This window comes from Peromyscus eremicus, chromosome 23 (genome assembly GCF_949786415.1).
Source record: "Peromyscus eremicus chromosome 23, PerEre_H2_v1, whole genome shotgun sequence".
Lineage (NCBI taxonomy): Eukaryota > Metazoa > Chordata > Mammalia > Rodentia > Cricetidae > Peromyscus > Peromyscus eremicus.
Window position 1 is genome coordinate 28,616,432 of NC_081438.1, and position 141,656 is coordinate 28,758,087.

General features: G+C 50.2%; 4 protein-coding genes across 6 annotated transcripts in view; 2 read left to right on the top strand and 2 right to left on the bottom strand.

Annotated features, from left to right (window-relative positions):
- Positions 1-6,071: 6,071 nt before the first annotated feature.
- Positions 6,072-74,839, top strand: Radil (Rap associating with DIL domain). Of its 2 annotated transcripts, none has more exons than XM_059249409.1 (15): positions 6,072-6,204; positions 12,739-13,337; positions 49,278-49,525; positions 50,565-51,194; positions 53,714-53,751; positions 60,595-60,755; positions 63,156-63,268; positions 63,606-63,843; positions 64,306-64,478; positions 70,799-70,949; positions 71,824-72,014; positions 72,573-72,924; positions 73,703-73,842; positions 74,129-74,268; positions 74,420-74,839. In XM_059249409.1, the coding sequence occupies exons 2-15, from the start codon at positions 12,803-12,805 to the stop codon at positions 74,523-74,525; spliced, it is 3,216 nt and encodes a 1,071-aa protein (XP_059105392.1). In that variant the 5' UTR covers positions 6,072-6,204; positions 12,739-12,802; the 3' UTR covers positions 74,526-74,839. The 2 variants fall into 2 exon arrangements, with proteins under 2 accessions (XP_059105392.1, XP_059105391.1); XM_059249408.1 differs by lacking the exon at positions 6,072-6,204 and adding an exon at positions 6,425-7,456.
- Positions 26,026-30,313, top strand: Papolb (poly(A) polymerase beta). Its single transcript, XM_059249410.1, is given in 2 exon segments — positions 26,026-28,109; positions 28,111-30,313. Coding segments are annotated over 2 exon segments (1,920 nt in total). The 5' UTR covers positions 26,026-26,237; the 3' UTR covers positions 28,159-30,313.
- Positions 74,840-81,906: 7,067 nt separating the features above from the next.
- On the bottom strand, positions 81,907-95,615 carry Ap5z1 (adaptor related protein complex 5 subunit zeta 1). Of its 2 annotated transcripts, none has more exons than XM_059249461.1 (17): positions 95,450-95,615; positions 92,237-92,371; positions 91,928-92,114; positions 91,377-91,521; positions 91,038-91,147; positions 90,136-90,304; positions 89,245-89,385; positions 88,633-88,670; positions 88,400-88,562; positions 87,303-87,484; positions 85,649-85,791; positions 85,171-85,311; positions 84,614-84,725; positions 83,720-83,817; positions 82,610-82,742; positions 82,319-82,533; positions 81,907-82,216 (listed from the first exon to the last, which is right to left on the bottom strand). In XM_059249461.1, the coding sequence occupies exons 1-17, from the start codon at positions 95,488-95,490 to the stop codon at positions 81,946-81,948; spliced, it is 2,424 nt and encodes an 807-aa protein (XP_059105444.1). In that variant the 5' UTR covers positions 95,491-95,615; the 3' UTR covers positions 81,907-81,945. The 2 variants fall into 2 exon arrangements, with proteins under 2 accessions (XP_059105444.1, XP_059105445.1); XM_059249462.1 differs by lacking the exon at positions 95,450-95,615 and adding an exon at positions 94,901-95,420.
- An 8,414-nt stretch (positions 95,616-104,029) lies between these two features.
- The window catches only part of Foxk1 (forkhead box K1), a 60,968-nt gene continuing 23,341 nt past the window's right edge, over positions 104,030-141,656 (bottom strand). Inside the window, exons 2-9 of the mRNA XM_059249075.1 lie at positions 125,101-125,286; positions 112,025-112,181; positions 110,610-110,756; positions 109,051-109,244; positions 107,229-107,395; positions 106,856-107,140; positions 105,293-105,517; positions 104,030-104,526 (exon numbers count right to left, since the gene is read on the bottom strand). Of these exons, the coding sequence (XP_059105058.1) occupies positions 104,246-104,526; positions 105,293-105,517; positions 106,856-107,140; positions 107,229-107,395; positions 109,051-109,244; positions 110,610-110,756; positions 112,025-112,181; positions 125,101-125,286 (1,642 nt within the window). The 3' untranslated portion in view covers positions 104,030-104,245. The remainder of the gene's footprint in view (positions 104,527-105,292; positions 105,518-106,855; positions 107,141-107,228; positions 107,396-109,050; positions 109,245-110,609; positions 110,757-112,024; positions 112,182-125,100; positions 125,287-141,656) is intronic.

Below are 141,656 nucleotides of genomic sequence, written 5' to 3' on the forward strand. Positions count from 1 at the left end.
ATGTGTATGTAAGTGTGTGTGTGTGTGTGTGTGTATGTGTCTGGGTGTGTGTGCCTGTGTGCCCATGTGTGTATGTGTATGTATAGATGTGTGTGTGTGTGTGTGTGTGTGTGTGTGTGTCTGTGTGGGTGAAATGTACATGTTTGAAGGTGAATGCACACATGAGTGTGCAGGTACACATGCACTTGTATGTGAGTGGAGGTCAGAGGTCAACACTAGGTGTCTTCCCCAATCGCTATGTTGTTTTTTAAATTCTATTTTAAAAATTAAATTATTTTCATTTATCTATTTATTTTTGTTTATTTTTTTCCAGAGCATAAATCCACTTTTATTGATTTACATTTTGTTAGTTTAAGTCCTGGAAGGTTGCTTTGGAATTTGGCGTGACCCGTGCCTGATTCCATAGGCCCGAGTCGCCGTACCCCAGATTGCTCTCATTCTGTTTGCTGGGCTTCAGGAGTCACTGCGTTATTGTTTTGCTTTATACACATGATTGATACACATGAGCACATCTCTTGCCTAAGTGGAATTCAGTTTCATCTCGGGCATAAACATCTTCAAGAAGAGCAGAGTCCTCTCTTTGATTTCCAGAGACTTTGCACCACAGCCTTCCAGATATATTTGCCTTTTAGAAGTCCTGTTCCCAGCAGGCTTCCAAAGGCCTCCACAGTCACGAAGACGCAGAAAGAGGAAGGAGGCCCTAAACTTCTACTTTTTTTTTTTTTTGGAGACAGGGTTTCTCTGTGTAGCTTTGGAGCCTGTCCTGGAACTCACTCTGTAGCCCAGGCTGGCCTCGAACTCACAGAGATCCTCCTGCCTCTGCCTCCCGAGTGCTGGAATCAAAGGTGTGCACCACCCACCTAGCTAACTTTTATTTATTTTTTGAGACAGGGTCTCAGTCACCCAGGCTGACTCCCTTCTTCAGGGTCTGACTATGTAGCCTAGAACTTTCTATAAAGACAAGGCTGGCCTCTGCCTCCCAAGTGCTGGTGTTAAAGGCGTGTGCCCCCACACCTGGCCTGCTTTACTTTTTTATTAAGCAAATTCCCTTACTCAAACTGTGTCCCATGTCCCCAGTGACCTACTTCCTCCAACTAGACCTCCCACATTATGCTACCTCCTAATGATGCCATCATATTATGACTCTGTCAGAGGACGAATCCATTGGGTGGGGAAATGGTTCAGTGGGTAAAAACACCGCACAAGCATGAGGCCCCGAGCGGAATCCCCAGGACCCATGTAAAAGCCAGATGCACAGGATAAGTGTCTGTAATCCTAGCATTCCTATGGGATGATGGGAAGTGAGGATGGAAGGGTTCCCAGGAAAAACAACAAAGTGATCCTGTCTCAAATAAGATGAAAGAAAGGTGAGGACCCAAACCTGGAGTTGTCCTGTGACCTCCACAGACACATTATGGTGCATGTGTGCCCGTATCACAAGTATGAATGTGCTCACATGCAAAACAAATAAACACAAACAAATAAATGGTTAATTATTGATTAAGTCAGCACCCTTAGGATCTAGTCAATTATCCAAAGCTCCAGATCTGACTATGGCTTGCATTGAGGACCAAGCCCTCCATATATAATCCCTTTTGGTGGGATGCATCCGTAATGGAATTGGTTGTTAAACTTCAGCTAGAATGCCAGGCGGTGGTGGCACATCTCCTTAACACCAGCATTTGGTAGGCAGAGGCAGGAGGATCTCTGAGTTCAAGGCCAGCCTGATCTATAGATACAGCACCAGGACTGCCAGTCAGAATGTCAGCCAGGGCTACAGCATTGGGATTGGGACTCTGGGTAGGGGAAAATCCAAGCCAGCACAGCTCACGGACATATATGCATTGGTGTTGGCTGTTGGTAGGTGCCTCTTTTCACACAGAGCTGCTTGCATGTCTTTCCAACATGTTGGTCAGGTTACCTCAGAGTAAATGATCTAAGAGATGGTGTGGGCAGATGCTACATCTTTCATTGTGTAGCTCCAGAGTCATAGTATCATCGAGAGACGACATTGTGTGGGTTATGCTAGTCATCCTGGTTCAACAAGTGAGTCTATGAAGTGATGTGAAAACCAGGAAGTGTGGCTCACTGGCAGCCATCTTGGAGGTTAGCTACCACATAAGCAACACTTGATTATAGTCTTTAAGGATAAATTAAAATTATCTAGATGATGAAAGCTGGTTTCATGGGATGAAAGTTCAGATGCTGAAGTCCCAGTTCCCAGTACCCCAGAATGTTACTGGATGTGGGGCCTTTAAGGAGGCAGGTTTTCGGCTTTGTGGTGCGTCTCAGTTACTTTTGCATTGCTGTGACGAATAGCTGACAGCAGCAACTTAAAAGAGGAACACTGTCTTGGCTTACAGTCCCAGAGATGTCCATTCTTGGCCACATAGCTCCACAAGTTTGTGCAGAACTTTGTGGTGGCAAGCGAATGTGTCAGAGAGCTAGTCACCTCATGGGGAACAGAAAGCAGAGAGCAGGCAGAAAATGGCCCGGGAGGACAGTCCCTCAAAAACCTATCCCCATGACCTACATCTTCCATCTGGTCTCCACTCTGTAAAGTCTTCACAACCTTCCAAAATAACACTGCCAACTGGTGCCCGAGCATTTGAAACATAATCCTGGGGTAGGCGTTTTAAAACAATTCGGAGCTGTGTCCCAATAAAACTTTATTTACAAAAACAGTCCAGATCTGGTTCCCATTGTTGCGGGGTGTGAGTCTCTGCCAGTGATGGGTGTAGAGAGTCTGGAGATGGGCTTGGTTACAGCGCAGGATGGGGCAGAGAGAACATCCAGGCCTGAACCCAGGCTCCCGTCCTTGCACTGGTAACTGCCTCTTTGCTATTGTTTGTAGGAAATTGTATGGAAATATTCCAGCATATTGTTTGGTTATAGCCTCCCAGACTAGGGTGCATGTAGCTAGAGTTTTCCTGCCTGGCCCAGAGTCAGGACAAATCTCTCTCATCCGCCAGTCCCACAGCTGCTCAGACCCAACCAAGTAAACATAGACACTTATATTGCTTACAAACTGTATGGCCGTGGCAGGCTTCTTGTTAACTGTTCTTACAGCTTAAATTAATCCATTTCCATTAATCTATACCTTGCCACATGGCTCGTGGCTTACCGGGATCTTCACATGCGGCTTGTCATGGTGGCGGCTGGCAGTGTCTCTCTCTCTCAGCCTTCTACTTCCCAGAATTCTTCTCCTTGTCCCACCTATACTTCCTGCCTAGCCAATGGCCAATCAGTGATTTATTTACTGACCAATCAGCAACACGCTTGACATACAGACCATCCCACAGCACTTCCCCTTTTCTTTTCTTAAAAAGGAAGGTTTTAACCTTTATATATAATCTCCAAAGTCAGCTTGGTATATTTGGGAATTTGGGCGTAGTTTTTCTTATTATTTCCTGTTGGAGGGGGGCGCTGTATCTTATGGGGACATAAAGAATATTTTAGGATTATGGAGTAGTCCATGAGGGTGTATCATCTGAGCCAGTTGCCTTGAAATGGTTCTAGATGTTGGATCATCTGGGCCATGGTGTCATCGGAGACCTTTTAGGTGGTCTTGGCTGGTCAAGCTTGATGTATCTTAATCTGGAACAAATCCATAGCCTCTGGCTTTCTGTGGAAACAAAAGCAGAGCCTCCTTTTCAAAGCAACATATCCTTACATCCAAATTTTGAAGTTAAGGTACCTTTAAAATATACATTTTGGCATAACTCAACAGCTTTTGTAATCAAATGTTTTTCTTTAGTTACGAATATCAAAGAGAACATAATCCAGATTCTCTGTGTGGTAGCCATCTTTACGTGGCTTATTTTATATTAGCTTGAGCCTATTGCTTTAAACTGCAGCCTTCTAAGCCTGAAACAGCGCTGGCGCTATGGCTGCTGGCTCTGCCCGCTTTAGCTTCCCAACATGGCGGTAGTACGTTTTCCACCAGCTCTGGGAGCCATCAACTCTCAAAAATAGTGGGTCTATGCTTCTATCAAAGCAGCGTGTAGCCCAGAAACCTCTTTTTTTTGTTTTTGTTTTTGTTTTTGTTTTGTATTAGCAAAGGCTAAATCCACCACACAGCTTAATGTGCCACTTGCAGAGGGCTCATTCCCGCCATACTGCAGGTTGAGCGTGCGCGCCAGGAACCCGCCAGTAGCTCAAACCGGCAGCTGCCGCTCATTTGAGAGAGACAATTAGGAAGCTGTTTTTAGCTCCGTTTTAGAATCTTTTTTTTCAGTTTTTAGGTGGAAACTCTTGCCCCACGTTGGGTGCCATTTGTAGCTAGAGTTTTCCTGCCTGGCTCAGAGTCAGGACAAATCTCTCTCATCCGCCAGTCCCACAGCTGCTCAGACCCAACCAAGTAAACATAGACACTTATATTGCTTACAAACTGTATGGCCGTGGCAGGCTTCTTGTTAACTGTTCTTACAGCTTAAATTAATCCATTTCTATAAATCTATACCTTGCCACATGGCTCGTGGCTTACCAGGATCTTCACATGCGGCTTGTCATGGTGGCGGCTGGCAGTGTCTCCCTCTCAGCCTTCCACTTCCCAGAATTCTTCTCCTTGTCCCACCTATACTTCCTGGGTGTGCATGATGGGTGTGTGTGTCCGTGTCCTGTGAAGGTCTGTGGGGGTACTAGCTTATCACACAGTCAAGCCAAGTCCTGACTGACATTTGGCTACCTGGCTTCTCTGAACCTCTACATCTCTAGGTGAATAGTTGAAGAGCAGAAACCTTGTAAGAGCTGGTGTACTGATCCAGGGAGCTGGGCAGGGTAAAGCCCCTAAGCATATAGGGACTGGTAGAAGGGGTGATCCATAAGTGTCTATATCCTTCTCTCAAACATGAGGTCATTACTCTGCAGCAATGGTTTTCAACCTCAGGTCGAGACCCCACAGGGGGTGCCGATCAGATATCCTGCACAGCAGATATTTACATTGTAATTCATAACAGTAGCAAAATTACAGTTATAAACTAGTAATGAAATAATTTTATGGTTGGGTGTCACCACAACATGAGGGTCACAGCGTTAGGAAGGTTGAGAACTTTTGCTCTACAGCATTGAACGCTATAAACTATCAACAAAAAGATGTACTCCCAGGGAAAGGGTCTACAGTTTGAGATCATGAATATACCAGGGGTAAATCAAAATAAACAAGTTGGTAGGAAGGCATTTGTGTCAAAGCCCCATAGCTGATTTGGCCCCATTTTGCATGGTTTTAAGCCAGTCTGCCATAATTTGACTTGTCTTTTAGAATTCTGGTTGCTAAGAGCTGGTGATGTGGTTCAGTTGGTAGAGCATTTGTATTGCACACATGAAGCCCTGGATTTGATCTCTAGCACTACACAAACTAGGCATGGTAGTGCAAGCCTGAATCCCAACACAAAGAAGGTAGGCAATAGCCTCAGGAAGGCCAGCCTTGCTTACATAGTTTGAGGCCAGTCTGAGATATACGAGATCTTATCTAAAATATAAAATAAAATTCTACAAAGAATACATTAAAATTGAAGAAATTTAATTTTAATTGATTAAAATTAAAATCAATAAATATTGATAACATACACTATGTATATTGTATGCAATTGTCAATAAATAAGTAAAAATATATTAAATAAAATAAAACGTAATTCTGGCCTCCCTGTCCCCGGTCAGTTTCATGCATGTTCATAAATATCAAGTAACACAGTTATGTACTTGCCCACCCTTGTCCACTAACTGGGGTGGGGGCCAATCACTACCTAATTGACCATAGAGCACACATGGCCACGCCTTTCTTGCCTGAGGCCCCGCCCCTTGAGACACCACGAGCCCGCGGTAGGAAACCAGCCCCTCCCCTTCACCGAGGCCTCGCCCACCCAAAGGGCACACCTCTTAGAGAATCGCCCCTACCGTTGGCTGCCAGAAGGGGACGCCAGCGCACAACCTGTATTTCCCAGCCGCCCAGGCCCGCCCTAATACGTGTGACTCCGCCCACTAGAGGCGTCGTCTCTGCCCATTGGGCACTGAGGTTGTCAGGTTTCCGTTCGCCTCGCTCGGCTCCCCGCCCACACAGGCTCCGCCCCAGAGGCCCCGCCCCTTCAGAGGCCTCGCCCTGGCCGTTGCACGGCCGGCAGGAGGCGCCTCGAGCCGGGCGCCTGCTCGGCTAACGGCGGCCGTGGGAGCCGCGCGCGGGGGACGCGGCTGACGGGCTGAGCTGAGGTGAGTGCGGGGCGCGAGAAGGAAGGTCGGCGGAGCCGAGGATGGCCCGGGAGGTGCCTCTGGGCTACTGCGGGGACCCCGCGGAGGGCGCGGAGACCGCGGGCTGAGACACGGGTGGCGGGGCACGCGCTGGGGCGGGGCCGCACTGGTCACGGTCCCCGCGGCGAGTCTGGGCGCGAAAGAGGCAGGCTTGCTCGGTTGCCATGGAAACCGGCGAGCGCACGGGGCCTGGAGTGGCCCAGGGGAGCTGCACCCGAAGGCCGAGTGTGCGCGGGTGGCGTGGCCCCGTGGGTTTCCAGGGGACAATCCAGCCCCTGTCATTCGTGGCGGAGGGGCCCCTCCAGGCCTCAGTTTACCTGGCGGTGCCTTGGCGGTGGAATCTAACCTGGGGCATCCCGAAAGACTCAAAGAAGGGAGTCCCACACTCTCCCACTAGGATGGTGGTGATACCCCCGCCTACACCCGTCCCGCAAGAGTGTCGCCTCCCCACCCGTGTGCCCGCGAGAGGCATTGTTTCCCCGGCTATTTCTGTACCATTTGCAGCCAGCCCCCCGACAAGTACCGCGCCTGAGACAGATGCTGAGCAGGAGCTCCAAGGCCCTCAGAGGGATCTGGCTTCTGTCCCTGGGGAGCCCTAGGATGGGGGCCTGACAGGCAGCAGACTTGCCGGGCCAGCCTCTGTCGCCTGTCGAGTGTTTGGTTAATCTGAATTACCAAGAAGAATTTGATTACCGGTGTCTCGGTGCTGCGGGCCACCTCTTGTGCATTCCAGAGAGGAGCCTGTCCCTAATTACACTGGGAGAAGTCAGTCCCTTTTTGCTAAGTGACTAATGGGCCGAATGAAACCTGATTGAATTATGCTCGCATTTAAAGCCTCTCTCCAGCTGGAGCCATAAAGATAGGATTTGTGGAAGAGGGGAGGAGGATAATGCACCGCCTGCAAAGTTGACTGCTCATTTTTTTCTCCTGTTGGAATGATAATGTGTTCCACATTGTCCTTTTGGAACAGAGACGTCCCTCCACCCATGTCAGCCGTCACTGACCTCACTGCCTGCCTAGTCGCTGTGTGACTTAACCTTTTTTTTTCTTTTTAAAAAGCAGAAATGGGACTCTTCTTGGAGAACAAGAAAAGAGACAATTTATGAGGCAGCCACAGCAAGAGCCTTGAGTGTACTCTGACTCTCTGGGACCTGAGCTGTCCCCAAATGTTTGTGTGTCAGAGGCGAGAATTGGGCAGAAAAGGAAAAGACAGGTCATACTTCCAGAAAAACAGATCTGGTTACCCAGGGCGTGCTCTTCTCTGTAGGACTTTCCCTGAATTCCAAGTGGCCTTTTGAGAAACATTTTTGTCCTGTTTGGACAAACAGGCTGCACTCTTGATTCCATGATTAGGAAGGGAAGTGGCCTATGAGCAGGTGGCTACCCTCAGGGCCCACTCTCTTTAGTGGCCATAAAAGAAAGCTTTCTGAAAAACCTCAAAAAATCTGGAGCTTAGCGTTCATTGTTCACTGGGACGTTGAGGGGTTAAGAGGGGGATGTTGGAGAGGAATGAGTCACATTCACCCAGTTTCGGCCTTCTCTCGTGCTTCACCATTTTCCTAACTCTGTCTTAGAATCGCTCTGGACAGGAGGGCGGGGCACCCATGGCTTCCAATCTGCACCCCTTGCTCCTGAGACTAGGAGGGGACCTAATAGTTATGTGCTTGTAATTTTTCCATTTCTTTTCTTTTTCTTTTATTTATTTATGTATTTTGAGACAGGGCAAAGAGTCTGGCCTCAAACTCTTTGCATAGCTAAGGATGACCTTGAACTTCAAATTTGTTTTTACATTGATTTATTTGTTCTTTCTCTATGTGTACATGTTTTAATTTTTAAAGATATTTTCAAGATTTAAATTTAATATTCTCTCTGTGTATGCATGCACATGCTCAACTGGTGCTCAGAGGACAACTTTTGGGGGGTCAGAAGACAACTTTTGGGGGTCCATTTTCTCCTGGCAAGTGAGATATGGGTATTGAACATCAAGCTTGGTAGCTAGCACCTTTGCCATCTTGAAGGCCCAATGACCTTGAACTTCTGCTTTTTCTGTCTCTACTTCCTGACTACTAGGACTACAGGCATATGTCACAATGCCTAGCTTATACAGTGCTGCGAATGGAACCCAAGGCTTTATGCATGCTAGGAACAACTCTGGTCCCTTACCCCCTTTTAGATAGGATCTCTCAGCCCCAGTTGGTCTAGAACTCATATATCCCAGGCAGGCTTTGCCATGCAATCCTTCTGCCATAGCCTCCTGAGTGCTGGGCTTATATACGTGAGCCATACCAGCGTCCATTTCTCCTCCTCACCCCCTTTCTCTTTCGACAGTGTCTCACGTAGCCCAGGCTGGCCTAGGTAGCTGAGGATGACCTTAAGCTCTTGATCCTCATGCCTCCACCTCCAGAGGACTGGGATTTCGGGCATGCATCGCCATGCCCAATTAACATTTCTGTTTTGTTAAATCAAGACTCCAGTTAGACTGTACCGGCCTGCCCAAGACGGACAGCCTGGATACAAGAGGCCAGTTCACTTCTGCGTTGGATCTGGGTCTTTTAAACCCTGGAGTTTACTTTGTGACTGTTCTCCTGCCTCAGGACAGTTTGACATTGTTGTTTACATTTATTCCTGGACATGGTTTCCAGAAGCCATGGCTTCTAGGGCCACAGACTTCAATGCCTGAGGTGTATTGTTGCCCACCTGGGTTAGACTTTTGATACTGAGGCTCGTCCAGCAGAGATGTCCCCTGTGCTTCATGGAATGGCAGGAGAGACAAAGACAAAGTGTTGTGGAGGCCGGCTCTATCATCTGAGAATGTGTACTGGCCCAGAGGCTTACAAGGAATGGGTGTGGATGCATGTAGAGGCCAGAGATGAGTCTTGGGAGTGATTCCTGAGGAGGTGTTCACCTTGTGTTTCTGAGACAGGATCTCTCGCTGGCTTTGGACTACATAAACTGGCCAGCCAGGGAATCCCATGGCTCTCTTGCCTTCATTCCCTGAGATTTGGTGCATGCCACGATGCTGGGCTTTCTACGTGGGTTCTGGGGATGGAACTTTAATCACCGTGTTTGTGGTGAAGGCACTATTTGTGATGCAGGCTTTCAGAAAAATGGGGTGGGGGGCATGCATGTGAGTGTGTGGGAATGTGTGTACCAGTACCTACACAAGCAGAGGCTAGAGCAGCCGAAGCTGGGAGCTGTCAGTATCTACCTGCCTCAGATGACGTGGCCTCCACAACACTTCATTCTCCCCAGCTGTGTCCGTGAAGCACAGGGGACGTCTCTGCTGGAGAAGCCTCAGTGTCTGAAACTGCATGTCATCTAATGCTGAGGTTCTAGGCATGTGCAGTAATAACTAGCTTTTTACATGGGTGCTAGGGATTTGAATTCATGCCTCGGGCTTGCAGAGTCAGCACTCTTAAGCACCAAGCCATCTCTCCAGCTCCTTGAAAATGCTCTTGTTGTGGTTTAAGTGACAGTCCCATGCAGGGGAGCATAATCAGTTCTACGCTTCTGGGGTTGACAAGGACGCTTTTCACAGGATCCCCAGGGGAAGAGACACAATGCTTGATCTCTTCATAACTTTCTTCACTGAAACACAAAAGAACCGTCTGTATTTCCATTTTCTGTCCACTTTCTCCTGACACCAGCTATTTATAGGCAAGTTCAAGTCCCCAGAAAGCTGGTACATTACTAAAGGCTTTGTGGTGGGCAATGGGTTTCAGGAGGAACTAGAGACCATCCTACAGGGCAGTTGATAGTTTTGGGAGCTCTAGCTTGAGTGTATAAAGCTCTCCAGAGTGTCTGGAAGAGCTCAGACTCCTCCCACAATACTCAGGCACCTAGGTTAGCAGGCTGTGGAGGACTGGCATGGTGGCCTGCTTTTTCTGGCTTCGTTTGTCATGCTGCTGCTGGTGGGAGAAGCCTGGGGGATGGAGGAGAGCAGAAAGAAATCTGATTCTCAGTGTCAGCTTGAAGGTCTAGACAGCTGCATTGTTTAGCTCCCTGTGGGGTCCTGTTTTGCAACAGGATCTTGCTGTGTTTGTAGTTCAGGTTGACCTCCAACTCAAGATTATCCTGCCTCAGTCTCCTCTGAGTTGCTGGGATTACAAGATTACCTGTTTGTTTTGTCTTGTTTTATTTTGTTTGAGACTGGGTCTTTTGTATCCCACGCTGACTGGCAACTTTCTATGTAGCTGAGGTTGACCTTATACTCCTGGTCTTTGTGGCTTCATCTCCCAACTGATATAATTGTAGATGTGGACCACACACTCTGCTTTACCTAAGTCTTGTAAAAACAAACAAACTTGTTTTGTTTTTTTGTTTTAGGTTTATTTTATGTGTATGAGTGTGTGCCTGAATGTATCACGTGTGTGCCTGGTATCCTCAGAAGTCAGAAGAAGGCATCAGATCTCTTGGAATTAAAGTTACATATGGTTGTGAGATGCCATGTTGGTGCTGGGAACCGAACCTTGGGCCTCTGCAAGAGCAGCACATGCATTTAACCATTGAACCATCTCTCCAGCCCCAAGAATCTTTTTTTAAAAATTATTTATTTTATATTTATTGCATGTGTGCACATACCACGACACATATGTAGAGATCAGAAGACAGTTTTGGGGAGTTGGTTCTCCCCTTCTTGCTTGTGGTTCCTGTGTTAGCCTGAGGTCATTGGGCTTGGCGGCCATCCTGTTAGCCTCCTGAGAGTCTTTTCAAGAGTTCCTTCGGTGGTTCTGCCTTAAGCTGCCACTAAAATTCTTCTCCAGCCCATAAGAATGTGGGTGAGTGGAGGCTAGGGACTTCAGTGGAGCTGACTAGCTGAAGTCACAGTGGCAAGTCTCTGGTGCTTTCTCTGGGTTCTGAGTCAACTAGCGGGTGTGTCCAACCCTTTGACATTGTGATATGATGTCATCTACAAAGCTGACACTCAAGCACTGTGCAAAACAAAACCAAACCACCCCAAAGCCTCATGTTTTAAATACATTTACAGTTTCCAGTTTTGTGTTGGGCGTCATCCATAGCTATCCTCGATTGCATACAGCCCCAGGGTTGCAGGTTGGGTACACTTGTCTTGGAGCCTTCTAGAAAATACTCCACTCTTGACTCACCAATCTGCCTGCCTTTGTCTGTGGTGCAGAAGTGGGGTATGGTCATCAAGAGATGAATGCATGCAGCATCTCTTCCTCATCCTATCTGGTGGCAGAACCTCAAGTCCCCATTTCCTTCTCTGAGCTCTCCAGCCCTCAAGACTGTTTTGAGGGAGATGGGTAATTACCCTTCTAAACCCCATAGGACATCAGGGGCTTTAGGATTCTGCAACACACAGGCTCTTCCTGCTCCCTGGGCGCTCCGAGGGAACCAGCCTCTTTCTGGGAGGGGGCCGGGTGGCTGGGTGGCTGAAGGTGGTGGGTGGAATGCATGCATTCCAAGGATGCTTCTGCTGGTTCTGGAGGCGATCTTTGTGTTGTTCCTTGTGGCCTAGTGGCCTAGTGGATATGCCGAGCTTCAGTCCTAGGGAAGTATTGCTTTAGTTGGAACCAACCTTCTCTACCAGGAATCCCTTCCAGTCAGGACCTGTTTCCTCTGTCAGGTCATGGGGAGCAGCATTTTCTTGGGGTTTGTGTTTCTAGTGTCTGGTGGCTTTTTACGTGTGTGTGTGTGTGTGTGTGTGTGTGTGTGTGTGTGTGTATCTGTGCCCACGTGGAAGCCAGAGAAGAGCATCAGGTGTCTTGCTCTGTCATTCTCAGTCTTCTTTGGAGACAGAGTTTCTCTGAGCCTTGAGCTAGGTTGGCAGCCAGCAAGAACCAGAATCCTCCTATCTGTGTCCCTCAAATTGCTAGGGTTGTAGTGCATGCATAGCCATGCCCAGCTTTTTACATGGGTGCTGGAGATCTGAATTCCGGTCTTTGTGCTTGCACAGCAAGTTCATCCATTCAGCCATGTCCCCAGTCCCAAGGCTTGTGACTTTTGTGTGTGTGACTGTAGTGGTGGCCATTTCCCCAGCTCTGCTTGTGTTTGGGACTACCTTCATCTTTTGTATAGACTGGCATAGAAAAAATTGAACTCACAGCCAAGTTGAATATGGCCTGTTTTTGTTGTTTTTCTGGCTGTGACATTGCTCGGTGGGAAGCTTGTCCTCTAGGACAGAGAACCGGCCCTGCTGAGACTGTGTGCTGTTCCTTGTCCACTTGCAGTAGCTGTTCCCTGTGCCCAGCACTTCTCAGAAGTCACAGAGCCCTTAGGCGGTTATGGCTTACTCTGACTTCCTTCATTTTCTTCATGGTGTCTTTCCCTGAAGTCACTGTAGTCTATGAGGCCTGCTCTGCCCTGTGCACCTCACAGGATCTGACTGTCAGCCCCACTGCTGGGCTTCTGGCTCCAAGTGATGTGGTTACCAGGATGGCCCAGGACTGTTCCTACTGCTGGGGTGGACTCATGTCTGTTCTGCTCTTGATGGCCCTGATACTTGGCTCTAACCTTATCACTTTGTTTTACCAGGCTCCGGCCTTCCCCCACCCATTGGCTGAAAGCCTCTGTGGTTATCCATGAAGACGCACCCACCATGTTTTATGGAACTCAGTTCATCATGTCTCCTCCCACCAAGAATAAGCTGAAGCGACAGAGCCAGCTACTGTCCACTATGCTGTCCCGGACACTGAGCTACAAGTATCGTGATCTGGACTCCACCTTCTGCAGCCTAGGTGCCAGTGATGACCCTGCGGAGCTCTCCACTCAGCTCTCAGCCCCTGGGGTCTTGAAGGTGTTTGGGGACAGTGTTTGTACAGGCACCCACTACAAGAGCGTCCTGGCCACTGGCACCTCTAGTGCCCAGGAGCTGGTGAAAGAGGCCCTGGAACGATATGCCCTGGACCCTGAGTGTGCCGGCCAGTATGTGCTATGTGACGTCGTGGGCCAGGCTGGGGATTCTGGGCAGAGGTGGCAGGCCCAGTGCTTCCGAGTGTTTGGGGACAACGAGAAGCCCCTCTTGATCCAGGAATTATGGAAACCCCGAGAAGGCTTGTCCCGGAGATTTGAGCTGAGGAAGAGGTCAGACGTGGAAGAGCTGGCAGCCAGGGATGTGGATACCACCACAGCAGGTGAGGAAGGAAGGTGTTGGGAGGATGGTTTGGAGGGTGACAGGCACAGGAAACAGAAGAACATGGGGAAGGAGAATTTGGCTTGGCGGGGGCCAGTGGGGCGGTGGTGAGTCATTAATGTCTTCAAAAGTTTGAATAACCCAATTAGATGTGTGCATTGACTGTGAGACACTTGGTGGCCGCTTTTAGTGGCTTCTGCTGCCTTCTATAGTGTGTTAGGGCAAATCCAGCCCATTAGTTCCAGAGACCCATGGGTTCTGGGTTGTTGGCCTGCCACAGAGCCCCTCTTAGATGTGACAGGAATCAGAGTGGGTGGATAGGAAGACAATGAAGGCTCCTTCACAGACCCTCATGACATTGTCAAGTCCAAGGGACTCAGGTGCCAAGTGGCTGCATGAGGATATGCAGCAGGTCAGTGCCATGGGTGGCCTGGTAAGTTGGTTGTCACTCTTCTTGTGGACTTTAGGAGTAGGGCAGCTTGACTTGCACTTGACCTCAAGGACGTGGTTGGTGGCTTGGTGCCCATTGCTTTATATTCGGTTGGTGGAAAGAAATTAGTTACTTTGCCAGAATTTATTTTTTCTAATACCCAAGGTTAATTTTTAGTTGACCTAAGCAAATTAGATTTATTTTATGTGTATGAATGTGTACCCTGTGAGTGCCTGGGAGTTACGGGTGGTTGTGAGCCACTGTGTAGGAGATGGGACTCCAACCCAGGGCCTCTACAAGAGCAACAAGTATTCTTAACTATTGAGCCATCTCTCTGGGCACAAACTTCCTTTAAAGTTAGGATATAAAGTAACAGGTCTCATGGTGACAGCTGCTTCTTTTTTTAAAAATTTTGATTTGTTTCTGTTTTAAAAATGTGAGTGCCACTGGGGGATGGTGGTGGTGCACACCTTTAATTCCAGCACTCGGGAGGCAGAGGCAGGCGGATCTCTGTGAGTTCGAGGCCAGCCTGGGCTACAGAGTGAGTTCCAGGACAGGCACCAAAGCTACACAGAGAAACCCTGTCTCAAAACAAACAAACAAACAAACAAACAAACAAAACCCAAAACAACAACAACAAAACGTGAGTGCCTGTTTGTGTCAGGGAGAGTGAAAGTAGGCATTTGTGTGGAAGTCAGAGGTCAAACTGTGGGGGCTGGTTCTTCTACTGTGTGGGTCCTGGGAATCAAACTCTGGTGATCAGGCTTGGTGGCAAGTGCTTTTACCTAGTAAGCCATCTCGCTCTGTGTGTGTGTGTGTGTGTGTGTGTGTGTGTGTGTGTGTGTGAGATGTGGGTGCACAGATAATGGTAGACTCAGAGGTTGGAGGATAGCTGTGTGGAGTCTGTTCCCTCTTTCCACAGTGGGTTCTGGGAATCCAACTTTGGGTTGTCAAGTTTATGCAGCAAGTGCCTTTACCCAGTGGGCCATCTCCCTGTCCCCACACATCATTTTCAGAGACTTCCTATAACTAGGTGTGGTGGAAAGCTGCATGCGCATGCAATGTGGTGTGTACACATGCATGTACGCACGCATGCACAGGACCTTGCTATCAGTATGTGGAGCATCCTTTTGTTTTGTGTTTGCTTGTGTAATGTGTGTGTAGGTTCGTGTACCCATGTGTGAACACAGAGGCCATAGGACTTTGGATGTCCTGCACTATATCATTCTCCCCTTATTCCCTTAAGACAGAGTCTTGCACTGAGCCTGGAGCTAGACTGTTGGCCAGAAAGCCCCAGTGGTCTTCCTCTGTGTGACGTTCACAGTGATGGGGTATAGGCACACGGCCATACCTAGCATTTTATGTGATGCAGAGGATTTGAACTCACATCCTTATGTTTGCATAACAAGCATTCTTATTCACCGAGCCATTTCCTCAGCCCCCAGAGTAACATTGTGGACATTGTTTGCTCAGAGCAGGCCAGCTGAGACCATCAGAGGGCTGCTGCTGGTGCCCTGTGCCCGAGTCTGTGTGTCATCAAGTCATTGTGTTGTGTCACCTGGGTGAGGCGGAGCTTTGGCAAGCCTCTTCTCTTGTGTAGTGGATGCTGGCTGCTGTGGGTGCAGTAGGGGATTTTGTTTGCCCACCTCATTCAGCACTGTGCTCATATGAGGCCAGGCCAGAGGAAGTCCGAAGCTCACAGCCTCTCTCCCTTGGTGGCTATCAAAACCTTTCCAATAAAGAGTCCATTCTTCATTGGCCAGGCTGAGTGACCCACTTGTTGGGCTGTAGGGGGTCATGTTACTGCCCAAACAGGCCAACTCAAGGGATGACTTTCCTGGCTGCCATCCCTCTCTGGGTGAGACGAAGGTGCCCTGTGGCCAGGGCGAGGGCTGTGAGGATTATGCTGGGTTTGTCTTCACAGGCATGCCCATGTTCCTCCTCCTCTCCCGTTTCTTTTGGCAGTCCTGGAGATTGAGCCTAGGACCTCACCCCATGTTAACCAAGCACTCCTCCACTGAGCTGCAGCCTCAGTCTTTGCCTATGCTTCTTCCCTGGTATCACAGCACACTATAGAGTCTCTGCTTAGGGCCAAGTAGAGGGCTTAGGCCTTGGGAGATGCAAAGGGAAGAGCAGACCTAGCGCAGTTAGGAAGCCCAGGATGCCCTGCAGACACCCAGGTGACCCAGCAAGTAACCTGAGGACAGACAGACCTGGCCTGGAACTCACAGGGATCAGCCTGCCTCTGCCTCCTGAGTACTAGGGTGAAAAGCATTTGCCATGCAGCAGGCTTCAGCCCCATTCTTGTTCCCACAGTAGAAGCTGCTGTGGGTTTCAGGAGCTGCTTTGGGGCTTAAGCATTAGAAGCACCAGGCTGGCAGATGCCTGAAGCCAAGCGGCACTTGCTCCAGCGGACAGTTCACCTGCTTCTTGTGACTCATTGGGGTGCTTGCAGTGCACCCATGGGAATGCCCTTTGTTGTGTTTGGGTTCTGTTTTCCATAAACACTTCTTTTTTTGTGCTGTGATTTCCTGATTTTCCAGCTTATCAAAATATGGGCTGTCTGTTTGGGAGGGAGACGGAGGTGGAGGTGGAGCACGCCAGGCTGAAAGGAAGCTCTTGGTAGTTTCCCAGGGGTTGGAATTTAGGGCCTGTGCCATGAGGAGAGGGCTCTGTGTCCTGTCGGTGAGATAAAGATGACAATCGCATACAGGCACTGTGGGGAGGGTGACGGCAGGGCCATGTGGTTTTTGTCAGCCCCTTAGGAAGGGTGAGGGATAAGCCTTGCTTACAGTCATGGGAAGATCAAGTGTGAGGTCAGCAAAACATGGGCGCTCTCTCTCTCTCTCTCTCTCTCTCTCTCTCTCTCTCTCTCTCTCTCTGTCTCTGTGTGTGTGTGTGTGTGTGTGTGTGTGTGGTATTGGAGATGGAACTAGGGGCTTGCACATGCTAGGCTGATCTCTATGACTAAGCCCGTACCCCTGATCCTCGCTGGGGGAATTCTAGTCAGGTGCTCTACCACTGAGCCACACCCCATCCCACACTGGAGGATTCTAGGCAGGGGCTCTACCACTGAGCCACACCCCAGCCCCTCACTGGGGGATTCTAGGCAGGTGCTCTACCACTTAGCCACACCCCAGCCCCTCACTGGGGGATTCTAGGCAGGTGCTCTACCACTGAGCCACACCCCAGCCCCTCACTGGGGGATTCTAGGCAGGTGCTCTACCACTGAGCCACACCCCAGCCCCTCACTGGGGGATTCTAGGCAGGTGCTCTACCACTGAGCTACAAGCTGCTCCTTAATCCTTTTTTAAAAAAAGATTTTTAAATAATTTGTGTATGTGTGAATGCATGCAGATATAGAGGCCATAAGAGAGGGTAGGATTCCCTGGAGCTGGAGTTATAGGTGGTTGTAACTCCAGCTCCAGGGAATCCCGATATGGGTGCTAGAAACTGAACTTGGGTCCTCTGGAAGAGCAGCAAATTCTCTTAACCATGGAGGCTTCTCTCCAGCCCTCCATTTCATTTTTTATTTTATTTTGAGACAGTGTCTTACTACAGTGCCCAAGCTGGCCTTACTCTCACTATGTAGCCTGTGCTGGCCTCAAATTTGTGATTCCTCTCCCTCAACCTCCCGAGTAGCTGGGATAGCGGCTCTGTGTCACCGAGTCTGGCTTTGGGCTGTTCCCCCTTCTGCCCTTCACTCCTATGGAGAGTGGAGTTTAGCCCTGATTTTCCCACCCTCCTGGACATCTTTGAGTGGGAGAAGGCCTTGCTGTGGCAGGTGTCTTGGATATACTCGTGTGTGGAGCAGCTTCCCTGGCCCCCAGCTGTCTCCCTGCATTGTAACAGTAATTGCCATATGTCTGGATATTGCCATATGTCCGCTGGTGGGCAGGCCTGCCCTCTATGGGAAGCCCACTTTAGACATTAATGGCTGGACTCAGTTCAGATAAGCACCTTTTGTCCATACCCAGCATCTTACCCTGGAGGTCAAGCAGGTAGCTCGGAGCTTATCTGCAGCCATCAGGCTTGCTGTTTGTGACCCAGGCTGCTTTGAGGACTGGAGGCCTTGGGAACTCAATATCTTGGGGATGGGGATTGTGTGGAACTACTGTTTGTCCTGGACCTCTTCCTGCTCAGCCTTAGATGAGATTCTTCCCAGGGCAGGGTGCCCTGTTTTTGCTTTGAGTGTCTTCTCCCTAAAAAGGCAAGCATGGAGGGGTTGTAGGGCCATTGAGATTCGAGGCTAGAGGCACCATGATAGCAGACACTGGACTAGTGACCAAAGAGCAGCCCATTGAATGTCTGCTGTGGTGCCTGGCATTTATTAGCATCAATGAAATGTGTGGGAGGAGTTTGGGGAGATGGCTCAGCCAGTACAGCTGGATCCCCAGCAGCTATGTAAAAAACTGCATATAGTGGCATGTGCCATAATTCCAGTGCTGGAAGATGGAGACAGGAGGATCCCACACTGGCGAGCCAGTCTAGATGAGGCAGCTAGTTCTAGGTTCAGTAAGAAACTTTGTCTCAAAAAATAAACCGGAGAACAACTGAAGACAGCAGATGTGAAACTCTGGCCTCCACACACTCGCACAGATACTTGAACACAGATGCATATGCTGTGTGTGTGCTTGTGTGCGAGCCTGCACACGCACGCATTCACACGAGTCGGTTGGAGGAGAGAGGTCCTCTGTGGGTCTCAGCTTTCTGTACCCAAGATTCTAGGTTGGGCATTTTCTGGTGGAGAATGGGGAGTTAAGACATACTCTACTCAAGTGTGGCCAGGACACAACCTCTTGGAGGTGGCCAAGGTTGTCACAGAATGCTTGGCTCTGATTCTATTTTGTCATGAACTTTGTCACCTAAGGACAGGCAGCAGCTTGGGAACATCAGGAACATGCCACAATGAAGCTTCTTTCACATGCTAGTTGTGCCCTGTGTGTTCTGTCCTCAAGAGCCACCTCCTGTGGCCATTTGCTTCTGAAATATTTTTGTGGTTTTTTTTTTTTTTGTGTTTTAATTTTTCTTTTTTCTTTCTGGAGCTGAGGACCGCATCCAGGGCCTTGTGCTTGCTAGGCAAGCGCTCTACCGCTGAGCTAAATCCTCAGCCCCTAATTTTTCTTTTTTTATGGTGTTTTGCCTGCATATATGTCTGTGTGAGGGTGTCGGATCCTCTGGAACTGGAGTTACAGACAGTTGTGAGCTGCCATGTGGTTGCTGGAAATTGAACCCTGGTCCTCTGGAAGAGCAGCCAGTGCTCTTAACTGCTGAGTCATCTCTCCAGCCCCATTCTTCTGTTAATCAGACATTGTTTTCAGAGAGGGTCTCATGTAATCCAGCTGTCTTTAAATTCTCCGTGTAGCAGAGAGTGACCCTAAAGTCCTGATCTCTTGCCTCCACCTTCCTAGTGCTCAGATGAGAGAAGAACCAACACCACCCACAGCTTGAATCTGATTTTTGAATAATTCTTGACTTTGGGAGGAGGTGGGAGGGAGCTCAGTTGCTCTTTTCATCTGGGAGTTGCTGTCTCAACACCAAGCCGCCTTTTTTTGCACTGGTGCTTGGTGGTGGGCTCATTGCGGGAAATATTTATTTCATGTGGTTTGACGAAAACCAAATCAGAGCTTTTCTTCAGCAGTCTGAAATTACCAAAGGCATCGACTTACAAAGGCACAGGGGGCAGGGGAGAGTCATCCCATCACACTGTCATGAGCCACTGCTGGAGATGTAGTCTTTGCACTGGGAATGTCGAGGCGTTCACTAATGTAAGACGTTTGAAAGACATGAAATTTGAGAGCAATTATGAAGGCTGTTTCTGGGGTTGGAGAGAGCATTACAGATGCCAAACAAATAACGGACGTAAGAACAATTTTATTTGTTTTTAAATTTTTAAATTCCATTTATTTATTTGGGGGTGCACTCTGTGACACACATTTGGAGGTCAGAGGACAACTTGTAGGAGTTGGTCTTCCCTTTCCACCATGTGGTTCTGGGGGTCAGACTCTGGCTTGGCAACAAGAGTCTTTATTTACCTACTGAGCCATTTCCAAAGATAGAGTCGTTGAGAATGGAACAGGGGACTGTATGTGTCATACTGAGTCACATGTGCATTCAAGGTGGCAAAGAAGGGAGCTTGTGATGAGAAAACAGGTTTTTGAAAGTTGCAAGAGGTGATCTGAAATGATCACCCTGAGCTGCAGCAGGCCAGAGGCAGTCCAAGGGAAGACACAAACACATGGCCTTGAGAAGTTTTTCGGATGAGGTGGGAACAGCCTTTGTAGAAGGCTGTGGTTCTGGCAGTCCCCTGGGATGGTCTGGTTATCATGTATGTGCGTGTGAGCTAGCCTCCCTCCTAACACCCCAACTTTATTATTGTTAAGATTTCGCCCAAGTGACTCCATTTTGATTCTGACCACTTTTACCCAGGGAGGAATTTCAGCCAGGGAGGAAAATGTTGGTGGGCCGGGGAGGGGCTGCTCCCAGGGAGCTCCAGGTCCTTCCATGTGTTAGCACAGGGGAGCGGGAATGTCACCTACGTGTGTATGTTTGTGTGTGTGTGTGTGTGTGTGTACATAGGTAGAGAATACTGGAAATTCCTCACCCTCATATCCTCGCCAAGTTCAAAATTCTCCATTTCTTCATTTTTCTTATTACTTGGCACAGATTGGGATTCTCAGATGGGAATGTGTGTTTGGGACTGTCATTGGTCACTTAGGAACTAAGCAACTCTTTATTTTTAATTTTTTTTTTACTTATTTTTATGTGTGTTGGTGTTTGGTCTGACTGTGTGTCTGTGTAAGGGTGTCGGGTCCCCTGGCGCTGGAGTTACAAATAATTGTGAGCTGCCACATGGGTGCTGGGAATCAAACTTGGGTCTTCTGGAAGAGTACCCAGAGCTCTTAGCCACAGAACCATCTCTCTGGCCCCATTGACCTGTTTGTTGTTGTTTTACCTTTTCCTCCTGCACAGAAATTCAGCCTTTTTAGTGTTTATTCATTTATTTCTGCATGTGGTCATGTGGTGTGTGTGTGTGTGTATTTTTTTTCACATGTATGTGTGGGTGCATCCATGCTTATGGGTGTGCATGCGAGTGGATGCATGAAGCTGACTCTGGGTCTCTTCTTGATTGCTCTCTTGTAGTGAGTCAAGGCCTCTCCCTGCGTCCAGTGCTCACCAAGCTAGTCTTGCTAGCAAGCTTGTTCCTGAAATCCCTTGTCACACTCGGGCTCCTGAGTGCTGGGATCACAGGAGGTAGTGCTTGTCTGGCTTTTGTGCATGGGTTCTGAGATCCAGATTCCCTCTGTCTCCTGAGCCACCTCCCTAGCTGAAGGAGCCTTTTCCAACGCTGTCCAGAAGTTATTATAAGTATCACAAGAGCAATGCTGTGAATTTGGTAGTAGAAGTAGAGACCCCACATTGCCCATGAATTGTTTGAAGCATTGCCAATAATAATAACCTTTTAGTTATGTCATTCCTCCATGTAATGTCAGAACCATGTTAACATCCAGTTCCCATGGACTGTTGGTTCAATGATTGTTTTTCTGATGTGCTCAAGTTGTATTAGGTATGTATGGTACCAGGTCTGCCTCTAGCTGCAGAAGAAACTGGACCATCAAATACTTTAGCTTTCCAGCTGCTGTAGTAGAACACAAAGAGGTTGTGAAGTTGGGGATAGTTCACAGCCTGCCACATATACATAATCTGAAAAGGAGCCGTTCATTTTCCTGAAGAATGCAATCAAAGTCAAGGCTCACGCAGCATTGACAGCGTGGTTATTGTGGATACTGATTTGCAGGTGACTTGGATGAAAAGACTGCTTCATTCTTGTTCATATACTACCAGATACTGAATGGCTCCCAGGCACTCGAGGTAGCGATGCATGAAGAGCAGTTGACAAAGCAAACAGATCTGGTTCTTAGGTAGCTGAGAATCTAGCCACAATAATGCTGAAGATAAAAGCTCTAAAAGCTGGAGAGATGACTTGGGTTAAGAGAGCTTGCTGCACAGCCATGATCTGAGTTCAGATCCCAGAATAACATAACAAGCTGGGCTTCGTCTTGTGCATGTCTGTAAGCCCAGTGCTGTAGAGTGGAGACACTCTGGAGGGTTGCTGGGGAAGGCTGACCGCCAGCCTAGCTGAAAACTGAGTTTCAGGTTTGCAGAAAGACTATGACTCAAAAGAATCAGGCATGTGCGTGCGCACCCCCCACCCCCCCACAAAAAGAAACCTACAAAGAGTTTTCAGGTTAGGGGTGCAGCTCAGTGATAAGGTATATGCCTAGAATGTGTATGGACCCAGGCCCAAGCCCTAGTACAGAAAAAAATGTTATATAGCATTATGAAATATGATTTAGTTATAGGTTTAGGAAATTCTCTCTGAGGAGGTGAACCTTAAGCCAGCCTTTGCCAAAGATGGTAACACACTCACAGGTGAAGAGCAGTAGACAGTTGTTGAGGCAGGAAGAGCATTCTGGGCAAAGGAACAGTGCTGTGGAGAGACCCAGAGACAAGAGAAAACAAGCAGCAAGGGCGGACAGGCAGCGTCTGGAAACCGGCAATGCCCGAGAGTTACTGTGGGCTCTAGATAAAGTAGGAGGCCACCGAAGCAGGCACAAGACCATTCTGGCTCCGGGGCCAGAATACTTTGAGAAGGTCAGTCATGAGTTGACTGGAGAAGTTTCACAAGAGCCAGTGGTGGCTTAGACTCCAGTTACAAGGTTAAAAAGTGGATGAAGTGCAAGGATTTCCTGCAAGTAGAATCACCAGTGTTGGTAAGGGAATTGGTGTTAAAAGTGAGAAAGGAGGAGGTGCTCAGAATGAAGCCCTGGGTTCAGGGGAGACGGAGATGCCATTTTCTAAACAGACTACAGAGAGAAAAAGCTTATGGGGGGAAGACTACCATTCTTTGTTATTTATTATTTATTTATTTATTTATAGCACACATGTGGAGGTCAGTGGACAACTTTTAGGAATCCGTTCTTAATCCACTGTGAGTTTGGGAATCTCACTTAGGTTAAAAGCAGCAAGTGCTTTTGACCCCTGAACCATTTTGATGCCCCCAAGTATTCTCTTTAAAAGGCAAAGTTTGAGGGATTCAAAAGGTGGTGGCAAAGTTGGAGTTGTATGGTATGGACCTGATGCTTAGGAGAGTCTGACTATAAAAAGTTATTATGTAAGTGGATGATATTTGTTAATAAGTAGGATCTCATAGCCCAGGCTGGCCTGGAATTCACTATATAGTCCAGGCTGTCTCAATCCCATGGGTCTGTTTCAGCCTCTCTAATGCCGAGATTACGTGAATAAGCCACCATGACTGCCTGGTGATAGCAAAGCTGTGAAAATGGATAGAACATGCAGGTAGTGAGTGTTTATACACTCAGGAGGGATGAGGGCTTATGCAGATACTAGAGGATCTCCAACATCCAGAGGCCAGATAATGGAGGAGAAGCCAACAAGGCAAACGGAGAAAGGCATAAAGTGTTCAGAGATGTACAGACAATAGGAACCAGTATGGTTGTGTGTTGGCCTTGTTGGCCAAACATGAGGTTTCTGTGGGTGGGACACAATGAAGATCACTGGGTTCGTTGAATTGGGCAACAAGGAAGTAACCAAAGATTAGATTAACTCTGGAAAATATATAAAGAAGCTATAAATGGCTGGGCAGTGGTGGTGCACACCTTTAATCCCAGCACTCAGGAGGCAGGGGCAGGCAGATCTCTGAGTTCAAGGCCAGCCTGGTCTACAGAGTGAGTTCCAGGACAGCCAAGATGACACAGAGAATCCTTGTCTCGAACACCCCCCAAAGAAACTAGAAATGATGAATGAACACTATAAATTATAGGTTAGTACCCCACCCCAAATAAAAGACATGGCCGGGCGGTGGTGGCGCACGCCTTTAATCCCAGCACTCGGGAGGCAGAGGCAGGCGGATCTTTGTGAGTTCGAGGCCAGCCTGGTCTCCAAAGCGAGTTCCAGGAAAGGCGCAAAGCTACACAGAGAAACCCTGTCTCGAAAAACAAAAAAACAAAAAAAACAAAAAAAAAAAAAAACACAAAAAAAACCAAAAAAACCCCCAAAAAACCAAATAAAAGACATTTCTGAGGGTGAAGAAAAGAGTATCAATCATGGGATCTTTTGAATGTGTGTCCAGGTGTGTGTTGGTGAATATGTACATGTATGTGAGTGCTTGTGTGCATGCGTGTGGAAGCTAGGGCACAACCTCAGGTGTTGCTCTCAGGAACACTGTCCACCTCATTGGTCTGTAGCACACCAAGCAGACTCTGCTAGTCTCCCAGTACAGTGATCTGCCTGGATACCCTTCCCTATCTAGCACAAGTGTGTACCACTGTGCCCACTTTTTGTATGGGTTTCAGAGATTGAGCTCAGGTCCCCTTTCTTGCACAGAAACACTTTACTGACTGGCCTCTTTTCTTAGACAAAGCACAGGATCTTTTTTTGTTTTGTTTTTTTGAGACTGGGTTTCTCCATGTAGCTTTGGTGCCTGTCCTGGATCTTGCTCTGCCAGGTTGGCCTCGAACTCACAGAGACCCGCCTGGCTCTGCCTCCCGAGTGCTGGGATTAAAGACATGTGCCACCACTGCCCGGCAAAGCACAGGATCTTAAATGATTGTGAAACTGTAATTTCTCTGGGAGACATTTGTCAGTTTGGACAACTAAGAAACTTAAGCTTGGGGCTGGAGCAATGGCTCAGTGGTTAAAAGCACATGGTATTCTTCTAGAGGATCAAAGTTTGAGTCTGAGCACCCATGTCAGCTGCCTGTAGTAACAGCTGCTGAGGATTCTCAGGAGCATTACTAGCTATACGATTCTAAAGCTTGCTCACCATATTTGAAGAAGTAGTAGAAAGAAAACATGAAAACACAGTATCACCTCCAAAAACAGAGATAGATTTTTAAAAGAACAAGATAATTGTGCTGATTAGATTTAACTGTCAACTTGACATAACCTAGAATCAACTAGAAAGTAAGTCCCATTCTTTAAAAAAAAATGTGCTTTTATCAGTTTCCATTATGTGAATGCATGTGTGTGCAGGTGCCCAGAGGCCAGAGGTACTGAGTCATAGGTGGTTTTGAGCTGGGAACCAGTCTGATACCCTGGAAAAGCCACACAGCAGTGGCACCTCCTCTCCTTCTGAGCCATGTCTCCAGCCTTGGAAAGAGAGTCTTAATGAGGAATTATCTAGATCTGGTTGGCTTGTGGGTATGTTTGTAGGGGATTGTTCATTGATACAGGAAGATTCAGCCCATTGTGGGCATCACTGTCCCTAAGCAAGGGGTCCTGAACTGTATAAACAGGAGAAAGATGGATGACAGTAGGCAAGCATGGGTCCGTTTATTCTCACTGCTCTTGGCTGTGAGTGCGATGTGGCTAGTGTTTCAAGGTTTCTCGCCTTCCCTGTAACTGACTGTAACCTGGAATTGTAAACCAAATAAACTCCTTTACCTCTTAGTTCTTTTTTGTCAGTAATAGGAGTGAAACTGGAGCAATAATGCTTCGAGTAACAAAAAGGTAAGTATTTTAAAGAAGACTTCAGCTAGGGCTCTGCTTAGCGGTAGAGTGCAAGGCCGTAGGTTTCATCCCCAGCACCCCAAAAAGAAATAAACAGGGCTTTACTAAAGTAGTGCTTACACTGAAGACTGCATGCAACTGGAGTGAGACTCAGGCATCACCCAGGAACAAGCAAGCACAGATCCGGGGGACAGGGAGAATGAGGAGGTTTATCGTCTATCTAAATGAAGAGAATGTTGGGAAGAGCATATTCCAAGCACAGGCATGGGAATCTTCTAGAGGCCATGAAATGAAAAGGACTTCTACTCTGATGCAGAAATCCCAGCTCGCCCTTGTAAGAGCAGCAGGTTTATCTTGCATACACAGCAGTTTCCAAACCGCGGGACACTGAGGATAAGAGATTTGAGTGTGGCTGGTAGAAGAAGGGCCATAGTTTGTTGCTTGATAGGAACTTCTCAGCAGGAGCCTAGGAAACCAGAAACTGGCGCAACAGTGACACCAGGGCCTGGTGAGAGCGCCACTGCCACTCTGGGTCTAGCTGGAGCATCCTCTGGAACCTGCTTGAGGATACAGGATCATGCATTCTACCTAAAAAGGGCCTTCTCACTACCGGGCGGGACTGGGCCAGCACGGCTCTTCCGGAAGCCCTCCAGCGCGAGAATTCCCTCCAATCTCGTGAGAGCCGCAGCGGCAGCGGCCGGTGCGCAGGCGCGTGCGTGTGCCGTCGGTTCTGGAACGCGACCGCTGAGGATCCCGGCGCCATGTTGGCCCGGTAGGGTACCAGGGGAAGCGCTTGAGGCGGCGGGCTCGGAGCGGAGCGGGGGCCGACCGGGCCGGCCGGCAGGAGCCCGCCCCCTCGCGCCTTCGGATCATGAGCCGAGCAGAGGCCGCCGAGGTCGCGGTGGCGGGGCAGGTGCCCTGGCGGCGCGGGAGCTAGAGATGATGCCATTTGCGGTGACCACCCAAGGAGCACAACAGCCGGCTCCCGCCCCGAAGCAGTACGGCATATCGTCCCCCATCAGCCTGGCCGCCCCCAAGGACACAGACCTCGAACTCACCCAGAAGCTGATTGAGACCCTCCAGCCCTTCGGGGTGTTTGAAGAGGAAGAGGAACTGCAGCGCAGGATTTTAATTTTGCAGAAATTAAATAATCTGGTGAAGGAATGGATCCGAGAAATCAGTGAAAGCAGGAATCTTCCACAAGCTGTAATTGAGAATGTTGGGGGAAAAATTTTTACGTTTGGCTCTTATCGACTAGGAGTACACACGAAAGGTGCCGATATCGATGCGTTGTGCGTTGCACCAAGACACGTGGATCGAAATGACTTTTTCACCTCCTTTTATGACAAGTTGAAACTACAGGAGGAAGTAAAAGATTTGAGAGCTGTTGAAGAGGCCTTTGTGCCGGTTATCAAACTGTGTTTTGATGGGATAGAGATTGATATTTTGTTCGCAAGATTAGCATTGCAGACTATTCCGGAAGATCTGGACCTACGAGATGATAGTCTGCTTAAAAATTTAGATATTAGATGTATAAGAAGCCTTAATGGTTGCCGGGTAACTGATGAAATTTTACATCTGGTACCAAACATTGACAGCTTCAGGTTAACACTGAGAGCCATCAAATTATGGGCCAAATGCCACAATATCTATTCCAATATATTGGGTTTCCTTGGAGGTGTTTCCTGGGCTATGCTAGTAGCAAGAACTTGCCAGCTTTATCCAAATGCAATAGCATCCACTCTAGTACGTAAATTTTTCTTGGTATTTTCTGAGTGGGAATGGCCAAATCCAGTGTTGTTAAAAGAACCAGAAGAACGAAATCTTAACTTGCCTGTGTGGGACCCAAGAGTGAATCCCAGTGACAGGTACCATCTTATGCCTATAATTACACCGGCATACCCACAGCAGAACTCCACATATAATGTGTCTGTTTCCACTAGGATGGTCATGATTGAAGAGTTTAAGCAAGGGCTTGCTATCACACATGAAATTTTGCTGAATAAGGCAGAATGGTCCAAACTTTTTGAAGCTCCAAGCTTTTTTCAAAAATACAAGCATTATATTGTACTTCTGGCAAGTGCACCAACAGAGAAACAACATTTAGAGTGGGTGGGCTTGGTGGAATCAAAGATCCGAATCCTGGTAGGGAGCCTGGAAAAGAATGAATTCATTACTCTGGCACATGTGAATCCCCAGTCATTTCCGGCACCAAAAGAAAATGTTGACAAGGAAGAGTTTCGTACCATGTGGGTGATTGGGTTAGTGTTGAAGAAGCCAGAAAATTCTGAAATTCTCAGTATTGATCTCACCTATGATATTCAGTCTTTCACAGATACAGTTTACAGACAAGCAATAAATAGCAAGATGTTTGAGATGGATATGAAAATTGCTGCAATGCATTTAAGAAGAAAGGAACTTCATCAGCTACTTCCAAATCATGTTCTTCAGAAAAAGGAAACACATTTAACAGAAGGTGTAAGATTGACAGCTGTGAATGACAGCAGCCTTCTCTTGTCTGTGGACAGTAAAAACAGAATGTCTGCACCTTCACCTACTGGCACTATGAAGACAGGCCCACTGACTGTAAACCCTCAGGGCAGAAACAGTCCTGTTCTGGCTGTTATGACAGCATCAGTGACCAACATACAGTTTCCTGAAGTTTCCTTGCAGCATGTGAGTCCCATAGAAAGCTCAGGGATTGCCCTGAGTGAAAGCATTCCTCAAATTCCCTCACAACCTACCATTTCTCCACCACCTAAGCCTACAATGACCAGAGTGGTTTCTTCAACACATCTGGTAAGCCATCCATCTAGACCTTCAGGAAATACAGCAACGAACATACCCAATCCTATACTAGGAGTCTAGAAGACATTCTCACCTGATAAAGAAGAAAGGAACAAGAAATCCAACAGAAGGGAAGAAACCAGATAGACAAGTGCAGCTCAGCCACTACTCACACAGCAGCTTCTCTGTTGGCCTCTCAGGAAACACCTGGGAACAGATAAGCCCGCTCTCCCTGTTTTTCCTAGAGATCCTATTCCTTTTTATTGAGAGTTCAATAAAACAGATTGAATGGATAGAAACCACCTCAAAGGCCCTCACACAAATTCTTGCAAATTCATCCTGTTGCTTTCAGATGTTAAAGGAACTAGTCCAGATATGACTCAGAATAGATTCATACTCGATTGGTAACTTTCTTTACTGGCCTAATCTTGAAGTCCAGATTAGCATTCAAAACCAGAAGTACTTTTACTCATGCCTCTAATTATTAACATGTCACTACCAGTTATTATTTCAAAGGACTACTATTCGAAAAGAGAAAAATTCCTTCCAGCTGTATTCATTTCTACCCATGACAGATATTAGTATTGGATTTATGTTTGATCCATTGTTGGGAAACTAGCAATATAAACTATCAGAACCCCTCATTTTAGTGATGCACTTTATGGGATTTTTAATTTTTCCATTAGGATTAGAGCTAATTTTTGACTTTCCACTTGGGCGAATTTTCATGGTTTTTTTTTTTTCTCCCTGAAAAGGTTTCTTTACTAATCTTAAAGTTGCATGCTATTTTTGTATTACTATATCTCAGTTCTCAGGGGGTGGCTGCACCTTTTAAAATGGAATGTCAACTCCTAGGGCATTTATTTGACATCAAAACCATAATTACTAAGTATTTGGTTTCTGTGGGACAAGATCAAGAAATGGTATATGGGTTTTATCTGAAGAGTTGTTTGGGAGAATGTATAATCAGCGACTAGGTATTTTCTCAGACTCCACATTCTTTTGTCCTTAATTATCTGACCTCAAACAAAAAACCATTTGCCTTCATCCTCTTCTCTGCATCAAGCATGCACACATGCTGTTTCTTAAAAACCATAGTGTTAATGTCCAAACCATGATGTGAATCCAAAAGTTCTGTGGCCATGTGGCAAAAACACCAGATCTGACTCCATGGCTAATTTCTCAGGAAAACTTGGGTCAGTGTTGTGTCTGCGAAACATATTGCTGATCTTGGTTTCTTGATAAACACAGATGTGATATTTTCTGTGTCACAGAATATCTGCTTTGGAAGAAAACTAGTTTCCAACTTTAAATATGTAGTCAAAAAGGCATTTTTACTCCCAAAACTTTAAGCCATGTTTTATTTTTTTAATGCAGTACCAGAATTTATCAGATTTTGTGTGTACAGTCAAACAAAATAATTTCCACAAAGCACTTGACATCTAGTCAGCTTTCTACTCTTTTATTAAATATTAGGGATACGTTAAGTGAAAAAGCTGCTTTTCAATAAAGCAGCAGAATCCCCATCTGTAAGAACCATGAGGGCCAACGGCTGTTGTTGAATGATAGCTTAGTCTTCCTTAATCTAGACACAGCGAACAGTAGGTTCTCCAGGCAGCCCGGTCTGTCCCTTCCCATCCCTCTAAGACTCTGTTCTTCTCTGTTCTGCCCATTTTCTCCCATGTCAAACCAAAATTGTTTACCCTCCTTTGTCCCTCTAGATAAATTTTCAGTGTTGGAATACAGTCTTTTTCCTTTTAAGCTATGCAGTAACTAACTGAAATGTTCGGATACCTGGAATACCGGATCTCTGTCCCACCTTCACCCTGTGCAAGTTCACTTTGCCCTTGCACCAGCACGATAAGTCAGGTGAAAAGCACACGGCTTCTGCATTTCAAATAGCCACGGTGTCTGGTTGAAACTGCCAGGCACAAATTTAGTCTCATTTTGTTTACACATTGGAAAAGTTTGTTTATTAAATGTTTTGTGTAACTATATCTGTTTTTTTTAAACCAAGCTGGAAACTTGGGACTTCTGAAGTCTAGTTTTTATTACGTGAATACCAGACTATTTTTTCATGTGATGTGCGTAGTGTCTCCTGCCTAGAGTTTGCTGTTATGTGGTATCTGTACTCCTTGTATTTTCGAGCACTATTTTGAAAGCAGATAATGTATTTCTCTCCATTACAAACACAATAAAAATAAATGCCAAACAACCTGGAACTAAAACTGGCCAAATGTTTAAGTCTGATGTAAGAATTCAGATGTTCTTTTTTATATTTATTTTTTTATGGTCTGGGGATGGAACCCAAGGCCTTGTTGCACAAGGCAGATGCTCTACCATTGAGCTGCATCCCCGAGACCAGAACTTCTTCACTGTTCTGAAAGAGGTGGCGGGGCTAGTGGCTTTTCCAACTTTATGAATTAGAAAGCTCAGGATGTAGTCCCTGTGGAGGACACACAAAGGGTTCAAATGTCAACTCAGAAAAGAATTTAAAAAGGAAGATGGGAAGTGAGGCATGGTGGTGCCATAGCTGTAACCACAGCCTTGGGATGCTGAGGTGGAAGATGATTGGAGCTTGGGAGTTGGTGACCAGTCTCTGTTTAATGAGACCTGAAGGAATATGATGAGGGGTTGGGGTGGGGGCATAGACTGCATAAGTGGATATTTTTGTGGAGGAGGAGTCAGGGTACCATAAGTGGAGATTGACAGTATGGGATGGGCAGGCAGGAAGGGGAGGATGCAGAGGAAGGAACTGCAGCGAAGTGGAGATTGTCAGTATGGGGCGGGGGGGGGGGGGGCGCTGCTGAGATTGAAGACACATACTCCAAATGTGAGGACATGGAAATGCAAACATGAAATGCAAGGGAGACAAGAGGGCCCCAGATCAATGATGGGAGAGACCATGCTAGGAAAGTGGAGTGCTTTCTGACATACTTGTCCCAGATCACTTAGCTCCAACAGAAAATAGCAAAGCAAAAATGAACAGATTTCAAAATATACCCTGATCACACAACATTTAACATCAGTGTTTCATTAACACCAAGCTTGTGGGCCGCCTAGTGTCATGGTTGCTGAACTTTTCTAGGAAGGGCTGACTAGTGAATAGTTCCAGCTTTGGGAAGCCGTATGGTCTCTGTCACAACCACTTAACTGTGCCCTGTAGAGCCAGGAGACAGCTAATACAGCAGCAGATGGCTTGGGATGGATTTATCACATCCCTACCCCCAGCAGGTTGGCCACGATAATCCCACGGACATTTATCATAGACTCCTCTATTCAACAACTGGCAAATGCACACCGTTCTCAGGTAACTACTGGGATCAACCTATTTCTAAGTATTAACATAAAACTATAGTATTATAAGTTAGAAATCAGTAATTAGCCAGGGCTGGCAAGATGGCTCAGAAGGTGAAGGTACTTGCTGTAAAAGCCTGGTGACTCTAGTTCGATTCCTGGAACCCATTGTGAAAGCAGAGAACAGACTCCTGAAACTTGACCTGTATCTGTATTCTAACTGTGGCACATGTGTGCCCACATTCACACATACACCTCTCTCTCTTTCTCCATTCACCCCACAGATACACACAAATAAAAAAAAAATTAAAGCCAGATGTGGTGATGTATGCCTCTGATCCCAGCACTCAAAGTGGAGATAGGAGAATCCAGAGTTCAAGGCCAGCCTGGGCTACATAGTGAGACCACCTCAAGAAACAGCTACGATAAATAATAGCATGGGCATTTCACTGCAGGCCCACACACGGGGTTCCACTTTTATTTTTTTACTCTCAGATCTCTGCATCATGCTGTGGATACCGATAAGCTTCATCTTGGTGATCAGTGCATTTCATTGAGGACTCTACACCCCCTCAGTTACCAGCAGTGTGCTATGTAAAAACAGTACTTCCCTTTAAATGGCATGGTCTGGAAAGTCCAAGAGACTCTTGTCTGAGTAACCAGGAGACAAGTGCACTGTGGCTAGGTGATAACCCAAAGTTAGAAACAATGCACATTGCACATTGGGCGGGCTTTTTGGAGCCCAGTGCCTAGGATGTGACACCTTGTACAGCCTTGGTGCAGGGGGGAGGGGCTTGGACCTGCTTCAGCTGAGTTGTGCCAGGCTCTGCTGACTCGCCATGGGAGACCTTGATTTGGAAAATGTGAGGATGGGCGTGGGTTGTGGGGGGAGGCTGGGGTGTGGGAAGAGGGAAGAGGGGGATCTGTGGTTGGTATGTAAAGTGAATAGAAATTTTCTTAATAAAAAATGAAAAAAAAAAAGAAACAGTGCACATAACCATCAGCTGGGGGAGGACTAGGGAGTACCACCTTCTCCAAGTAAGAATCCTAAATCTGTGATATCAAACAAGCTTCATGCACCCCTGAAGATGAAGATGGATAGTCATGCTGAGGAAGAAAGGAAATCCTCTCCAAATACGTAAAGTGTGATGTGATTTATGGAAGGTTTAAATACAATGTAAAGCACTATAACTCAGTTATAACTGTAATGTGACTGGTGCCTTGGTTCTTCCCTGGAATCCCAGCACTCAAGAAGCTGAAGCAAAAGATTCCAAGCTCAAAGCTAGCTTGGTCTATGTAGCAAGCTGCAGGCAAGGCTGGACACCTTAGCCAGACCCTGTCTCAAAACAGACCAAAGTCAAAAGCCATTGTATTCATTTCTTTCCATTTGCTGGGATAAAATACCTTACCAAAACAATCCAAGGGAGAAAAGGTTTATTCTGGCTTCAAAAGGAAGGCATGGTGGTAGGAGCAGGAGGCAGGCAAACACACTACAAATGGAAACTGCTACTCGGCTCCCTTTCTACATGTGTACAGTCCAAGATCTCAGCTAGGGAATGGTGCCTACCCACAGAGGGCAAGTCTTCCCACTTCAGTTTACACAAAATAATCCTCCATCATGTCCAGGGGCCCATCTCCCAGGTGATTCTGGATTCTATTACGTTGACAACAGTGACCATCACAGGGATTAGTTAAATTAAAAATGGCAGTAAGACTTGAGCTGTTTACCTTTGGTGAGGAGAGGTGGGAGAGCAGCAGACTGCAGTGGCCATGTTTATGTTGGGTGGTAGGTGCAACAGTGTTCTTTTTTTAAATCTCAGGAAGTTGTGAACATCCCTTTGTGTGTGAAATGTTTTATGGTTAGAAATGTAATACTTTGGAGATCAGCTAAGAGTTGCTGTTGGCCTGGGATCACTGGGGTTGATACAGGTCTAGTTCTTTTCACAAACTGAATGCTACATTCAGGTCTGGTAGGGTGGCTCCCCTGATCCCCAGAGCCCTAGCTATTTCCACCTGCTGCCCCACTTCACTAGTTCACACCCTTCCTCTTCAGGGTTGTTGAGGGCAGGGTGATTTGAGGGGGGAAGGCCAAATATTTTCTCTATGTATTAGCTACTTTCGCGTTGACATGATCAGAAACCAAGAAGTAATTTAAGGGGCTGGAGAGGTGGCTCGTGGGTTAAGAATGCCTCCTTTCAGAGGACCTGGGTTCTATTCCTAGCACCCACACAGCTGATTCACAACCACTTGTAACTCCAGATCAAGGGAATCCAATGCTTTCTTCTAGCCTCCTAGGGTACCTACACAAGTGTTCACAGATAGACACATATATAAATCACAACAAAAAATCTTTTAAACGTTTTTAAAAACAAGTAACTTGAGGGAGGATTTCTTCTTGCTTAGGGTTCAGGGGATACAAGTCTGTCATAGCTAGTATTGCATGGTGGCAGAGTGACTCACAGCTTGTGTGGCAAGTGCCTCTACCCACTGAGCCATCTCACTGGCCCACTTGATCCACTCTTATACAGCCCAGAACCCCCAAGTGGGCACCTCAATGAATGCAGTCAAGAGCCACCCCCATACCACCACCACAGCCATGGTCAGAGAGGATTCTGGATTGTGTCAAGTTGACAAAACTAACAGACATAGCAACTTAAGAAAGAGTTTATTTGGGCTCAGAAATTGCAGGGACAGTCGTCATGGCAGGGAAGGCATGACAGTGAGAGAGGACCTAATTGTGGCAGTAAGAACATGAGGCAGCTGATCACCTTGTATTCAGTTAGGAAGCAGAGAGATGATGCTGGTGCTTGGCTTGCTCTATCTTCCTCTCTCTCTCTCTCTCTCTCTCTCTCTCTCTCTCTCTCTCTCTCTCTCTTTCTCTCTCTCCAGGCCTGGAGTAGTGTTGCCCTTATTCGAGGTAGGCCCTTCTCTCCTCAGTTAAACATCTCAGGAACCTCCCTCACAGACTCAGAAGTGTGTCTCCTAGGTGGCTCCAAATCCGGTTGGCCACAAAGCTTAACCATCACTGTCTCCACTCTGGTGTCCTCCTTCCATGGAGCATATCTCAGCAAGAGCATCTTCATCCTTCATCAACTGAAACTTACACGTGGCCAGCCTGTCTGCAGTAGACACAGAAAAATGGTGTCCCCAGTGGCACAGGGGTTATGTTGTTAGGGAGAGGAAGGAAAGAATGCTGACATCTTCTTTGTGTCACAGCACACAAAAGTTTGAAGTCCAAGAGCACTCTTAAATATACCTTTCCAAAGGGCCTAGCATCTTCAGGCCTGTAGGCCATATCAATTCCCCCTTATTCTCTGAGGATTCAGCTTTCTATTTTTGAAAGGCTCATGTAGGGGCTGGGGAGGGGGATCAGTGTATAAAGTGCTTGCTGTGCAGACCCCCAGCACCCATGTAAAAGCCATGTATTAGCAACATGTGTCTAGAACCCCAGCATTCAGGAGGATCCTTGGGCTCACTGGCTAGCAGTCTAGCTGGATTAGTGAGCTCTGGGTTTAGTGAGAAACCATGTTTCAAAAGATAAAGAGAGCAACTGTGGAAGATACTGATACTGACCTCTGGCCTTCACATACACACATGCACACATGAGTATACACACACAGGTTCATTGTGTTTGCTTGTGGTAATTATCACTTAGATAATCTCTGAGTGAACCTAGTGTGAACTGATGAGCATTTATTACTCTGTATGTGACATAGCATATGTGGAGGTTAGAGAACAACTCTAGCCAACTCTCTCCTTCCACTCTTTGGGCTCAGAGGATTAACCTCACATCGTCAGGCTTGGTAGCAGGTTCCCTTACCTGCAGACCCATCTCACCAGCCCATCCAGTGTATTTATAACCAAAGAAATCTCTTTTGCCATATGACTGACCAGAATCCTGGAATGACATTATCTTCACAGGTCTCATTCAAATTCAGGGGTGGGGTCATTGGGTGACCATAATCCAACCCTGGACCCCAGTGATCCAGACCTGTGTTTCACATGCACGTGCATTCACCTTACCTCAGAGGTCATCCAGAGTCATCAGTTTATGCCCCAAATCTAGTCATCTTAATAAATTAAATGAGGTATGGATGAGGACTGGGTAAAATCCATAAAGTACAATTCTTTGTTTTTTGAGACAGAGTCTCTATAGCCCTGGATGCCCTGGATCTTACTGTGTAGACTAGGCTGGCCTTGAACTCACACAGATCCTCCTGTCTCTGCCTCCTGAGTGCTGGGATTAAAAGTGTGCCTCCATGTTCGTCCCTTAAAGTGCAATTCTTAGGGAGCAATTATTTTAAAGATTTTTATGTGCGTGCATGTGTGTATGCATTTGTGTGTGTCTGTGTACATGAGTGCAGTTGCCTGAGGGGGCCAGAAGAGGGCATCAGATTCCCTGGAGTTACTAGTGATGACTGTGGAACCTGGGTCCTTTGGAAGAGCAGCAAATTCTCCAGTCCTTTTGGCACTGTTTTTACCCCTCTGTGGACCTTTGAAACCCAAACTGCCTGCCCAACACCCCCGGCCTGCAGTGGCAAATGACAGGCACAGGTGACAGTGTCAGCAAGGGGCAGCTGAGAGGTAGAACAGGGTCACTGGTCCCAAGTGATTTTCAAATCCAGCTAGACAAACTCCAAACTCCAGCCATGGTTCTTGGGTGAAGTTTCCAGGCCTGGGGATAACCTCTTGACCCTGCCTCCCACCTCCCCACCCACCGCACTCCTAATGCCACCTGTTGGGTCCTCTGGTCTGTTCTGGGACACCCATCCTTTTTGGTGACAGATAACGTGTTTGTCAGCCAGTGTCCCCTCAGGTTCTGTTCATTGCATACCTTCGGTCCTGGTCAGTCCTGGCCATCTCCACCCATAGAATCTTGTCAAGAGCCTGTGGGCTGCAAGGGATTTCCTGGGAATTCACTGCACTGCACTAAAGCCACGCCCACAGACATTTCTGAGTTCATTCCTTCTGTTTTTAGCCTCTGCAATCAAACAGTGCTCTTAAGTTTTCTTGAGGTCTTCTGGCCTGAGAAAATCCGTGGGAAATCCCTTCATCCCTTGCAAGAGTCTCCTGTGAGGTTGAGTACCCTGCAGTGTGAGGACTTTATTTATTTTTAAGATTTATTTATTCTTATTTTATATGAATAGATGTTTTGCCTGCATGTATGTGCACTACAGGAGTGCCTGGTGCCCACTGAGGTCAGAGGAAGGTGTCGGATCCCCTAGAGCTGGAGTTACAGACGCTTGGGAGCCACCTGCTGTGGGTGCTGAGAACTGAATCCAGGTTCTCTCCAAGGGCAGCTAGGGCTCTTAACTGTGGAGCTGTGTCTCCAGCCCAGGCTGGAGAGTGGTGAAACGGTTTCTTGTTTCTTCCTGTTGGATGGAGATGGAACCCAGGGCCTTGTGCCTGCTCCAGCACCAAGCTGCACCCCCAGCAATGCAGTTGGCCTTTTCTCTTTATCCAGTTTTAGTACAGGCATTTCCACACCCTCACTGGGCTTTTCCTCTAGGCTACATCTGGGGCAGTCATTTTCTTATTTTGTCTTCTGGGTGAGGTGTTCTAGCACTTTCCAAGTCACCCTGTCCTGGCTGTTTTCTTAATTCCCAGACTGTCAATTTCCTCTTTTTCTTTCTTTTCTTTTCTTTTGTTCATTCATTCGGTTTTTTCTTTTTTGAGACAGGATTTCTCTGTGTAACCATGGCTGTTCTAGAACTCATACTGTAGACCAGGCTGGCCTTGAACTCAGAGATTAGCCCACCTTTGCTTCCCGAGTGCTGGGATTAAAGGCATGCATCACCACCACCTGGCACCACTCTTTTCTCTCACTGTAAGCAGCAGGCAGAAACCAGATAACACCTGGCACACTCTGCCTAGAAAGTTCCTGGGCTGTACACTTGGATCACCACTAACAAATTCCACTTTCCACACATGGGCTCTCTTCCCTTTCCCCTTTCCTCCTTCTTCTTCTGTGCCTTCCTCCTCCCCTCCTCTCCGTTCCTCTTCTCTTTCCTCCCCTTCTCTTCTCGCCCCTTTCCTTTCTCTTGTCTTCCTCTTCTTCTTTCCTTTCCTCCCCTCCTCCCTCTTCCATTTCCTCCCCCTCCTTCCTCTTCCATTTTCTCCCTCCTTCTCCTCTTCCCTTCCTTTCCCCTTCTTTCATTCTCTCCACTTCTCATCCTTCCCTTTTCTTAGTTCCTTTCCTTCCTTCCCTTCTACCTCCTCTCCTCCCCTGCCCCTTCTCATTTCCTCCTCTGTATCCTTTTTCATCCTTTTTCTTCCTTTGGCTGCTGGGGATTAAACCTAGAGCCTCACACATTCTCTCTGCCACAAGCTGCACCCCAGCCCTCAGGACTCAGTTCAGTGAGCCCCAGCCTGGACGTGTGAGGGACCCCCTTCTTCCAGTTTCCAGTCCCACCCCCTCACCTCACACCCCCAGCCTTTGCTGGCAACCCCATTGGTCTCCATTTCCAAGGTCTGCTTGCTTCTCCCGTTCTCAGAGCTACCAGCAACATCTTCACTGTCCCATCTCCACTGACTGCCTGCCGGGCAGGCCAGGCCTTTCCTTTTCCATTCCTCAAGCTTCTCACGTCTGCCCGACTTTCAGCACCCCCACTACACGTGGGGTACTTGTTACAGCTGCACATGGTTTCTGCATACTAACTAACATGCCTGTAATTGTTCTTGATGGCAAAATTACAAGCTGGGGACTATATGCTCTTCTCTTGGTGGAGTCTGGGCACAGGGTCATCCCTGCTCCACCCAAGTCACGCAGGGCCAGGTCAAGTACAGGTGTTGATGAGGTCGGAGGCCTCTGTCCATCTCTAGTCATGGACTGAAAACTGTCTTTCTGCATCCTCTCTCTTTCCACCCCTCCCTCCCCTTCCGTATGGATCTCCCTGATTTCTCTCCTGTGACCAGCTGAAGATCCCTCAGATCAGAAGGAACACACGTGACGAGGACCAGACCCCTGGTCCACATTTTAAGATCTGTCGATAAGTGAGATAAATCAAGATTTATTAGCAAAGCCTCCTCTCCTGAGCTCCATGACTCACGAGTGACCTCAGCAGAGACATGGACTCTCTCAGGATGCACATGCCACATGTGGCTCTTTTTCGTTGTTATTGTTCAAAGCCAACTGGGTCTGCATAGTGAGTCCTAAACCAATCTGAGTTACAGAGTGAGGGAGTGAGAATAGAAAGAAATCTACTAAATCTAAACATGGGTTTACACATGGGTTTTACTCTGTGTTAGATAGTTCTGATCTTACACAAACCAGTGTGTAAAAGTCAAATAGATTTGGAGTCCAAGGGTGTGTGTGTGTGTGTGTGTGTGTGTGTGTGTGTGTGTGTGTGTGTGTTAATTACCTGGGATGAATCTCCCAGGACTTGCAGTTGCTCTGCCACTGAACACATGCTAGCCTTTAACTCACAGATGCTCAACTAGTGAGCCACGCCCACATCACCCTCACTGGGAGATTCTAGGCAGGGGCTCCACCACTGAGATCCTAGGCTTCTTCCCAATGCAGAGTCCTGGGTGCCATCCTCTGCATCCTAAGGCTGATGGAAGTGCCGAATTTCTTTGTTCCCCTGATCACTTGAGCTTTCTCCCAGTCTATAGGCACAGGTTCTGGGAAAGAGTGATCAGAATCTCTGCTTGTCTTCCCATATCCACACATGACTGCTGTGTTCAGATCTATCTCAGAAACACCAGGCGAGCTGTTGAATCACAACCACTGCTGAGCTCATGGTAAACATGGAATGCTTCCCAGTTTCAGAGGCGGGAGAGTGTACCTAGGAACCAAAGTAGATCCCGCCAGCGAGAACTCACGTTTTCTTTCAGTATGTTGAAAAGCGTATCCTGTCAGAACCCGTCATCTCCAGTCAGATGTGTAGAGTTAAAGGAATGCTTTCTCATTGCTTCTTAAGACCAAGTAAAAACAGAATCCCGGCTCCCTGCCAACCTCCCTTCTTCCCAGTCTGCTCTCCCCAGAGGCCATGACATTCAGCTGTGAGCTAGTTTGTGTGTGTGTGTGTGTGTGTGTGTGTGTGTGTGTGTGTGTGTGTGTGTTTGGGTAGTGCATGCTTGTGTGTACACGTGGAGGTCAGAGGACAACCTCCGGTGTTGTTCCTCAGGTGCCCTCTGCCTTTTTGTTGTTGTTGTTTTTTTTTTTTTTTTTTCTGGTGGGGGGCATTCGAGACAGGGTTTTTCTGTGTAGCTTTGTGCCTTTCTTGGAGCTCACTTGGTAACCCAGGCTGGCCTCGAACTCACAGAGATCCGCCTGGCTCTGCCTCCCGAGTGCTGGGATTAAAGGCGTGCGCCACCACCGCCCAGCTGTTGGTTTGTTTTGAGACAAGGTCTCACCCTGCCTGCACCTTAGCAGCTGTGCTGGCTGGCCAGTGAGCCTGGAGGATCGGCCTGTCTCAGCCTTCCCAGTGTAGGGATTTCATGCATGCGCTTTCTTGGCCAGCACTTTATATTTGAGTTCTGGAAATTGAACTCAGCTCCTGTTCTTGCAAGGCAAGCCCTTTGCAGCCTGAGCTGTGTCCTCAGCCCCAAGTATAGTCCTGCCACTTCTTGAGTTTGAACACTTCAGACGTTCTCTAATAACATGAGCCATTTGCACTACCTCATCCAGTTACTTTCTCCCTGTTCAGTGTGGTCACAGTTTGAATTCAGTTGAAAGTCAAGGTTTTAGGGGTGGGAGATGTAGCTCAGTCAGTAGAGTGGTTTACCCACCCTGGAGGAAGCCCCCAGTTAGATCCTCAGTACCACATCAACTGGATATGGTGGCAAATGCCCTATCCCAGCATTTGGGAGTGGCTGGAAGATCAGGGTTCAAGGCCTACCCATACACAGTAAGGTCAAAGCCATTATACTCGACATCTCAAAAAAGGGGTGGGGTGAGGCAGTAAGGTCTTGAGTTTCAGGTCAGCCTGGGCTGCATAGTGAGACCCTGTCTCAAAATAATAAGCACATTAGGGTGTTTGTTTATTTAATACTTTATTTACTGAAGCTTGGGATATTGCAAGTGTGGTGCTTTGAATGAAGAGGGTTCCCATAGGTTCATATATGTAAATGTTTGGTTCCCAATTGGTGTCTGTTGAGGAAGGATTAGGAGGTGTGGCCTTGTTGAGGAGGTGTGTCACTGGGATGGGCCATGCCAGGCCTCCTTGCTCTTTCTCTGCCTCCTGCCTGCACATCAGGATGTAAGCTCTCAGCTGCTGCTCCAGCACCATGCATCCTCTGACAGTGTAGGCAAACCCCCAGTTATGTGCTTCCTCGGTCATGGTTTCTCTCCACAGCAATAAAACAGTAATGAAGACGTCAACGTGGATTTTTCTCTTGTCCAAACTTTAGTTTTCTTTGTAATTGATGATGATTATTTTGGTCTCTCTGCATTTTCTCATCAATAAGAGCCTAATTAATTAATTAATTAATTAATTGAAACAGAGTCTTACTCTGTAGCCTGGCACAGGCTAGCCTCAAACTCATGACATTCCTCCTGTTTCAGCTTTCCAAGTGCTTGGATACAGGCATGAGTTACACCATGCCTGGCAAATTACTTGTCAGTAATTCAATATATCCTCCCTTCCCCGCCCCCTCTCCTTCCTCTCTTTCTCCAAGATGTTCAGATACATTGTTTTAGATTTATTTAATGTGAATGTGTGTATGCATATTGTACCATGTATTTGCAGGTTCCCAAAGAGGCCAGAGATGTCGGAAGGAGCTAGAATTTTACATGACTGTAAACCACCTGATGTGGAACTTAACCCAGGTCCTCTACAAGAACAAGTGCTTTTAACCACTGGGCCATCTCTGCAGCTCCTCATGCTGTGTGTGTGCGTGTGGTTTCTGGCTGTCCTGCCACTGTACATAGAGCAGACCGGTCTTGAACTCACAGAGATCCTCTGTCGCTCCTACACTGAGTATTTCATCAGTTGCAGCTTCTTGCAGCCTGTGTTCCTTCTGTCTGTCAGGCTGGTTCTACCTTAGAAAAACGATATCTGCTGTGGTTTTTTTTTTTTTTTCCCCCAAGACAGGGTTTCTCTGTGTAGCTTTGCGCCTTTTCCTGGAACTCACATGGTATCCCAGGCTGGCCTCGAACTCACAGAGATCCGCCTGGCTCTGCCTCCCGAGTGCTGGGATTAAAGGCGTGTGCCACCACCGCCCGGCTGATATCTGCTGTGTTTTAAAAGCTTTTATGATGTGCTATCTGCCCAGCTCACAGGCTATCTTTTACACCCTTAAAATCACCTGGTTTTAGCACCTACTTAAATGGCATTTCAGCACCTTCACAGCCTTCTGCAATTGTCACACAGTCAGTAGCTGTTACTGGTCTGATGGCAGAATCCTTTTCTACCTGGAGGGAAACGGAATGGATGAGGAGAAGCTTTTAGAGTGTTGGCAGTGCCAAGCCTTGGAGACCCCAAGTGCAAGTGCAGACCCAGAGGCTCACAGCCGCAGCCTTGAGAGCTAGGCCTGTTCGATAGCTCTAAAACAGCGGTTCTCAACTTTCCTAACACGGCGACCCTTTGATACAGTTCTGTGTTGTGGTGACTCCCATACCATAGAATTAGTTTGTTGCTACTTCATAACTGTAACTTTGCTACTGTTATGAATCATAATGTAAATATTTTTTTGGAGATAGAGGTTTGTCAAGGGTTTTGACCCACAGGTTGAGAATCACTGCTCTGGGTGCTCAGGATAGAGCATCAGAAGTCCAGACACTTCCTTTACTTCCAGGAGTAGCACAGGCAGCAGAGGGCAACATCAGCTGGTCTCACAGATCCTGATCTGGCCTTGGGTGCTGGACACCTTTGACACCTAGAGTGTCAGAGACCCTTGTGCCTTTGTCTTCGTGTCTTCTAGGAACTCTATGGTTACCAAGGCCTGCTGTTTCTCATGCCTGGCTTATTTTTACCTGGATTTTGGGGATGGAGCTCAGGGATCAAACCCTGGTCTTCATGCTTGCGCAGCAGACCTATTGACTGATCTGTCTTCACAGCCCAGAAACCCATTTTTATGGACATTTCATACACATTGAATTATATAATATGTGATTTTTTTTTGCATCTGGCTTTTTTTACTCAGCTAACATATATAATATATATGTGTATGTGTATATATATGATGTATATGTGTATATATATAATTACATTTATTTATTTATTTATTTGTGTATGTATGTGCTACAGAGTACATGTGGAGGTCAGAGGACAACTTGCAGGAGTCTGTTCTCTCCTTCCACTAGTCTGGTCCTGGAGAACAAATTTAGGTCCTCAGGTTTGGCAGTAAAGGTCCCTACCCACTGGGTCAACTCAAGGGTCAACTCAAGGCTCATCCATGTATAAAAGACGCCGTATTTGATTTCTTTTCATTGTTCATAGCAGTTCATCATATGGATGGACACTACTTTTTTTGCCCATTCACTAGTTGGTGGCCATTTGGATTCCACCTTTTTCCTTTTCTCATGTGTGCTTTTGTGGTGTGTGTGTGTGTGTGTGTGTGTGTGTGTGTGTGTGTGTGTGTGTGTATGGAGGCCATAGGTTGATATTGGGAATTTTCCTGGATTGCACTCCACCTTTTTTTGGTTTTTTGAGACAGAGTTTATCTGTGTAAACAGCTCTGGATGTCCTGGAACTCACTCTATAGACCAGGCTGGCCTCAAACTCAAAGAGATCCACCTGCCTCTGCCTCCTGAGTGCTGGGATTAAAGGCATGCAGCCACCACCTGGCCACCTTATTCTTCTGAGGCAGGGTCTGTGGTCTGTCAGTCAAACCCAGAGCTCGTGGATTTGGCTAGTTTGGCTAGCTAGCTTGCTCTGGGAATCTGCTGTCTCCACCTCTGAGGCTGGAATTACGGTAGGCATCCATACCCACCTGACATTTATGTGGATGCTAGGGAATTGAACTCCAGCCCTCATGCTTATGTGGCAGGTGCTTTCCGTATTGAGCCATCTCCTCAGCTGGGAATGGACCTTCAGGCCCCACACATACACCAGACAAGAGCCACACTCCCAGTCCTGCTTCACTGTTTGACTGTTAGGGGTAATGCATCCACCATGAGTATTTACAAGCATCTGTGTACACCTGTGTTTATTCCTCTTGGGTATTTCATTTCACTAAGAGTGGACTTACTAACTGGGAGGTGGTAGCACACACCTTTAATCTCAGCACTTGGGAGGCAGAGGCAGGCGGATATCTGTGAGTTCCAGGCCAGCCTGGTCTACAGAGTGAGCTCCAGGACAGCCAGAGCTGTTACACAGAGAAATCCTGTCTTGAAAAACCAAAAAGGGGGAGGGGGAGGGAACAGAGTCTAGCTTCTCACCCTTTGTTACCTGGAACTGGCTCTTTTGGCCAGACTGATGTCAGACTCTGGACATCTGCCTTTCTCTGCCTCTTGAATGCAGGATTAAAGGCCTATGCCACTACACTATGCCTTTGTCTGCATTTTTATTTATTTGTTTGTTTGTTCTGAGACATGGCCTCACTATTTAGACTTGGCTGGCCTGGAGCTTGTGTAGGTCAGGCTGGCCTCAAATTCATAAAGATCCATCTGCCTCTGCTGCTAAAGTGCTGGGATTAAAGGTATGTGCCATCATGCCTGGGATATCTTTTATGTATTTTTTGACAATTTCATCCATGTATAAAATGAACCTCGGTCATATCTGCTCCCTAACTTCTGTCTCCCACTCCTCTTGGATACTTCCCTGACAAGTGCACCTCCCATATCACCTTCTGTCTCTGCCTGTTGTTGTTCACCCCACAGAGTTTGGGTACATGCTGCCTGCTGCGGCAGTGACTGATCTTGTTGCCTTGATCCTGTGTAGGTTTTGTGCAGGTAACTCTTTAAGAACAGCCGTGATGATTGTGAAGCGCTAGCTTGTTTTTAGATATGTATGTGTGTGTTCCCATGGCCAGAGGATAACCTGGGCTGGCCTTCCTCGGATACCAACCACATTTTTGTTTTTGAAATGGGGTCTCTCAGTGGCCTGGAACTTGCCAACTAAACTAGGCTGGCTGACTGGCCAGCAAGAGCCAGGGATCCTTCTGTCCTGCCTTCCCAGTGTGCACCACATGGCTGCCTGTTCTTGTTTCTTTTTTCCCCATGGGCTCTGGAGCTTGAATTCAGGTCCTGGTGCAAGGCAAGGGCTTTAGCCACAGAGCCATCCTCCAGCCCCGGGACTTTTTTTTTTATTGTAGCTTTCACTTCTGTTTCCATTTCTCAGCTGACGAGCGATGTCAACCAGTTTTCAGTCAACATCAGTTTTTCCCCCCTTAAAAAATAGGACCAGTGGGGGCTGGAGAGATGGTTCAGTGGTTCAGAATACCTGTCACTCTTGCAGGAGACCTGGGTTCAATTCCCAGCACCTCTAAAGTGGCTCTCAACCATCTGTAACTACAGTTTGAGGGATGCAACAACTTCTGACCTCCAGGCATACATGTGGTGCACAGACATTCATGCAGGCAAAACACTCATGGACACTAAATAAATAAATTTTTAATGAAAGAAAGAGGGAGGGGTGGGGGCTGGAGATGTGCTCAGCCATAAAGAGCATTTTATATATTCTAGAATAAGAGCTTTGCACCACTAAACCATCCGTCTAGCTCCTTGGTATACACTTTCTGATAGTTGTCACCTGAGGGTCAATCCAATCCTCCAACGCTGTTGTGATGGTTAGTTTGTCAGCTTGACACAACCTACAGTCACCAGGGGGGAAAGTCTCAATGACAGATTAGGTTGGCCTATAGGGGGTTGTTTTACTTACCTTAATTGATGTGAAGCCCAGCCCATTGTGGGTGGCACCATTCCCTAGGCAGTAAGTCCTGAGCTGTCTGTTAATGAGTAGAGGAATTGCCAGGTGGTGGTGGTGGTGCATGGCTTTAATCCCAGCACTTGGGAGGCAGAGGCAGGTGATCTCTTGAGTTTGAAGACAGCCTATGTTTCGGGATATTTGAACAGACTGTGTAAAGATGTATCTCTGTTTTACTTTGCAAAGATGTATCTCTGTTTTACTTCACCTGCCTAAGGCACCTGATTGGTTTAATAAAGAACTGAATGGCCAGTAGCTAGGCAGAGGTTAGGTGGGACTTCCAGGCAGAGAGAGGAACTCGGGATGAATCTAGATGTGCAGCGGAGACACCAGTGAGACACAGAAGGAGTTAGACATACAGAATTAATGAGAGGTAAAAAGCCACTTGGCAGAACGTAGATGAATAGAAACAGGTTAATTTAAGGTATAAGAACCAGTTAGGAACAAGCCTAAGCTGAAGGCCAGACTTCTATAATTAATAATAAGTTTCCATGTCATTATTTGGGGGCTGACAGTCCCAAAAGAAAGTCTGACAAGAAGACGGGTCTAAAGAGTGAGTTCCGGAACAGCCAGGCCTACATAGTGAGATCTTGTTTGGAAAAAAAAACAAAACAAATTTCTAGTGCATTCATTACCTAGAGAAAGGTTGACTGTGTATTAAGGAGGTTCTTACCACTGTTCCTAAGTAGTTCTTTAAAAAAAAGAAAAAGAAAAATGTTACTGATTTTGCTTTGAGACAGTCTCCCTCCCATGCTGACTCTGAGCTCCCTATGTAGCTGAAGATGACCTTGAACTTCTTACCCCCCTGCTTCTATCTCAGTGCTGGAGCTACAGATGTAGAATGTGGACCACCACACCCAGTATATGCAGTGCTGGGGATGGAGCTGAGAGCTTCCTGCATGCTAGGCAATTGCTCTACCAATGGAGACACATCCCCCCACCTCGTTCACCCCCCCCTTTTTTTGAGACAAAGTCTTATTATGAAGATCAGTCTGGCCTTTAACTTACAGACACCCATCTGCCTTCCCCCTCCCCCAAGTTATGGGATTAAAGATGTGTATCACTACACCTGTTTTTTCACCTTTTTTAAGAAAAGACAAGAGTCTTTCTGTGTAGTCCAGGCTGACCTTGAACTCACAGTCTTCCTGCCCTAGCCTGAGTGCTGGGTTACAGACATACATACAATCACCACTTGTGATTGGAAAGCAGTTTAATATGCATTCTGAATGATTTTTGCATTGAAATTGCTTGCTCTGGTGACAGAGCTCCATGATTTTGCTGACTTAGAAAAGGGTACTCCAGCGACAGGGAGACTCTTCGCAGCTGTGGCTTACTGAAGTGTGTCCCCAGCTGGTACAAGCCATCCCTTTAAAAATAGGCTGTTCCCCTCATGTTGGAAAAACCTCAGCACAGGAACGCTGGTCGCCTCATCTGAGCTCAGGGTCTTGGGCAGGGAACACTGAAGGACTTCGTGGTTGTACTGTTTCAAACCATAGAGCCAGGGAAGGATGAACAAACAGGACCAGGGACAGACCCACAGAATGACGTGATAGCAAGGGATGTGAAGCAAGGGACATTCAGGAAGCTGGGTTGTGTTTTCCAGGCTCTCTGAAGCCAGAGCTGGCCCATGATGGCAGCTCTGATGACCGTGACCAGCTCTTGTTAGTGGTGACCCACCCCTCCTCCACACATCTCTACCAAGAGAGACGCTTTAGCCGGCACCTTCTGTGGAAGGGGAGGAGGCCAGGCAGACATAGGAAGGAAGATCCAGAGGAGGGCTTAGTGCTCCTGGAGTCTTTTCCTGGGGGGACACTGGTGCCACATCGCCGTCCTAGCTGTACTTGGCACCCTTCTGTTCCACTCAGAGTTCCGCTGTCAAAGGCACTGCTTCCTCCCACTCCCAGCTGCTTGCTCAGGTGTTTCCTCTGGGAGACCTGCAGAGCTGTATGGGTAGATGTTCCCTGGACACTTGTGCTCATGGACACACAAGCTTGTGGAACACTGAATCCTGTTCATTTTGCTCCTGGATGTGGGAAGTCATGGATTAGCCAATGCTAGTTTGGGTCTCTAAGCATGTCCTTGTGTGGAAAAACCAAGGTCTCTGAGTACCCTGAAAGGGGAACACACCAAGGACACCAAGTATGTATCAGGTAGAACAGTGGAAGTGTCTGTGGAGCAGCAGAGGTCTCTGAACTCGGGGTGCGGGGAGGGGGGAGGCTTTTTTGTGTGTGAGACTTGAGTTGATGTGTAAGTGCTGAAGTTCATGGGCCCAGTGGTGCTGTGACCATGGCTCTGTTTCTAAGAATTCAGGGACTCAGAGGTCACCAGAACTGCTCTCCCTGATCCCATGGTTTGGGCCCTTGCCTTCTGTGGCCTTGTCTTGAGGGGGGACAATAAAGTCCCTCAAAATGACAGGATTTCAGTCAGCTGTGAGTGTCTCATGTGGGACATCCTGACATGGAACCTCAGGGCCTTCCGGGAGCCCTGGGAAACTAAAGAGGAGAGGCCACCTTCAGCTCAGCTGCTTTCTGCAGTGCCAGAGCTTCTGGAATGTCCCCAGGGAATTGCTTCCTCTCCCACCACAAAGCCCGGGATTTGGGGGATGCTTTGTGGGGGACGCTTTGTGGGGGACATCATTTTGAACCTTATTTTCTTCTTTCAGATCTGGTCCTGTGGTTGTTCAGTGAGGACAAGCTGAGCATCTGGCATTCTTTACAGATTGGAGGGGGGCGGGGGGGGGGAGCAAGGCAGGACGGGGCGGGGGGGGGGGGCTCCGGTCCCACCTGCTGGGCACCTGTCTCTTGCTGGGCTGGCCAGCTGGGCTCTGCAGCGGGTGGAGCAGCCTCCTAGCCTGGCACTGCGGCTGGCCAGCCTCCATCCTGCAGCCCCGGCCCCCTGCGGGCTGCAGATGCGCAGGCAGCCTTCTGGAAGGAAGGGCAGAGCTCAGAGCTCAGCCACCAGCTCCGGTAAGGTGTGTATCGGTAGCCATTCCTGGCCCCCTTTCTGGCTTTTGTCTGGTTTTGTTTGTAATGGCTGGAAGAAAGGATGCTACAGACAGGGACAAAGCTGAGTGGAGGGGACTCGGCAGAGGACTCAGGGAAGAAAGCGCCAGGGTCAGCTGGAACATTGAACTGGGTCCCCAGGGTTCCATCCATCCTGCTGTGAGCTTTCCCAGCAGTGGTACTTTAGAGAGCGTTTCCGGTATTTGAGAGCATGAGGTTTTTAAAGTGTTTCATGGAGTGTAGTGTTATTTCCCAGCAGTGTGTGCATGTGGATGTCTGCATGTGTACAGAGCTGGGTGCACATACACATGCAATTATGTTTTTGTACCTTCGTGTTGCACATGGGAGTGTGAAGTGCAGGATTTTTGTGCATGTGTGTTTGTGGCTGCATGAATATGTATATTTTATGGTGTTTGTGTGTTACATTTGCGGATGTATGTGTTTGTGTGTGATACATATTTGTGTACATTTTTACATGCACTTCTTTGTGTATGTGTATTTATACATTTGTATGCATATTTGGATGCTTATTTGGATGCTCTTGTGCCAAAATATGTGTTCATATGTATGCTACTGTGGCCTGTCGGGTCATGATGGCCTCCGGAAGGTGGCAGCCATGTTGTGGCAGAAGCAGACCAGCAGGTGACTGGCAGCTTGACCAATTCTACCTTGCAAAGTGACCGACTGGTTCCATCACTTCTAGCCAGAATATCCTATCCTCTAAGAATCTGCCCTGACACACGTATGAGCTTGGAAGGACAGGATAGCTGTGTCAGGGACAGGGTTCTGTGGTGACATGACGGTCTGGGATGAGCAATGCTGTGTCGGGGGATTGTTTTGTATGTGATGGTTGCCTCTGAGCCACAAAGTGTGTAAAGCTGGCCTATCTGCTCTGTGACTGCCTGCAGGCCTTCCTGAGACTTCATCATCAAGGCAATGCCTAAACTTTCAAAGGACATGGACATTTTGACAGAACAGTGACAGGTGTCCAAGTGACTCAATGAGATTCGTGGTCTGGACAATCTGAGAAGTGAGTCATGATGAGATTTCTGACCACTTTCCCTTCACTCATTCTGTTCCAGGGATAAACGCCCAAGCCAGGAGGCTACAGCGTATCCGTGCCAAGGGAACCCCAGCCCTTACCTCTGAGGCTGCCCAAAGCTCCCCACCGACCCGCCTGCGCCGTACAGTCAGCGAGACCAGCCTAAGTCCAGCACCCACACTACCTGAGGCTGCCCAGAGCCCTGAGGAGGCCAGCCCTGACACTATGCGTTACTCACTGTACCAGTGCCCGCACCTGCTGCTGTTGCAGGGTTACAGCCAGCAGCATGTGAGCCACTCCTGGTCCCCAGTACCACTGCCCCTTGCAGCCCAAAGGACTTGGAGGTCAGGCCTCACCCTGCCTCCTGCAGAGGCAGCTGTGGGATCTCCCCTCTGGCTGGGAGGATGCTGTGGAGGTGGGAGGTGGAGCACAAGGCAGGGAACAGCTGGACAAGGCCTGTCAACCGAACTCATTCCTCCTTGGGTCTTAGTGCCAGACCACTTTCCAGCTTCTATCTCAGGCCTTTGGGATAGGAGTGTGTGTGTGTGTGTGTGTGTGTGTGTGTGTGTGTGTGTGTGTGACGGAGGGAGGGAGGGAGGGAGGGAGGGAGGGAGGGAGGGAGGGAGGGAGGGGCGGGCCTCCTTGGCTAGGTGACAGTGGGAACTGATCATGACTTGGTAGCTGTGTTGTCCTAGCTCCTTCTTCCCCTCAGCTCTTCCTCCCTCCTTCCCTCCCTCACCTCCCCCGACCTTTTTTTGAAACAGTGTCTTCCTATGTAGCCCAGGCTGGTATGAAACTCACTATGTCACCCAAGCAGACCTTGAATGTGATCCCTCTGCTTCAACTGCCTTCCCAAATACAGAGATGATTGGCCTATGCCTTTAGACCCAGTCCCAAGGAGCCAGCCTTGGTGACATCCTCTTGTCACTTACCTTTCCTTTGCCCCTTCCTGCACTGTTCTCTGGGCCCTTCACAGCATTCTGGGTTCCTGGGCTCAGTCTCAAGAGCTGCCCCACGCTGAGCTGAGAGCTAAGGAGCAGGGCCTACACTGCTTTGGGGGTGACTTAGGGAGTTTGGCATCCCTCAGCTTATGGCTATCAGACCAAGCACTGTCCTTGTCTCTCTTGTCCTCTGGGACAGGCTGGGGTGGCCAGGGAAGGGTTACCAAGGTGACAGGTTACTGGTGACTTCGGGGTGAGTGGCCCAGGATCTGAGGGGTCCTGGGAACAGAACCTAGGAAGGCCCAGCTGCTGTAACAGGGACACTGCTGTGCTGGTGCCGACATGATTAGTAGCATCCTGTCCTAAGTCGTCTGTCTGCTCTTTAGGACAGCCTGGTGTACGTGCTCAGCCGGGAGCGGCACACAGTGGGCCAGCGCACACCCTCCAGCAAACCCAGCATCAGCCTGTCTGCCCCAGACATCCTGCCCCTGCACTGCACGATTCGCCGTCACCAGTCCCCAGAAGGTGGCCAGACAGGGACCAGGCTGGTGCTGGAGCCCATTGCAGGGGCATCGGTTTCAGTCAACTTCTCTGAAGTGGGAAGGAATCCCGTGGTGCTCCAACATGGCGACCTGCTCTCCCTGGGTCTCTACTACCTGCTGCTGTTCAAGGACCCTGGGCAGGCACAGCCACTGCCTGCCTGTGCTGTTGCCCGCCTTGGGGCCGCACCACAGAACTGTAGGATGTGTGGTGCGGTGCTCAGAGCCCGTGGGGTCACTTCCTTGCCTCCTGCCGTGGTCCGGCGGCGGTCACTGTTCCTGGAGTTTGAGCCGGACATGGAGGACAGACTGTTGCAGAGGATCATGACGCTGATTGAGCCCGGCGGCGATGACCACAAGCTGACACCTGCCTTCCTCCTCTGCCTCTGCATCCAGCACTCTGCCACTCGCTTCCAACCCGGTACCTTCAGGCATCTCCTGCTCAAGATCTCCAAGAGGGTCCGAGACATCGTCTGGGTGCGTGGGGGTGACTGCCCGTGTCTTGACCGTGTTACTAGATGGCTGGGCTCTGCCTGCCAGGTTTGAAGGCCTGCCACTGCTCTGATGTCCCCACAGTGATGTCAGGCTGGGGAAAGGGCTGACCTCTCCATCTGCATCTCCCTACTCAGTAGGCCGTCAGACAGGGCTTCAGTGTAGCATTTTCCTTCAGAGTGAGTCTGAGCCCTGCCAGACCACTGTCCACAGGCTTAGTGTTCTGTGGTTTCCACCAGGTCAGTTTGGTGGTGAGGCCACAAGACAGTCAGCTGTTGGCACATTCCCTCCAGGTCAGGGCCTCTCAACCTGGGCCAGTAGACTGGGAGTGGGGGTGGGGGGCAGAATTCCTCACTGGAGCCTGTTCTGTATATCTCCTGGGATACTTAGCCCTGTCCCCTCCCTGGCCACACACACAAAGGACTCTTCCATCAAAAGCCCAGCAGTGCCACCTGTTGGGCTGGGCAAGCAAAAGCACTGGAGCAGGCTGCTTGGTGTGGCCCACGGTCTCGGCAGCTTTGCTCTCTCCTGCTCTGAAGTGACCTGACTCCTAGGAACCAAAGGGTCTCTGTTGCTCAGGGTTGTTAGAGGCTCTCAAGAATCTTAGCTTTGCTCATCCAGAAGCATCTCTTTAATCTCAGGATTCAGAGCCAGAGAGGCATGGACCCCAGGGGTCAGTCAGTCTAGTTAAAACAGCTCTAGCCTCAGTGAGAGGCCCTGTTTCTAAGTAAATAAGTAAATAAGGTAGAGAGTGATGGAAGAAAACACACACACACACACACACACACACACACACACACACACACACAGTGTACACTGGAACATAACAGGAAGCATGACGAGACAGTTTGTTTTGTTTGTAGTGTTTGTCCCATCCTCCTAGTGTTTAGAGGGCTGGTTGTTGGGCAAAACAGACAGTGCCGTTTGTGTCTGAGGAGGTGTGTGGGTCATACGCAGGAATGGGAAGAGGCTGGAAGCAGTGGGAAAAGCATAGCTGAGCGAGAATGGCAGAGTCCCAGTGTTCGGTCGCCTGCAGTGGAGTTTGTCATGGAGATGGAGTGATGTGTATTGAGGAGTGGGTTCTCTTTCCGTGCGTGCGTGCGTGCGTACGTGCGTGCGTGCGTGCGTGTGTGTCCTTGTTCCATGGCGTACATGTGGAGGTCAGAGGACAACCTATAAAATCAGTTCTTTCTACCTTTTCATTAAAATTTGTTGGGAAAAATTAAAAGTTTATGAAACCACTAAATAGGGGGTTTAATTTTTGCTGTGAGAGGAATTCCTCTCATCAAAGATGGAAAGTATAGGACTTTATGTAATACAGTTTTTAGCAATAGGGGCCCTAGGATTGGAGAAATGGCTCAGCACTTATGAGCACATGCTGCTCTTGCAGATGACCCACATCAGACAGTTCACAGCTGCCTGTAACTTCAGTTTCTGGAGATCTAATGATCTCTTATGGCCTCCAAGGGCACTGTACACATGTGGTGCACATACGTACAAATAAGCAGATACACACACACACACACACACACACACACACACACACACAGAATTAAAAATAAAGATCAAAAAAAGAAATAGGTCCAGGCATAGTGGTTGCATGCCTTTAATGCCAGCATTTGGGAGACAGATGCAGATGGATCTCTGTGAGTTCAAGGCCAGCCTGGTCTACATGTACATAGATAGCCAGGGCTACATAGAGACACCTGGTCTGGGGTGGTGGGGAGAGAGGAGGGAGGGGGAGGGAGAGAGAGGAGAAAGGAGATATTATTGTTAGCTTATTTGTCTAAGACAGGGTCTCCCAGCCCAGGCTGGCCTTGATTTCTCCCTTCTTCTGCCCCATCTCCCAGACGGGAGTACTGGATTTGCAGGTGTGTGCTTCTCGGTCAGCTCCTACCTCTGATAATTCTTTAGTGCTGGGAGAGCTGAAGTCATAATCTGCCCAAGCCTTTATCATCCTTGCCAGATTTGAGGGTTCTGTAGAGAAGTCTCCACTATCAGGATTGACTACCATAGCTCGGAAAAGTGGTTCAGGGCCAGGCGGTGGTGGTGCATGCCTTTAATCTCAGCACTCAGGAGGCAGAGGCAGGCGAATCTCTGTGAGTTCAAGGCCCGCCTTGGCTACAGAGTGAGTTCCAGGAAAAAAAGAAGAGAAAAGAAAAGTGGTTCAGACAGTTCTTTTAACATTAAATAAACTCGGAAAGACATTTATGGGTATAGTGGCTCTCTACATCTCTTGAGGCAGCCCTTAACGCCTGTGGTTGCCACAGTCAGGAGTACCACCTCAATGGGGTGCATGCAGCCCGCCTTAGCTCTAAGATCCCAGCAGCAACCCTCTCCTGCTTCACCTTTATGTGGACTCTGGGGATAGAACTTAGAGACTGGGCGGCAATGGGTGTCCCACTGAACCAGTCTACAGGCCCGGAATGGTGTGTATTTGAATGTATCCCTGTGCTGTCCTGTTTTTCTCACGTTTGATTTTGTCTTACTTTTTTCCTTTATAGGAGAAAACCAAAGAGCTAGCGGAAAAGCAGGCGCAACTGTAAGTGTGACCTAGTTATTGTACCTCCCTTGCAACATCGAGTTCCCTGCAGGCTCCTTGGGCTTGGCTCCAGACTTCAGCCACTGCCCTCCCATTCCTCTTCCCTAACCACCCTGGGAGGCTGTATGGAAAATTTCCTTGGTAGGCCTGGTGGTTCAGGCACATGACAGCTGTGCTGTTTAGGAACTGAGGCAGGAGGATTGCAAGTTCAAGGCTTTCCCGGGCTACATAGTGAACACAAGCCCAGCCTTGGCAGCTGAGACACTGAAATTACAAAGTAAAAACAGGGCTGGGGACATAGCTCAGTGATAGAGCTCCTGCTTAGAATCTCCTATTGAGGGCTGGGAGTGTAGCTCAGTGGTAGAGCACCTGCCTGGGATCCTGGGATGAGCCGAATGAGTGGCTTAGCATAGATAACTTGCCTAGCACTGGGCAGGACCAGGGTTCAACCATCAGTACTAAAACAACAACTAACACTCCACAAAAGGTGAACCTGCTGCCCAGCAGTAGAACAGTTTTCTAGCGTGTGCAACACACACAAGCACACTAAATTCCCCAGAGCATCTCTTAACACAGAGAGGAAAGATCTTTTCTGAGTCTTCCTGCAACTCACTCCCCTGGTTAAAACACCCTAGCCCAGCTTCCGTGGAAAGCACTTTTGTACACTTGCATCACTGGTGGGACTTGGTGAATCCTTTTAGATTATCGTCAGACATGCTGACACTGAGGCCCATAGCACCTGCCCTTCCAGAATGGAAGCCTTTATGAGATGCCCTCTCTGGGCAGCTTGTCAGGGTAGCAGTGGCATGTCTGTACAGTGTATACAAAGAGGAAATCTGTGAACTGCAGCCCTGGCATACTAGTACTGAAAAATAATGCCTAGAAAAGCATGCCCAGGACTGGGAATATGTCTTAGTGGGTAGAGTACTTGCTTGGCATTCAGGAAGCCTTGGGTTCCATCTTCAGCACCCCATAAACCAGGAGTAGAGATACCTGCTTGTCATTCCTGCACTCAAGTGGAGGCAGGAAGATCAGAAGTTCAAGGTCATCCATGGTTCATAGTGAATTTGAGACCTTGCATTTAAAAGAAAAAGGCCCCAGACAGTACCTGTGACATGTGTGAGTGTTGGCACAGACTAGTGTAGCCCCTGAAGCATGGGGTTTTCATGCTAATGCTGAGGCTGAGCTGAAGGTGGTCTCTCAGAACTGAGAACTTGGGGGTGGGTGGGGGGCTGGCATTGGGAGACCAAGGACTCCACCTGCTGGTAGCATGTTCCTACTTCAGAATCAGCAACATGCTGTTGCCTGTGGGTGCTTCAGGGTTGTGTAACAATATGATCAAAAGACTCAAAAGACATACGAAGGTCAGGACAGAGGGCTGGGTCCTGCTATCCTCAATGCCCGCCAGGTGGAATTGAGCTCAGGCTACTTCCCATTTCTGTCACTGTCACACGCCAGAGCCAGGTCAGGACACTGACTGGGAGTCAGGACCCCTGGGGTTTGCAGCTGCATGAGGAGACCAGGTGCTACTTCCTGGCCTGTCAGGGTTCTGTGCACACTAGCTAGAGGCAGCATTGACCCAAAGGGTGATTGCCAACATGGCAGATCTCAGAAGAGTTGCAAAGGTACTGGTCTTGTTCAGTTGGAATGAAGGGCTTGTCTCAGGACAGCCAGGCTTGAGGGAATTGAGTGGGTGGAGTGGACATGATGGGAGACTGCTGAGCACTCCTCTGCTGCACCCAGAAGTGCAGATCAGACTAGAACCTTCCATCCCAGGGCCCATCTGCCAGGGTGGCCTAGGGCCTTGGCTTGCCTAGGCTGGAAGAAGTGTAGGCGTAGGATGAACCCTGCTTCCCTACTGATAGGAAGAGCCAGGGCCTTCCCTTTAGCATTGCTGTTTCTGCTGTATTTCCAGAGCTTCCATCCCTAATGCATGCTTTTTCTTTTTAATTCTTTTTTCCTTTTGAAAATAATGAATCACTGTAAGAACACAGAACAGAACGAACACAGCAGTCAGTCCCATGAACTCTCGTCCGGGCTTAACCTGGTCACAGGCTGCCAGATTTCCGTCTTCTGTGTCTGAGAGTTAACGATCCCCAGCTCTGTGGACATGGGGTCTATTCCCAGCTTTCCTTGCCTGGCAGCCATCCATTCCAAGCCCTTGATGACACTGTGACAGAACACCAGACAGAAGCAGCTGTGAGGAGGGCAAGTCCGTTTGGCTCAGGGTTTCAGAGCTCCAGCTGAGGGCTGGCCCTGCACCCTGTGCTGTGGTGAAGGGGGAGAGGAGGAACAGCTGCTCACCTTGTGGCAGCCAGGAAGCGGGAGAGAAATGCCTGTACTGGCTTCCTCCTCTCCTCCCATTTTGTTCTGTCCAGTCCCCAGCCTGTGGAGTGGTGACACCCACATTCAGGGAGGGCCTCTACCCCATCTCATTGGTCCCAGCCCTTGAATTTTTGAATTAGAATCTCACTGTTCAGCCCAAGCTAGTCTGGAACTCAGTGTCTATCCCAGAACTTAAGAGCTTCCCATCTCTGCCTCCTGAGTGCTGGGGTCAGAGGTGTGTGCCACCGTGCCTGACTGTTCATCCAGCCTGCTTATGTGTGTTAAGGGTTCTTGTCCTTTCTGTGTACGGTGCCAAGTGTCCTTTTAAAAAGACTTTCCTATGTAGTTGGGTTTTAGAAACTTCCTAGTGGTTTCAGTGTTACTCTAAAGTATTAACATCTTAGGTAGGGAAATGAGTTGACAAAGTGTTTGCCTGAAGCATGCAAACTCGAGTTTGAGTTTAATGCACAGAACTCACTAAAACAAACAACAACAACCACAAGCCATATGTGGTAGCATGCTTATAGTCCCAGCACTGGAGATGGAGAAACAGGTGAACCCCTGGGGCTCACTGACCAGTCAGCCTTAAGTCAGTAAGATACCCTTTCTCTAAAAGCAAAATGGGCAGTGCTCCCAAGGAACATTACCTGAGGTGGTTGTCTGAACCACACACACACACACACACACACACACACACACACACACACATACACACACACCATACTCACATCTCATAAACACACACATTGCCGGGCAGTGGTGGCTCACACCTTTATTCTCAGCACTCAGGAGGCAGAGCCAGGCGGATCTCTGTAAGTTCGAGGCCAGCCTGATCTACAGAGTGAGATCCAGGACAGGCACTCAAAAAACAAACAAACAAAAAAACCCAACATCCCCCCCCACACACACACATCATACACCCTCCACACCATGCTCACATCCCATAAACACACACACTACACCCCCACACTATACATCCTACACTTCTACCACACACACACTACACAGCCCCACACCATAATCATATCTCACACGTATACCACACACACATATAGACACAGACCACATCACACACACTACACACCCCTACACTAGACTCACATCCCAAACATATAACACACACACATATGCTCACCACACTGTACACACACTGCATCCCCGACACCGTACTCACATTGCACACATAACACACACACAGAACAGATGGATGCATTTTTCTGACCCGAAGTCCAAGAGGTGGGTCACCACACAGCTGCACAAAGTCACCCCAGGATGACATCAGCTAGGAGGGGAAACAGTCCACGCTGAGGGAGGGGAACCAGAAATAATGATTAGGGGAAAAAAAACAAACACTGGTAAGAAAAAGAACAAAACTAAGTCAAGATAAACACCGATTAGAAATGCAAATTACAGCACAAAATGCCTTGGGAAATAATAGGGCAGGGACTGGAGCAAAACAAGCCATAAAGTGAAAGGCAGGAGGCAGGGAGGCCAAGGCAGAGAAAGATACATGAATACTTGTGTGGTGGTTGGGGGGCTAGGGGTGTGTGTGGAGTGTGGGAGTGGTGTGGGCGGTAAGAGATGTGTGTGAGAGGTGTATGTGTGTGTGTGGTGTGGCTATGTGTGTGTCGTTTTGAGAGATGTGTGGAAAGTATAGGGAGGAGGTGGTGATGGTGATGGTGGTGGTGGTGTGTGTGTGTATGTATGGTGTATGTGTGTGTAGAGGGGGGTAGTGCGTGAACCTGCAGAGAGGTCAGAGGAGGCCATGTCCTTCTCTAGTACTCTGCTTTATTCCCTTGAGATAGTGTCTTGCATGGAGCCTGGAACTCACTAATGTACATAGGCTGCTGGCCAGCCAGAGAGCTCCCAGGATCCTCCTTGCTTAGAGAGGCTGTGTTGTTGCTGCCTGGGCTCTCTAGGCAGTGGGATACAGGCTGGTTTACTTCAAAGTGTGGGGCTGCCCACCCCTCTGAGTTCCTGGGGACATTGAGGAAGGCAATGCATTTTGAAAACAAAGTGGAATTGGGCTCTGGACAATCAAATGAATGCTCTTCTGACCATATGCAGCTCTTCTGTACTTGAGTATGTAAGTCAAGCTGGTGTAGAGAACCAACGAGACTCGATGCTGTGCAAGCTAAGTGTGGTGCTAAGCTTGGAGGCCACAGCTGCTAACACAGGAGAGATGGTTGCCAGCCAGCTTCTCCCCACCCCACCCCCCACCCCCCAGCCGCAGGACAGAGAGGTCACCGTTGTTTGTGGACTAAAGTGAAATTAATGGCTAGAGAGAGCCTGGGACAGCAGGGGAGAGTCTGACAGCCCTGGGACAGCAGGACAAAGGCCAGAAACTCCCTCCTGACTCCTTCACATCAGCCCCATTTAGTGCCCAGATGTTTCCATGGGTGTGACTCTTTCCTCTGGAGCCCCAGGCTGTGTAGAACCATCATCAAATGCCAGGCACTTGTGGCTCCACAGTCTTCCACTTTGATCTTCTCCAGGCACAGACTGGCTTAGGGCCTCGTGCCTGCTTCTGGGCCTGCATATCTGGATGCCCTGTGGTAGGTGGAAAAGCAGCCCCTCAGGACTCCCCCAGTGAGGGACACGGAAGCCACCAGTGAGAGAGCCTGGGACTTTTTCCTCACATGAGGCTAGCCCAAGTCAGATCTTAGGGTGATTCTTCTTAGAGAGTGCACATAGCTGCAGAGGCACAGACCTAGGTGGGGTGTCCAGCAGATGTGGTCAGATCTTGAGGTGATCCTTCTGAGGGAGTGCGCATGGCTGCAGAGGCACATACCTAAGTGGGATGGTCCTCAGATGTGGCTGTAGAGGCTTACAGGAGAATCCACCATCCTAAGCCTTAGGGACCACCCAGGGTGGTGCATTGAGGAGGTGAGGAACTGTGCGGGGCATGGTAGTGCCAGCATTTGGAAAGCCAAGGCAGAAGTTCATGGGTTCAAGGCCAGCCTGGACTACATGACAAAATTCTGTCTTAGTAAATAAATAAATAAAATGTGTGCTTGTAGGCATTTTAGTGAATTGTAAGGGCCCTAGGTGCAGTCCCAAGCTCACAGAGGTCCCAAGAGTCTTGTTAGAACAATAAAAAGTAGATGCAAGTCACATTGAAGGATTGACACCCGCACACCTCTTGGGGCTGGTGTGTGAGACCCAGCAGGGGAGATGGATTGGGGTGGCCTAGTGTCTGTGAGAGCCATTCTAGAGCTAGAGAGACATCAAGGGAAGCTGGTTATAGCCACTGTTCTCTGAAAAGGGGATTCTTAGGGGGAAGGCAACAAGCCTAGGATGAATGGAACCTGTCCCTGGCTGGCAATAGGAGAGGTTTGAGCTGCCCCAGGAACTCACCCTGGTGCCAGGTACCTGGTAGCCCCTTGACCAGTGAGTGCCTGGTTTTGTTTTCATTTAACCAAAGTAACAGTGCCCCCGTGCGGCTATCACACCAAACTGCAGAAGGGAGTGTGGGACTGGAAATGTCCTGCTCCCCTCACAGACCTCAGGAGGTGACCTCCAGTGACTGTGTTCACACTAGAGTTTTCTAATGGTTACCTCTTAAGTCTGAAGAACATGTTTTGCTTTCCACCTGATTTCTTTTCTCATGGTGCCATGGATTGAACCCAGGGCCTTGCACAAGTAGACAGATGATCTACCAGTGAGCTATTCTCAGGCCCTCATTGTAGGCAGGTGCTCTATTGCTGAGCCACACCCCAGCCCCTCACTGGGGGATTCTAGGCAGGTGCTCTACCACTGACCCACACCCCAGCCCCTCACTGGGGGATTCTATGCAGGTGCTCTACAATTGAGCCACATCCCAGCCCCTCACTGGGGGATTCTAGGCAGGTGCTCTACCACTGAGCCACATCCCAGCCCCTCACTGGGGGATTCTAAGCAGGTGCTCTACCACTGAGCCACACCTCAGCCCCTCACTGGGGGATTCTAGGCAGGTTATCTACCACTGGGCCATGTCCCAGCCCTGATTGCTGAATCTTGATTCATCACCTTCACACATTCCTGACATCCTTCTCTGATAAAGTAATATTAAACTAATCTCAGATAGTTCTGTTAGTCTGTTTCCTCCGAGAACTGCTTTGTTAAATAATCTCTGTTAAAGCTCCTGTTCCTTTGTCTAAATAACACACTTATACTCAAGTTTCTTGTCCCCAAAACCATGGATAGTGAGCCCCCCACCCCCTTACAACACACATTCCTATGTGTATGTGTATGTGTGTGGTACACAAGCGCTGTAGCATTCACAGCTGCTCTTCATGTGCTTCCAGAAGAAAAGCTGTGGAGGTAGCATTCTAACCAGAGTCCTCTCCCAGTGCCTGTGGTGCCTGCATGGCCTTCTCAGTAGATTTTGGAGCCTCTAATAGGTTCCTGACTTCTCAGGAGTTGTCAGCAGCACTTGCTTCTGCTAGTGTCCCATGAGCATGACTGTCCCCATGTAGACAGAGCAGAAGATTCCTCATCTGCACCCAGAGTAATCCATTAGTCTTTCTGTCTTGGTAGCCAGGAACCCATCTCCTGGGCCAGCTTCCCCATGGCCGACCTGGTTCCTGACCTTCAGCATATCCTGTTTTGGATGTCAAACTCCATTGAACTCCTGTACTTCATCCAGCAGAAATGCCCACTGTACATGCAGAACATGGAGGAGGAGCTGGATGTCACAGGTATGGCCTTTGCAGTGTCCCAAACGCAGCACCGTCTTCAGTGGGCATGGCGGTAGCTTTGTGCACGTGTCTATACAGGGTGAAGCTTTCTTGGCCCCAGGCCAGGCATTTGGGATCACACATGAGGCCAGCATCAGTGGTTTAGGCTGACCTGATGTCCCTAGGGCCTGCCATATGACACTTCGCTGGTCCATATCGTCTCGTGTCCCATGCACACTGTAACATGTTCCGTTCTGCTTGTCAGAGGCTGAAGATGTGCACAGGTCACTTGGAGGGGACATGTGGGCAAACAGTTCACCAAGTGAGGGCTTTAGAGATGCGTCCTTATTCCAGAAAGGAAGAGTGCTGCCAGTCATAGCTGTAAGATGGGAGGGCACATAATTTCAGAGCTGGAAATATGGGCAACATGCCTTAAATTAGCATTTCCAAATACTCTAATTCCCAAAATACTCCAGGAGAGGTGGTTCTGCTGAGGGGGGCGTGGGGTGGGGTGGGGACGTTCTGAGCTGTGCTGGGGAGGTGACTCGGTTGGTAAAGTGCTAGTTGTACAAACACGAGGACCCAAATGAAAGCCAGGGGTGGTGGTGTGTACTTGTCACCCCCACACTCCTAATCCTGGAAGACAGGAGGCTCCCGGGGCTCCCTGGCTGCCAGCCAAGCCTAAACAGTGAGCCCCAGACCCCAGTGAGAGACCCTGTCTGAAAAAACCAAGGCGGATGGCCCCCAAGGAATGGACACTGGAAGTTGTTTTCTGGTCTCCAGACTGTGTGTGTGTGTGTGTGTGTGTGTGGGCACACACACAGAATTGCTCAGAAAAAAGGAGAGTAGCTCAGTTAGTAAAGTTCTTACCATGAAAATAGGAGGCCCTCAATTCCATACCTGCCCCCCATAGAAAGCCAGTCGTGGTGGAACATGCTTGTAATCCCAGTGTTGGGGGAGTGGAGACAGGTGGATCCCTGGAGCTCATGGCAAGTTCTAGGCCGAGAGAGAGACCCTGTCTCAGAAAACAGGGTGGTCAGCTCCTGAGGAAAGGCATCTGAGGATGACCTTTGGCCTCCATGTTCACAGGCACATGTGCACCTACACATGACCCCCCCCCCCATACACACACATTCTCACACACACACACACACACACACACACACACACACACACACACACACCCCAGACAAATAAATAAAAGGTGCTGGTGTGAGGCCAGGCCTTGAGGCCCTAGGCAGTTTCACTGAGGACTGTGTGTCTGCTGAGGACTTTATGGGGCTGGAGACAGCCCAGGAGGGTCTGACAAGCCAGGAGCCCATGACGACTGTAGTGGGTCCCATGTCCTGACTATGCCCCTGGGGACCTGGGACCAGAGCTTTGCTTTTCTGTGACAACATCAAAGCTGCTCCCTCTCCTTGTGTCAGTGGGGACTTTGGGCTCTTGAGGCCTGTCTCCTTGCCACTGAGGGCCCGAGATGTTGTGGGAGCAGTGGGGCCCTGGGGCTTTGTGCCCATTGGTTCCCATCTCAGGTGTATGCCTGGAATGTCTCAGACCCACACCTGAGTGCCATGGCCTGAGGCCTGCTGGCTCTTCTGTCAGCCTGCTCTTTGCCCTTTCAGCCTGGAGTGAGGTGAATCTGGATCTCCAGGCGGTTAGTCAGCAGCCCTCCAGGCCTGGGGTCGAGTGTGCGGCACCTTGGGCTTCCCCGTTTTTTGTTTTGTTGTTCATTGTCGTTTGGTTTGGTGTTTTGATGCAAGGTCTCACTGTGTAGCCCTGACTGGCCTGGAACTCCATGTGTAGACCAAGATGACCTCAGATTCGTGGAGATTTGTCTGCCTCTGTCTTCCGTTCCTGGGAGGTCTCCATTTTCTTGAGAGAGTGTTTTGACTCCACAACCTTGGGACAGTTTCCAGGGGCTGCTGGACAAGCCTTCTGACCTGTGCCGTTAAACAGTTGACCTTCAGGGCTGATTTGGGCTTGCTGCAGTGGGATAGCCAGTTCCGGTGGAGAATCCAAACACTCAGGAGACTGAGGCAGGACAAGTGTAGGTTCAAGACTAATCTGGACTACAGAGTGAGTCATGGCCAGGCTCGGCACCTTTCCTTGAAGGAAAAAAAAAAAAAAAGTCCAGTGGTAGAGGCCTGCATGACGTGGAAAGGAAGAAGTGGAGAGGGAGGGAGGAAGGACAAACTTCTGTGCTCTGTCTCTGTCTCAGTAACATGGAGTAACGTATGAGTCTGGTCTCCTGCTCCAACTGCCCAGTGTGACTGCCTGGGCCAGATTTGGGATTGCCATCCTTCTAAAGCCGGATGGGAGTGTTGGTGTGCCAGGCAGAGCCCTCAGAAGGGAACAGACAGATGGTGGGTCCACACGTGCAGGCTGTGCCGGTGACCCTCCTTTTGTGGCCCCCCTCTGCAGGTTCCAAGGAATCACTGTTCTCCTGCACACTGACGGCCAGCGAGGAGGCCATGGCAGCCCTGGAGGAGGTGGTGCTCTATGCTTTCCAGCAGTGTGTGTATTACCTCTCCAAGGTGTGTGCTGCCACCATGAGGGCCTGGCAACAGGAGGGAAGGGACCGGGACAAGCCAGCTTCAGCAGCCACTGGTTCCACTCTGGCCCTGGGTGTGTCCCTTTCTCAGGAGTGCCACCACGGTACAGCCAAGGGTCATCGATCATGGTGTCTTTTACAGCACTGCTAGGTGACTGCCATGTCCAGCCTGTTTGTCCCTGCGGCTCCCGTCCCTGCTTCTGTCAGGTCCAGGGGCAGCTCCTATTGCTTAAGGCTGGGACAGGAGCTTGTTAGGTTGGGGACTCCTGGTCAGTTCCAGCATCCCTGTAAGTGGCTCTTGGGGTTCTCTCTCCTGGCAGTGCCTGTATGTCTGCCTCCCGGCCCTCTTGGAATGTCCTCCATTTCAGACAGAGCGTAGGGAGAGCTGGCGCTCAGGCCCCGCTCTGCCTGAGGAGCTCCGGCGCGTCGTGTCAGTGTTCCAGGCCACCTCGGACCTCCTGAAGCAGCTGCACATGCATCCTGAGGTGGCCTCCCAGATGCTTGCTTATCTCTTCTTCTTCTCTGCCACACTGCTCCTCAACCAGCTGCTGGACAAGGGTGAGTGATGCTGGGGGCTGGGAATGTACTCTAAGGGAACACTGCTGTGCTCAAGTCCCAGGGTGGACAAAAGCTCAGAGCATGCCTTGTACGCTGTTCCAGTACCTGCCAGCAGCCTGCAGAGGGGCCAGACTGAGACAGCTTTACAAGGCTGCCCTGCCTTACTGAGTTGCTGTTTCTCCATCACCGGCTGGGGCTCTGGGTATCTGACAGGGTCCAGCCACAGCATGAGCCTGTTGCCACATTGACAGGATGATGTAGGGTAGGAGGGGTGGGGTGGTGGCTGTCACAGCCCCTCTTGCCTTGTACCTGTCTCCTTCATCTCTTTCTACTTCTGCCCCAGAGAGGGCATGGCTAGTTGGCATTGCCTAGGACAGAGATGAGGTGTTGACGTGGCCTGGAGAGGGAGAATGTGCTTTGGGGACCCTGCTGTGTGGGTCTCATCCTTTCTTCCCTCTCCAGGGCCCTCTCTGAGTTGCTTCCATTGGCCCAGGGGTGTCCAGGCCTGTGCCCGACTGCAGCAGTTCCTGGAGTGGGCCAGGAGCGCTGGCCTCGGAGCACCTGCTGAGCGCTTCTTTCGGAAGCTGTCCTGCACCCTGCATTTGCTGGCCACTCCCAGTGCTCAGCTCGTCCAGGTAGGAGGGTCCCCCAGGACAAGTGCAAAGAAGGGCATGTGACGCCGGGTGGTGGTAGAGCCAGGCGGATCTCTGTGAGTTTGAGGCCAGCCTGGTCTACAGAGGGAGTTCCAGAAAAGGCTCCAAAAGCTACACAGAGAAACCCTGTCTTGAAAAACCAAAAAAAAAAAAAAAAAAAAGGAAGGGCATGTGACCCTAGGGTCCCTGACTTACAAACCAAGTTCAGGTGGCCTGGACTCTGCACCCCGAAAACCTTACATACTCCCTAGGTAATTCATGGAGTTGCTTAGTTCCTCAAATGTCCCTGTCCACACCAGGCTGGGTAATCTCCCCAGGGAGGTTCCTGGGCCCTGTACTGGTCACTCTGTGTAGCAAAGGTCACTCTGCAAGTGTGACCAAGATGAAGGACCTGAAGATAAGGACATGATCTATGTCCTTCACTGGGTCCAGTCTAATCAGACAGATCCATAGAGTGGGCCAGACAGTTGGGTGGGAGGAGAGAGAGGGCCGAGCTCACAGTGGCTGCTATCCAGAGTCTGGGACTTTGGTAGCTTCTAAAAGCTAGGACAGCCCCAGTCCAGCCAGCCCAGAAACACAGCCTCATTCCCGCACCCATGAGGAGCTGAACTCAGAACAGAAGTGGGGAACTGGGTCTTCCCCTAGAGCGGTGCTTCTCAACCTTCTAACGCTGCGCCCCTTTAACACAGTTCCTCATGTGCTGACCCCCCCGCCATAAAACTGTTTTCATTGCTATTTCATTACTGTAATTTTGCTACTGTTATGAATCATAATGTAGATGTTTTTGTAGATTGAGGTTTGCCAAAGCGGTCGCAACCTACAGGTTGAGTCGGCCCTGTAGGATTGTACCTTACATTGCTCCGTCCTCAAGGTTATGGTCTACCACCACAGAAATAGGAGACTAGGTTCTCACCCTCTCCCTCCATACTTGGTACCTTCTTCCTCAGAGCATTTGTCCCGATGGCTGATGGTTTCTTCTCCTGTGTGGACCACTGACCTTTCCCTGAGAGGGTGAACATCCGTGGGGACGGGGGTGGAGCAGTGCAGCATTAAATCTGCCCTCCGTTGTCCAGGAACATGTGTTCAAAGCTCCCTGGGTAACATGGCTGTATTGTCAGCCCCAGGCAAAGCCCTGGGCAGGCTTGGGATAGCCAGCTGATCAAAAAGCGTAGTCCCACCAGATGTGGTAGCTCATGCCTGTAATCCCAGCACTCTAGAAGCAGAAGCAGGAGGATTGTTGCAAGTTTCTGGCTAGCCTGGACTACATAGTGAGTTCCAGGCCAGCCTGAACTACATGTGGAGATCTTATCTTTAAAAAAAAAGTTTAAAAAGAAAAGAAAAAGATATTCTTTCTGCAGACTCTCAGCGGTGTGTCTCAGCCACTGACATTGATGACAGTGGCTGCTGTTTATCATTGAGACTCTGGTGTCACACTCGAGTGCACAGCAGTTGGCTGATTGGGCAGCACTGTGCAAAAGCCAAGCCAAGGTCGCACAGTGAGTGTACAGTGGAGCCGTGGTTCCAGACGTGACTCCCCGTGTTCTTTGTCCACTCAGCCAGTACTAAAAATGTCCTCTGTTAGGAACTACGCTTTTAAAATTCTACTTCTTTACGTGTGTGTGCGCGTGCATGTGCACTTGTACACAGTGAGTGTGTGAAGTTCAGGGGACAACTTGCTAGATAGAGTCTGTTCTCAGCTTCCACCGTGGGGGTCCCAGGGATGGAACTCAGGTCAGTGATGAGAACCTTTTCTACCTGCTGAGACATTTCATCAGGCCCAGATGAAATGTGCTTTACACGAAGTTGACAATGTTGGTTTTGAAAACTGGTTTAATTATTTTCATTACAAAGTGAAAAATTTACCATAGAAAACTCAGGTGTTTAAGCATGTCTGGCAACCAGACCATGTGAATTTAGTTTGCTTCCTCCCAAAATATCACTGTTTTAGTTAGGGTTACTATTGCTGTGGTAAAACACCAAAACAACTTGGGAAGGAAAGTGTTTATTTGGCTTATACTTCCATATTGCTCTTCATCGTGGAAGGAAGTCAGGTTAGGAACTCAAACTGGGCAGGAACCTGGAGGCAGGAGCTGATGTAGAGGCCACGGAGGGGAGCTACTTACTGGCTTGCTCATCATAGCCTGCTCAGCCTGCTTTCTTATAGAACCCAGGACCACCAGCCCAGGGATGGTACCACCTACCATGGGCTGGGCACTCCCCCATCAATCACTAAGAAAATGTCCTACTGCTGGATCTTATGAAGGCGTTTTCTCAATTGAAGTTCCCTCCTTTCAGATAACTCTAGCCTGTATCAAGGTGACGTAAAACTAGCCAGCACAATCACTGTCTTAGTTAGGGTTTCTGTTGCTATGAAGAGACACCATGACCATGGCAACTCTTATAAAGGAAAACATTTAATTGGAACTGGTTTACAGTTTCAGAGGTTTATTAGTTCATTATCGTCATGACAGGAAGCATGGCAGCGTGCCAGAAGACATGGTGCTAGAGAAGGAGCTGAGAGTTCTACATTCAGACCAGCAGGCAGCAGGAAGAGAATGCCCCACTGGGCCTGGCTTGAGCATCTGAGACCTTAAATCCCGCCCCCAGTTACACCGTTCCTTCAACAATGCCTTACCTACTCCAACAAGGCCACACCTCCTAATAGTACCATTCCCTATGAGTATTTTTTTTTCAAATCATCACAATCACTAAGCATTTTTTATTTTCTTTAGCAGTACTGGAGAGGGAAGCCAGGTCCCTGTGCATGCTAGGCAAGTGTTAACCACTGAATCATGCACACAGCCCCTCACTGGGGGATTCTAGGCAAATGCTCTACCACTGAGCCACACCCCAGCCCCTCACTGGGGGATTCTAGGCAGGTGCTCTACCACTGAGCCACACCCCAGCCCCTCACTGGGGATTCTAGGCAGGTGCTCTACCACTGAGCCCCACCCCAGCCCCTCACTGGGAGGATTCTGGGCATGTGCTCTACCACTGAACCATGCCTCCAGCCCTCAAAGAGATTTCGATAGTACAGCCCTTGGATGGAGTGACCTGGGGAGAGCCTACCCTTTTTCAGAGAGTGGCTTGCATAGCCCAATGAAATTCAAAGTCCTCTGGTTGAAGGACTAGAAAACCACTGAAGGGACAGAGGCATGGATCTGCAGTAGGGAATCGTAAAGAGCTGAACGGGAGGTCTGCCTGCTGGACCCACTTATGTGGGAACACACACACAACTAAAAATAATAATGAAAAAAGGAAAATGATGGGCTGGGATATAGCTCAGTGGTAAAGTGCTTGCTTAGTTCATGCAGTACTTGGGGCTCCATCGAGGTCCATGATCATCAGTTGCTTTGTGTGGATGAAGTCTGTCGTGGTTGTTCGGCATGTGAGAGTCTGCAGGGCCGGGAGTGAGCCTCGAGAGCAAGAGCCACAGCTGACCCTCTGCCCTCTGTTGAGCTGGAGTCGTGACGCAGAGCTCATGCTTTGGGCTCCTGAGACTCAGCTCCCATGGTGAGCTCACTAACTCAGTGAGGCGAGAGGTCACTGGGTTGTTACTGCTTGTTATGTTGGCTCCATTCTTGGGGCTGGTCACAAGGGCGTTCCTTTGAGAAAAACTGAGTTGTATATTTCAGATTTGTTCATCTTCTTGTGTGTGTGTGTGTGTGTGTGTGTGTGTGTGTGTGTGTGTGTGTGTGTAGGTCAGAGGACAGCCAACTTTGAATGTCATTCTTCGGATGCCTTTCACCTTTTGTTTGAGACAGGGTGTCTCCCTGGCCTGGTACTTAGGTAGGCTAGGCTAGCTGGCCAGTGAGCTCCAGCGATCTGCCTTATCTTCCCGGAAGCTGGGATTCTGTACCCCACAAGTGGATTTTTCCGTGGGTTCTGCTGATCCATCTCAGCTCCTCATGCTTGTGAGGCAAATGCTTGAGCCAGGCCATCTCCCCAGTCTGAGGTCTGTGTGAGTTCTGAATGAGGGCTGCATGCAGAAAGGAAGCAGCTATGGCTCCCAGGCTCTTAGCTGCTCCTGTCTGCATGACTAGGTGCCTGACCATTTTTTTTGCCACATTGAGTCCTGGAGCCACATGAGACCTAGAGGCCCACTGTGAAGACTGCAAACCCAGGCACCTGCTGGAACCTCTGTGGGATGGAGGGCAGGACGTGACAAGTGACAAGCTTGTTCTGCCAAGAGCCAGGTAGCAGGTGTTTTAGTCTTGCTGTCCACACAGAGTCTATCCATATTCTTCATGGTCATTGCTTCTAAACCCTCTAAAAAGAAAACATCCTTAGTCTGAGGGTTTTATTCAAATTTGCCTTGGACTAGCCAATAAAAAGCAACTGCAAAGGAAGAGATTATTTTTATCCTCGTTAAGGTAAGAGAAGAAATAGTGTTCATAAATAATAGTGCATCTGTAGAATAACAAGAGATTTCTTAGGGCCAGGCACGGTGACCCACACTTTTTAATTCCTGTACTCTAGAGGCTGAGGCAGGAAGATCATGAGTTCAAGGCCAGCCTTAGCTTCATAAAGGGATCCTGTCCTTTTAAAACAGTTTAGTAAAGACTCATTTTTATTTAGTATATGTGTATCAATATAGGTGAGTGAATGCCATGTGTGTGTAGGTGCCCACAGAAGAGTGTGCTGGCTCTCCTGGACCTGAAATTACTGCTGGTTGTGAGCCATCTGATGTGGGTACTGGGAACCGAACTTGGACCCTCTGGAAGCAAGCACAGTTAACAGCTGAGGCATCTCTCCAGCCCCATTAATTTTGTTTTTGTTTATGTTTTTGTTTTTCGAGACAGGATTTCTCTGTAGCTTGGAGCCTGTCCTGGAACTTGCTCTGTAGACCAGGCTGGCCTCGAACTCACAGAGATCCCTCTGTCTCTGCTTCCCAAGTGCTGGGATTAAAGGTGAGCTCCACCACCGCCTGGCCCATTGTTTTTTTTTTTTTAATTACATTTGTTTGTTTATTGTGTGTGAGTATGTATTGGCAAATGTACAGTTGGTGGTCAGAGGACAACTTGTAGGAGTTGGTTCTCTCTCCACCATGTGAGTCTTGGAGCTTCCACTCAGGTCATCAGGTGACAGGTCATCAGGTGACAGGTCATTAGGTGACAGGCACCTGTACTGGCTGAGCCATCTGGCTAGTTCAGGACTCTGTCTGAATAAACAAAACCAAGCAAGAGTTCTTGTAAATTAAAACTACAGGAGCAGAAGAAAAAGGCCCAGTGGCAGGGTAGGAAGTTAAAAATGGAGGAAATCTGCCCAAAAGTGCCGCCCAAACACCAGAGAGCAGAACACAGGGAGGAGCCGGGGAAGATATGATTCATGGCTGGTTCCCTCCCTGACAACCTGGGGACAAACCACAGAAGTGCGAGGGAGGCATCAAAAAGAAACAGCCCCTCCCCCGGGGAGTCTGGGGCTTGAGGGTGTGTGGAGGGGCTGCCAGTAAGAATGTGGTCCTGGGGTCAATTCCTGTCCCTCATCCGACAGGCCTGTGGCGCTGGCTGTCCCTGGGGCATAGATTCTGGATGGCCACAGCCCAGGCTTGTGGCTGTTGGCAGGAAAATCAAGCCGTGGAGAGAGGAAGAAAAGACAGGAAAACTAAAGCCAGAGAAGCAGGTGGTGGGAGGCTGCAGACTGGCCTTACCCTGACCCCAAGGGACAGGGACAATCTAGAGCCTCTGGAGCAGAAAGTACAACATAGGGCTCTGAGAAGGGAAACTTTTGTTTTGTTTTCAAGACAGGGTTTCTCTGTGTAGCCCTGGCTGTCCTGGAACTGGCTTCGGACTTGTTATGTAGCCCAGGCTGGGCTTGAACTCCTGATCCTCCTGTCGTCACCTCCTGCGAGTGCTGGAGTTACAAGTGGGCACCACTATGCCTGGCTGTCCCGTTGTTTTGTCTTAAGGTCTTAAGAGAGCGTTCCCTACCCTGAGCTCAGTCAGATCTGAGAGCACCTAGATGAGCTGTTTCCGTCTGCTCACGGCATACGTCTGTTACATGGCATTCATGTCCCGTCCCCCCTCCCCTGCTCCCTCCTTTTCATTCTCCCACTTTGTAGCCCAGGCCAGCCTCGTCACTGTGGATAAGGTGGCCAGTGTGGTGTCTTCTGCTCCACCCCTCACTGACCTCCTTGCTGTCTGCTCTGCCCCTCCTACCTGCCCTGGAGTGAAAAGACCAGGGGGAGGGCCTAGAACCCTGCCTGGACAAACAGGGGATAGAGGAGGGACTCTCCCAGGGTCTGTGGGCAAGGCACTGCCTCATGCTCCTGGAGGCCTTTGACCGGAGCTCCTTGTCCCCAGATGAGCTGGGCCACCCTGCGGGCCACATTCCCTGCCTTGAACCCTGCTCAGCTGCACCGGCTGCTGACTCAGTACCAACTGGCCTCTGCCATGGGCCCTATGAGCGCCTGGGAGCCAGGAGCCCAAGACAGCCCCGAGGCCTTCCAGTCAGGTGAGCCTTCCCAGCGGCCAAGCCTTGGACAGAGGTAGAGGGTGGTGGGGAGACTGCCAAGCTCAAGCTCAGAAAAGCACCGGAGCAGTCCACTGAGGTGGGCACACAGGAGCCCCTACTACCTGGCACCTCCACCCAGGGTCCTACTGTGCCCTTGTCTCAGGGCTTCAGACTAGGGCCCAACTGGCACCCAGCTGCTCAGGACATGAACAACAGGGTGGGGTTTCAAACCCTGTGGAGACATTCCGGTGAGCACACGTGCTATCCACACACATGCACATGGGCATGCCCTGGTGTAGCAGCGGAGGTACGTTCATTTATGTGTATGTGTGAATTTCAGTTTGTAAGTTACACACATCTTCCTCCATAAACATGCATTCACAGTGTGTAAACAAAAAGCGCAGGCTGGTAAACAGTAGGCTGTGGTGTACGTAAGGGCTTCCCAATGTCTTCCTGTTACCTGGCCATCACTGGCCGGCCTGGGCCCAGAGGACGCCTCAAAACAGCACTCTTGGCTCCACCTGATCCCACTGGGTCCCTCCCAATTTACCAGTTGGTATCAGAACACTCCCCCAAACCCATGCACCAGGCTCTGTGCTGAGAGCTCAGAGCTGGCATCCCAGAAAGGTTCCTGCCTCCTTCCCCATCTAGGACCTGCACATATTAACTTCCCAGTGTACATGTATGTGTGTCCTAGTGATACACAGATATGTGTGGGCTCTGCTTGGTCTCTACAGCCTTGTCGGAATTCAGAGACTAGGCTGGGACTCATCCTGCCGAGCTCTTGCTGTCTTATGTCCTCAGTGGGTGGGTGAGGACCTAAGATGGACGGAGGAGAGGCCAGATCCCAGCATCCCCACTCTCTCCACTGCAGAGAACATCTTGGAGTCCTATGAAAACCCACCACCCATCGTTCTGCCGAGCCAGGGCTTCCAAGTGGACCTGGAGGCCAACTGCCTGGAGGACAACCTTTACCAGCACCTGCTCTACATCCGCTACTTCCTGTGGGGACTAAGGGGCCAAGCCAGCCCTGACAGTGGGCCTGCCCGGCCTGAGGGTATCGAGGTAGGGTAGGGCAGGGATGTTGGTGGGGAGGGACTGGGTCACTCAGAGCAGCCTGTGACTTGTAGCCGTGAACTGAACTGAGACAACCTTCGCTGACTGTTGGCAGAAGCAGGCACAGGTTGTCTAGAGTGGGCTGGGGGATGCAGCAGGTATGACCAGGAGATTTTGGGGCTCCATTTGAGGAGAAGGTTTGCAAACGTCTTCACTCATTCTTTGTGCCTGGCATGGCCTGGCTGGACCCATGTCCTCTAGGGTTAGGGTGGCTTGTCTGTTTTCTCTATTCTTCACAGGGAGGCACCACAGGTGCCTGGCCTGTCTCCTTCTCAGGGGACTCAACTTTTTTTTTCTTTTTTTTTTTTTTTGGTTTTTGGTTTTTGGTTTTTGAAGATAGGATTTCTCTGTGTAGCTTTGGCGCCTTTCCTGGAACTCACTCTGTAGCCCAGGCTGGCCTTGAACTCACAGAGATTCACCTGCCTCTGCCTCCTGAGTGCTGGGATTAAAGCTGTGCACCACCACTGCCCGGCTAGGGCCTCAGCTTTTGCCCACCTCTCTTTCCAGGGCCTGTACCACACCATTCCTGAGGGGCATCCGGAAGGCCATGGTTGCCCCCTCGCTAAGAGGGACTCAGGCAGAGGAGCTGTTGAAACTGTCCCTGCCCATTCTCTTCCTGTCACTGGAGCTCCCTGGGCACAGGGCCCTCCTGGAAGACAGCCTACCCGAGGGGACCGCAGGGGCTCCCAGACTGGCTCTCTGCACACTGACTCCTCCTGCCTGCTCACTCCTCCCAGCACACCACTGGGCCTGGAGCCTGGAGGCCCCACCTGGCCAGAGCCCAGCGGCCTCTGTGGAAAAGCACTCCTTGAAGGGCAGAGGAATGGACCAGGTGGCCCTCCTGGTGTGGGTCTAGAAGGTAAGGTCTGGCCTGCTTATGATTGGGTAGAAACCCTACTTTGGGTCTTCTTGGGCTGTTCTATCAGCTGCTGATCAGCATGCTCCTTAACACCTATTCGGGATAATACGGGCATGTGGGGGCATGTGCACTTATGTATGAGCACATACAGATGCATATGTGTGCACAGTGGGGCCCACCTGGCTCATGAGGACTCTTAACATTGTGTCCTTGATGTTCCGTCAAGTCTGAAGGCACCCTGGCATTGGACACTCAATGGAGCAGGACAAGGCAAGCTGCCTGCTCAGGTTCTGGGGCCGAAGCTCAGAACTGTTAGGTCAGGCCCTGTCCTGAGATCCCCACTCAGACACATGCTCTGTTGAGAGAGAGGCACAGGGCCTCTGTTAGCCTGGAGTCTGAAGCAGGGTCTGGACACAGTGGAGGAGGCCTCAGGGAGGATGGACTTACAGTTGCATCCTGGTGTGGGGGTGTGGGGGGAGGAGAGTAGGGCATTGAAGAGGTGGCAGGGAAGCTAGGCTGCCCATGGGCATTGGGTCCATGGCCTCTGGAAGACAGCTGGCCTCAGGATAATGTCCTGTTGAGTCGCCTGTCCCTTCCCCGGCTTGCTGTCGTCTTCTGTTCAGCTGGTGTCTTCCTGGGGCTCCAGGAACACTTGCCATGCTGTCATGAGGGGCATCTCTGTATCTCCCAGAAGTCCTCAGTGTCCTGACTCTGGGGATGAGTGCTGGCCCCCAAACCCACGGGCCCCTTATCCCTCCCTTCTTCTCTGCCCACCCAGGAGACACTGTTCAGGCTGCTGCTGAACCTCCTGCTGAAGCCTCCAGCCCCAGCTCCAGCACGGAGGACTTCTGCTATGTGTTCATGGTGGAGCTCGAGCGAGGCCCCTCGGGGCTGGGGATGGGCCTGATTGATGGGATGGTGAGGACCCCTAGACTTCAGCTCTTTCCTCCCATTCTTGTAGAGCCCTCCTCTCCAGTTTAACCATAGTCAGGGCCAGTGAGAAATACCTGAATTGTTTCATGGGCCTGCCTTTGGGAGCACTGATGGGGCCAGTGCTTCCCTGTGGGACACACAGGGACCGTAATTTGTGACCTGGCTAGTTGCAAGCATGTTCACAGGGAGGGTTGTGCAGTTCAGGGTCTTTACTGGGGAAAGCACATGTTAGCACCAGCGCAGTATCCTGAGGCCCCCTGCTTCTTCCCAGCACACACCTCTGGGGGCCCCAGGACTCTACATACAGACCCTGCTTCCTGGGAGCCCCGCAGCATCTGATGGGCGGTTGTCATTGGGGGACCGAATCCTGGAAGTGAACGGCAGCAGCCTGATGAATGTCAGCTATATGAGGTATGTGCTACACCTGGCCTGCACCACAGGACCAGAGAGGGGTCGGGGAGACAAGCAAGCCAGTCCTGCATCCAAGGGAGGGGGTGTGTGTTATGAGACCAGGCTGCTGCTGGCTCTTCTGTGTCGTCTTCACCTCTTTCCTTGATTTCAGGGCGGTAGATCTGATCCGACATGGAGGCAAGAAGATGCGATTTCTGGTTGCCAAGTCTGACGTGGAAACAGCCAAGAAAATTCGCTTCCGCAAGCCCCCCTCCTAATAGACCAAAGGACCCTTGCCCCCAGCGCCTGCTTCCTGTATCCTCACCAGGTGCCACCAACACCTGCCCACTGCTCCCCCCACCCAAGCCCCACACTCCCCAGTCCAGCCAGTCCTGGGTTTTAAAGTTGACTGAGTGAGTCCTTCCCTATGTTGTGGCCTCACGTTGAGGACACCTGTTGATAGTGTACATCTTAGTGTATATTTATTTATATGACAGATGACACTAAGTTGTGACATTTCCTACAGAGCTTTTATGTTTAAAGACTTTAATGGAGAATTGAGACTCAATAAACTATCTTTCGTATTCTTACAGTGGGGATGCAGGATCTGCATTGTGGTACAGTACACATGGGTAACACTGAGGGAAGCTGGTGGTTCTTGTGACCAACCCTTCTTGCCCAGCCAGCATAGGTGAAGTCTTAAGTGGCCCTAATACAGATTGTGATAGATATAGTTCCCCACTGCTTCTGGTTCTGGGGATTAAACCCAGGGCTCTTGATGTGTTAGGCAGGTGCTCTACCACTGAGCCACACTCCAGCCCCTCACTGGGGGATTCTAGACAGGTGCTCTACCACTGAGGCACACCCCAGCCCCTCACTGGGGGATTCTAGGCAGGTGCTCTACCCCTGAGCTACATCCCTCAGCCCCTCTTTTTATATTTTGTTTTGCAACAGTCTCACTGAGTTGCCCAGTTTGGCCTTGCTCTGTAGCCCAAGCAGACTGTGAGCTTTCTACCTTCCTGCCTCAGCCTCCTGGGCAGCTGGAATCACAGGCCTGCTCCCCTGAGCTAGGCTATGGAAGGGATTATTTGACTAACTCTCTACCCCAGGACTGCAGCTCCCCTGAATCCAGGAAACAAGAAGCACAAGCCCGTGTGGTCCAGTCTTTTGGTCCTTTCTGTGAGACTGGGCCCAGGCTGGTGTGGAGCTCACTGTGGAGGAGGTGGTACAGGGCGGCTCCCAGGCCACTGTAGTGTTGCTTCAGCCACCCGCATTCTGGGCTTCCAGCGGGATCCCTGTGCCTGCCTCCATTTTAAATCACTGCTTAGTATCTCTCCAAAGAAAGGAGTCTACAGGCCTGGAGAAGGCTGGATGATTGAGCCAGCCTTGAGCCCTCCCTCCCTGTCCGGATGACTTCTGCTCTACCCCACTTGTCACTGGTCACCAAAGCAGGAAGTTGAACATGGACACTTAAGATTTTCTTCCCTGGCCCACATCCCTCTACACTGTTGGGAAGCCAGCCTCCTCCTCCAGCAGGGTCTGGGTATACTGGGATAGCAGCTGGCACATGCCCACACCGGGTGTGAACAAACTTGGCCCCGCTCAACATCTTTAGTGGGGTCAGCAGCTCTATCCATGTCCTTGGTGTGCACAGAGCCAGTGGGAGAACGGTGTGCACAGAGACAGTGGGAGAACTTGGCCAGGTCCTCATCTTTTAAGAGTTTGGGGAGTGTGTGTGTGTGTGTGTGTGTGTGTGTGTGTGTGTGTGTGTGTGTTTACACATGCATGTGCACAACACATGTGTTGAAATAAGGAGACAGCCTCAGTTGTCAGCCCCCACCTTCCCTCTTGTTCCAGACAGGATCTCTTTTTCTGTTGTTTGTTGCTGTATGCATCAGGCTGGGTGGCCTGAGAGCCTCCAGTATTCTCTCTGTTCCTCCCATCTCACTGTAGGAACATGAGGATTAGCCACGTGCTACTGTAGCTAGCTTTGTGTAGGTTCTGGGGATTCGAACGCAGATACACAGGCTTGTATGGCAGGGGCTTTACCCACTGAGCTATCTCTCCAGCCCGAGGTCCTCATATTTTTATCAGGAATAGAGACTGTGGGGAAGTGGGGGTCCCAGTTAGCTGCAAACACTCCACATGAAAGGGATCTTTGTGGAGGGGACAGCCTTCTGTCGCAGTGTCCTCCATTGGCCCTATTACTTGCTCTCATGATTCTCCATGCTGCCCCCTTCTGGTTGCCATGAAGAGCTGCAGTGTGTCTGCTGCAGGCCCTTTCTAGCTGCTGCTGTTGCTGCATATTTCCACCCAGCTTGGATAGGCAGCCCCAACTTGGTGATGCCCAAGATGCTGGATAAAGTATATTTTTAAAAAACCTTACTATGTTTTTATTGATTTATTTGTTGTGCATGCAATGGAGTTGTTGAGGTGTGCATGCATGCCATGGTGTGCATATGGAGGTCAGAGGACATCTCTGGGGGTCCATTCTCTCCACCACATAGGTCCTGGGGCTTCAGCTTGGGTCAGCAGGCTCGGCATAGGAGCATTTACCTGCTGAGTTGTCATCTTGCTGGCCCCTAAATCTATTTTTTTCAAGATTGTAAAAAAGGTGTGTATGTGTGTGCTTGCATGAGCTTATGTGTACCGTGCACATTCAGGAGCTGGCTGGGGCTAGAAGAGGGTGCTAGATCTGCAGCGGAGTTCCATGCAGTTGTGAGCTGCCATGTGGGTGCTGGGAACCCAATCCAGTCCTCTGCAAGAGCAATAGGCACTCTTAACCACTGAACCATCATCTCTTCAGTCCCCTACCCCTAAAAGTATTTTTAAAAGACATTTAAAACACATGGCTTTGTCCAGAAGAAAAGAAATGCTTACAGCCCAGAACTGAGCTGGTGGGCTGCAGCTGGTGCAGGGGCCAAGTCTTGGTCTTCACTTTATTCCTTTGGTCACAAGCCCATGCTAGGTAGCAGAATAGGGGGCTCCACATTCCTGCAGAGTAGTGTTACTGAAGAAGTCCAGCAAGAAGCCTGCGATGAGCCAACATGACCTTCACAACAAAGTGAGGAAACCTATCAAGGGATGCCTACTGACACAGGGAAAGAATTCTGCTTTTCAAGCAACTCACTTAAAATAGCCTTTAGGGCTAAACAGTGGAGCAGAGAGCATGGACTAGGGGCTCACAGGGAGATGGGGTGTCGCCAATGCTGCAATTCTGATACTGGATAGTGGACTCCTTCATGCTTATTCTGTCATTAATAAAAACAAAAGCGCACAATATAGGAGATAAAGCTCAGGTGGCAAAGTGTTTGTTGCCAAGCCTATGGAGACATTCCCATCGCCTGTCTAAAAGTACAACGTGTGCCTCTGACCTCAGTGCTGGTGTGTGTGTGTGTGTGTGTGTTGATGTATGAATGCTGGTGTGTGTGTGTACTAGTGTGTGTGTGCTGGGGTGTATGAGTATGCTGATATGAGCATGTGCTGGGGTGTGTGTGCTGGTGGCGTGTGTGCTTGTGTGTGTGCTAGTGTGAGTGCTGGTGTGTGTGCTGATATGTGCATGCTGTTGTGTGTGTGCTGGTTATGTGTGTGTTGATGTGTGTGTGTTGTATGCACGCTGGGGTGTGTGTGTACTAGTTGTGTGTGTGCTGATGTGAGCATGTGCTGGTTGTGTGTGTGTGCTTGTGTGTGTGTGCTAGTGTGTGTGCTTGTGTGTGTGTGCTAGTGTGTGTGCTGATGTGTGCATGCTGTTGTGTGTGTGCTGGGGTGTATGTGTGTGCTGATGTGAGCATGTGCTGGGGTGTGTGTGTGCTTGTGTGTGTGTGCTAGTGTGTGTGCTGATGTGTGCATGCTGTTGTGTGTGCTGGTGTGTGTGTGTGTGTGTGTGTGTGTGTGTGTGTGCGCGCGTGTGTGTTAGGAACATCTCTGGATCTGTCTGCCAGGTTAGCTGAACCCGTGAGCTCTGGGTTCAGTGAGTGACCCTTGTGGTTTCAACTGCACAACATGCAGTGACAGACCCTGGAACTCTGTCCTAACTGAGATGTCTCCATCAACTCCCTCCCATCAGGGCTCAGGGAACCACGCTGAAGAGGAGGCAGAAAGATTATAAGAGCCAGAGGGGATGGAGGACACCAAGGACACAGTGTCTTCCAGACACAACAGGACTGACATGTTAACCCACAGAGACTGGCAGCATGCACAGATGCAAACCAGACAGGGTCCCAGTGCTGAGATGGGGGAGTAGCCATGAGCTCCCATCCCTAACTAAGAAACTTTCTCCAATTACCAACCATTCACAAAGGAAAAATTAGCTTCTCCAAGAAAGCCTCATTGGGTATACAAACCACACTTAAGGGAGGGCCCCGTGCCCAGCAGCAGCAGATGGCTAACACAAACTCACAGGTATTTTTGGATTTTTTTTTTTCTTGTCTCATATTGCACATGTTTCTCCTGCTTTCTGAGAATTTTTTTTTGGTTCTTTTTATTTGCCTGCTCTTCATCCCTTCCTTCCTTCCTTCCTTCCTTCCTTCCTTCCTTCCTTCCTTCCTTCCTTCCTTCCTCTCTTCTTTTTTCGAGACAGTGTAGTTTTGGTTCCTGTCCTGGAACTCACTCTGTAGACCAGGCTGGCCTCGAACTTAGAGATCTACCTGGCTCTGCCTTCTGAGTGCTGGGATTAAAGGCGTGTGCCACCACCAGGCTGCCTGTTTAGTTTCTTAAGGGAGAGAGAAAGAAGATGTGGTGTTGGAAAGGTAGGGACGTGGGAGGAGATAAGGGAGAGGAAACTGATCAGAATAAATTGTATGAAAATAACTATTTTCAATAAAAAGTTGTTTTTTAAAAAGGTGGTCTGGTGAGATGGCTCAGCAGGTAAGCGTACTTGCAGCAGAGCCTGACGACCTGAGAACGATCCCTAAGACAGAATTAACTCAAAACTGTCCTCTGACCACCACACATGCTCTGCTGTGGCATACATACACACCTCCTCCCAAATAAAATATAAGAAAAAATTTAAATTAGGTAGAGAACAACCGAGGAAAACACTCTACATCCAGGTGTGTGCACTTGAATATGCACGCACGCATGCATACACGCATACACACACACACACACACACTGCACACACAATCATATCACATGCACAAAATACCCATGGTATGTGTGCATGTGTATTGTCAAGCATTCATGCGAAAGATCGATTACAGCAGTGCTAAAAACCAGGTGTGAATATGTAAAAGCTTCACAGGCTCCACGAGTGCCTGGGAGCTTGGAGCCCAGGCCAGTCCTGCCCTCTGGCTGGGTGAAGGTGGGAAAAGCAGCTGAACCCGTGTGACCCTCACCCCTGGTGGCTAGACTCTGAGTAGAGTAGCCAGGGCAGCCTCTGCCATCCGAGTGGGCACTTATCTTTGACTGGTGTCCACCAGGAAGAAGGCGGTGTGTTCTCAAACACCTCTGCCCTTGTTCACGCTGGCATGGCTTTATCAACTGCGTGCAGTGCACAGTGGAGCCATCTGAATCTTGCTCAGGACTGAAGGATACCAGTGTTCAGAACTGAAGAGATGGGTCAGTGGTTAAGAGCACTGGCTGCTCTTCCTGAGGACATGTGTTCCATTCTCAGCACCCACATGGTAACCCACTTGTAACTCCAGTTCCAAGGGGGTCTGATGCCCTCTGACCTCTGCATGCAATGCCCTCACACAGTACACTGACATACATGCAGGCAAAACACCCACACACGAAAAATAAGAGGTTAAGTTCTTTAAATCACCTGTGTTCCTGAATGAAGATCATGGCAAAACCACTGCTTCCTCTGCCCCTGCTCTAGGGGTAGCTGCCCTCACAGGGAACAAACAGGTGGCACAAGACAGACACAGTGGGTCACTCTCTGAGCACATCTGTCCAGGCCCAGCTCAGGGAGGGGCTTTGGTCAGGGCACAGCAGGCCTCCTGACAACAAGCAAAGGTTTCCCTGAACATAAACCTAGACAAAAGGCCCACGTGGGCTGCAGCACTCCTGTGGCCTGGGTAGGAGTTCCCCATGTTGCCACAGAGCTCAGCTGTAGCCTTAAGCCTGTGTTTCCTTAGAGAGCTGCAGCCCCAACACAGGGAGAGGAGTACAATGCAGAGCCCAGAAGCAGAAAGTGAAGGGTGGATCTGTGGGTAGGGTCAAATGCTTGCCCAGCAATAGACTAAAGGCAATGGCGCCCTCTGGTGGCCATATTCCTGAGCGGCTCCTTCTAAGAAGCTCTCTAGCTCAGCTCAGGGAAACTGCAAAAAGGCTCAAGCGGAGCCCCTGCAGGCCTGAGCACCAGCATGAAACCTGGGCGCTTCTGTGCAGGACTACAGGAGCACATAGGACTCCTCTGTGCCTCCCCACAGCCTTAAATTATGAAACAGCATAATTGGGCAACATCACTGCAGGTGTACCCAGGAGACACTGCATCCTTGTGAGTACTTGAATTTTATTTGGCTTTTAAAATGTCTTATCCACATAAAAAGGCATAGCATGTCTTCTGGGAGTTGGTTCTTGCCTTCCATCTTGTTCTCCCGCTGCTCTGCATACCCCAGGCTAGTGGCCTGTGAGCTTTAAAAGGATGCTGTCTCCGCAGGTGTGCGCACACCACAGCACCTGGCTCTACACCTGGGGTCCAGGGTCAAACGTGGCTCATCAGGCTTATGTGGCAAAGCCTTTCATGTGCGGAGTCGCCTTCCAGGCCCAATTTCTTCTGTAGCCCAGGCTGCCCTCCAGGTTGCTGCATAGTCAAGGATGACCTTGAACTTCTGACCCTCCTGCCTCTACCTCCTGAGTGCTGGGATTACAGGTGTGCACTACAATGCCTGGGTTACGCTGGGCTTTGTGCCTGCTGAATAACACTTCACTGGCTAAGCTACAGCCTCGACTCCTGAGCATGTGACTTCCGTCACATCCAGGACTCTGGAGCCAAACAAAAGAACCAGGGATTTCACTATACACAGGGCAGGGTGGGAAGGGCAACAGCCGGGCTCCAGCCCATGCTCAGGCTCCCTGGTTATCTCTCAGTCTGAGGATTTCAGCTGTACATAGCATTTTAAAGGTTTATTTGGGGGCAGGCGAGATGGCTCAGTAGGTAAAAGTGGTTGTTACCAAGCCACACAATCGGCCAGGACCCACATGAAGAAGAGGACTCCCCAAAGTTGTCTCCTGATCTCCATGTGTGTGCTGTGGTGTGTGCATGTGCCTACACATAATTACAGTTTTGTTTATTTTTTGAGACAGGGTTTCTCTGTGTGGCCCTGGCTGTCCTGGAACTCACTCTGTAGACCAGGCTGGCCTCAAACTCACAGAGATCCGCCTGCCTCTGCCTCCCGAGTGCTGGGATTAAAGGGCTGCACCACCACTGCCCAGCATAAGCAATTTTATGAAGTTTATTATTGCTCCTGTACTGCTCCTTGCCCCTAACTCCAGAAATGAGTTAACAGCAGTGAGCAGACCGGGCCGCTTCTGCTCAACCTAGGAAACGGTGCTCAGCCATCTCTCAAGGATGAGTGCAGCCAGCCACAGGGACAAGGCTGGATGGCTCATCCCCAGGAGCTAGTGATGTCATCTTGAGGGCCATGTCCACTTCCTCCCCACTCTAGTCACCCAAGCCTGCAGCTCAGCTGACATCAGGCTGACCGCTCAGGCTCTTAAGCTGTAGCCAGTGTTCAGGTGGTGACTGTCCCTTCAACCTGGCAAGAGGCCAGCCTCCTTCTCCACCAGCCGGCTGACGGTGTGCAGGGCCAGAGGCAGGGCCGTGTTGGTGTCTCGGTGGTAGCGGGGCTGGCACACGCCTGCAGTGGGTGTGAACACAAACTGGGCCACACTGGGCATCTTCAGGAGAGCCAGTAGCTCTGTGGCCCGGGTACGGATAGCTTCTGCCTCCTCCTCACTGTGCGCAGAGCTGGTGGCTGGGTTCTGGGCCAGGGTCCGAATTTTTGACAGGAACAGTGACACCCTGGGGGAGAGAAGGGTTCAGGTTCAGCTATTTAGTTGCCAAGGACCAGTTGCCTAAAGCTGCCCTCTATGGGTTCCTGCTCTGTGCTCCCTAGCTGGATACCTTGGGATCAGGTCTTGGCTCCGGGAGGCCAGCTTGGTCAGCGTGGTCATGAGTGCAGTGACCACCTGTGGGGGACAGCAGGGCAGGTCGGCCGAGGGACGGGACTGGGTGACTTCGAACAGCAGGGCCTCCAGGGCTTCAAAGAACCTGTTGATCTGCTCCACTGTGCACCTCTTGTCACAGGTCACCGACAGGTACTCGCCAATGGCCCACACCTAAGCCCAGAACAGAGGCTCAGCACACACCGGGGCTTCCTGTCCGATGGTGGGAGGGCGGGCTTCCTGTACTCACCACACAGGTGAACACACTGGCTCGGCTGCAGATGCTGCTCACGCTCCCCACAAACTCTAGAAGCTCTCGGGACAGCTCCACCACCAGCGACGGCTTCAGCTTGCACAGCACCAGGAGCTGGGAGCTCAGCACCCTGCCAGGACAGAGGGAACCCTGTGAGACTGTGTGCTCAGGGTAGAGCTGACCCCAGCTTATTGGATGGGAGAGAGCCAGGGGCAGTCAGTTGAAGTCAGGAGATTAAGAATTGCCCCCTACTGAAAGCTTTTCACTCCACTGGGGACATGCCTGCCTGAAATCCAGGCTACGTGAGAGAGTGAGGCAGGGGGAATGCTGTGAGTTCTAGGATAGCCTGGACTGGAGTGAGACCTGTCATAAAACTGAAGAGTAGGTGGCCTGCCTAGAATCCCCCAGTGAGGGGCTGGGGTGTGGCTCAGTGGTAGAGCACCTGCCTAGAATCCCCTAGTGAGGGGCTGGGGTGTGGCTCAGTGGTAGAGCACCTGCCTAGAATCCCCCAGTGAGGGGCTGGGGTGTGGCTCAGTGGTAGAGCACCTGTCTAGAATCCCCCAGTGAGGGGCTGGGGTGTGGGTCAGTGGTAGAGTACTCAGGTGGCCCTAGGGTTAATCCCCAGGATGGTGTGTATATGTGTCTGAAAATAAATGATCTAAAGCAGTGGTTCTTAACCTGTGGGTTGTGATACTTTGAGGTTGAATATCAGAAATCCTGCATATCAGATTATTTACATAATTTACATTATGATTCATAACAGTAGCAATGAAAATAACTTTATGGTTGGAGTTAGAGGTCACCACAACATGAGGAACTGCATTATAGGGTCGCAGTATTAGGAAGGTTGAGAACCTCTGCCCTAAAGAAAAAGGACCTTGGTGGACAGTGGCCTCTGCAATAGAGACGTGAGGCGACCCTGAAGGGCACAGAGAGTCTTGGAGGAGGGCAGCACTAGAATGTCCTGAATGGGAGATGAGATGAAGGAGGGAGGGGCTGGCAGCATAGCAGAGTCTCAGACCCCTAGCCTGTGCGCAGGACAGGAGAGGCAGAGGGATCCCGTCTGTGTGCCACGGGCACTGGTGACCCTGCCAGGGCTGAGCCTACCTGTGCACACTGGCCTCATACTGAGGGACCTGGTAGAGGGAGTCACTTCTGTCCAGGAGCAGCAGTGCCAGCTGGTTGATCAGGGCCCCGTCAGCAAACTGGGGTCAAGAACAAGAAGTGGGTTCAGTCCTGAGCAGTGGGCACTGTTATCTTCTACCCTCAGGAGGGCTGAGGCCACAAAGTGGGAGCATGGCTTAGTGGTGAATCTCCTCCCTCCCTCCCTACCTTCTGCAGCACCTGAGGGATGGGGGGGGCATGTAGTGGGGGCTAGGAGAGGACCTGGAAGCCCCAGCTTCTCCAGCCCTGTTCCTGCCCTGTATCTTTCGTTTAGGACCTTGCTCTGCTGAAGGGCGCAGTGGCACAAACCTTTAACCCGAGCACTTGGGAGACAGAGGCAGGGGGATGAGAGTTTGAGGCCAGTCTAGTCCACATGGTGACCTCTAGACCAGTGGGTTTATACAGAGGCAGAGTCTCAAAAACAAGAACAAAAAAATAAGCCTGTTCCCCGAGGCCAAGGTTCTGTCCTGTCTATCTGGGTAACTCCAAATGGCCCCATTCTGTTACTAGCCTACCTCAAGGGGTTCTGTGGGCTTGCAGTCATCCAACCTGTGAACATGCAGCCAGGAGGGAACCATCGGGCCATGGGAGCCCCAGGGTACTGGGGCTCATGCTGTCTGGCCCTAGCTTGTGCTGCCAGCCTCGAGGGTCATGTGCCTGCCCTACCCTGAGGGCTGAAGTATGAGTAGTCCTCTCCCTGTCTCTTACTCAGAGAAGCCATGGAGGGTGCAGCAAGACAAACCTCCCGTGAGGTCAGGCCAGAGCACCGCACTCTGGCCTGGTTCCTCTTGGCTACATGAGGTCTATAGAGGAGGGGACCCAGGCGGTTGGGCTCACCTGGGTCACGGCTGAGAAGAAGGCCTGAAGCAGGATGGGTACTGCCTCTGCACACTGGGTTACCCGGGCACAGCTGGCCATGGGCTTCAGCAGCTGGTGAAGTGGCATCAGTCTGGGGATAGAGTGGGGCTACTGAGTGCTCACTCACTGTTACTTCCTGAGTGACCCCACAGCAACCAGAGAAAGGGATGCTGTGGCCAGACACAGGTAGTCAGGGTTCACTTGCTCCATGGGGCTCACGGAGGCCAGGAGATGTCAGGGGCTCCAGGACAGCAGAGCCGGGGACAGTTCAGCACAGGCTGACCTGAGAGGCCTGCAGGCCACTCCTGGTCCTTTTACTCCAAGAATATGCTAGATCTTAGTTTTCCCATCTATAGAGTGGACTGCTCACAGCATCAACTGACGGCTAGGTCAAGGGGTGGAGCCCAGGCTTTGGGCCCAGGAACCCTTCCATGCCCAGGGCTGCAGTGATGGGGACCAAGGCTCCCTCCCCAGGCTGAGGGTGAGAACACTGAGTCCCACATCATGGACTGTGCTGCTTGGCCCAGGGCTCCCACCTCTCTGTGGAGCTGCTGGCCTTGGTACGAAGCAGGTGGCGGAAGAGTCCTTGGAGCTGTGGGTCCCGGAAGGCCTCCAGGCAGCTAGGAATCTTGAGGGAGACATCCCAAAGTGGCCTTTCTGATGGGGTCTGTGTGGACCTAAGAGGACAGAAGCTGGGCTGGGATGCTCCTCTCAGCACAAGTCAACTGTGGTCCTATTTGACCCGATGCCAGGGGCACCTGCTGAAGCATCACAGGCTCGCAGGGCTGGGGAGGCAACCTGGGCCGCACAACATGGAGACTCCCCTTGCTGCACACAGAAGTGCTGAGGAGCCCTGGGGCTAGGTGCTGCTCTGGGTGGGTGGTGAAGGGACCGGAGATGTACTGTTGCGGTCTGGAGTCTTGCAGGGGCTCTGGTTCAGGGGTCGGAGCAGTAAGGACAGCAGCGCTGGTGGCATGGGAGGGGACAGGGCTGACCAGGGCAGAGTGGGCCCACCTGAGCTGTAGGTCCAGGGCAGCAGTCAGGCAGGGCAGGTCAAGCAGGGCGTGTAACATCTCCACGGCTGTGCCAGCATCCACCAGAGCTGGGAGGAGTACCATGAACTCGGCTGTGAGGGGAGGGCTGTTCCAAGCCAGGAACTGTGGGGGATACACAGTGGCTCAGACAGGGCGGGAGGATGCTAGCTGGCCATGGCCTCAACCAGTGACCTCCTACTGCCAACTCATACCACTGAGATACTGTTCAGATGGGGCAGCTGGACCCACCCCCTCCCCCTCCTCCCCACACTGCCCGAGATGAGGCTGTGGGTTTTGGGCCATGTTCTGAGGATTTCATTGACTATTGTTAATGTGAGCATGTGCACACACACACAAGTGGGAAGCCAAAGGACACCGTGCAGGAGTTGGGTCTCTCATTTTAACATGTGGATCCCAGGGACGGAACTTCCACCTGTCAGCATCAAGTGTCTTTACTAGCTGGAGCCATCTCTCTGGCAATGTCTGCTCTTCTATTTCGTCTTTTGCAGCCAATCTTGTGCCAGCAATGAAGTTAGCCATTCCTGGATCACTCTTTAGGAAAAGGACTGAATGCTGGGAGATGACCCAGTCAGCAAAGTACTTGCTGTGCACACACGGGAACCTTGGTTCTAGCCCCCCAGAACCCCAAATTCCAGGTGTGGTGGTGCATGCCCTGCACTGGGGAGGTAGAGACAGGCAGATTTCTGGGGCTTGCTACAGACAGGTTAGTCCACTTGGAGAATTCCAGATCAAAGAGAGGCCCCATTGTTTGAGGAATACCACCTGAGGTTGACCTCTGATCTCCAGCTCCCACAGATCCATCACAGGCTTGTAGTAATGGACTGAATGTACCAGCCAGAGTAATGCCATGGGTCAAGCCAGGCATGACTGCACACACCTGCAATTTGGCACCTAGGAGGCTTGGCTTCCTGGAGCAGAGGTATCTCAAAACTGAAGCTGGCCAGCTCAAAGTCAGCCAAGCCATCTCCTGCCTGTGCATGACATTAGTTTGTTTTTTAGATATTACTTCATGTGTATGAGTGGTTTGCCAGCGCGAATGTATGGGTACTGTGTGCATGAGGTGCCTGAAGAGGCGAGCAGAGGGCACTGGATCCCTTGGAATTAGTAACAGATGGTTGTGAGCTAGGAATTGAACCTAGGTTCTCTGCAAGAGCAGCCAGTGCTCTTAACCACTGAACCATCTCTCCAGCCCTTAGGTTTTTCTTTTTGTTGTTTGTTTTTAAGGCAAGGTGTCCCTATGGGGCCCTGGCCATCCTGGAACTCCCTATGTAGACCAGGCTGGCCTTGAACTCCTTAGAGATCCTCTTGCCTCTGCCTCCTGAGTGCTAGGATTAAAGGTGTGTGCTGACACATCCAGCTTTGTTTGCTTTTTGAGACAGGGTGTCACGTAGCCCAAGCTGGCCTGGAACTGCTATGTAACTGAAGCAGGCCTTGATCTCCTACTTCTGATCCCCTTGCCTCAGCCTCCCTTGTGCTGGGATTACATGTACGTAGCACCATGTCTGGCTGCCATGTGGCTGTCTGAGATGATGCTGTTTGTATGTTATGATACACGGAGACTCCCAGCCCTAACACCTTGCCCTAGGCCCACCTGCAAAGACGCCCACACGTGCCTTGAACAGACTAGGGAAGCTCAACCTGAGAAGGCTGAGGAAGTGGGGGTCAAACAGAGCCAGGTTGTGTGTGCAGAAGTGTATGACCTCGAAGGCCAGGGTCGGGCTGTAGAAGCGCTCGGAAGGGAGCCTGCTGAGCAGGTGCTGGTAGATGGCTTCTGCATCCATGGCGGCTGCCTCCCCTGAAAGACACCAGAGGCCACCAGGGCATTAGGCTCTGCAGAAGTAGCACCTGCAGTAACCTGGGTTAAAGAACTCAGACAGTGTGGCCGAGCCTCCAGGGCTACATGTCTCCAGAAAACCAAAAGCCTCCTGTATATGCTGCCGCCTGCCTTAGGCCTCAGAGCACCACCCACGGGGACACTGTCAGGAAGGGGGTAGGCCTCAGAGCACCACCCACGGGAACACTGTCAGGAAGGGGGTAGGCCTCAATGCCTGACTTTCATGGGCCCATGGTAGAGCAGAGTTCTGAGCTTGCCTGGGAACTGTAATCTCAGCCACTCAGGAAGCTAAAACAGAAGAATCCCAAGTTCAAGACTAGCCTGGGCAAGTTTGAGAGAACCCATTCCGAAATAAAAGAGAGGCTAAGGTGTGGTGGCACACTCTTTTAAACCCAGCACTTGGGAGACAGAGGCAGGTGGACCTCCATGAGTTCCAGGTCAGCCAGAACTACACATGAGAGCCTGTTTCAAAACAAACAGAAAAAAATAAACTAATAAAAAACAAAACAAAGCAATCAAAAAGAGGGCTGGGGATTAAACTCACCTAGAACTGCCCCCCCAGTGAGGGGCTGGAGTGTGGCTCAGTGGTAGAGCACCTGCCTAGGATCCCCCAGTGAAAAGCTGGGGGTGTGGCTCAGTGGTAGAGCACCTGCCTAGAATCCCCCAGTGAGGGGCTGGGGGTGTGGCTCAGTGGTAGAGCACCTGCCTAGAATCCCCCAGTGAGGGGCTGGGGTGTGGCTCAGCAGCAGAGCACTTGTCTAGTATGTGAAGGACCTGGGTTCCATGCCCAGTACTGCCAACAAACAAACAAAACAAAACTGCACATGTGATAGCCTCTGAGTGCCTAGAAGAAACTTCCCATGTATCCAGACTCACCATGGTTCAGGAAGAACTGAGCAAGGGGCACCAGTGCCCGCTCGCTGCCAGGGTCTTCACCCAGCCTCCTATGCAGGGCCTTCAGGCAGGAGAGGGTGCGGTAAAGGAAGGAGGGGTCCTGCCGGCACAGCACGTCGAGCACCAACACAGCTTCCACCAGGCACTGCAGGGACACTGAGCTGGGTCAGGGGGTCCAGGCAGCACCTGCCCCAGCCACCCTGTAGGCCACTTACAGCTTTCTGTAGGTCGGAGTCCCCCTTCCTCAAGGCTCCTGGAAAAGAGAAAATTGACTTGTCTCAAAACAGCCCCATAACAAGGCAGCCTGTTTCCTAGAAGCTGAGGCCAGGACAATGAGCAGTCACGTGACAAGACGGGGGTCGGGGACTGGTGCCCATAAGGTGTGTACAAGATGGGTGGACCCTAGATGCCAGAGGTGAGGAGCTAGACACACAGGTAGGGCCTGTCCTCAGACACAAGGACGCACTGTCCTGACCCCACAGTGAGCTGAGACACCCCCCCTTCTTTTCACGATTTTTATTTTTAATTTCAATTCAAGTGAATGGGTGTTTTTTCTACATATTATGTATGTGTGCCTTATGCCTGGTGTCTGAGGAGGCCAGAAGAGGGCATCAGATCCTCTCTAACTGTAGTCACTCTGGGAACCCTGGGGGACCAAAACCAGGTCCTTTGTAAGAGCGGCAAGTGCTCTTAGGTGCTGAGCCATCCCTCACACCCACTCCCCCGCCGGCTCTTTTAAATCAGACACTCAGGCAGCTCGGCTGCCTTGACCCCACCCTGGAGGGCAACGTGGGCTGGGGCCAGGTGGCGGTAGGCTGGGGACTCACTCCGGTTACTCTGTTCTAACAGGCGCTGGCAGTACTCGAAGGCCACCTCCCTCAGGCGCTCCCGAGGGGGCAGCAGGCGGCTGGCAGTGGAGGTGGCGGACAGCACAGACAAGGTGGAGCCCTCCAGCTCCGACTTGTCATCTGTAGGAGAAAACACATCTGTAGGACAGACACACGGCCCAGCAGCTCCCTGGAGTGCTCAAGGTCGCTCAAGTCATTGGGTATGAGGCTGTTGTCACCACTGCCAGATGCACAAATTTGTCTGGGTTACTAGTTGGTTTTTCTGTTTGTTTTTGAGCGTATGAAATAGGGTCTTGCTATGTAGCTGAGGCTGGTCTTGAACTTATAATCCTTCTTCTTCAGAGTCCCAGGTGATGGCAGGATAGGTACGGATCCCTACATTTAGCTTAGTTTTGTGTTTTTGAGACAGGGCCTCAAAACAGCCTGGGTTGTAGCCCAGGCTGGCTTCAAACTATGTAGCTGAGACTGGCCTTGAATTCCCTGATCCTCCTGCCTGCACCTCCAAGTTCTGGGCTCATAAGCATGTACCACTATGAACAGCTGAGTTTGACTGTCTATAAACCAAGTCTGAAGATGGGACAAGATCAGATAGGCCTGTGAGTAGCTGCCCTGGATGATCCATCTGGCTCTCTGGGAGCACCATGTGGAGACATCAGTATGCCTGCAAAGGGTGCTGGGCTGTGTTCTCGGCTCTTCCTGGGGTCAGAGCGCCTCTGTTGCTGGCCTCCGAACTGATCACACTCCTTGTTTGGCCTATAGACACCTGTGGTGTCCTTACAGGGTTCAGCTGCCTCCTGCCCACCCCTGACCTGCACCCAAGTCACAGTGTACTTGTGCTCTCTACCCCTTTCTGTCCCACCCTGGGCACACCTGCATCTGGACTGCCTGGGTCCTCAGGGCCACTGTGCAGCAGCCACTTCCGAAGCATAGAGAAGGCCTGCATGTTCAGCCACTGGTCCTCTGTGAAGTGCTGGCCCGTGGAGAGTACCGTGAAGAAGTCAGAAGCCACTGCTCCATCCACCTCAGTGATGGGACCTGGCTGTGGGAGGAAGGACAGGGCTGAGGATGAGCCTGGTGGGCTCATGAACTACCCAGGAGTACAGAAATCATGTGAGGCTGTGAGCTCCAGCACGGCCCAGGGGCCTCACTACCTGCCCTCTCCAAGGTTGTACTGCAGGATGCATCCACACTCCTAGATCCAGCAGGCCTACCCCAAGACCTAAAGACACGTGGTACGATTGCAGCTCAGATGTGTCCACATCCTCCTCTGTAGGCACTGAGCAGGAGCCACACATGCTGAGGAGCTGGCCAGACTCAGAGTGCACTCCCCCATCCTGGGCACTCCCCACTCAGAGGCAGAGACAGCAATGAGAAACTTGACTGGAACCAAGGGGAAGGACCGCCAGAGGAACACATCTGGTCAGACTGGCTATGTGCAGTATCCATGCATAGGAGACAGAGAATGAGCACTATCAGAGGACTATCAGAGTTGCGTTGTTTTGTTTTTATGACAGGGTCTCATGCACATCATTCTGTCCTCAAACTTGCTATGTAGCTGAGGATGACCTTGAACTCCTGATTCTCTTGTTTCCACCTCCTAGGTTCTGGGACTGCAGGTGTGCATCACCACACTCAGTTTTACGTGGTTCTGGGGCTTGAACCCATGGCTTAATGCACACAAGGCAAATGCTCTACCAACTGAGCCTCGTCCCAAGCCTGTGACAGCTTTTGTGATTTCAGCTCCCTGGGAACCTGAAGCAGTTGCGACTCACCTGCCGGGTCCTGGGTGTAGAGAAGAAGCCCCCTGAGTACGGGAGCCCTTGCTGGATGCTGGCGTAGCGCAGCCAGTCCACTAGCCTTTTGCTGAGCAGGTTGGTCTGGTCTGTAGGGAAGGGGAGGGGTGCAGTGATGGAAAGTTAAGCCTCCAGATTCCCAGGTGGTGCTGAGTTTGCTCAAGAGAAAATGGGGCTCAACAGACCCCCAGACATGGGTACAGCCTGGGAAGTTATGCAGGGTTCTCCAACAGTGTAACCCTCCCTCCACCACACCCTAGATGACAGTTGCTGTGGGAAAGGAGCCAAGAAGGCCTTTTGGGAAGAAGTGTCCAGTACCTTCCATGAGGGTGCCTGGGGCCAGGCCAATGACCTTGGACAGGACGGGGAGGAGGTGCCTGACACTGGGGCCCTCGGGCTGCCGGTTCTCAAGGATCTTGAAGATGCGCTGGCTCACACATCTGATCTCTCCTTTTCTGTCTCCCTTCAAAGCAGGACAGGTAGTTGAGGACTGGTAAAGTGAGTCCCGCAGCAGCACAGAGACTGAGTTCGATCCCCAGAAAGCATACTGCAGTCGCTCTTTAAGTGTGGAATCATATGCTCAGGAACATCACACTGGTGGGCCAGGCCCTGAAGTCTGACTTAGCTATCAACAGAGGCCTGGGGTGTGTGCATGGGGGTGTGTGCATAGGGGTATGGGGGTGCTATGCACACTTGAGATAGTCATTAGAGCATCCAAGGGAATGGGCTCTGGGCAGAGTGGGTCTTCACAGCACATGGATACATTGGGGGACACAGACCAGCTTGCTGTATTCCTGAGATCTCAGAACCACCAGAAACAGATGCCGCCATCGACACCACCTCATCCCCAATGGTGACAACTGTGTTACCTGGGCCAACAGCACAGAGGCCACGAGGCTGAGCTGCCGGGTGTTTTGGGTGTGATCACAGGACAGGGCCAGGTCATCAAAAGGTGACATCTCTCTCAAGATAGCGGCACAGAGGCCCTGAAGCTGCTCGGGGCTTGTGGGCAAACAGAGGGTGGTCTGCAACAGGTCCAGACACATCTTCTCCAGCCTGGAGGGCAAGACCCACCAGGGGACACGTCAGGCCTCTGGCAAGTACACTGACACCCCAGGGAAGCTGGCTGGGACTGTCTGGGGAGTGCACACAGATTCACAGTAGTGCTGTCCACTCACCTCCGGGGGTACTTGGTGGCTGAGACAATGAGCAAGAGCCTCTGCAGGGCATCCATGGTGGCTGGCCCAGGGGGTTCCTGCAGCAGCTTAGTGACCCGGGTGCAGAATCGATGCAGCTCCTCATCCTGTATCTCCCTAAGGAAGGAAGGAAGGGAACACTGTAGCATGGATCCCAATTGGTCTTAATAATAAAAACCCGGAGCCAGATATCGGGGTAAATGCTGAAAGATCAGTAAAGGAGCCGGACACTCGAGAGACTTAACCTCTACTGAAGGTTAGTTAAGGAAGCTGAGCTCCTGTCTCCTCCCACCTTATATTCCTCTCTCCACCCAGCCATTTCACTTCCTGGTTCAACCTCCCTAGTGCTGAGATTAAAGATGTGAGATCCCAAGTGCTGGGATCAAAGGTGTGCACCACCACCACCCGGCTCTGTTTCTCTTTTAGACTGGTTCAATCTTGTGTAGCCCAAGGTGGCTTTGAACTCCTGATCTTCTTGCTTTTTCCTCTCAAGTGCTAGGATTAAAGGTGTGTGACACCACTGCCTAGCCTCTGTGGTTATCTAGTGATCTTCATGCAAGCTTTATTTGTTAAGACACAAACAAAATACCACCACAGATCATGGTGCTGCCCTGACTATCCCTAACCAGCAGACAAAGTAGGGGAGAGCCGTCCAGGCTTGGGAGGGAGGATTACAGGAACTGGGGTGTAGACAGGGTCCTCCCTGGAACTGTGATGCAGCACCCCCAATTTCCTAGTGACACCCTTTAATAAAGGTGATTCATCCGTCCTTGTTCTGTTGTTCCAATGGTAAAAAGAAAACACTACTTTTTTTTTTTTTTTTTTTTTTTTTTTTAAAGATTTATTTATTTATTATGTATACTGCACATATCTCTGAAGGCCAGAAGAGGGCACCAGATCTCATTATGGATGGCTGTGAGCCACCATGTGGTTGCTGGGAATTGAACTCAGGACCTTTGGAAGAGCAAGCAGTGCTCTTAACCTCTGAGCCATCTCTCCAGCCCAAGAAAACACTACTTTAAGGGTTTCTTTTTTTTTTCCTTTGTTTTGAGACAGGGCCTCACTCTGTAGCCCAGGCTAGCCTGGAGCTTGCAGCAATCCTCCTGCCTCCACTTCCAAGCACTGACATTTCAAGAGTAAGCCAACACACTCAGTAAAAGGACCTTTCAAAAGTCAAAACTATTTAGTCTAAGTTCCCTCCCTCCCCAGAGAGTCTTGCTATATAGCCCAGGCTGAACTTACTACATAGCCCAGACTCAAACTCTTCATCCTCCTTCCTCGTCCTCCCAAAATGTATGGGTGTGCACGACCATGACCCACTTCTCCCAGCCCCCACCTTCACTGGCACTGATGGAGTTTGAAGCCAGGGCCTTGCACATGATAAGGAAGCACTCGCTCTACCTCTGAGCTCCATCACCTCTGAGCTCAAGCTGCCTTTCAGACGTGCTTCAGTGAGCCTCCGGCTTTTGAAAAGGGAATCTAAAAGCTACACTGAAGAGCAAAGATTACAGCAGGGGGTAAGATAAGCCTGATATAATATGTTGCTGGCTTAACTCGAAATGCTGAGACTAAACTAAGCATCAGCGTGGAAATCAGTTTTTCAGCTTCTCTTCCAAGCTTAACAGCAAGGAAAAGAGGGCTGGGACTGCAGCAGGGCAGAAGGGCACTCGCCTAGACCACGCGGCCCTGGGTTCCATCGCCAACACCACAAAATAAAGACCCATGATGAAGGAATTGCCTGGTGTGGAGGTACTGGGGAGGCAGAGTCAAGTGGATCTCTGTTGAATTTGAGGCCAGCCTGGTCTACAAAGCAAGTTCCTGGGGCCACACAGTGAGAATCTGTCTCAATTATTCCCCGTTCAAAAAAAGAGAAAAAATTACTGGATGAGGAGCCTGTGGGTGCTGAAGAGGGCCTCCGACCTCCTAAACCATGGCTGACAGCCCCACTGTGGTCTCCAGACAGGGCTCACAGTTTGCACACTGCCCCGTTTTGGACCCGTCAGCTGTTTGGCAGCTACTGCACGTCCTAGTCTCTTTGAAGGCTGCAGGATGATCTCCAACGACTTTGCCCCCACCCTAGCCTACTTTGTTTTCTACATCCTCCACCCAGAGTCATATAAGGTACCACAGAAGAGGCTGGGTGAGGAAAGGGAGATACGCCTAACCCGGGCACAGTGATAAACCACATACACTATGAGTCAGAGAATGAAATGACCAAACTAGAGATACTCTGCATCGTGTGGTTACAGCTTCAGTACAGCTTTAAAGTGCCGACCCAATTTTCCCACAACTCCCCACTGCTCCTGGGGACCCCTCCCAGGACAAAAATCATTTCAATGAGTCCCTGTGCCTTTCATCCACCTGCCCCATGACCCTGAGCAGAATCTGAGTGGGAAACGTTATTTTCGTACTGGCATGAGGTGACATGCTGACCAACACTAAAGTCTCCATGAAACACACTGCTTAAAATGAAAACTATGCCCTCTGCTAGGAGGGCGGTGGGCCCGTGGGCAGACTGCGTGGCTTGGTCACCAAACACTTTCTAACAGATCTTCGATAATTATCTTGGGAGTTTTTGTTTTTAATTTGTTACATGTATTTCTTTATGTGCATGTGGGGGCGCTCGAGTGGAGATCAGAAGACAACCTGAGGGAGTTGATTTTCTCCTTCCTCCACGTGGGTCCCAGGGGTCGAATCGAGGCTGTCAGGCTTGGCTGCAAGGGCGTTTACGCATTGAGCCCTCCTCGGAGTTCTGTCTTGTTTGCAGACTCCAGACTTTAACGCTCTTTCAGGCTGTTGTTCCCCCAGATTCCAGAGACCTTATCTACATTTTAATCTCTCACAAGTGGCCCAAGCTTAGAGTCCAGATTTGTCCCTTTGCTTTTTAAGTTTACCAAATGCATCAGATCTGGGCTGGCAGCCACTCCCTTCGTTTGATCAAATGCCATCAAGTCTTGGACCCGCTAGTTGGGAAGGAAGGTGCAACATAGGCAATCAGTGCAGGACCAGCGTAGCCCGGCACCGGACACGATGGGGAGGACTTCTTAGTTGGGTCGTGCACCTTACACTCCACGTAGGCGTCCCGAGGCCGGGACCCGGCGCTACACCGGCACCGAGCCGCGCAGCGGGACCACCGCCTCCCCGCCCCTCCTTAGCTTTGTCTCGCCCCGTGGCCCCGGCCCCAGATCTGCAGACCTGGCCTGGTGCAGCAGACTCTCCGCGCCCGCCGAGAACATCCTGATGCAGCTTAGAGGCCACCCGTGCCCGAAGCGAGTCGCGGACTTCCTGGTCGTGTCACATGATGTGTCATGTGACCGAATGACGTCTGTCTCGCTCTCACTCCTCCCTCCCGCCCCAGCACATCCCTCCCACGCCCCGGCTGCGTCACGTGGGAGAACTTGGAGCACGAGCGGCCGGCTTCCGGTGCCACATCTCGTGGGAGGACCCTGCTAGCGAAAGACAGACTTCCGGTATTGCGTCAGGTGGGCGGGGCGGAGGCCATGGGCCAATCAGTTGCAGTGAGGATGCCGGTTCCGGGCCAGCTCCCGGGCATTTATCCATGTCAGCCGTCAGCCAAGGAACTGTGGAACCGTAGTTCTTGGAACCCAGACCTCCTGGCCCCGGAACAGCTCCCTTTGATCCCGGAACTGCAAGTGGAAGGTTCTGGGCCTGGAGAGAAGACTAGGCACATAGTTTAGCAGTAGAGTGCCTGTCTAGAATCCCCCAGTGAGGGGCTAGGGGCGTGACTTGGTGGTAGAATACTTGTCTAGCCTGTGTGAGGGCTCCATCCTCAGCAAGACAAACTAATATGCCAAGGGTTGATCATTTCCCCTTTCTCGACACATACATGCACACCCGGTAAACAATATTACCATGCGTAATATTTGATCAGTTTCTTAAAAATCTGTAGCAGGTTATTTGAAGGTCTCATTAGTGGAAAATAGTTTTGTGTGTGTGTGTGTGTGTGTGTGTGTGTGTGTGTGTGTTTGTGTGTGTGTGTATGCTGGAGAAATGGCTCAGTCAGTCAATTGCTTGCTATGCAAGCATGAGGACCAGAGCTTGAGTTCCCAGCACCACATAAAAATATCCAGGCACTACACACACACACACACACACACACACACACACACACACACAGTTACCTGTGTGACAGCCACATTTTTATGAATTCTGTCAGAGGCACCCAGTGTCTTGCTAGCCTAGGGTTCTGAGATGAGGAGGCCCCCAGACCACTCGCTCGCTCACTCACTTGCGTTCAGGTAGATTGAGGAGCTGTCATGGTGGGAACTTGGACCCATGTCTGTCTGGCCTAGTGCCTATGATCTAGAATGAGCAAGGTGTCAGATAAATGGGCAGAAGCAGAGTCGGTTAAGTGCTTTCCTTGCAAGCATGAGAACCATGTAAGAATAAAGCACACATTTGTAATCCAGCACTGGGGAGGTGGACACAGGTGGATCCCTGGGTTTTGCTGGCGGGCCAGCCTAGCTTACTTGGCAAGTACCAGGCCAGTGAGAGCCCCTGTCTCAAAGGACAAGGTGGGGCAGGGAAGATGACTCAGTGCATGGAAGCAACTGCCACACAAGAATGATAATCAGCGTTTGGGTCCCCAGAGTCTATGTAAAAGCTATGCACAATAGTATAAGCATTTGTAATCCCAACACACCTACAGCAGATGGGAGGAGGCAGGAGAGTCTCCTGAAACTAGAGGGCTTATGCAGTGACAAAGAGATTCTGTCTCAAACAAGGTGGAAAGATGAGGGCAGGTACCTGAAGGTTGTTCTTTGACATGCCTACATCTCCTGTGGCCAGTGCATGCCTGTGCCTCCACATGTGAACACACATACACCACCTGAGGAACACCCAAGGTTGTCCTCTGCCTCCATAAAAATGCACACACACATGTAGTCACACCCAGGAACATGTACACAGAAAAGGAGAGAAATGAAGAGTTTCTCACCTGGCTGAGTGTCAGATGTCTGCCAGGGCCACTGAGGCAGCCAGGGTGTGGTAGTTTGAATGAGAATGGCTCCCAGTGGCTAATATACTTGAATGCTTTGTCCCCTTTGGTAGAACTGTTTGGGAAGGATTAGGAGGCGTGACTTTGTTGGAAGGAGGTGTGTCACTGGGTCAGGCTTTGAGGTTTTAAGAGCCCACACCATTTCCCAGTTAGCTCTCAGGTACTGCTCCCACACCATGTCTGCTTGTTGGCTGCTGTGCTCCCTGCCATGATGGTCAGACTCTAACCCCCTTAACTGTGAGCCGCAAACTGAACGCCTTCTTTGTGTTGAGTAAGTTGCCTGTGTCATGGTGTCTCCTCACAGCAACAGACGAGTAACAAGACACACAGACACCTGGAGACACACCCTGGCCCAGCTTTGGACCCGTGTCACGAGTCAGGGAGACACGGGCTAGCTCCTCCCTTGCCGTCTGTGAACCATCTCCATATCCTTGGAGCTCAGATAACTCACAGGGGACCCATGTCCTCAGATGATGACACCTGTAGGACTCTCCCTGATCCCATCTCTTCCTGGACTGGTCACCCAGGAAACCCTGAAGGAAGCAGAGTCCCTGTCATTTGCCTGCCTCCTCTGAAACACCTGGGGGTCAAGTCTCGCTCCCGAGAGCAGGGACCAGGCCATCTGTTAATTTGTCTGCCCTCCATAGTCAGCCACTCACAGGGACCACTCACACCCTTGGGTACATCTCTTTAATATATAATTTTTATTTCTGGTTATAGAAACAAACGCTAAGAGGAGAAAACAGAGCTTCCCCAGCCACATACAACAATTGAATAGATAAAAGAACAATTCAAATGGATGAAAAAGAAGTAGAAAATTTCCACTTTGTTATAGCTTTAAAACATTAACGTCTAATAATAGTTAGAAATCACATTCAGGTGTCAAACTCTTTTTTAAAAAAAAGGATGGTTCTGTTATAAAAAAATACTGTATCCTGTTTGAAATGAATGCCCAGGTGGTGCTGCTTGGGATGTGGGTCCACAGGCCTTTCTGACCCCAGCCCTTACCCCTGCCTCCTGGGTGGGACCTTCACCCACCAAGGTGGGGCACATCTCTGGAACCAGGATTCCCAGCGCATAGGATACCACTGCTTTTAAAGCACTACGTGTTAAACATATCATGAAAATACTTTAGACAGCCACTGTAAAAAACAAAAACAAAATCACACATGCGCGCGCGCGCACACACACACACACATACTCCCTGAACACCCTCCCCCCAATTACTTTTACAGAATTATCATTCAGTTAAGAAAGAGAACGACCTCACTACTGGCTTTAGCCCCGCCCTCACACGTGCACAGCTGCTGGCCCCGCCAAGGACACAGCAGAATTCAAGGAGAGACCTGGAAGACAGTTTGGGTCTCTTCTTCCTGCCCCCACCACCTTTTCCCAGCCCAGGAATCAAGCTAAGGTATTATCAGGGACCCCAGATGTCCCCCACCCCCAATAGGATGTTAAAAAGTAAAGATGGGAGAGAGGGGCAAAAATAAAAACGTTAGATTTTTTTTTTAAATTCCCAATTTTACCAATTAAAAATTAAAGTTTCAGCCAATTCAGACTCAAGAAGCCATGTTGTCATGTGGATACATACAGGACAGAGAACATGAATACTTAGTGGATCACGGGGGTCACTCTAGCAGGGTCAGCACAGTCCCAGGGACTCAGGGGACAGTGCTGAGGTTGCTCTGATGGGGCAAGTGCTTCAGATGCAGAGGGCGTGGAGCAAGCCTGGCCACTGTCCACCCCCAAGCTTCTCCTCGGCTCCTGGGGCCCAGGTTCCTCAACACGGTTCACCTTGTGAACAGTCAGAGCAGCAAGGATTCCAGAGGTAAGGCAGCAAGCTCTCTCGCCCCTCTACCTCTCACGAAGCGGGGGTTAGGGGCAGATGAAGGAGGGAGTCCTGGGGGTCCCAGGAAGCCTGTGTTTGGTGGTTGAGGCCAAGTACAGAAACGCATACACCGCTTTTCACAGTAAGTGAAGCCCTCCAGTGAAGTTTCCTCTTGGAGATACCATGATTAAGAGATCTGCCCTCTTTACCCCTGCCTGCACCAGCTGGGAGGGCTAAGAGGGAGCTGAGGGCAGCCCTCAGCTTCCAATCCTGCTGGCTCACCTCCCCCTAGCCTCTGATTGGCCACTTCCTCTCACCAAGAACTTCGGGGGACCCTCCGTCCTGCCTCACACCCAGGTGGTACCTGTGGATAAGGCATGTGGCTGGCCTCATCTGTGGGATAGCCTTGCCAGGGTGTTGTGCGCCAGCCACCTGGAGGGTAGTTCTAGAATGTTCCCTGCAGCAGCGGAGCTGAAGCCTGCCAGAGAGAAGCTCAGAGCAGTGGAAAAGAAGAGCAGAGGAGCAGGTAGAACCAGAAGCTAGGAGCACTCAAGTAGCTTTTGTATTTTTTAAACACAAGTAGAAAACTATTTTCCCTAAACAAAGTCAGTGAAATGGGCCTGAGGCTGGGCCACAGAACGCCACTTGCCAAGCAGGTGTGACTTCAGGGGTTAGCGATGGGGAGGGCAGAGGGAGGGAAGCAGTGACCCCAAGAATGACATTCCCAAACTGTTCAAACCACAGGCTGTGGGAAGTGGGTGCCAAGTGCTAGTCTGTGGGGCATCTAGGCCACACCTTGCTCTGTGTTACCAATGTAGCAGCTTTTGGTACAGAAAAAAGAAAGGGGGGGGGTGAGGGAGGGAAGGAAGGAGGGAGGGAGGGAGGGAGAAAGAGAGAAAGAAAGAAAGAAAAAGAAAGAAAGAAAAGGAAAAAAAAAAAAAGACAAGAGCACTAGGCCATGGTGGCACATAGGCCCAGCATTTCAGGAAGCTGAGACAAGAGGATTGTAAGTTCAAGGCCAGCCTAGGAAGCTTCGTGAGACCTTGTCTCAAGTTTAAAAAATCCGAAGGGCTGGGAGTGTGGCTCAGCGTAACCCTTGCCTAGGGGCTTACCTAGCCCGTGCAAGGCCCCGAGTTTAGTCTCCAGCACCACAAGAAACAAAACAAAACAGAAACCCAGAAGGAACCACCCTGAATTCAAGGCCTGGGGCAGGGGACTCACAGATGAAAGGGGACATTCAGTTGGCGACAGGACTGAAGTGGCAGGTGGAATTGAGGCGGCTTTGGCTACTGTCTGTCCCCAGCCCTCATCTGCCTCCCCCAAGCCAAAGTGCATGTCAGAGGTCCTGCTCTTGAGGAAGCTGGAGTCAGCAGAGGTGATCTTGGGAACAACTTGACTTACCCTTTGTAATATTGCTTCTAAGCAGAGGTATTCTGAGGTGAGGCGCCAGGCAAGCGCTCTGTCACTCTGAGCCCAAACAAGGGGCTACCCTGTTGTCACTTGTGGTGACTTTACCACTAGTGACTGGGATGTGATGCTCCCCACACAAGGGGTCTTTCACCAGAATAGAGACTCACTCACCTTCTGACTTACGCTAGAGCAGGCACTGAGCTATTCAGATGGGGAAGGAGGGGCTTGGTCAGCAAGGTGGGGGCGCCCACCCCAGAGTAGGCAACGTTACATGGGTGCATTGTGGAATTTGAGGTTTTTGAGGAAAAGCAGTAGCATTCCATTCCACCACCGCTTCTTCTCTATGGGAAAAGTTTCCTGCGTGCATGAACTCTTTTACCACTGCCCTTGTTTCTCTAAAGGAAGAGACCGACCCCATCACCTGGATGTACCCCTTTCCGGCTCTCCCAGATTACTGTGGTAGGCTGGGTGGCACCTATAATCTCAGACCTGGCAAGCCTGGCGAGGGGCAGGAGGGGAGGTGGTAGATCTCCAGATTATAAGGATGTGGAAAGCAGGGGAAGGGTCTGTGGGGCTTCCTTATGGCTAGTGAGTCAGATACCCCACCTTGCACAAAGGCAAGGCTCCAGAAGCTGATGACAGACATGTTTATCATGCCCTGGGTGCCAGGCTGAAAGCTGAGGTGGGGAGAAGACAGAGGAGGCAAGGATGAGGGAGCGAAAGAGGAACAGAAGGGGTAAGGTAAAGGGAAGGAGGAAGGGGAGGAGGAGGAGGAGGAGGAGGAGGAGGAGGAGGAGGAGGAGGAGGAAGAAAAGAAAATGGGCAGGGGAGAAGGAGCAGAGAGAGAGCGCAGGCAGGCAGGCAGGCAGGCAGGCTCTCAGGCAGGGTCTCTTCACTTCCAGTCACCATGGTGACTTCCTATGCTCGCAGCATCTGTGAGTCTGGCAAGTCCCAGACACGAAACAGAAGACAGTGGATGTGTGGACAGCCAGGCACCTGATCTGCCAGGGAACTTTCCAAAACAAGGCAAGCTCAGATAAAGCTGTGCCAGAGATGGGAGCCCCTGTGTACCCTGAGGAATAGGTCCCCAGGCTTCACATCTGTCCCTGAAACTGTTTCCCCAACCACAGGGTATGGTGAGGTCCTCCAAGGTTGCCAGCCATGGTCTACACAGTAGATGGTCATGGTCTTCCTGGCCCCTGACCCAGGCTCTGGCTTCCACACATAGCTTAGCTGGACTCTACTTGGTGTCCCAGAGCTCATGGGAGCGAGTTCCAGCTGGCTGTGCATTCCTGAGCACTGGCTATTCTGGGTCTATGGCTGTGGGCAAAAGCTAGGAGCACTGCCTGGTAGATGACCAAATCCACTTCCAGAGCAGCGGCACCAGGCTAGCCTCCTCCTTTCTAGCTCAGGCTGCCCAACCAGGGGCATAGAGCCTTAAGGTCATGTAGACACTAGGAGAGTATGTGTGGCACTCTCTCCTTCTACATCCTTCCACACCTGTGGTAATGGTGAGAGGATCTGCCACAGAAGATGGACACCATGATGTCTCAGGAGCCAGGAGAGCCATACTGAGACCCGATGACAGATGTGACAGATGGTGACCCACAGTTCCATGCAGGGGCTGCACATAGTGCCTACCATGACAATCCACAAATAATCTGCCTTGCAGAGTGACCATGCACACACAGCCTTGGAGTAAATGGCTAATGAAGGGAAAGTCAACAGGTGGCACCAATGTCCCTTGTGGCCTCAGCCCATTCCCGCTTCCCTAACCTCATGCTCACACCAGGCACACAGAGAGAACAAGTTCATGCGAGGCACAGAGAGACGTGGGATAGGGCCGTTTGCTTATTCCAAGGGACAGCTCCACCTGGAAAACCCTCCCCCGAGTCATTGCCACCCCAGCCCCAGCTTTCTGAAACCTCCCAGGCAACAGACAGGAGGCCTTCGAAACACAGCTTACTTCCTGCTTGAAGTTTAGTACTACAGAAACCACTGGCTGGAGAGCTTGGATGACAGCTCAAGAGAGCTGGGCAGGCACCCCGCACTGGTCCCCGATGTGGGGGGGGGGGGACTGGTGGCTTCAGTGGTGGCAGCCGTAGGGTGGAGCTTGGACTCATCCCACCTGGTCACCTGCTCTCCATAGCCTCCAGGTCACTGGCTGGCATCCCTTCCAGCAAAGGCAGCTTGTACAGCTATGGCCCCTTCCTGTCCGGGGATTGCCTGCTCTCTGCTCACGGGGCTCGCTCGGCTCTTCTGACCGGGCCCAGGCAGAGGAAGAAGACTGGTGGGAAGTCTGATGCCAAGGATAGCTCTGGGCTCTGTCCAAGCGGTGGCTGTTGCTTATGGCCTACCCTCCAGGAGGACCAACACTGACCTCCTGGATGCCTTCAAGTCTCTGTCATGCAGCTGTTTCTATCTGCAGAACCATCTCATTCCCAAGCTGAGGGAAACATTCAGTGGCTCCTACTCCTGTGACTTGGTGTATGTTGAAAGTGCTGCTGGTGGCTTGTCTGGGCATGCAAAGGGACCTCTGGGGATCCAAGTCCTCGGCTGACCTCCATACTTTGGTTCTTGCCACACTGTAATCAAACTTGGCACCAACTGCTGCCCGGAGAGGTAGTTTCCTTTCCGGTGGATAACGGCCAGGGACCCCCAGCTTCAGGTAGAAGAGAGGGTTTCCATTTGCAAACTGGACACGTCTTGGGGTGCTCAGGAAACCGGAATGTGTGAGGGGAAGGCAACCTGAGCAGATGGTTGCCCAGATCCTCCAGCTGCCAGAAATACAGGACACATCCCCTGCTAGCTTCCACGGGCACATACCAATATCCTCCCTGCTGAGCAAGGGGCTGGCTGACATCCCCTGAAGCTGCCCAGGTTTCCCTGGATGTCCGTTGTAGCTTGCCACTCTGGGTTCAGCCAGTGCTGTGGGAATGGATGCCACGGCCACTGGCCCTGGGCTGGTTTTCCAGCCAAAGCACTTTGCAACATCAATGTTGGAGCCGCTGATCCTTCTTGAAGTTATCGGGGAGAGCGGCATGTTCACCAGGGGCTGGTGTGGGTGAGTGCTTGGGTCTGCAACTGCTCAGCTGGCTACCAAAGGGAACCCCAAAGACACGTGAACCCTTCTGTGTGTCTCAGGTTTTGAGATGAGCCCAAATTCCATGTTTAACTGTGAGAAATATTTTAGGGTCCAAAGGCAAGGTAACCTCCTGACCCCAATTAATGCCACAAACTATGTCACTTTTGGGGAGAAGACTGCATCCTAGCCGCACGCCATTCTCTGTTCTCTGGTCTATTCCCACTGAGTTACAAACAGGAAGTCTGTGGATGGCTCCCACGGAGAGCAGCCTGGGTTTGCGCTGTGGCACTTCTGTCCAGTCCTGGGGCTCACTCTTCTTGAGGGTGCTGGCTGGGATCTGTTCCTGAGGAGCTGGGCTAGACCTTCTCCCACAAGAACTGTGGAGAGGTGATGGCATGAGGGAGGGGTAAATAAACACACAGAACCCCCAGATTCATACAATCAAGTCGTCTGAACGTGTTTATGTGTTTTGTTTCAAACCATGGGAGGACAGGAGAGATAAAAAGGAAACTGTCCAAGTGTGGCGGCCACCCTCGTGGTACACATGCTGCAGGCGGCTGTCAACCTCTCTACTCCGTCCTTGAGTGCAGCAGCTGGCCACCTGGGCACCTGTGGCGTGAGTCCCACTCCACCTTCCTGCAGGTGACTTCACTCGCCAGTACCTGGTCCCTGTGGGCCAGTGGCTGCCATTGCTGTGGGCTGTGTGGTGGCTGTCCCAGTGGGCTCCTCTACCCGGGACCTCTTGACCTCAGGCTCCCCGCTGGAAGAGGCAGATGTGGTAGTGGAGGTTGCTGGGGTCTGTGTGGCATTGGTGGCCCCCGAGACGGCTGCTGTTGGTTCCTCAGGCCCTACCTCACACACCCGGGTGATGACCACTGGTGTGGATGAACTCGCCTGGGCTGCCAGGAGCTGCAGGGGGCTGGTGAGGGCTGGTAGCAGGAAGAAGAGGTTACTTAAGGATCACCACTAATTGATCTGAGCAGTAAAGGCAGAACCACAGTGTCCATTCCTCACACAGGCATCTCTTCCCTACCCATGGTAAGTCTAGGTCAGACACCCAACATCCGACTTCAAGGCCCTGCTCACCTGCTGCTGCTTGTCACCCTGAGGACATCCCTCCCTCCCCCTCTCGACCCTCTGTGTTACCTAACCTTGGTTATCACCTCAGAGGGATTTAGAAGTGCCATGGAAACAAACCTCGGGGCATGTCTGTGAGGAAGTTTCTAGATTGGGGTCATGAAGAGGGAAGACCTGTCCTGCATGTGGTGACACCATCCTACTCTGGGCCTCAAGACTAAATAAAGTGGAAAGCGAGCTGAGGAGCAGCTTCCTCTCCCTCGGCTGCTGCCTGACTGTGCTTGGCTTCCCAACCATGATGGCTACACCTCCAAAGTAAGCCAAAAGAAACCTTCCTTCCCGAATTGCCTTTGGTACCAGGTGTTTTATTATAGCACAAGAAAAATAACTACTGTACTCTGGCACACAGGGGCCTAGTCACTAGCACCCCGACCCCTGCAGGCCCCCTGACTTCCTCCTCTGACCTCCTATCACCCTAGGTGACATCTGGGCTCCCTGCTAGATGCTCAGGCCACTGAGCCTAGTAGATGGGAAAAGCAAGCGCTTTCCCGAGCTGCACTGCCTGCGGGCAGGTCCCTGGCGTCTAGGGTTCAGGCCGAGGGCAGGCTGGGGCCTCACCATAAGCGTTGCCAGTTAAGCTATTCGTGGGCACAGCATGCTTTCCGTTCTGAGTGACAGCCCGGACTGGAAGATGGTGCTGCCCGAGAGTCACTGGTGTAGCTGGCTGTAGGATGGTGACTGTGTGTCCAGGGACTCCTGGGGCCATCTGGCTGGCGACCGTCTGGATAACTCGGCTGGCTGCAGGGATTGTGGCAAATGCTATGGTGGGTTTCTCTTCCAAACCTGTGGGGCGGGCAGCCAGTCAGAACCACACATGGCCCCAGCCACCAAGTCCCACCAAGGTCTCAGCATAAGGTTGGCTACTGGGAGAGAGGGCTTTCCAAGGAAATCTTTGGACATATATTTAAATTAACAGGGCTTTAGAACATGCTGGGTGTGGAGGTAGGAGAATCAAGAGTTCAAAGTCATCCTTGGTTACACAGACTTCAAGGTCAGTATTGGGCTTCACAAGACTGTTTCAAACACCAAAAACAAAATAAAAATGAATTAACTATGTAAACCTTCAACTGTAACCAATCCAAATTTAATCTGTGAGGCAAAATGTATTGTTTGGAACGAGACAGCTTGCTTTTAGGGCTGTGACCATCTCTTTCACCAAGATGTCATTTCTGTGATTAGAATTATTATTACTTTGTTGTTGCTAGTGGTACGAGAGATTGAATCTAAGGCCACATGCATGCTACATCCCCAGCCCCATTGCCAACCCCCCTTAATTTTTTTTTTTTTTAAGACAAAGTCTAGTTAAGTTACCCAGGCTGGCCTTGAGCTTGCTGTACAGCCCAAGCTGCCCTCCACCTCCCCAGTAGCTGGGAGGACAGGTCTCTGCCACCAGGCCAAGCCTGTTTCCATAATGACAACAATAAAATACAAAGTTAACATTGAAATTGAGTTCCCAGTGGGATTAACAACCAAGAGATAATGCTTTTTAGAAAGTTCTGGGGCTGCCTTTCACAAACTGGGTGCACTGCCAACATCTCCCCATAAACTCCCTAGGACCAGATTTCTTTTGGAGGTGGGCATGGGTGCATGCTTGCAATCTCAGCACTGCTGAGGCTAGATGACAGTAAGTCTGAAGCCAGCCCAGCAGAGATACATACTGCAACACCAGCAAAAATGATGAATGAATGAATGAATGAATAGGGGCTGGAGAGATGGCCCAGTGGTTAAGTGCACCCACATAGGTGGGTATCTGATGCCCTCTTCTGGCCTCCTCAGGCATTGCACACATGTGCACAGACACTGCAGACCAAACACCCATCCACACAAATAATGAAACTAGGTCTTCTAAACAGACAAGCAAACAAATAAGGACTGCAACCTGAATGTCACCTTGAATGGAAACAAAATTCAAGCAAACAGCTTTGAGCATCAGAAGGCTCTGTCAACCAAGGAAGAAGGAAGTACCCAGGGACAATCCATGCTGTCTTAAAATTCCTTAAAAAAAAAAAAGACAGTAACCCAAGACCCACTTCCCTTTACCCACTGCCCTGCATAGTGAAACTGCCCAACAGTGATAACTGTGCTGGGACCCTGCTGGGAACACAGCTGCGGCCACATTACCTCTTGCCTCATTGCCCAGGTCCAACACGGCTGTGCCTGCTGTGTCGTGGGAGCCGCCGGCAGAGCTCTGGCTAGCGAGGATGTACCCGTTGGCTGAGTTGGCGGAGGTGGTTACCACCCTCACCATGGTGACAGTGGGGGCCTGCTGCACCACATGGATAGCATGGCCTGAGGGCTGCTGTGAGGTTACTATGGAAGCTGGCATGTAGGCGACAGGCTTAGCCACTAAGTTGGAAGGTCGGGGAGGGACAGCCATAATCACCGGCTGGGCGCTGACAGGGGAGCCTGCGGGACGACACAGAGGACAGTGACTTACTTGAGTGGGTGCCTCCCAGTCTCTCACATGCAGGAAGAGGATGAACTCATGTCTTACCTGGGGCACTCTGGGAATAGCGATACTCTGGAACAGAGGCTAACTTTGACCCCAAGTCGGGATCATGTGGAATGGGGGAGCCTTCCCGAGACAGGCACTCTGGGGTCTGCAGGCCACTGGAACGAGGGGACATCAGTCCAGGGTGTGTGGGTGAAGCTGGAGCACTCCTGAAATGATGAGAAAGGGGTGCACCAAGGTGGTACATCGTAACAAAAGTAAAATACAAAGACAAACACCCCCTACACACACACCTCTGTTCAAGGATTCCTAAGGTACATCCCATGGCCACTCCCACATCTAACCCAGTGATTTCTGGAATACAGCCCACCCCACCCCTGCCCAACAATTCCTAAGGTTGCACCTCACATGTCTTTGCCCCATACTTCCCGGAATCCACCCCAACTCCTCATGTCTCTGCCCTACACTTCTGGGGGGTTCTCTCTTATCTCCCTAAGGTTTTCCCAGATCTAATGTTCCCTGCTGACAAAGACCCAGCATTGCCATTTCTACTCAGTGGGGAGCTGGGTGGGTAGATGCTCCATTAAACAGGGCTGAAGGGGTGGAGGAAGGATTGTCTCCTAGCAACTGCACATCCTGTAGCATGCACTGCCTAAAAAGTCCTACCACCCTCCAGGAGCAGCTCGGCCTATGTCGAAAGAAAAAGCTTGTAGCCAGGAATGACAATGCAGGCCCATTATCCTTGCTACTTGGAAGGCAGAGGCAGGAAGATCTTAAGCTCAAGGCCTGCTGGGCTATAGAATGAGTTCAAGGCCAGCCCGGACAACTTAGCAAGACCTGACTCAAAATGAAAAGTAGAACAGGTTGGGCCTAGAATCCCCCAGTGAGGGGTTGGGGTGTGGCTCAGTGGTAGAGCACCTGCCTAGAATCCCCCAGTGAGGGGCTGGGGTGTGGATCAGTGTAGAGCACCTGCCTAGAATCCCCCAGTGAGGGATTGGGGTGTGACTCAGTGTAGAGCACCTGCCTAGAATCCCTAGTACTACAAAAATGCAAACTGCTATTGGATGACCACAATGACTATGACATCTAAGAACTATGAGAGGCCAGTGCCGATGCAGGCATTTCTATTCCTGAGAAACCCCTCCCTGGCTCATCATGACACTGGGGCAGAAAGTGCTAGACTCTGCTTTCCTAGAGATGGAGGGATTTCTGAGAGTACCTGCCACTTGCTGGTCACCTGACCTATGCTGGTCAGGAGTCTATCATCTGAGAGTGACCACAGAGAGCAGACTCAACAGCTATCCACAGAAGCAGCAGCTCCTATGAACCACATGTGGCCAAAGAGCTGTCCAAATGGCCTTTACCTGCCAGGTATGTGCAATGCTCAATGGAGCTGTTGATGGTGGAGAGTCCATCCATCCATTCCTGCCTGCCAGCAGATAAGTTGTACTCCCAACATGGCTCCATTAATGGTAGAAGGAGCTCAAGGTCCCCAAATCAGCAGGGGCGCCTCTGGCCCTTCAGCGAGAGCTCAGGACCCTCACCCTTTAAACTGGTTATGGCTGGCTCAGCCTCCTGCACACACTACAGAAGTAGCCACCTCACTAACTGCTCCAACCAGCACAGGAGTCAGAACTGGGTGTGTCATGCATGCCTGCAAGTCCAGCAGGGCTACCATGAGTTCAAGGCCAATCTGCTCAAAGTTGAGACCTTGCCATGAAACTAAAAAGCAGCAAAGATAGAAGCTTAACTGTCTAAGAGCCCAGAAAACAGACCAAGTCTTCAAGCTCTAAGTCCCTCCCAATGCTGCGACCCGGGGAACCTAGCTTCTCAGAAGAGCAAGAGGACAGTGACGGGGTCTTACCGTGATGACAGAGGCCCGAAAGGGGTGCGGAAGCAGGAGACACCTCTCTGTCTCCGCTTTCGGAATGCTTGCTCCACGAGTTTGGCTTCAGAAGCTGGGTCTATTCGCCAAAAAGAGCCCTTCCCAGGCTCCTCCTGGGACCGAGGGACTTTGATAAAGTAACGGTTAAGAGAGAGGTTGTGTCGGATGGAGTTCTGTAGGGGACAGAGACAGACATCTGTGGGTCACAGCCATCAGAGGGCAGACCTCCCAACAGACGCAGCAGGAACTGATGACAGGCACATGGCTGCAGGTGACCACCCTCCAGGGGAGGATGTGGGGCACAGGGTAGCTCCTCCTATGTAAACTCCACAGTAAAATCCACCCCTGTTCTTCTGGAAGAAACAGAGAAGTATGCAGGATCTCGTCGGGAACAGAGAAAAGATGAGGCTGACCGGGTTCAAAGCACATCCTGAAAGCTGGGTGCAAGAGCTCATGCCTGTCTTCTCAGTACATGGAAGGCTGAGGCAGGAGGATCATGAGTTCAAGGTCAGCTTGGGCTACATAGTGAGCCCTTGACTCAGAAAAACTCCTTGTGGAGCTGGGGTTGTGGTTCAATCAGTGCAATGTTTGCCTAGCACACAGGATGAAGCCCTGGGCTCCATCCCCAGCACAACATAAACCAGGTGTGGTTAGTGTACCCCAGTGATCTCAGCACTCAGGAAGTGGAGGCAGGAGGATCAGGAGTTTAAGGTCATTGTTGGCTATAAAGAACGTTCAGAGCCAGCCTGGGCTACATGAGACCTTCCCTCAAAATAAAAGAAACAAAAAATGTTTCTTCTGGATAAGCTAGTCAACAGAAAACGCTAATTACAGAGAAAAGAATAAATGATATAATCTGTGCTCATTGTGTGCAATGTAGAGGTCTCGTTGCCTCCACGAAAGATAAAATGCACAGAACTCATGCACATGGACTGCCGCCCTAAATGATGGATGCATTGTACTGCTAAAGTCACACAGGTTATAATGCCCAGTAAGCCACTGGTTATAATGCCACTGGTAAGCAGGTGTGGTGGTAGCTCAAGGCTGATCCCAGCACTCTGGAGGCTGAGGCAGTAGGACTGCCATGATTTCAAGGCTAGCCTGGGCTATAACATGAGACACTGTCTCAAAACAACTAAAAAAAAGAAAGTTGCAACCAGACATGAAGGAAAAGTAGTAAAAACAGATCATCTTAGGGCTGGGATGTGGATTAGCATACGTGAAGCCCTGGGTTTCATTCCCAGCACTGTACAAAATGGGCATGGTGGCACATGTCTGCAATCCCAGCACTTCAGGAACAGGAGCTCATCCTTGGCAACATAAGAAGTTTGAGGCCAACCTGGGCTACACGAGACCTTTTCACAGAAACAAAACGAAAACAGTCTCTATAATGGCTCTGACACACACAGAAGCACGACGGTACTGTGTGCCACCTGGGAAAACACCCAGGTATCTCTGTTTGTTCACATGACATACTGAGTCCCTAAGTGTTTCCTGTTCTGAGCCTCCAAGCACAGCCCAGGCCCCCAGGGCCTCACCTGCCAGCCCTTGTCAGCAGTCCTGTAGTAAGGGTAATGTTTGGTGATGTGGGCGTAGATGCCACTTAGTGTTAGCTGCCTGTCTTGTGCCGAGGAGATGGCTTGCACGATCAGCTGCGCGTAGGAGTACGGTGGCTTCGACTCGTCCTAGAGGGCAGGGTTCACAGAAGACAGAGTTACGGGGGAAATAGGATAGACTCTCCCCAAGCCAGGCCACCTACTCCCGACACAGACGCAAGTGTCCGGATTAAGTCACACCGGGAAGCCTGCCTCACCCATCAGCATGCTTGCATTAAACTCTGAACCATAGAACACGGTGGAGTGTACTTGTTATCAGTAACTGGAAGGCTGAGGCAGGAGGATTGCCTTGATTCTGAGATTAGTGTGGGTTATGGCTGAGACCTTGTCTCAAAAACCCCAACAACAACAATAAGAATTCAGAACAGTGCCCTTTGGCCAGGGGTGAGGTGCTTGTGGGTTTTAGGCCAGCCTCAGCATGAGCCTCTCAAAAACCAGAAAACAAAAGAACCCAAACGAAGAGGGCTCGGGAAACGGCTGAGTGCATCAAGTGTTTGCTGTGTAGCCCTGAAGACCCAAGTTCGGATCCCCAGCTCCCACACAAAATGCCAGACACGGTGCCACACTTGTAACCCCAGTGACTCCTGACTGGCCGGCCTAGATTAAAAGGTGAGCGCCATGTTCAGTGAAAACTCCTGTCTGAAAAAACGATGTGGAGAAGGGTTGAGAAAGATGCGGTGTGGGCCAGCACAGCTGCACATATGTATGTGTGTGCAGACAGACACAGGAGAGAAGGAACAGGAAAGAAACACCAAGCCCCACCTCACAGCAGAGAAACAGGTTTTGAGTCATAATTCTACAGTTCTTATCCCCCCGTCAGCAACCAAACAAAAAGAAACAAAGACACACGGTTACAACAACAACAACAACGACAACGACAAAAGTGTGGCTGGGCCTGGGGTGCAGGCCTGTCATCGCAGCTACTCAGAGGGTTGAAGCAGGAAGGTCACAAGTTCAAAAACCAGCCTGGGCTACTGAGTGAGACTCTGTCCCCCAATAAAAGGTAACAAGAGGGTTAGTGGGTGGCGAACTGCTCCTGGGTTCAATTCCCAGTACTGTCAAAAGAGAGTGGGCGGAAAAGAAAGGAAAATGTGTCGTTTGTCTTCAAGACTATTATTAAACTCTGAAACTGTCCCACCAGTAGTGGTTGCAGCAAGTGGGAATTGGGTGACAGACTCCAGCTCAGCACAAATGGTCAAGCGCATCATTTGGGAAATGGTACAGGTAGATCCTTCAACACAGCCATGTGCTGTACCCTGAAGGACCCCATCTGAGTCACCCTCAGAACCCCTACTGTGGGGTCTTGGTCACCATGACAACATGTCTGAGGCTCACACCTTGGGGCTGTCCCCACCAGACGTGTCTGCTTGCTGCTCAGAGGCGGCCTTCGCTGCAAACTCCGCGGCCAGCTGAAGGTCTGAAGTCACGTTCTGGACGAAGCGGTAACCTGATGACCCAGCTCCTCGGGGACTGGCTGGACAGGAGTTGGGGACGCTGAAGAGAAGAAAAAACACACAGTTTAAGACTCTGGGAAGGGCCGGGCGGTGGTGGCGCACGCCTTTAATCCCAGCACTCGGGAGGCAGAGCCAGGCGGATCTCTGTGAGTTCGAGGCCAGCCTGGGCTACCAAGTGAGTTCCAGGAAAGGCGCAAAGCTACACAGAGAAACCCTGTCTCGAAAAAAAAAAAAAGAAAAAAAGAAAAAAAAAAAAAAAAAAAAAAAGACTCTGGGAAGGAGGACTTGGGTAGGGCCACTGTTTCTGGACCACCATGGACGAAGGGGGAGGGGGGCATTACTTCTGCCTTACTGGCAATACCACTGGGTGACCAGCCTCAGAAAAATCAAGAAATACAACCAAAGAACTCAAGAGATGACAAACATGCATTACTCTCTCCCCTGAGGCCAAGACCAAAGCTACAGAAGCCAAGTCCCCAGGTCATGAGTTCCTAAGCAAGAAAAGCAGTAACCCCACCGGCTTCAGCGACTGTAAAGACATGGCTAGTGCGAACATGACCACAAGATGGCACCCTAAGAACAGCCTTGGATGGCCAGTAACTCCACACAAGGAAACTTAAAAAATATGTTGGAGGAGGTGGCAGGGGCCTGTTGGCAGGCAGGGGAGGCGGCACATCGGGTTCTCTGCCTCAAGTCACCAGCTCCACTGTGACCTACCACTGGCAAAGCCAGCACAGGACCTGGCCAGCCCCACCTGCATCCCAGGGCTGAAGCTGGTTGGCTCTTCAGTCAGCTAATGGATTAAGGCAAGCTCTACTAGGCCAGTGAGATGGCTCAGCATGTGAAGATGCTCGCTGCCAAAGCAGACCACCTGAGTTCAATCCCCAGGACCCACTTGGTAGAAGAATTTAACTGACTCCCACAGGTTGCCCTTTGGCCTCCCCACGTCATACACACACACAAGCACGTGTACACACACACACACACACACACACACGTGACTGAATGAATAAATAAACTGCTGGGGAGATGGCTCAACAGTTAAGGGCACACACTGCACTTGCAGAGGACTGGAGTTTGGATCCCACCGTCTCTGTCAGATGGCTCACAACCCTCTATGCCTCCAGCTCCAGGGGATCTGACACCCACTTCTAGCTTATGTGGACCCCTGCACTCAGAATGTTTCTAAAATACATCTTTTAAAGTAATAATAAGAAGAAGACAAGCTTTGGTTCTCTAACCAAAGTCCTGGAGGTAAAAATGATTTCCTTTTAAAACAGAGGCCAGTGAGATGGCTCCTGCAGGTAAAGGCTCCTGCGCCCTAAGCTTGACGATCTTAGTTTGATCCCCAGAACCCACATGGTAGAAGAAGAGAATGGATTCCCACAAGTTGTCCTGACTCCACACCTGTATATGCATGCACGCACACACACACACACACACACACACACACACCATGGCATGCATCAAACACTGAGGAGGGTGGGGGTCTGGTCAGTGTCCTGCACACTGCCTCTGCCCTCACTGCAGACAACCTGTGAGGTCATCCCTGCCAAAACCCTTGGCTGCAGGAGGGCAAGTGTCAGGACACTGCTCTCTTCCACTCCTGCTGCTCCTCTGGCTGTGGGAACACACACAGAAGGTCACCGCTCTCGGGCATGCCCGTCCCCTGCCTCATCTTATGCTGACTCTCCAAACTCACCTGGGATATCGCCTCCACCTGCACAGACAGTGTCCCCTAAGGCCTGGGATGTGACCCCATGGGTGGCTGCTGGTCCATCTCCCTCTTTCTGGGAGCTACTCAGGACTGAGCAAGGGACCAGCGAAAGCTCCCTCAGGCATAGTGGGAGGATAAATTCCTTCCAGGGTCACGGCCCCTCTGTAGGAAAGAGAGGTGCATGCCACACTGAGACCTTTAGTTTGAGTATTCAGAGTCTCTTCTCCTTTGGACCACCTCAAATTTTGGTAATTTCTGTACTTGCAGAGTTCTCTTCCTGTACCCCTCCCTTCCCCATGTCCCTACGACCCAGCTGAGGCCTTGATACACACAGGAAGTTCAGTAGCAAACCAAGAGACCGTGAAAGGAGCAAAGTAAAAAGGAACTTTCCCTGAGGTTCTTAAAAAGGTGGGGGAGGGGTCTCATGTAGCTCAGGTTGGTCTCAAACTCACCATCCTCCTGCCTCATTTTTCTGAGTCCTAGAAATACAGGCATGAGCCACTACATCTGGCTTGAATTTAATTCTCTCTCTCTTTTTTTTCCTTGAGATTGGGGGGCGGGGGTCTCATTATGGCCTAGAACTTCCTATGAGGCCAAGTGTGGGGATTCCCAAGCATGAACACCACATTAGCCTGGATTAACTTCTGAACCTAAAATATAAACCCAAGTACAGGGTGGAGAGGCTGAGATAAGATTTTACTTCAACATCTACACACTCAAAAATCAGGTTTCATTGGGCACAGTGTAGCATGTCTTTTAACCTAGCACTCAGGAGGGCAGAGGCAGGCAGATCTCTGTAAGTTCAGGGCCAGCCTGGTCTACAGAGTGAGTTCAAGTACAACCTGGGAAACTTAGTGAGACCCAGTCCCAAAATAAAAAATTAAAACAGGCTGAGAATGTAGCCCAGTGAGGGGCGGGGCTGTGGCTCAATGGTAGAGCACCTGCCTAGAATCCCCCAGTGAGGGGCTGGGATGTGGCTCATTGGTAGAGCACCTGCCTAGAATCCCCCAGTGAGGGGCTGGGATGTGGCTCATTGGTAGAGCACCTGCCTAGAATCCCCAGTGAGGGGCTGGGTGTGGCTCATTGGTAGAGCACCTGCCTAGAATCCCCCAGTGAGGGGTTGGGTGTGGCTCAGTGGTAGGGTGTTTGTCTAGCACATGTGAGATTCTGGACTACATGCTCATTATGCACTTCCCGACCTGTCCAGTCCCCCCTCCCAGGAAGCAACCTCTGCCTCTTCAGCCTGGCTCATGCCAGTGACCTCTGTGTGGCCACAGCGGGGATGTGCACTAACTGCTTCAGTCTTGCAGCCTGTGATGGCAGTTTCCCAGCAGCACCTCCAGGGCACCCGTGCTTCTCATCACTCATCGAGTCCCGACCTCAGAGCAGCCCACTGAACCATCCTTGCAAAGGCTGCAAGGAGAGAGATGCGCCTGAGACAGGGCCACCCTGCTGCTGGAGCTCAGGTCTCAGAGCTGTAAACTGACCCGTTGGGAGCAGTGGGAGTCAGGTGAACCCCAGACCGTGGGCAGGGCTTCCTAGCCTCTGAGAACACATAGTGCAGCGGTTCTCAACCTTCCTAATGCTGTAACACTTTAATACAGTTCTATGTTGTGGTGACTTCCAACCATAGAATTGTTCATTGCTACTTCATAACTGTAATTTTGCTACTGTTATGAATCATAATGTAAATATGTGATAAGCAGGATATCTGATATATGACTCCTGTCATATGGTCGTTCACTCCCCAAAGGGGTCCCAGCCCACAGGCTGAGAGCCAATGACATAGAGGACTTGGGAAAGCCACCTGGAAAAGAGAAATTTACACCAGAGTACTGCCAGTGTTTGGGATGCCGAAACCAGAGGGCAGAGTTGCAGACCCGCCCATGGCAGCAAGACTCCGCCTTTCAAACCAACACAAACAAACAAAACCAAAACAAACCCGCCCCTGAAAACCGTCCTCACAGAAAGAGTAAAGCCAGGAATGAACCTGCAAGGTTGTCCTGCTCCAGTGATGATACAATGTGGGAAAATTCCAGGACAGTGGGAGAAACACACACCTCATGTTTAGATTGTCCCAGACAGGGACCTGTGGGGACCCTGGGACTTATTCCAAGACAGACTGACTGGCTCCGCCTAGGAGGAACAGACCCAGCACTTGGTGGAGGGTAGTCTTAGAAGGTGTGATGGAGTCTGAACTTGGGACTGTCACTGACTAATAAATTGTTGTTGGCCAGTGAGAGCCCCTGTCTCAAACAAACCACAAACAGAAAAACCAAGGACAGCCACAGAGGAATGCTCCCAAGTTATTCTATCTTCACACACACAAGGCACACAGTGGGCTGGGTGGCGTGCACACTTTGGAGTCAGCGAGAAAGCTTGAAGGCCCTGAGCATCAGTCGGCTCCTGGGGACTGGCCTGGCCCTGGCCTGTTCCAGCAGCAACTTTGATAATCTCATACTGGCCCTGTGACAGTCTGAGCCACACCCTGGAGCCAGGCTCAGAACTTGCTTCTTCTGACTCCCCAGACATGCCAAGAACCTATCCTGCCTGGTGCAGGAGTCCAGGGCTCCCGACAGGCGTGGGCAGCCTGCAGAGGCAGTCACTTTTCCTTATTTTATTTCCCTTCCTTTTCTTTCTCTCGTTTATATGGGGGAGGGGAGCACATTAATCTTCTCTGTATTAGTCCAATTTCAGCAAATGTGCTTCATTTGTTTCTCTAAACTTGCTATGTAGTTGAAGGAGACCTGCCTCCACCCTGCTGCACTGCTGCACGTCACTGTGAGCAGATTTCAAACTGAGACAATAAATCTGAGCACCCTACTGCCTCCCCTGCTCTAGGTAAGCCCATCTCCTAGTCAGGTGCCACTGCTGCTCCTGCAGACACCCAGTAGCAGGGACCCTCTGATCACTTTCTTCCAGTGCCAGCCCCACAGCCAAAGCGGAGACCCTAGAATCACTGTGTATAGAACAGTACTGTCAAAATAAAGGGGGGTGGGGGTGGGCACTTACAGTCTGTAAGAACTGCCAGGGCCAGGGCTCTGAAGGTGGCATGGTTGGTACAGTTGGCCCTGATGGTAACGCGCTGGCCACATAAGTACAAGGATCTGAATTTGATATCCAGAACCCATGTAAAAAGCTGGCCATGGTGGCTGGCACTTGTAATCCCAGCTCTGGGGAGGCAGAGACAGGAGGATCCTTGATCCCTGGGCCTCACTGGCCAGCTGGCCTAGTCTCACTGGTGAATTTCTAGGTCAGAAAGAGACCCTGTGGGCACCAGATGAATGGTACACAAGGCTGAACTCTTATCTCCACACATAGGTGTACAAGAACATGCCCCCTGGCCCCCGAGTTTGTGCACAGGCTTATCATCCCAGCTACTCAGGAAGCTGAAGTAGGAGTGTGAAACTGAAGGCCAATTAGACTACACACTGAGTTCAAGGCCAGTCTACATACACATGAGATGGTCTCAAAAATATAAATTAATTAAACGAATGAAGTAAATTTAAAACATATAAAACAAAGGGCTGTAGCTCAAGGATAAAGTGCTTGCCTAACATGTGTTAAGTCCTGGGTTCAATTTCTAGTACCTCAAAATTTTTTAAAAAAGGAACGGAATCACCATGCTGGCTAGATTGTCTTTTAAAAATGTCTCTCCCACCGGGCGGTGGTGGCGCACGCCTTTAATCCCAGCACTCGGGAGGCAGAGCCAGGCGGATTTCTGTGAGTTCGAGGCCAGCCTGGGCTACCAAGTGAGTTCCAGGAGAGGCGCAAAGCTACACAGAGAAACCCTGTCTCGGAAAAAAAAAAAAAAAAAAAAAAAAAGTCTCTCCCGGACCCTTTCTTAGGAAGTATGTGAAGAATATTCTTTAATAAGACAAAGGAGAAAGGCAGGAAAGAGAAGCCTCTGAGTCAGGAAAGACCCTATCCTTCTGAGAAGTCCCCGGATGATGAGGAAGATGACCCGAGGTCAGAAGGGCCGGCAGCCAGGCCTGCAGAGAAGGGAGCAGGACACAGAGTGCACTGAGCCAAACAGCAAAGAGGAATTACTGACTCCAATAAGGGGGAAATGGAGCCAAAGTACAGGGAAGGAAGTGGCTGGGCCCCATAATTAGGACACAGTGACAATACGGAGATCTGACATGCGAAGGACCAAAGATGATGTCATTGTATTGGGCAGAGGGAGGAAAAGTGAAATCCTGCATGTCCCTGTAGGAAGTCCAAATATGACCTCTAAAACCAAAGAAGAGGCAGTCACCCACACCCGTGCCTCAGAAGGATGCCAGCATGGGGCGGACAATGAGGTTAGTGAGAGGAGTCTTGGGGGAGTCTCTCCACCATGCGAATGATAAACACCCTCAGTCTACTGCTAAATCTGAACGAAACAAAAGGGCACGGAAGGAACCTTTCCAGAGGCAAGCATTTTAGACTTATCTTCAAGAATGTCTGTGCTCTGTGCAGGTGAGAGAGCTCAGTGGATGAAGGGGCTTGCAAGCAAGCCCGAGAACCCAGGTTCAATTCTCAGAACCCACATGGCAGGAGAGAACCAACTCCTGAAAGTAGTCCTCTGACCTCCACATGTGCACCATGGTGCACTCACACACACACACACACACACACACACACACACACACACAAATAAATACATGCTTAAAAAGACTCTATTCTCCTAAGGTAAGTGTCATCCTACTTAAGTCCTGGAAGCTACTTCAAAAGATTAACTTTGCTTCTGAAACTGCACAGCACCCAAGGTGGAAAACACCCAAACATTAGGTATTCGTTGAAAAAACAAAAAACAAAAACAAACTGTGTACACATGGTGTGTGTGTGTGTGTGTGTGTGTGTGTGTGTGTGTGTGTGTGTCCATGTATGCATGGATGACCTCAGGTATTGGTCCTTGTTACATATATTCTTTTTTGTTGTTGTCATGACATATATTCTATGTAGGCTAGCTGGCCCATATGGTATCTATCTTTATGTGGATTCTGGAGATTCAAACTCAGGTCCTCACCACTGACCCATCTGCACAGCTCAATATTAGCTACTTTTAGGCAGACTTAACACAGGAAAGGGGAGCAACCACCCCACAGTTTAGTGGGGTCTGATGCTGGATTCAGCCTCTCTGGCCAGTTCTGTGCTTTGCAAAGGCATCCCACCAGTGGGAGATCTAGGGAGGGAGGGCTGTCCAGTGCACACACACATCGTGTACACAAGTGACCACACAAAAGTACACAGCAGGTTTATCAGACACAGCACAGGTGATGCCACACAGGTGTGCCTGAGATGCAGCCACTATCATCCCAGGAGAACTAGGGGTGATCCCCACCAAGATTTGACTCAGCCCAATGTTGCAGCACCCCAGACGGTCCCAGATGAGATGCAGACAGTAGAGAAAAGCCAAAGGAACATGGAAGGCCCCAAACCTTTAGTGGGGAGAAACCAATTTCCCCCATTTTCAGACGGGGAAGGAAACAAGGTGAGGCCTGAGGGTACAGACAGGAACAGGAAGCAGCACACCTCAGTGTCTATGAATGTCCAGACCCAAACTCTCAAAGTCATGTTGAAGCTCTACTGAAACATGAGTAAGGTTAAACACCCTGAAGGAGGAACCAAAGTTTGCCAAGAAGACAGGCAGCATACAGGAGGCTCCTTTTCCGAGGGCACACGTGCAGACCCCTCCATGAGTGCCTGAAGCCCCACAGCACAGAACCACACACCCATGGATGTGCCCTACATTCCCACTCCCACGATAAAGGGCCACCTCTTCAAGTAGCAGCAGAGCTTGCCGCTGGTCTTTGGCGCACCTGAATTGTCAGCTAAACAAAACAAGATTATTTGATCCCCCACCCCATACCGATGGACTCCAGGGCCTTGCATATGCCAGGTGAAGTGCTCTACCCCAGAACTACATGCCCAGCCCCCAGTGCAGATCTGGTGATCAAGCCACCTACTGGATACACTAGGTGGAGTCACACCTGAAGGCGGAGCTACTTGTAAAAAGCAAAGAAAACTTGTAAGTTGTTCATTTTCTACAATTTTCCACTTGGTATTTTTGGGCTGTGAGTAACTGAAACCACAAGCAAGTGAAACCAAGGCTGGGGGTGGGGCGGGGCGGGGTGGGGCTCTAGACCTCTACTGGATGCCTTCCAAACGCAAAAGATCTCCGAGAGCAAAAGACACTGGAGTTATCAGCAATAAAGTGGAACTATGCTAAAGACCCATGTGCAGTCCACGCTTCCATTTCCTCCCTCCATGTCACTGCACCCACGGAAGAACTTTCGGGATTCTCAGCCAAGTGGTTTCTGGGAACTCTGGTCTTCAGGCTCAGCAGCAAGTACCTTTACTCGCCGAGCCATCTTGCCAGCCTTTCCATTTTTATTTTTGAGATAGGGTCTCTCACTGAACCCAGAGTTTCCAGTTTCAGCGAGACAGAGGCCAGTGGGCCCACAGCACTACGATTACAGATGTGACGCTGGCTGGGTTTTCACCTGGGCACAAACACAAACAAGCACTTTAACCATGGAGCTATCTATTTCTCTATTCCTTTTTGTTGGTTTGAGATAAGATATCAATATGTAGCCCAGGCTGGCCTCAAATTTGCAATCTTCCTCCAGAGTGCCTGGATCCACAAGTATCTCCATGACTGCTGTCGCAGTTTGTTTAAGTGTACCCCCAAGGAGCCTGGCTTCTGAGTAACCTCAGCAAATGACTAGCTCCTTCATTTCCTAAAATCACTTGCTCTTCACAGATAGAAAGGTCAAAACACTGTCGAAGCCACGGTTTCTTTCAAAGAGCTCATTCATTTGCTGGGCGGAGCCCTCAGACAGGGAAAGGGGCCCCACCCCCCACCCCCCTACCCTACCCCCGCAAAAAAGAAAAAAAAAAACCGACGTACACACCATTCAAAACCACAGCGGAACAAACCGCCCTGGGAAACATGGAGCCGCCCAGGCCGGCCAGCAAAGCGGAGCCAGCGTCTGGTGGGGGTGGAGAGGAGGCAAGGGGACGTGAGGCAGGTACCAAGCTTAGGATCCGCTCCAGGGAAGGAGGAGCCCCAGATGGGAGGTCCCCCTCAGTGCCCAGATCAGCCAATAGGGACCCGCTAGCAAAGCTCACCAAATTAGGCAAGCTGACTGCACAGGGCGGGACTCACGCTGCTGGCTGGGAAGTCAGGCCCTTTCCCCAAGCCTGCCCCGCCCTGGCTCCCGCTGCCTGGGAGAGGAAGGGCAGGGCGTGTTTGTAAACAGGAGGGCTCCACCCCTACACTGAAACTCAAACTGAAAAAGTCTTGGCAGGCACAACCTCAGGCCTCCGAGCTTTACAAAAGCTCAATGGAATTCCACAGTGCGGAGATAAACGGATGTCAACAGAGATCTTTTGTTGTGACACTTAAAGGCTCAGGGAGTCCAGGGCAGGTCCCACGCCACCATCTCTACAGGTGACCAAGAACCCAGAGCCCCTTGGGGACCCTGTGGGAATTCTGAGGAGACAAGGGCCTGGTCCCTCCCAGCAGTATCAGGAATGCCGTAGACATAAAGACCGGACTCCAAGGAAGCGTTGGGGATAGGGTCTTTACAACCAGTGTCCCACCTGACCAAAGGCCATTCTACACCCCAACTCGCCCAACATCTTAACCAGGGGGCTGTTGTTTGTTTCTCAGACAGTCTCATGGAATCCATGCTGGCTTCAAGTTCTCTACGCAGCTGAAGATGCACAGCTTCCTTCTGCCTCCACTTCCCAGAGCTGGGACTTAAGGCAACACTGTGCCTAGTGTTATGCAGTGCTGAGGATACCCAGGGCTTCCTGTGTGCTTGACAGGCACTCTACCAACCCGGCAATACCCTAACCCCGACTACTGTTTTTATTTGGGCTATTAATGAAAACTACTTTATGAAGCCAGGCATGGTAGCACACATCTTTAGTCCCAGCACTCGGAAAGCACACACAGGATGATCTCCGAGTCTGAGGCCAGCCTGGTCTACTTAGTGAGTTCCAGGTCAGTCAGGGCTACACAGTGAGATCTTGTCTCAAAAACAAACCAACAATGCTAAAAATAATACTATTCAATCCCATAATCTTGTACCATAGTACTGGATATTGAACCCAGAGTCTCTTTTTCTTTTCTTTTTTTAATTTTTTTTTAAAAAAAAATTTGTTGTTGTTTTTGTTTTTGAGATGAGGTCTCACTGTGCAGGACTGGTATGTCTATAACACATTATGTAGATCAGGCTGGCCTTGAACTTCTATGCGATTCTTCGGGTTTCCCCTTCCAAGGGCTGGGATTTCAGGCATGTGCCATCATGCCTGGCTAAACTCAGGGCCTCTTCCAGGCTAAGGAAGTAAGTGTCCTACCACTGAACTCATCCCAGTCTTCTTTACAGGACAGGGTACACTAAGTCGTCCAAGCTGGCTTTGGTCCTACTCAGTAGCTCAGGCTGGCCTTGAACATAAGCTTTTCCTAGCATCTTTCAAGGTTGCCCCACTTGTTTGCACATAAGCATCTTGTGCCTTTTAGTAGCCAAGTGATTTCCTGTCTAACTAACAGGCTACAGTTTTCTTAACTGTTTGTGAGCCCTGAGTACTGGGGATGAGTTGTATGACAGGGACCACTGAGGCAGAGGGACTGTATGGAGGAACCAAATCATTTTACTCAAACATTTAATCAAACATTCACTCCTTCAATCTTAGCACTTGGGAGGCTGAGGCAGGAGGATTACTGCAAATTTCAGAACCAGCCTATCTACAGTGTGAGACCCTGTCTCAAAAACCAAAACCGGGCTGGGCGGTGGTGGCGCACGCCTTTAATCCCAGCACTCGGGAGGCAGAGGCAGGCAGATCTCTGTGAGTTTGAGGCCAGCCTGGTCTAGAGAGCGAGATCCAGGAAAGGCACAAAGCTACACAGAGAAACCTTGTCTCGAAAAACCAAAAAAAAAAAAAAACAAAAAACAAAAAACAAAAAACCCAAACCGGGGTCAGATACCTGGCTCAGAGGTTAAAGGGGCTTGCCGTTAAGCCTTACCACCTGAGTTTGATTGAGCCCCAGGATCTACATGATGGGAAGAGAAGTGACTCCCCAAAGTACCCTCCCCCAACAAACAAACAAATACAAATAAGTCAATATAATGCTAAAAAAAAAAAAAAACCCAAATGAAATGAAATCAAAACAAAACAAATTACATGCACAGAACATCCCTACAGCCCTGACTAGCCGTGAACTCTAAGGAGGACTTGTCTTGGGGCCCCATCCAATGGACTGCACACATGGAATTTGGGTGTGAGAATGGGGCTATACCCAGCCTGAAATGACACTGGGAAAGCCATCTCTGATGAAGTGACAAGGCTGGACGACAAGTGGCAGGTGCTGAGCACAGGTGGGCTGTCATCTCTCACCACCACCTTCCTGAGGGACACATGGCCTAGGAAGCTGCTGTGATGTGACCTACCCAAAAGGACACAACCCATCATCCACGTGGCCAAGACCACACTAGGGGTCTACACCTGAACTCTGGGCTTGCAAGTTCCCAGGCTGTACCTCTCACTGGTGTCAGGAAAGAGGAAACCTACTCCAGACAAGGGGCCTGTGTGCATGCATTTCATGGTAGGAAACAAAATAAGTTTACAAAGGCAAACCGAGGGTTAAACACTACTCCCACCATCACACACACACACACACACACACACACACACACACACACACACAGGGTGATACTTTTAACCATCTTGGGTTTCCACCAGTAGGAAGGACATCCTCAGATGTGACCCTGACTACTGAACCTCTAGAATCGAGAATCAAAAATCTCTTATATATAAACTTAAAAATGGGTAAACTCCAGCCAGGTGCACATCTGTGGCGGTGCACATCTGTGATCCCAGCTGGTGACCGAGGTAGGAGGATCAAGAGTTCCAGGCCAGCCTGAGCATCAGAAAGCTTCAATGTCTCCTAATCAAGGGCTAGGGGTGTGGCCCAGTGGCAGTTGCCTACAATCCCCTTACCCAGTGTGATGGTTTGAATAAGAACGGTCCTATAGGTTCATGTATTTGAATGCTTGGTCCCAGTTGATGGAATGTTTAGGGAAGATTAGGAAGTGTGTGTGTCACTGGGGGTGGGCCTCTAGGTTTCAAAGTCTCTATCAGGCCCAGTCCATTCCCTCTTCTTCCCCACCCCGCCGCCTGCAGATCTAGCCACTGCTCCAGTGTCGCGCCTATCCCTGCTGCCATGTTAGCCACGGATTCATCCCGAGACTGTGAGCAAGCCCCCACTTCAATGTTTTCTTTTATAAGTTGCCTTGGTCATGGTGTCTCTTCACGGCAAGAGAAAAGTAACTAAGACACTAGTATGTACAAAAGTCTGGGTTTGACTCCTAGCACTAGGGAAAAAAAAAGGTTTTAAATAAAGAGATAACATTAAGCAGACCCCAGAGAAGGAGATATAACTCTGGGGACCCAGTGAGGTTGCCCATAGCAGTGACCCATGGCCAGGGCTCAGGGACGGTACAACCCTGGCTCTGCTGGAGAATAGTTCTCAGTTTTTATGGGTCCTCAAAATCCTGCCCCCCAAGGACTGTGCCACACCTATGCCATAGGCACAAGAGTATTGGCCATTATCTGCCATCTCTATAGGGCTGGCCTGTGCCCTGAGCAGAGGTGGAAGCCACAGGGCTCAGGGGCACCATGCCCCAGCACCTGATGGTGGCACAGCACTTTTAGAAGCATCACGAACATGAGAGGCAGTGAGAGGGAAATCTGCTTTATTGAAAAACACCCGTCAGAATCCGAGTCTCTCCCCGCCCCCCCATTTTGATATAGGGTCTCATGTAAACCTGGCTGGCCTTGAACTCACTATATAATAGAAGACGACCATGACCTTCTCATGCCCCTGCATCCAGGATCATAAGCATACACCGCAATGCCCAGTTTATGATGTACTGGGGACCGAACCCAGAACCTACACACTCTACCAACTGAGCTACACCCCAGCCTGTTTGCTCTTGAGACAAGGTCTCTCTCACTGAGTGGCCAGGATGTTTCTGAATGTCCATGTAGCCTGGCTGTGCACGGGAGATACTCCTGCCTCAGCCTTTGGAGTGCTGGGGTTACAGGACGGGGCCACACACCCATTCTCCTACTTCTCAAATCTACAACCTGGGCAGGTGGTGACTGGAGGGTGACTGTCCCTTGCAGGAGGATCTCCCAGAGACTAGCTCCATTCAGAAGAACCTGGGCACGGGAGAGGACGGCTCACCTGATGGTGCCGGTTGGGGAAGGGATGGGGCTGACGAGACTCCGGAGGTCCGGCTCCGGAATGTGGATCTTCAGTGGGGAGATCTGAGGGTAGAGTGGCCGCAGAGGGGATGCTGGGGCCTCCTCCTTGTGGTACAGGGATGTGAACTGGATCTTGATGGCTGTGCTCGGGAACCGGAAGGTGCATCTGCAAAGAGAGGAGAATGGCTGGTCAAGCACAAGGTTACTGGGTGCAGGGCTGAGGTCCCACCACCCACACGGCAGGAGTGGCTGGAGCAGCAGGAGCCTCAGACTTGGTATTCCTGGGAACACACTTCGTCTTACTCTGGCATCAGCTGTACTCTGCTTGTAAACAAAAGATGTAAATATCCCCAGCAGATGCCACGAGAACCAACCCATGGAGCCTCCATGTACCAGGACAGTAATGGTGACAATGACCGTGGTTCCTGACCCTCAGGGGCAAATAGCTAAATGGATCCTGCCCACTTACACACAGATCTCATTCACTTGTCACTCACTCATTCATTCATTCACTCACTACTCAATTACTCCTCCAGCAAAAACCAGCTAAAAGGACCCTGCCCCATTTGAAAACAGGTTTCACTCACTCACTCATTCTCCCATTAGAAGACAGGGTCTTCCTATGGAGTCCAGACTGGCCTGGACCTCGAGATCCTCCTGTTCCTGTCTCCTAAGTTGCTGGGACAACAGGCATGCAGCACCATGGCCAGCTTAGAGAGATTCCCTCAAGGTATAAACAAATGCCACCACACAAAGGTAGAGGGATGCTCCAGAGACATTTGGGGGTGGCGGAGGGAGGGTGTGTTCTCTAACTGGCTTCTCACTAAACTTAAGGCTTACAAGCCTAGACCAGGCATATCTACTGAGTGACAGACAGACAAACTAATCTGACCCTGGAACAGCCAAGGAGGACCTGTCCACAGCAAAGACCACCCCACATACTCAGACAAGGTGAGCAACTTCTCCCATCTCTAAGAAACGGACATTATTTGCTGGGCACACCTCTAATTTCCAGCTTCGTGTGTGTGCAGGTGTGTGGGCATGTGCAGGCCAGAGGCCATGCTGAGTGCCCTCCTTGGTCACTCTCCACCTGAATTTTAAAGGGTCTCTCACCAAACCTGGAGCCCGCCATTTTAGCGAGACTGGCTGGTTGGCAAGCTCAGGATCTGCCTATTTCTGTGCTTGTATACATATAAAATAAATAGATACAACGGGGGGGGGGGGATCAGACTAATTCTGGAGAGCTTGAAGGGCTTTCGAGGCCTTCCTAAATCCCTCTGCTCGTCACCCTGAATCACTGGGGCCTCACAACTGAAAGAAATGCTCCGAGTGGGGTTTGCTATGCAGATGGGGAGCACCCGAGAACACGGGCAGCAACCCTTCCAGCCTCTTTGTCCTTCCTTCCTCTGCGCCAACTCAGCTGGAGGGCCTGAACAACAGCCCTCTCCAAAGGGGCCGCCAGCTGAAACCACGATCCCTCTTAAAAAGGGTTTATTTGTGTGGTGTGTGTGTGTGTGCGTGCGTGCATGTGAGAGAGACAGGCAGACAGACAGAAAGCATGTCTTCTCGAGCCCCTATGGATGCTAGAAGAGGCTTGGATCCTCTGGAGCTAGAGTTATAGGAGGTTGTGGCTGCCTAACGTGGATGCTGGGAATTGAACTGTGGTCCTCTTGAAGAGTAGTATGTGCTCTTTAACCCTGAGTCATCTCTCCAGCCCCAACAGCCAAGATTCTAAGAGCTGGAGACACAGGTGAATGGTACGCCCCTGCCTCAAGTCCCCCATTGAGCAGCTAGCTAGCAAAGTGCCTCAGAGGGAACAGCCATGTACCACGGAGGTCCCAGAGTCTACCTCCAGTACTGCCAAACACAACCAAACCCAAGATGAATGTGTGCATGTTGATTGAGATTTTTTTTAGTAAACAGCCTTCCTTCCCTCCCTTCCATTAATGGTGCTGAGAACATGTGTCCCCATGTTACAAACATCTGATTTGAGCCCCAGCACCGAGGGAGGGAGGGAGGGAGAAAAGGCTGTTTTACTAAAAATCTCTCCCAGCCCTAACTGAGGTCCTTTGCAGCACCACACCCCACTGCGACGGCAACCCAGAGAAACACGTTCGGTGATAAGCATCTTCAGCTTGCTTGCTGGAACAGCTCCTGACTTACTCTTCCAAAATTCAACCCAGGTAGCCACCTGTCACCAGGAACCGGTGAGAATAAAGTGCCAGCCCCTTGGCTTGGCAGAGGGCACTCAGTGTCTTCCACCACACCCCTCCCTGTAACATCCCCACTTAGAGTCAGGGACTTGGCTACAGTCTTAGTTTCTTTTTCTGATGTTTATCTGTAGCCCAGGCTGACTTTGAACTCCTCCTCATCCTCCTGCTTCAGGTTCCCAAGTGCTAGGACTACAGGCATGTACCGTCATGCCCGGCTTAAACCCCCCACCCCTCTAACACACTTTTTATTTTAATTTAATTTAACTTTATTTTTTGAGACAAGGTCTTGCTGTGTAGAACTGGTCTGGACCTCTTGGCAATCCTCCTGTTGCAGTCTTCCAAGCAGCTATGATTTACAGATGTGAGCCAACATACCTGGCTCCTAGCTTGGCGTTTGTCCTGACCTGCCATTCACAATGCCTAGCCCACCCTGCTGAGGTCAAGGTACCTACCAGATAGGGATCCTCCGCTGTCCATCTTGGAGTCTATCATGGACACAGGCTCTCAAGTCAGCACCCATCGAGGGGGGAATTTTGCTGTTTTGTTTGTTTGATATTTATTTTATTTTAAAAACAGGGTCTCTCTTGTAGCCAAAAAAACCCCCCAAAAACAAAAAAAAAAAACCCTGCTTGCTCGCAAGCCCATGATTAAAGGAGAACCAGCCCCTGTAAATTGTCCTTGAATGTAAAGGAGACAGAGAGCTGCCTGGGTTGGCTGGGTTGGGGAGAGAGCACAGACGCTGAGGGAGTGGATTCTTGGGTGTAAACAAGAACTCTATTCTAGCACTAGCCACTCAATGGGGAGATTTAAATGACTAGCTCTGTGGCAGGTAAATTATACCAAAGTTCTTGCCTGAAGGCTTACAAGCAGAGCCAATGACTGAGTCCCACCCTGTCTGGAGGCCAGGGCTGGGCTGACAGGCTGGTTTTGTCAGGAGGTGAGAACACTGTATCTAGCCTGGGATCTCAGTTCAGGACACAGTTGGCTTGACCATTATAGCCCTGGCTGGAGCTGGTGAGGTGGCTCTGAAGGAAAAGCGTTTGCACAGCAAGCACAAGGACCTGAGTTCGAGTCTCTAGAACCCACACAAAAGCTGGATGCCGCAGGGTGTCTGTAATTCCAGTGTTGAGGGGGGCGGGGCGCCTGCTGGCCCACTGGAACTCATGAATGACTAGACACAGTGGAAGGACAGGACTAACATCTGAGGTTGTCCTCTGATCTCCACACATGTGGTGTGGTGGTACACATGTGCCTGCACTTACAGGAACACACACACACACACACACACACACACACACACACACACACACGAAACAGACAAGTATCATTTAAAAATCAATACACTACAAAGCGGTTCAAAGAACCCTCTGTGTTTAGAGACATGCCTGTGGGAGGGAGGTGGCTAAAAAAAAAAAAAAAAAACATCTTCTAGAGTGACGTCACCATGCTGACACTTTCCTGCAGTTGGGTTAACCACAATGAGTATCTTACAAAGTACCTGTAAATGTGCAAGATCTCGCACCGTGGAATGAGGCGTTCAACGAGACTAACATAGAAGCGCTCTTTCATTCTTGACCCACCAAGGAATATGAGAACTATTGTCATAGGCTGATGAAATAAAATAAGCAGCTGACAGCCAGGATCTGCCATTAGGCAAAGCTTGTTTTGAGAACTGGAACCCTGAGTCCCTCAGCAGCTCTGCATAAACGGGGCGTGTGGTGCATGCTGGGAATGCCAGCACTGAGGTGAAGGTAGGAGGATCAAAAGTTCAAGGTTAGCCTTAGTTATATAGAGTTCATTTAGGCTAGCACTTAGACACACACACACACACACACACACACACACACACACACACACACGCATGCACGACACACATGTGGTTAAATACATTGAGAAACCTGAGGCCCCTTCCTGGTTTTTTGTGTAGCCATAGGCCCCTTGCTACAAATGGGAGCCGAAGTCTCCACTGGTGAACACTCATCCAGTTAATCTCATGAAACGACAATCACAGGGAGAAACATGGCAATGGCCTGCAGTGGGCTTCCCAGTGGCCTCCACTGCTACAGCCTGTCCTCTAAAGGCCATTTCCTGTAAGGAACAAATGACTCTGGAGGGGGAAATGCAGCCACATGCTTGGTAACAAGAGCTCTCAGAGTCCACGTGGGGCCACGTGCCTTCTGACCCAGTGAAGTACTGGCCTGGCCTAGTTCTGTGTGGGGACAGCCTATGGAGCAGGGAGTCTCCCAGGGCCTAGGCTTCACTAAGAGTGCCAGTAACTCTGCAGGGGGCTGAAGACAGTGACCTGAGGACACAGGAAGTCCCTCCATTTCCTTTATTCCACAGTCCAAACATGCTGCAGTGCCGTCCCTAGGAGGTCAGAGGCAGAGAGGCCTTACCTTGTGTCTATGCCAAGGACAGCCACAGGTGGATCAGGAAGTGGTCTTTTTAACTTTTTTTGAGACAGGGCCTCATGAAACCTAGTTGGCCTTGAACTCTATGTAGCTGAGGATGACTTTGGATGCCTGATCCTCCTGCCTCCATCTTCCGGAGTGCCGGGATTTAAGTGTACACCTCCACATACAGCTTAGGAACACTGGGGTTGGAACCCAGGGCTTTGGGCATGGTAGGCAAGCACTCCACCGACTGAGTCAAATCCCCAGCCTATAATAGCAGTCCTCCCCTACCAAGGCCCAAAGCAAAGAATTTTCACAATTTCTAATGTATTTCGTGTAAAGTATCTTCTTTCAGCTGAGACGGGGGATGTGGCTCAGCAAGTAGTACCTGTTAATCGGGCTTGAGGACCTGAGTTCAGATCCTCCAGAACTTGCACAGAAAAGCCAGGCACTGCTGCACACACCTGGAATCTCACACTTGGTAGGTAGAGATGAGAAGCCAAACTGGCCAGCCTAGGTCCCAGTAAAAGACCCTGTCTCAAAAAATTAGGGTGCAGAGTATGGAGGAGGATACCTGATATCAGCCTATAGTCTCTACACACGTACACACACACGTGGAGCCTTCACACTTGTGCAGACACACATGCATACAAAAGGCAATCCGTTTTGCCAGAACATCCTCAAGATGAGCCAAGGTGGCTGTGGCCGTGGGTACCTATCATGGTGCTAAGTCACAATGCAAAAGGGTGCAGGAAGACGAAAACCAGAGGAACCTATGCATCAAGAGTGATGACCAAAGTCTCCAATCAGCAGAAGAGCAAGCCCTGGAGGGTCCAGGCCCTGAGACGGGGTCACTGCCTCCAGCCACTGGTCTCCGTTGGTCGGCAGCTGCCTCTGCAAGGGTGAGACAGTAACAGAAGTATATGCCAACCCTCCCCAGAAAACTATACCAGGCTGGCCAGAGGCAGGCAAAGAGAGCATCTGTGGGTAACAGTGCTTGCTAAGCAAACCTGATGACCTCAGTTCAGTTCCTAAAACCCACCACATATAGGTGGAAGGAAAGAACTGGCCCCTGATCTCCACATCTGTGCTGTGGCATACATACCCAAGGTAAGGATGGCACGTTAGCCCAGCATTTCAAAAGTGTACACACTGGCAGGTCACTGTGGCTAAGCTCTGCTCTGGTGTGAGGTGTCTTGTGCTGCACTGCTAGGGGATTTGTGATCACACCAGTAGCTTCATTCTTGATACCCCGGCAACCAGCTGGCCCTGGGGATCTGTGTTTTGAGTAAGTCTGCCCACCCCCCCAAAGGGAATCTCCTTCAGAGACCACGCTTTCAGAACATTTACAAAACTGCCAGCGGTGGTGGCAAATGCCTACTGCAATCCCAGCACTCAGAAAGTTGAGGCAGGAGGATTGTCATGAGTTTGAGGCCAGCTTAGGCTTGAGACTGTACCAACTACTTGTACCAACTATTCAAAGCAAGGGCTGAGGATGTCACTCAGTTGGAAGAGTGCTGCCTAGCATGGACAGAGCCCTGGGCTCTAAACCCAGCACTGTAGAAACCCAGTGAAGGAGCAGCCACAGTCATGATAACATGGAGCGGGGGAGCTGGCTATACCTGGCGCCTCTGGGACTTAAAAAACCAGAGAGACTGGGGCTGGATGAAGAGCATTTGCTGCTTTTTCAGAGGACCTGGGTTTGATTACTACACTGGCATTGTGGCTCCCAACCTCTGTAACCCCAATGCAGTGGGGATCTGCCCTATTCTGACCTCCAAGGGTACTAGGCACACATGTAATACATACAAACAGGAGGGGGCTGGACAGATGGCTCAGGGGTTAAGAGCTGACTGCTCTTCCACAGGAGATGGATTTGATTCCCATCACCCACATGGTAGTTCACAACTGTCTGTAATTCCAGTTCCAGGGGACCTGACACCCATGGCAAACAAACAAAGAAACAAACAAATCCATACATACAGGCAAAACACTCATATGCAAATACATAGAGACAACATCTTCCTACGCAGCCTTGGCTGTCCTAGAACTCACTGGAGCAGGCTGGCCTCAAACTCCCAGAGATTCTCCTGCCTCTGACTCCCTAGTGCCGAGATTGAAGGTGTGTGCAACCATGCCTGGCTTCATATACATAATACTTAAAAATCTAAACCAACCCCTGACACACACAAACCCAAGTTAACCTAGGATGAATACGGGTATGTTCAACAGACTCACTTAGTTGATAAATCAGAACCTTTGACAGACAGGAAGAACCTGGTCCCCCAGGTACACTGTGGGCAGCTTCTCTCCGTGCAAACCTGAGACTCAAACCCAGGGCTCAGGAGTGCTCAAAGACCCACGCATGGCTACCGAGCTCTCCAGCTAATGTCACTTCAAGAAGCACACCCTTGTTCCAGCTCCTCTCATAAGGATGATTAGCCACTCTGGTGGAACCTGACGTTTGCCCTGGCACTCAGCACTCCCCAGGAAGTCAAGTGTATCTTATTTTAGAACAATTAGCAACATCTTTTGCCCAAATCTTGAATTTCATGTAATAATAATAGTTAAAAACTAGTATTTAGCTGTTGGGCCTCATGGTACAGGTCTGTCATTCCAAGTACTTGGGATACTGAAAAGGGGGGATGGCCAATTTAAGGGGTGCCTAGGCTTATAGCTGTTGAGTTTAAGGGCAACTGTACAACTACTGAAATCCTATCTCAAAACAAAAGATAGAGGGTACACGTGTGTGTGTGTGTGTGTGTGTGTGTGTGTGTGTGTGAGAGAGAGAGAGAGAGAGAGAGAGAGAGAGAGAGAAAGAGAGAGGGGGGGCTCTGTGGGAGAGTGTTTGTTTAGCATGTATGAAGTCTCAAGTTCAATCTTCAGTACTATAAAAACCAAACTAGTATTTGTTACTATTTGAATATAATACCTTGGACACGTGTGAGCACACACACACACACGAACACGCGCATGCACACACACAGAGAGCACTCTGAACACTCTAGCTCTCTGGATCCCTTGACTGTACTTCCTAGGTAAACATGGATTTCGGATACTGCAGAGAAAGTCACCACTCTTGGAAAGCAAGGCCACCAGAAGGGACCAGGATCAAGCGTCACTGGGCCCTGAGATGGAGGAGCCAGGGCAGAAACAGGCTCTCTACTCAAGCTGTCCATTCTGGCAACTTCCACAGGCCCAGGACCAATCTGTCCAAGTCGGCTTAGGAAAGCCTTTCAGGAGCTGACTGCAGAGGCAGGAGGAGCCTCTCGGAGAGGGCCAGGCACCTTCACACACCAGCCCAGAGGGAGGCCGGTGGCAGAGCCCGTCAGTCTGCAATGAGAGCAGTGTTTCCTGGAACAGTAACGTTCCAGGCGAGGCACGTGACGGCTTCAGCTCTTACCTCAGCATCACAGTCCAGACAACAGCTTTTTGCTGGAGACTCCTGCTCTCCCCCTGTATCCCATCTAAAGAGCAAGAAGGCTTTGCTATTTAAAAAACAGCAGCTCCACTGGGCTAACAAGGCACAGCCCAACTCAATGCACCCAGGGTGCTTCCTCTCTGTAGCCCTGGGCCAGCCAGGCTTGTCTTCCTAATATGGAAAGGACAGCCAGGCCCAACAAACTGCCCAGAGCCCAGACTTGGCCCAGCCCAGCCCAGAAGCTGGAACCCAGGTGGGTGGGACAGGGTTGGCTGTTGCAAGCGGCTCCCAGTCTCTACCTACAGCCCCACCCAGCCCTATCTGGCATCGGTAGGGGCAGTTGGCTAAGTCCACCAGCATGGAAGAAGTTGGGGCCAGGAAGCAAAGAAAGCAAACGTATTCCTGGGAGGCAGCACTGCCCTGTTGGCAGAGGTCCACGGACAATAAGGAAATGAATTTCATTTTGTGGAAACAAATCTCATCCCTTCACTGCACCCCAGCAGAGGCAGCACCTGCAGTTCTTGGGGAGCTGAAGCTGCCAAGGTCCATGTGTGTACATGCACATATATGTGTATATCTGTGGTGTGTGTGCACGTGTACACAAGAGGAGACGGGAAGGGGCTAATGGGTGCTCTGCTCCATCACTCACCATCTTCTTCCCTGGAGACAGGGTCTCTCATTGAACCTGGAGCTACACTGGCAGCCAGCAACCCTGTTTCCACTGCCCACATGGCTGGGGTACAAACACATGCAGCCAAGCCAAGCTTTTACATAGGGTGAGTGCAGGGGATTCAAACATGGGTCCTCATGCGTGCACAGCAGGCACTCTTTCTCACTGAGCCACCGCCCCGTCCCTAAGATCCTTTTCATTCCCCATTCGGTGGGAAGGGAAGACTAAGTGGGTGTTCTGGGTGTGGGGAAGCAGCAACCAACTTCCATCACCTTCTAACTTTCAACAGAGGGAAACTGAGTCACAGAGCCAATGAAAAGCTGTCCATATACCTGTGACCACAGCACTTGGGAGGTGGAAGAAGGAGGACAGACCTCCAAAGTCATCCTCTGGCAACACAGCAAGTTCAGGGCCAGCCTGGGCTACGTGATACCCTATCTGAAAAAGAAAACAAACTCCAAGTCCCGTGTGACAGCGCACTACTAGTTGCCAGGACAACTGCAGTCCTGCCCTCTCCAGGTCTCCTCTGTGTCTCCCCACTTCTGCTGGTGTCACACACTTTGACCATGCCCCTAGCAGGTCCCCTGGTCCATCTCTCCTGGCACCTGTCCATCCCTGAGGCTGACATCACCTTCCCTGGACAGTGTAGCCCTTTGCCTCCATTTTGCCCTCTGGACTTGGTCCTCTACTAGCCCAAGCGATTGTTCCTGTTCCCATCACTATTATCCCTAGCCCAGGTCCAGGCACAAACACTCACTCATCAGTGGTCTCTTCCACTGTCATCAGGAGTCCTTATGGATGAGAGGCTGGAATTACTCATGTACTTAATATCTATGAGAGAGAGCTCAGTAGGTAACGGCGCTTGCTCCACAAGCCTGATGAACTGAGTTGGATCTTCAGAGCCACATAAAGGTGGAAGGAGAGAGCCAACTCCTCACAGCTGTCTCTGCTCTCACACCCATGGCACCCCACAGCACCAACAAATCTTAAAATCAATCTTAAGAATTGATGTTTCCTAATTTTATTATAAAAACCTTACAAATAAATAAAAACATCACACACCAAAATTAACCAGACCCCAAGTCTATGCAACTCAGCTAACTTGTATACAGTTAAAAAGGGATTCAGAACCAAAGCTGTGGCACCTCACATTAAATTTTACACTTTCGGTATCAAATATATCGTATGCACTTATCTACCACCTAAACCAAACAATCCATGTCCGAATTAGAACTAGAAAAACAGTTAGCTTTACATCCTCTTTCATAACTCATGTCCATTGCCATCTGGTCCTTCCTCACCCCCTGCTCTCAGCCTTTCTTGTTCTCTTTTCTTCATGTGATACGACACCTACATGTGCATTAGTTTACACGTATGAATATGAGATAAGGACAGAGAGCATGCAGTATCTTTCTTTCTGAAATTCTGTGACCTTGTTTAATAGTACACATCCTAAGTCCATCCATACCCCTGCAAATGTTTTTAACCTTATTTTTTTTTCTTTTTTTCTTTTTTTGGCATGTCTTGAGACAGGGTATCTCTGTTGCCCTGGCTGTCTTGGAACTCCTTCTGTAGATTAGGCTGGCCTCAAACTCAGAGATTCACCTGCCTCTGCCTCCTGAGTGCTGGGATTAAAGGCGTGCATCACCATTGCCTGGCTTAACTCTATTTTTCTTTAGAGTGGAGTAGTATTCCTGTGTGTGTGTGTGTGTGTGTGTGTGTGTGTGTGTGTGTATGTGTATCAAATTTCATTATCCATTCATCTGTTGACAGACAAACAGGTTGATTCCAGTTCTCAGTTACAGTGAACAGAGCAGCAATAACCATGGGGTTGCAAACATCTCTATAGAGAGTGTGCAATTCTCTGGGTATGTGTCCTGGAGTGAAACAGCTGGGCACTAATTTTTTAAGAAGTCTCCAGTTTCCACAATGGTTGTACTAATTTCACCTCCACCAACAGAGGATGAATATTTTAGAAAAGTTCATTGTGTCACTTAAGGGTTAATGACAGCTGAAAGTTTGAGACCAGGACTGAAGCTGTTTAATCCAACCACGGTGTGCATCAGTAAACAGGCAGGAAGTATCTAGGAGCCTCCTCATGGGCCAAGGTGGAGTTTGGCAGATTCTGGTGAGGCTGGTATGGCAGCGGTGACATTCAAGACGACTCATGCAATAACAAATCACACACAGTAGACAGACACACTTTACAACAGTGGCCAAAAGTACCATCTCGCACAGACAGTAGAAATAACAGCCAGAGATGTAACCACGTGTGCAGATACATGGGGCTGCCCACCTCTCCTATCCCAACACAGCCCAGCCCAAGCTGAGTCTGGGGCACATGCCTATCAACCCAGTGACTCAGGAAGCCGATACAAAAGGATAAAAGTTCAAGGCCTGCCTCTGCTGTAGTGCAGGTTCAAGGCCCTGTCTCAAAATGAAAATGAAGGGAATGCTAGGGGTATAACTGACAACAGCAGAATAGCTCGCCTAGTCTGTAGGGGGCCCTGGGTTCAATTCTTACAAACAAGCCCCTCCCAAACACCAGCAGGTTGGGAAAGTGCGGCCATTTATGAAGTTTTAGAATATTCAGTGTTGCCTGGCAGTGGTGGTGCACGACTGCCACTTTTAGTCCTAGCACTAAGGCAGAGGCAAGTCGGATCTCTGTAAATTCAAGGCTAGCCTGGTCTACAGAGCGAGTTCCAGGACAGCCAGAGCTACACAGAGAAACCCTGTCTCGAAAAAACAAAACCAAAACTAAACCAAACCAAAAGAAAACAAAAAAGGAATATAGTTGTGTTTGGCTTTGGGAGAGGAACACAGACACAGGAGTCAGGGAGCAAGGGTCCTGCACTGTGTGGAAGCCCCGGGGACGACGGCACAGGCGGAGCTTGTTCCCGTGGATCAGGAGCACAGTGTGGCAGCTGAGACTAGCCGTGGAGCAGTGAAGTACCACGTGAGCATGTGGCAGGCTGAAGCAGGTGACCAAGGACGGCTGCTGGAGCACGACACTGACTAGGTCCAAGGTCTGGGGCACTAACCTGCATCCTTCTGAGGAGGAAGAGGCGCTCAGACAAACGCGAGAAGCTGCCAATGCATTCTGCCTCAGGCTCACTGCTGGCAGGGAAGAAGACGGCCCTCAAAGTAGCTACTGTGAACTCTGCAAAGAGTCCTTAAGGATAAAAATCTAAGAGACAGTTGTTCTTAGAGGACCCAGGTTCAACTCCCAGCATCCCCACGGCAGCTCACAACTGTTTGTAATCCTATTTCTAGGTGATCTCCAAGGGTACCAGGCACAGACATACATGTAGGCACAACACTCATTCATACACATAGAATTAAAAAAAACAAAAACTTTTTTTTTTTAAATCTCAGTGAAGAACTGGATGGTGGTAGTGCATGCCTTTAATCCCAACACTCAGGACAGAGGCAGGCGGATCTCTGAGTTTGAGGTCAGTCTGGTCTATCTACAAAGTGAGTTCCAGGACAGCCAGGACTAAACAGAGAAACCCTGTCTTAAAAAACAAAACAAAATAAAACAAATCTCAGTGAAGAAATAGAGAGACCTGAAGGGAAATCTTATAATCAAAAACTATGATAACTTGAAATATAACATCAAGAATGAACAGCCCAGAGAGGTGGGAGTGTGGCTCAGTGGTAAGAGTACTTGCCTAGCATGGGAAAGGCCTTGGGTTCCTGCACCACTAGAAAACAAAACAAAAATGGCTGGTGAGATGCCTGAGCATGTAAGGGCACTTTGGCCAGGCCTGGTCACCTGAACTCCATCCCGACACCGTACGGTGGAAGGAGAGAGCCGAGGATTCCACATATGCACTGTGGCATGTGTATGCCCACAAAAGAAATAAACGTAAGAAGAGGAAGAGGAAGAAAGGAAGTCATGAGTTTGAAGCTAGCACAACAGAATAAAGAAACTGAAAGTGCTATAGCTGTGGGACGCAGGGACGGAACCCCAAGGACGTACCACCCACAGTCGGACCTCAGAACAGAAAACGGGGGGGGGGGGTGAAAAAAGTCCAAGAAACGACAGTGGCTACACAGCTTCCACAGCTGACAACAGAAAAGGCTGACCTACACACTGAAGATCACGAGTGGATAAACCCAAGGGACCCAGGCAGGACCGTCAGAGCTAACTCCAAACCCGCCCCAGGACCTGTGACTTAGGAGGTATTCTCAGGCTGACCTCAGAGAGCTGAATGCTACTGTTCAGTTCTGTGCCCACTCAGTCCGGAGCCTGTGGAATGACGCCATCATGAGGGTGGGTCTCAGTGAACCCACTGTAGGAACTCCCTTGTGAACAGACAGGACTGTTTCCACAGTGATTCCACTGCTTTTTGTTTTTCTTTTTCAGACAGGGTCTCATGCAGCCTAGTGTGGCCTTGAACTCTCTATAGTGCCAAGGATAACCTTGAAATCCGATCCTTCTGCGTCCACCGCCCAGGTACTTCAATGACAGATGTATATCCACTATCCTGGGTCTATGTAGTGAGGGACTCTGCGCATTCCAGGCAAGCTCTCTACCAACTGAGCCCTCCAGAGTTTCTAAAACCCACTAAACTGACACCAAGATTAACCATCACACACTCCAGATCACTTACCGACTGGGGCCGATGCCCAGTCTAGCCCCACCTACCCACCCCAGGCCATCGCCACACCCACTCACACCTCCTACAGGTGTAAAGCTGGCCATGACTGGCCCTCCAGGGAGAAGGAGGGAAGCAGGAATCTGAATCTCTGAGGAAGGCAAGTGGGATGAAGTGAAAAACCTTGCACTGTACACTTTAGAATTGTGGGAATGGGTGGTGTAGTCAGAACGTGTTCTAGCCGCTGTGTACAAGGTCTACCTTGTGAAAACTCCATGGCCAGCCACGGCTCCAGGGTGTGGCTCCTCTCAAAACAAAATGAGGCCCTCAAGATAGCTTTCAGAGTAAAAGCACTTGCTATACAAGCCTAGTGACCTGAGTTCCACTGTGGAACTCAACGGGGAGGAGAGAACTGACTCCAGAAAGTTGTCCTCTGATCCCCCCAATAATAATAATAATAATAATAATAATAATAATAATAATAATAAACATAAAACCCCTCAAAAACGAAAGCACACTACTAGGAGATGTTTCTGTCAGTCATGTGAGCATGAGCACACAAGACCATCAGAACTCCTATTTAAAAAAAAAAAAACGGAGGCTGGCTCATGCCTGTCATCTAGCACTGGAGAGACAGGCTGGAGGGTCCCTGGGACTGGATGGCTAGCCGGCCCAGCTGAACATGTGAGCGCCAGGTATAGTGAGAGACTTAATCAAAAAAAAAAAAAAAAAGAGGCAGAGGGCTGATGTCTCAACAGTTAGGAGTGCCCAGTGCTCTTGAGAAGACCAAGTACACCTAGCACCCAGGTCAGATGGTCCACAACCACCTGTAATTACAGCTCCGGGGATCTCACACCCTCGTCTGGCCTCCGTGGGTACCAGGCACAGACAAAATTGCAGGTGAGACAACTGTACATGTAAATTTAAAATGGGGTGGGCAAGCTTCAGGAGGGACAGTGGCCGTGAGACTCTGCGCTCTAGGTAGCTGACTGACAGTAGAGTATCTCTAAAATCTGTGTGTGTGTGTGTGTGTGTGTGTGTGTGTGCGCGCGCGTGTGTGTATGGGGTGGGGTGGGGGGGCCAGACTAGCCCAGGCTGGCTTCAAACTCACAATCTCCTGCCTCAGTTTCCTTGGTGAAATACTGAAGTGACAGGTGTGTGTCACAGTGCCTGGCTCTGTATTCTAGGTCTTTTCTTAGTTTTTCCACACAGTACCTGAGGGCCAGTGCACAACAGAACAGAAATAACTACACATGAGAAACATTTCTCACTGGTGTGGTGATACAAGCTTGTCATCCTAGCATTTGGAGGCTGAGACAGGAGGATTGCAGTGAATCTGAGCTACATACATAGTGAATTCCAGGGCAACCTGGGCTACAGAATGAAATTTTGTCTAAAAACCAGAAGAGGGGACTGGAGGGCCAGTGGGATGGCTCAGTGGGTAACGGCACCTGGTGCCAAACCTGACGACCTGAGTTGGATTCCTAGGTCCCACGGGGTGGAAGGAGAAAGCTGTGTTTGAGTCTCAAGCAGGAGGACCTGAATTTGGATTCATGCACCCACATAAAGCGCTGGGTATGGCCATGCACATGTGGAACCCCAGCATGGTGGGAGAGACAGGAGGAAGTCTGGACTTCCTGACCACCAGTCTAGTGAGAGACCCTGCCTCAAAGGAGTATGGTCAAAGACATATATATGATGTGAATATGATAGAGTAGGGCACCCAAGGTCTTTCCTTTGGCCTCTGTAATTGCACAGACATGTACACTCACACATACATACTCACATGTACATGTCTACACACACACACACACACACACACACACACACACACTACAGAGAATTAAAATGAAACATAAAACAAATGTTCTTTTCATTACTTTAAAATTATATAATAACTGTGTAATGGTTACTTTACTCTGCCCCTAGGGTGGGGGTGAATGGGGGTGTTACAACACAGTGGGTAAAGTGCATACCATACGCCTGTAATCCCAGTGCTGGAGGCAGACAGGAGGATGCTTGGGGCTCAATGGCTAGTTAGTCTAGCCTACCCAGCAAGCTTCAAGGTTTAGTGAGAGGCTCTGTGCCCACGCTCCCCTCAAAAAAATATTGTGGAGAGGGCTGAGTGCTGGTATTAATGCAATGCTGGATGGGATCCAGGGCTGTGGGCATGCACTCCAGCAACTCATGTCTATCTCAAAATGCTGTGTTTTGTTTTCTGACACAGGGTCTCACTCTGTAGACAGGCTGGCATTGTACCTGCAACCATCCTGCCTCAGCCTTCTGAGTGCTGGGATGAAAGGCATGTGCCTGCAAGCCTATCTCTAAATAACATTTCTCATCCACTTGAAATAAATAGAACAGACGAGAAGGAGCCACATGCCACACTCCCAAACCTGCAGCAGCCTCGCCCATGCGGCTGTCGGTAATCCTACCCCAGCTGTTTGTACAGGGTTTAATCATCAATGGATCTGAAGGTGCTTGGAAGTATAAACAGAACGAAGTCCCCAACTTGACAGATCAGCAAAGTGAAAGGGTAGCAGGCTCTGAGGCTGGAAAGGGAGATGGACGGCACATCTAAATCAAACAGACTAGAACATTCTCAAGACCACAGCAATAAACACAGGGACTCTGAGAGCAGTCTTACTGCTTTTCCAAGTTGGGCTGGTAATTCTCTCTACTCAACTATTCAAGAGCCGGAAGCAGGATACAAGTTCAAGGCCCAGAGTGTGGAGGTAGATCAACCGGTACAGTGCTGGCCTGGCATGTACCAAACCCTGGGCTCCATCCCCTGCACTGTATAAATCAGGCATGGTGGCTCACACTGGTAATCCCAGCATTTAGGAGATGGAGGCAGGAAGATCAGTTCAAGGTTATCCTTAGCTACACTGTGAGTTTGAGGACAGAGTGCCACAGTGCATGCATGTGCACGCTCTCGCACACACTTTCACACCCCCCCCCATACAATGAATGGATGAATGATAAAAACAAACAAACAAACCAGGAGCAGTGTGGGAGTATCTGCCAAACCATGAAGAGCACACAGCAGGGCCCTGGCAGTACTAACTTCTCTGAAATCCACGGAGATGCAGTGATGGTCTGCTGAGAAAAGGTCCCTGGCGTCAAAGCTGACGGCTTGAGTTCTATCCCCAGGACCACATGGTGGAAGGAGAGAACTAACTCCCCCCACAAGTTGTCTTCTGTGTCTTGATACGCACATGTTCAAGTGTGTGCACAA

Excerpts from the sequence above, each read along its gene's own strand:
- Radil (XM_059249408.1), top strand. The coding sequence starts at position 7,410 with ATGTTTGTGTGTCAGAGGCGAGAATTGGGCAGAAAAGGAAAAGACAG. Across the intron at positions 63,269-63,605 it reads GTGTGTATTACCTCTCCAAG|TGCCTGTATGTCTGCCTCCC; the intron begins GTGTGTGCTGCC and ends CTCTCCTGGCAG. Across the intron at positions 74,269-74,419 it reads ATGAATGTCAGCTATATGAG|GGCGGTAGATCTGATCCGAC; the intron begins GTATGTGCTACA and ends CCTTGATTTCAG.
- Ap5z1 (XM_059249461.1), bottom strand. The coding sequence starts at position 95,490 with ATGTTCTCGGCGGGCGCGGAGAGTCTGCTGCACCAGGCCAG. Across the intron at positions 91,522-91,927 it reads CCTCTGTGCTGTTGGCCCAG|GGAGACAGAAAAGGAGAGAT; the intron begins GTAACACAGTTG and ends CCTGCTTTGAAG. Across the intron at positions 84,726-85,170 it reads GCCAGCAGCTCCACAGAGAG|ACTGATGCCACTTCACCAGC; the intron begins GTGGGAGCCCTG and ends CTCTATCCCCAG.